The 144179-nt window shown below is 45.1% G+C and overlaps 2 protein-coding genes, 1 non-coding gene and 1 pseudogene across 4 annotated transcripts; 2 read left to right on the top strand and 2 right to left on the bottom strand.

The window, feature by feature from the left end:
* Positions 1-25575: 25575 nt before the first annotated feature.
* Positions 25576-25989, bottom strand: LOC131820684 (large ribosomal subunit protein eL30-like; annotated as a pseudogene).
* Positions 25990-29693: 3704 nt separating this feature from the next.
* Positions 29694-80588, top strand: LOC131820521 (prolow-density lipoprotein receptor-related protein 1-like). Of its 2 annotated transcripts, XM_059156209.1 has the most exons (33): positions 29694-29773; positions 32429-32542; positions 33911-34030; positions 34432-34671; positions 35706-35819; positions 37063-37182; positions 38124-38249; positions 38953-39156; positions 39854-40022; positions 40326-40494; positions 41412-41637; positions 42135-42260; positions 44214-44438; positions 49321-49632; positions 50311-50523; positions 51679-51873; positions 52414-52629; positions 54174-54412; positions 55755-55884; positions 56090-56274; positions 57049-57235; positions 57792-58010; positions 58376-58559; positions 59762-59963; positions 60050-60214; positions 60599-60799; positions 61800-62349; positions 62752-62877; positions 70430-70540; positions 71409-71645; positions 73223-73700; positions 74962-75070; positions 75793-80588. In XM_059156209.1, exons 1-33 carry the CDS (start codon positions 29698-29700, stop codon positions 75817-75819), a joined length of 6315 nt encoding a protein of 2104 aa, XP_059012192.1. In that variant the 5' UTR covers positions 29694-29697; the 3' UTR covers positions 75820-80588. The 2 variants fall into 2 exon arrangements, with proteins under 2 accessions (XP_059012192.1, XP_059012193.1); XM_059156210.1 differs by lacking the exons at positions 73223-73700; positions 75793-80588 and having other exon boundaries at positions 74962-75050.
* A 1975-nt stretch (positions 80589-82563) lies between these two features.
* CLDN23 (claudin 23) lies at positions 82564-84333 on the bottom strand. Its single transcript, XM_059156243.1, has one exon. The coding sequence runs from the start codon at positions 83984-83986 to the stop codon at positions 83111-83113; it is 876 nt and encodes a 291-aa protein (XP_059012226.1). The 5' UTR covers positions 83987-84333; the 3' UTR covers positions 82564-83110.
* Positions 84334-120804: 36471 nt separating this feature from the next.
* Positions 120805-120877, top strand: TRNAM-CAU (transfer RNA methionine (anticodon CAU)). The gene has a single exon. It is a non-coding gene; the product is annotated as a tRNA-Met (tRNA).
* Positions 120878-144179: the final 23302 nt, after the last annotated feature.

Raw genomic sequence — 144179 nt, 5'->3', positions numbered from 1 at the left:
ACACGTGATAAAAGAATTAGGACCCAAGACGTTTTGAGTGTTCCTTGCCTTTGTTCTAAATATAATCCAGTTCATTGTAAATTTATGTAATCTGATTCTAATTTTAAAAAATTTAGCGATTGGCTCTCATGAGTCCGGCCTATCAGAGTGTAAAATTGGGAGAAGGATGAAATTAAGGTGTTGGGTTACAGTCTCAGGGGTGTCTGACTCTGAGCCCTCCTTCAGGCAAATTTCCGTTTCCCAACCTTTTCTTTGCGGACAACCGCCGAAGGAGGGGTTTGCCCGGCACTGCGGAGCGTTCAGGTTCTGCCGCGCCACCTGGTGGTGACAACGAGCAATTGCTAGATTCTCTGCGGCTGTCCTGCCCTCCTCCTTCAGGACCTTCTCCCGACCTTGCTCACCTACCGCCTTTCCAGCCATTAATTCACCAGGCTTCCGGCGGGTAACTTGACTCTTTTAGTTTACAATCTCCTATATGAAAGGCCCCAAGATAAATTCGTAGACGTGGGGTCGAAAAGCACTTGACTAACAAATAAGCAGGGTTTTTTGGTCCTTCTCTGGGATTACCCCACCCCCCACTTCAGAGGACTAGAGACCGTCTCCAGGCTTGGCTTATCAATATTCATCAGACTAGTGAACGTTCTGAGAAGTATCCCGAAGTTCTTGTCACTATTTTCTAAGTGGATTACAGGGTCCTCAGCAAATAGGTGTTCACACATTCCACTTTGGTAGCCCATGGTTCCAAAAGTTGAAGGCATGACCCTGACCTCCATTCCATTATCCTGCCCTTTCCACCACAGACCCTGTCTCAGTACCTAATTTTAAGATACCGGAAAACAAATGTCATCCGATAGAGATAATCCGGAGGCTACCCTTTGGTTGTGAAATTCCCATCATAGATCTCTTCAGTGTATGCAATGAAGTACTAACCTTATATGGTGGCAGTTGGGGGGAGGGTCCTCGCTAGTCTTTCCATCTTCTTCGTTTTTGTATTTCCCACTTAGTATTAATTTGTTTACACAACAAATATCTCTTGAGCATAAACATGCGTTGGCCTCTGGGCTAGGAGATGCGGAAATAAAGAAGAAGGCATAGATCCCGCCCTGAGGGCTCCCCCGGGGTTGTGATGGAGGCAAAGGAAGCCATTTGGAAGCATTAGGCAAAGCGGGATTCTGTGGCGGCCAGCAACAGAGCAACTGAGTCCAAGCTTCTCGGGGGAGCATGCAGACTGATGCTGATGTCTGTGTAGAATTTGGACTGAGGGAGACTCTAGGGTCAAGTACATCAAAGATGAGATGCTAGACTGGGAGCATTTTCAGCAGAACCACTGGGGCCCTTAGGCTGCAGGAAGAACGGCGTGTTCACGAGCGATAACGTCAGAAACCACGCTGGGAACAGGTCTTGATGCTCTCGATTACGGGTGCAGGAAACATGGACTTCATCCAGGTCGTAATAAAACATTAACCTTTCAACGTTTTTAAGTGAAGAAAAAAGAGAGCCAGATCCATGATTAGAGAAGCTATCTGTCCAAGCTTTGTTGGACACATCTGCCAAATGTGGGCTTCTTTTCCTCTTGGGCACACAGGGCATTCAAGCTCTTCGCCTAATAAAGATAAGGACTTGGACATTTTTAACCAAAAGACAAAGAACATTGCTCACTACTCTAGCCACTTCTGGGCGGCTCTGTGCTATGGAATGGACAACTATTCCCTCATTAAAAGAGGAAGAAAAGCTAATTTGAGTATAGGGAAAACAAAATACTGAAAAGAAAGCATCCCAGTTAAAAAGAAGGAGGAGAGAGGGCAGAGGAAGGGGGCAGGGGGAGAGGGGAGGAGGAGCAGGAAGAGAAGAATCAGAGACCACCCGTACGTAGGGAGGCCTTCCGACAGCCCATGTAAGAGATGGCAGGACTTGAACTAGGGCCGCGGGAATGGATAAAAGAAACTTGCAGAGGGAGAACTGAGGGTTTTATTTTTATGGAGTTTGGGGAGCTAGAGAATTAAACAAGCTTCAGAGAGCGTTTCTAGAAAGTGTAATGGCACAACATCACAAAAGACTTACATGTTCCTACCCATTGATCTAGTGATTTTCCTTCTAGAAGTCTATCTCAAGATGATCACAGGTGAACATAAAATATGTATATCATATGCTTATCACAGTATTGGTATAGCAGAAGATAACCAGAAGCAACCAGAAGAGATCTATATATTTTGATATATCCAGAAGAAGGGATACATAGGTTAGGTTTCTCAAGAATATTTAATGACAGGGTTAAAAGCTTCTGTAGATAGAATCACGTTAAATTTTCAAATAAGTCAGGATTCACAGCACATAGTATGGTTCCAATTCTGTAAAAACAATAATAACAACCCCCCAAACCCTGAAAACTCTCCATATATACAAAAAAGGAAGGAAAGAAAAGCAAGAAAATACTGTGACTGTCTCTGAACGATAAGATTGCAGATCGATTCTTCTTTATACTTTTATCAGGCTCTCTAAAATTGTGTATAATTAATCTATGTTATTCTAAAAAACAAAAAATAATAACTAACAAAATATAAAAAAGAAATAACTAAACCTTCTGGCCTAAGTTACATGCAGAAAGTCTTGCGAAATACTTAGATTTGAGGGGCACCTGGCAGACTCAGCAACTCCTGATCTTGGGGTTGTGAGTTCGAGACACATGCAGGGTGTAGAAATGGCTTAAATCAATAAAACTTTTTAAAAATTATATTTGAATACCATTTATTACAAAAACACAATGGCTTTATAAAACTGATGTACAAATTCAAGATCAGTAAGAAAAAATATCCCTTTTTAAATTACAAAGTTCAGCATAGTTGATGTGATTAAACTTTAAGTTAACTTAATGAGCTTCCGGCAGTTAGGGCAAAAAAAAAGAAAAAAACAAGGTCAACATATTTTCGTTACAGTGTGTTGCATCTCATGCCAGACCAGCAAGGGAAATACTATATTTCTAAGCACTGCTTTCTAAATTAAATTCCTTAAAAAGGCTTACGGTGCAGGAGACAGAGTGACAGAGACATCAGTGTGCTCTATAACAATGTAATAAACTGATGTGAGGGCATCATATATACATGTGTTCGTAAATTTTACAAAATCTTCAGACATAAGATGAAATTCAGTAAAGGCAGCGTGGGCTAAAGATACAGCTAAGTACATGCCCTCTGGTGCTTCAGCTAGATAAAAAAATAGAAACTAGATGGTCAAGAGAATATTCTCCAACTTTATTGTGCCTAGGAAACACAAGGCTTGCTCGTTAAGGAAAAACAGGTCTCTCTTCCTAGATTCCAGGTCAGTTGGCCTGGGGTGAAGTCTAGAAATGCTTATTTTAAACATATTAAATAAACACCTTGGTCATATTGGATGCAGGTGACCCCGGAAGTCCGTTTGGAGAAACATAGACCCTACAGAAGTGCATCATTGCCAAGTCCCTTCACATCTCGCCTAACTAAGCGCTTCTCTTAGCATGCTGTACTCTTAGCAAGATCTTGTAGTCCTGGAGTTCCGAATCAGTAGTCTTCGAACGGAGATATGCATAGCCCTGACCTTGCACGGAAACTTTAGAAGCGCTTTTTGCAAGGTGGTTTTCAGACATTTGCTTACAGGTAAATCACTTTCCCTTTGTCCTCTTATCTAAAATCCTTCTGCATTGAAGGTGCGAGGCCACCAGGGGGCGTCTCTTCCCCAAATGCCCTTTTCCTCACTCCCCACCCTCTCAATCCCCACTCCCTGCCAGGGCCCCCAAGCCTGTTCATTGCCCTGGAGAGCGAAACTCTCTGCGGTAACTGGCAGAAGAACAGGTTTGTGTGGGTGAATGATGGACTCCAATGTCCGGGTAACAGATGCTTTTGCAAATCAGGAGCAAAATGAAAGGAGAGATTTGTCCGCTGACAGATGATTGGCAATGATGATAGGATAGACCATGGTGAAGTTCTCCGTGTATCATTACAGAGGAATTCAAACACGTGGATAACACTTTGGTAACAACACACCTGGCATTTCCACTTACTTATGTGAATGACCTCTTTGCTTAAGTCTTTTTCTGTTTTTAAATATTTTATTTTTGACTAATCTTATACCCAACGTGGGCTCTGACTCACCACTCAGAGATTAAGAGTCTATCCCTCTATGGACTGAGCCAGCCAGGCATCCCTTGATGAAGTCTTTTTTTTTTTTTTTTTAAAGATTTTATTTATTTATTTATTTGACAGAAAGAAATCACAAGTAGTCAGAGAGGCAGGCAGAGAGAGAGAGAGGGAAGCAGGCTCCCCGCTGAGCAGAGAGCCCGATGCGGGACTCGATCCCAGGACCCTGAGATCATGACCTGAGCTGAAGGCAGCGGCTTAACCCACTGAGCCACCCAGGCGCCCCTCGATGAAGTCTTTAATAATAGGAAGAGATTGGATGCTGAACCTTAATTTTGTTCGAACTAATTTTGACCTATGGATACACAAAGTTAGCAATAAAAGAGCCACATTCAATTAAGTAAATGATGTCCTTCCAATGCCTCTTCACTTCTTATGTTGACTATCACAATTTGAAAGATACTGATGTTGCTTTGTTTAAAATTATTGTACTACTACTTGTAAAGATAATCAATCCAAAGGAAAAGAAGCATAGCGCTTAGGGTTCTATGATGATAGGCAACCAAAAAAATGCAATTTTCTATTTAGATATATGTATTTTGATGGCCAAGAAACATGAAGCATGGTTGAAAAAAGACGTGTGAGCTTTAAAAAGTGTTGCCAAAGGATACAATTCTGTAAGAAATGAAACGGCGTGGAGGAGAAAAGGAAGTAATGTCAAATGTCTTACTATGAGAGGAGCTCGTGCATATTTAAAATGAGTCGTGGTGGTTATTAAATAGCTAGAGTGCTTGGATTCTATTGAATATATTAGAAGACTGAGAATTTTATCTCTAAATGTCAGCATTTACAAATACATCAGAAATGACATCTTTAGTAGCTCCTTAACCGGGATGAGGAGATATCTGTATCAGCTTAACCAGGTGCAAGGAAGTGCCTAGTTTTTACCAGATTCTGTTTGAGAAGTGAAAAAGTTGGAGGTCATTCTTCGAATCATGCGCAACCCTAGAGTAGGTCTCTTCCTGGGAGGGCTTGGCTACAGCCTGAGCCTGGTGGGTAAGGAGGGGGGTATGGTGGAAATCTGCATGTATTTGCATAAGAATTTTGTTTTTATGTCGCATAGTACAGATCACCAAAAAAGCATCAGTTGTCCATATCCTAAGAACAGCATTAATAATTTCATTGTAGAATTAGAGGCTCTATGGGAGTTTTTCTCACGAGGTTTCTATTGATTCATTCCAACAAATGAACATATGCTTGTTGGGGCTCGTGGCCTTCTCACTATAATGTAAGAGACATAGGGGGCGCCTGGGTGGCTCAGTGGGTTAAAGCCTCTGCCTTCGGCTCAGGTCATCATCCCAGGGTCCTGGGATCGAACCCCGCATCGGGCTCTCTGCTCAGCGGGGAGCCTGCTTCCTCCTCTCTCTCTGCCTGCCTCTTGCCTACTTGTGATCTCTGTCAAATGAATAAATAAAAATATTTAAAAAAAATGTAAGAGACATAGTTTTTGCTGGAACATTTCTCTCGCGTCTCTGCCCCTCGCTCACCTCCTGGGATGACCTCAGTAACGCTTGGTAGACCCCCTGATTCGGAGCAGGAGGAAGGAGCTACAGCAGGGGCCTCCCGAGAGCAAGTTACCGCTGCCTGCGGTCATCTGATGGATACTGACTGGTTATCGAGAATTCCGCCCCGTATTGGAACTGTGTGGTTGGAGTTTAAGGAATTGTGGCTGGAGATTGCACATTCCTCCACAGGAAGGTGATCGCCGGTGTCATGGGCCGTCTGAGGTTCTCCAAACCATTCGTCTGGGCTTCGGGCTACCCTGCCCCCATAGAAAATGGAAATTCATTTAAAAGCCTGATCTTAAGTAGGTTGTTGGGATTTTGATTTTTTTTCACACTCTCTCCTTCCTTTGTTTTTTGAAGACCATGTCCTTATTTTTTCAATTTCTGAATTCTTTTGGTTTTCAGACGTGTACCCAAGAGGGCAGTGCCTGCTGGCAGAGGGGATGTCCTGCCGCCCCCTCCACCCCTTAATTCGCAGAATTATGCCTCACCATGAGCTGAAAAGATGTGAGGCGCTTTGGATTTTAATTTTGGATTTTGGAAAATGGTCTGAACTGTCTGGTACTAGAAGCTGACTATGAGGAAAACCTCTGTTTCTCTCTCCCTGGGTGCCTCTCTCGCTACTCCCACACAGCCCTTCGCTTCTGAGCTTCTGACACTTCTGGCCACCGAATGTGCACGTTCCTGCCCTGCTTCCTGCCATGATTCCCTGATCCATTTACCCTTCACCTCCCCTTGTCTTCTAAAAAAACTATCTGAGGGGTCTATTTTCTTCTTTTAAAAAAAATATTGTATTTACTTATTTGAGACAGAGCATGAGCAGAGGGAGAAACAGACTCCCCACTGAGCAGGCAGCCTGACAGGGGACGCGATCCCAGGACCCTGAGACCATGACCTGAGCCGAAGGCAGAGGCTTAACCTACTGAGCCACCCAGGTGCCCTGAGAGATCTATTGTCAACACTAGTCCTGATTTTTAAAAATATATAGGCCATCAGATTTTTAATTTCCAAAGCTTTCCTTGTTCTTCGTTCTTTTTAAAGGTTTACACTCATCTCGTTTTGTCAAATGCCGCGCTGGCTTATGTCTCCGACCATATTCAACATTTCCATGGAATTTTCTTTCACTCCCTGCATTCTCTCTCTGTTTCTTCTGAATTTCTGGCTTCTACTTGTTTATTTTTGTCTCTTTTACTTCATTTTTGCTTTTATGTTAGATCTTCTCCTGAAATACTCAGAAAGTTGTGTCCGGCTGTGTATGGGAGGGACTTTTTCCTGAGCTGATTGTCAGTTGCGTGTCTTCTGAGCACAGTGTCTGGTGGGCTTTGTGATAGCATGGCTGGGAAGGGGCCTCGATGCTTTACTGCTTCGCTGGGTGACAATACCTCCCTGGAAGGATGCACCGTCAAGCCCAGCCTCCTCAACCAGGTCTGCAGGTGGACAGACCTTGAGCAGACGGTCCAGAGCCCAGTCCCACACTTGCTCCAAAGGTCCCAGGGATCTGAGTGCTCAGTCCCTGAATTTAAGCCGGGCCATGTCTATTTCCTATGGGTCCCGCAGGCTGCCCTCTTCATGAAGCCACCTCGGTCCTTTCTGCCGCTGGGTGAGTGCGGTCCTTGGCGAGGCTGGAGCAGAGTGGTGTTCCAGAGCTGAAGCAGGGTCAGAAGAGCCCCAGTCCTTGGCCTTGGCCTGGAGCAGTCTGGAGAGGAGACACAGGGCGGCCAGCCAGGTCTGGGCTGTGCACCTCCAGGGCCCTCACACTTGGGAACCTTTGTCATTCAGAACTTTCTCATCCACAGGGCACCTGGGTGGTTCAGTGGGTTAAAGCCTCCACCTTCGGCTTGGGTCATGATCCCAGTGTCCTGGGATTGGGACCCACATCATTCTCTCTGCTCAGCGGGGAGCCTGCTTCCTCCTCTCTCTCTCTTCTCTCTGCCTGCCTCTCTGCCTACTTGTGATCTCTATCTGTCAAATAAACAAATAAAATCTTAAAAAAAAAAAAAACAACCAATTGAAAGAACTTTCTCATCTTGCCTCACTGCATTGTTCTTTTAGCCTGTACAGTCATTAGCGACCATCATCGTTAACCTTGATGGGGCATTTATGACAGCCAGCTAGTGCTTTATTTGCAAAAGAGAAACAGATTGCTCAGGTCTCAGACACAAGCCCTTCCCGTGAAGTTTATCAGTTATTTTTTCTATCTGAATTCATAGTTGGGCCCACACGCCATGGAGAGTCGAAACGCCATGTTAGCCAAATCAGGTTTTCTGCTGCAAATTCCAGGGTTCTCACTGCTACCCCTCACCCCTACAGCATTGCATCTAAGTTCCACAGGGGGTTCAGAGTCGAGGTGCGTGTGGGGGCATCTGGTGCCTCATCTGGCATCTTCTCCATTTCGGGGAAGGGATGCCTGGTCCTGCTGTCGCCCCGGATTCACGCAGGAGGTAAGATAGAGGCTACTTCCAGTCTTCAGATCTTCAGCTCCTCTGGGGGCTTTTGTTATTTCAAGTCCTACGGTTAATGTGGGGACAAGGGATGTGGACTTAGAACCTCCTTCTCCTGGTCACCCTGTTGCATTCTCCTGTTTGCTTCCCTTCTGCTTCTCTCTGCCAAGCCAACGGGAGCATCTCTTCTGGGATAGAAAACTGGGTCAGCAGTATTCTTTAAAGTTTATCACTAACGTCCGCGTCTTGGCTTTTGCGAAGCACTTTGCATATATTATCTCAATTGTGAGATAATAAGGAGTTTATAATGTCTACATAGAGGCTCAGAGAGGTGAACTGGCTTGGCCAAAGCCACACAGCCTACAGGTGTGGGGCTGGGTTTGAGACTTCAGAGCCTGGGCTCTTTCCATTCCTTGAATTTCCCCTGGAATTATCAGTACTTTCTCCTTGAGGATAGGCTTTACTTTCTCAAATAACTTTTACGGATTTTAGAAACACAGGATCCAATAAATATTTACTCTGTAAAAGGGATTTAAATGAAGCTGGAGAGTTGTTACTTAGATGTAAGAAAACATCGTATCTGCTCTAAAAGGCAAAACACAGACCTGTCTGGGTTCACCTGCCTGGGGTCAACACTAAGACTTTGGTCAGGAAGATCTTTTTTTTTTTTTTTAAGATTTTATTTATTTATTTGACACAGAGAGAGCAAGAGATTATAAGCAGGCGGGGGAGGGGGGCGGGAAGCAGACTCCCTGCTGAGCAGAAAGCCTGATGTGGAGCTCGATCTCAGGACCCTGAGATCATGACCTGAGCCAAGGGCAGAGGCTTAACCCTCTGAGCCACCCAGGCGCCCCATGATCAGAAAGATCTTTAAGAGGAGAATAACCCAAGGTGGGGGCTTTGTCTGTCACTTGCCACAGGCAGGGGTTGAAGCAGGTGGCTTCTGCAAACTTCCAGCTGCAGGAGTGCACAGATGCTGAGCAGGTGCAAGACAACAGAAAAGCAATAGCTTTGCACACTTTATAGGTACACGCAGAAAGAAGTGTTCTCTTGACTTTTCTCCTCCCAAAGGTGTAAGGATTTATATGTCCACGTGTGAATATAGAAACGTGGAGGAATAAATGTAATATTTGCACTATGCGTCATCCTGCTAAGTGGGGGCCATCCTGAGGCACGTGCGGCAGGGAGAAGATAGAGTGAAGCCAAGCCAAGCAAAAGGCGGAAAACTGGGTGAAAGTGGAAAAAAGTAAGAAAATATAAACTCTGAAACCCATACCAATAAAAAGAAAGGTTTGTATCACCTTTGTAGTTTGGGGAAGCTATCAGACCGTTTTCATGAAGAAGGCATCTGAAGAAGGAAGTGCGGTAATGGACTGGAGACGGACGGTGATGGATGATAGTGTACCGCGCCGCGCCCCGCCCCGCCCCCGGAGCCCACGCGGCCCTGTCGGTGCAACCACCGCATTGCATCCTGGTTTGCTTTCTGGGGCCAACACAGCTCCAGGAACCTGTTGACATGAATGAACGGGGGACAGAAGGAAGGAAGGGCAGGGAGGGAAGAAGGAAGAAATGAAGGAAAAAGGAAAGAAAGCAGGGAGGGAGGGGGAGGGGAAATGGTAATGTCCTTTACCCGAGGGGCAGCTCCCGGCAGCTAGGGCAGTCACCTCAGATGGCCCTTTTACTCATCTGACTTCTCTGATGAGTGAACTTAGCAATGTCATGCACCCAGTTGCTCCAGTTTCTTTTTAAGATTTATTTATTTATACGGGGAGAGGGGAGGGGTAGAGGGAGAGAATTTTCAAACAGACTCTGCACTGAATGAGGATGCCCTGGGGGGATTGATCTCTGCACTCAGGAGATCAGGACCTGAGCTGAAACCAAGAGTCAGACACTTAACCCACTGAGCCACCCTGGCGCCCCAGAGAGAGTTCACAGTAGACAGATAGGCAGGCAGAGAGAGAGAGAGAGAGGGAAGCAGGCTCCCTGCTGAGCAGAGATCCCGATGCGGGACTCGATCCCAGGATCCTGAGATCATGACCTGAGCCGAAGGCAGCGGTTTAACCCACTGAGCCACCCAGGCGCCCACCCTAGGTGTTTTGAATGGGACATTTCTCTATAGATACCATCAGGAAAATAAAATATAGAAAAGCCTCATGGCTTTTTTACCATTCGTGGTGGTGGGGGGGTGGTCCTCCTGGTTGCTCAGCCATGGGGTGATCTTCCCAGGTACGTGAGCGAATCAAGCACGTCATACTATCAAGAGCTGTTGACTCTGAAACCCAAGATTTGAGTTTGAACCTGGGGCTTATCATTTACTAGTTGTATTATTTTTTTTGGACAGGGAACTTGATTTTTCTGAACCTTGGTTTGTCTGCTTGTTTGTAAAGAAGGGGTAAGAGTAGCCATCTGATTGTGAGGAGCAGGTGGGATGATGAACGGACGGGAGGTCTGGCTCAGAGGAAGCGGGAAATAGATGCTGGTGTTTCCTGTGAATTTTGTCATTCTTATTTCCACTGGGGGGGTCGGGGTGGGTGGGGTGTGGCCTCATCTTAACCTCTGGCTAACTCAGGAGGGGTAGTGTGGACTACGTGGAATTTCCAGGCTGAGAATGGGTGACCCTGGGAGTCTACACAGGGGTCATCTCAGGGCCTGGGAAGATGTTCCCGGTATGAATTAATTGTTCCATTTTTTCCCTGACACATAGATGTATGTCTGTAAGTCCTGGATACACACCATATTCACTGTGCAAGATGCAGCACATACAGGTGTTTAAGGGACCATTGGGCAACTGTGAAACAGCACCAGAAGGCAAAGTGCTGTGCCCAGACTAGACTGTAGGTGGCAGCAGAAACTCAGACATGAAAAAAGGAGCCAGTCCCTAAAGCCTGCCTGGGAACTGCCCTGTAGGGGGTTCTCTACTTGCTTTTAGTAATTTATAAAAAAGACCCTGAAGCTTGTAACAGCCATAATTTTAGTAGATCTGACACACCATTTGAAGCTATCTTATCTTTTCTTCAGCATGAATGAAGATATCTGAGATCAGTAGTACAACTCCCCCAAATCATGCATTTGCGGTTCTTTATGTTAAAAAGAAAATCAGGAGGACATGAACAGACATTTCTGCAAAGAAGACATCCAGATGGCCAACAGACACATGAAAAAGTGCTCCACATCACTCAGCATCAGGGAAATACAAATCAAAACCACAATGAGATACCCCCTCATACCAGTCAGAATGGCTAAAATTAACAAATCAGGAAATGACAGATGCTGGCGAGGATGCGGAGAAAGGGGAACCCTCCTACACTGTTGGTGGGAATGCAAGCTGGTGCAACCACTCTGGAAAACAGCATGGAGGTTCCTCAAAAAGTTGAAAATAGAGCTACCCTACGAACCAGCTATCGCACTATTGGGTATTTATCCTAAAGATACAAACATAGTGATCCAAAGGGCCACGTGCACCCAAATGTTTGCAGCAGCAATGTCCACAATAGCCAAACTATGGAAAGAACCTAGATGTCCAACCACAGATGAATGGATAAAGAAGAGGTGGTGTATATATGTATATATATATATATATATATATATATATATATTATGCAGCCATCAAAAGAAATGAAATCTTGCCATTAACATCGACGTAGATGGAACTAGATGGTATTATGCTTAGCGAAATAAGCCAATCAGAGAAAGACAACTATCATATGATCTCCCTGATATGAGGAAGTGGAGATACAACATGGGGGATTTGGGGGATAGGAAAAGAATAAATGAAACAAGATGGGATCGGGAGGAAGACAAACCATAAGAGACTCTTAATGTCACAAAACAAACTGAGGGTGGCCGGGGGGAGGGGGGTATAAAGAGGATGGTGGGGTTATGGACATTGGGGAGGGTATGTGCTATGGTGAGTGCTGTGAAGTGTGTAAACCTGGTGATTCACAGACCTGTACCCCTGGGGCTAATAATACATTATATGTTTATAAATAAATAAATAAATTTTAAAAATCAGAATGCCTTCAGCAATAGAGCATTATTAGGTTAGGTTCAACATTTAATGAGGGATCGCTTCCAAATTATGGCCTGTGGCAGCCATCATTCATGTTATTCATGGTGAGACAAGTCCTCCCTTTTTAAAAAAAAAAAATTATTTATTTATTTTAGTGGGGGAAGGGCAGAGGGAGAGAGAAGAACTCAGGCAGACTCCGTGCTGAGCGTGGAGACTGATGCGGGGCTCGATCACACGAACCTGAGATCAGATCTGAGCAGAAACCAAGAGCTGGTCACTTAACCAACTGAGCGCCACCCACCCCCCCACTCAGCCAGGCACCTCACAAGCTTTCACTTGTGGAAATAACAGAGACCCTCTGAGGGGTAGACAGGAGATGGGGGGGTCTACAATGATTTCTCATCGCCTATAAACCCATGTGGCTCTCCTACAGGTAATCTCAAAACAATTGCCTTGGAATTTCCTTTCATCCGATATTCTCTGGTTTGCATATGTCTGATTAATATTTACCTTTCCCTTAATTTTCAAATTTTCTGTGAAAACATGTACAGTATGTGTTTCCTAGAGAGTGTAAGAGCGCCATATTGTATCTTTATGCAGCCCGAAAGTCCCTGTTGTCTGATCCTGCACTTGCCTCCATTCCCATCTCTTGTGGTAGTTTGATTCCTTCCTTTTTACTGTATCTTTGCCATTTACTATATTTATTGTTGTTCATGCTTCTCCCCTTTTCAGATTTCTTCCAGATTAATGGGACATTGATGGAACATTCATTTTTCAAATTCTTTTCCCCATCCTCCTTTGTCTCAGGCAACACACCTGTTACTCTATAGCTCTTACGTTTTAAGTCATCTTTCAAGTTGGAAGTCCCTACCGGTGTGCTGGAACCACGGTGTCCCCTTGACGCTCTAAAGATTTAATATCATCCTTGTCTTCTCGGCCAACCATGCCTGACATCTACATTTTGTTTGTAAAATTAGAATTCATAGTTGTGGATCCTTTCTTCTAATTTTTTTTTAAGATTTTTATTTATTTATTTGACAGAGAGAGATCACAAGCAGGCAGAGAGGCAGGAAGAGAGAGAGAGGAGGCGGGGCTTGATCCCAGGACCCTGAGATCATGATCCGAGGTGAAACCCACTGAACCACCCAGGTGCCCATCTTCTAATTTTTTTTTTGAAAACAATTTTACGATTGGAAAAATTGGAAAATTAGGAAAGCGGGGGGGGGGGGGCTGGCTGCCTTGGTTGGTGGCCCATGTGACTCTTGATCTCAGGGTTGTTTAAGCCCCACATTGGGTATAGAGATTACTGAAAAATAAAATCTTAAAAAAAAAAAAAGGAGAAGAAGAAGAAGAAAACTAGTACAAAAAGCATCTGCAATGCCCTTTGTCAGACTTCTTATTAACATTTTTACCCCAATCTCCTCTATCATTTACTTTCCTGTACACACACACACAAAGGGATATAATTATTTTTTGAGGGTAAGTTACATAAATACCCTTCTATCTACTCTTTTTGTGTCCTTACTAAGAATGATAGTCTCTTACAATTTCCATGGCAATACTTATCCGTTTTGTACATTTTGTTAAAATATTTTAATTTAATGTATAGTTAATATTCATGTTTTGCCAGTTGACTTCCGGCAGTAATGTTTTCTAGGGCATTCCCCACCCCCACCAGTGCAGGGTTAAGTATCACATTTGATTGTGCCTCTTTAGCCTCCTTTAATCTAGAAATTTCTATAGTCTTTCTTGGTATTTTATGACATTCACAGTTTTTAAATTGAAGAGTAATTAACACACAGGGTTATAGCAGGTTTCAGGTGAACAATATAGTGATTCAACAATTCTATACATTACTCAGTGTTCTCTTAATCCCCTCACCTATTTCTCAGTGCCCCCTCCCACCCCTGCAACCATGAGATTAGTCTCTGTATTTAAGTCTGTTTTTTTGTTTCTGTTTGCTCTTTTTCCTTTGTTCATTTGTCTTGGTTCTTAAATTCCACATACGTGTGAGATTTAATGGTATTTATCTTTCTCTGATTTATTTTACTTAACATTACATCCTCTAGATATATCTGGCAAGATTTCATTCTTTTTATGTCTAAGTAGTATCCTTGTGTGCGTGTGTGTGTGTGTGTGTGTGTGTGTGTGTGTATTTACCACCTCTTCTTATCCACTTACATATAAATGGACACTTTGGTTGCTTCCAATCTGGGTATTATGAATAATGCTACAATAAACATAGGGGGGCCTATATCTTTAGGGATTAGTGTCTTCATTGTATTTGGATGAATACCCAGTAGTGGAATTACTGGATCATATGGTAATTTTATTTTTAATTTTTTGAGGAACGTCCATACTGTCTTCCACGGCAGCTGCACCCGTTGGCATTCCCACCGACAGGGCACAAGGGGTCCTTTTTATCCACATCCTCACCAACACCTGGTGTTTCTTGTGTTGTTGGTTTCAGCCATCCTAACCCGCATGAGTTGATCTCTCACTGGGGTTTTGATTTGCATTTCCCCTGATGAGTGATGTCGAGCATTTTTTTTAGGTGTCTGCTAGCTATCTGGATGTCTTCTTGGAAAACATTCACATTTTATAGGATCAGAGTTTCCCTTGACATTTTAAAAAATAGAAGGTTGCTTATTTTGTGCTTGTCTGAGTCTTCCGTCATGATTAATTCAGATTACACCTCCTCATCTTGCTCTCCTCAAGGGAGCTTGGGCCTCCCTTAGCTCCTCCCACCTGGCCTCCGGAGCTGATGTGAAGTTTGATCGCCAGTGCAGACCACTGTCTTATTTTCTGTTCTGTCATTATGGTTTTCTTTCTCTCCCTCACCACTAATAATCAGTCAGGAGTGCTCTACCTCACTGCTATGCAACTGTCCTGCTCCTTATCAAAATCCCCTCCAGATTGATCATTCACGGATGACTCTTGCCTGATTCAGTCCTTACTTCTGATGCTTGCAAAAGAGTGATTTTTCCAGCTCCGTCACCCCCTGCACACTGACCAATCAGCTCCTGGCATTCTGCTGCAAACTAGAGCCCTTATTTCGTCTCTCTGTTTACCTATCAGTCTAATCAGTCTAATCTATTAGCATGGACTGATGAATCCCTCTGTTTTCAATGGAGTGTAATTCAGTACTGTGCTTCATTATTTTGGCACTCACATTGTGTCAGATTTGGCGGTGGGAGTCATATCTGTGTGTCCCTTCTTCCGTAGTGAGAACTTGGCTCCCAATAACCAGGGCGTTTAGTCTGCTCCATTTTCGAATCCAGCTAAAGTAGTTTCAGAATTACTTTGTCCATGCCGCTAAAATAAGCAGATCACTAAAAAGAGTTCAAGATTCATCTTCAATTCTGCCTTCACCTCAATGGCCTGGAATGAGGCAATGTAGGCAAATAACCGTGTTCACAAGGTACTTGGATTCCTCTCTTCCTTCCTGTCTTCCTTCCCTCCCTCCCTCCCGATACATACATACATAATAACAATTTGAGCAAAGAGATGTTTAAAAAATAGTATTGGGAGAATCGAGACGAGAGGCGGAACTCAGGATCCGACAAGACAGCGGGGTTGCCCCCAAGGGATTAGCAGGGAAACAGCATTTGCTGGCAGAACCAGTTCCTGGCATAAAAGCAGAACCAGATGAGAACCATGCCTGTTATTTTCATAGAGTCATTGTTGGACCCCCGGGGTTCCCCCTTTGAAAGAGGGACCTTTAAGCTTGAACTATTCCTACCAGAAAATTACCCGATAGCAGTCCCTAAAGTATGTTTCATGGCCAAAACTTATCATCCAGACACGTTGGGAAGAATATGCTTAGCTATGTTGGAAGATAAGTGCTCCCCGGCCCTGCAGATCCGCCCAGTTCTGCTGGCCATCCAGGCTTGGTTCAACGCTCCCAATCCAGACGATGCATTAGCAAATGATGGAGCGCAGCAGCGGGAGACCACCGAAGCCCCCGCCGGAGAGCTGGAGCATGGACTAGGTTGTCTGCCGTGAATAATTTTTTTTTTTAAGATTTATTTATTTATTTATTTGAGAGAGAGAGAGAGAGACAGTGAGAGAGCGTGAGTGAGGAGAAGGTCAGAGAGAGAAGCAGACTCCCCATGGAGCTGGGAGCCCGATGTGGGACTTGATCCCAGGACTCCAGGATCATGACCTGAGCTGAAGGCAGTCGTCCAACCAACTGAGCCACCCAGGCATCCCAATAATTTTTAAAATTGATCTGATCCTCAAGTGGGCATCACTTCTCCTGTTCTGCCAAGACGTCTTCCTTTTAACGGACACAGTCTTAGAAACATTACAGAATAAAAGCCTGGACATCCTCAGCCCTTTGGCGATTAAATGCCCATTAGCAAATCTACCTCTTGTTCTTGTCCTGAGTCACTGCTGGAAAGCAGGAGCAGAGGCCAGAAGTACCATCTGGACTGTGGTGAGCTGTTTAAAGGCAGTGACCCTTCTCTTTTTATTCATGTCCCCCACCCTGGTTTAAGCATAAAGCACTTCAATGAAGGTAGTTAGCTGTCAGGGTTAGTTGCCAGGGTGTGGGTGTCTTGTTGTTTTTTTTTTTTTTTTAGGGGAAGAGGTAGTTTTATTTTAATTTTCTGGGCTCCTTTCCCCCCTTTTTATGGTAATCTAATTGCATTGGTTAAAAGCAGCGAACCAGTTCTTTCGAATATGCTCTCCAGCGAAGTCTAACTTTATTTAGATGCTGTAGATGGACGAGCTTGATTTGAACCAAAATGGGAAACGAGACAGACCTCGTAGCCCTCACTAATAACACTGCGACTAGAATCCTTCCCTCAAGAAAAAGCTTGGGAGGTGCCTGGGTGGCTCAGTGGGTTAAAGCCTCTGCCTTCGGCTCAGGTCATGATCCCAGGGTCCTGGGATCGAGCCCCACATGGGGCTCTCTGCTTAGCGGGGAACCGGCTTCCTCCTCTCTGTGCCTGCCTCTCTGCCTACTTGTGATCTCTGTCTGTCAAATAAATAAAATCTTTAAAAAACAAACAAAAAAAAAAAGAAAAAAAGAAAAAGCTTGGGACCATTTTGTATGGCGTGTCTGGAAACGTCTGTAAATCTTAAGTTTTAGTAAAATTGCTTTTCGTTATTCTAAAAAGAATAAAAATAAAAAGTAGTATTGGATTAGGACAGAAGGTGTAAAGTAAGAATCCCTCAGTTCCTGTTGATATAAATTCGTGCTTGAAGCAAAAAGAAAGGGAGGAAGGAGAGACGGCACAACTATATATCATTTGTGCTCATTTGCATTTAGCCTTATCGTTTTAAATTTATACATTTTATAGGAATATATATGCTTGTCACGGTTTTTTGTATTCTCGCTTTTTTTGTCATTAAGTTTTGGAATTGAATTAATTTTTTTTTTTTTGAGTATTGTGTGACTTCCTTGGTAACAAAACAAAGGTGATACATTCCTGAATTCTTGAACGTCTGCAAATCTCCTTCTTCCGCTCGCATCCGAATGGCACGTTCCTGTCCTCCGCTCCCAGATCCCAGGCCTGGTCTACCAGAAGTCTGCACGGAACCGTTTGCTCTTAGCTTAGATTCTCTTATTATGCAAGCAGTGTTTTCTCTGTCTGAAACATTGCATTTTCTCCATTCTCCGGGTTCAGAAACTTCAGTGATGTATAGCTAGATAGAAGTCTGTTCTCATTAAGTTTGCCTGGGAATTGGCAAGCACCTTCTGACAGAAAACAGTTTCTCTTCAGCTTAGGGAAATTTTCTTCTATATTTATACAAGCATTAATTTCTCCCCTTCTAGTGCTTTTTCTCCTTCAGAAACTCTATTATTCACATAATAAATCTCCAGGCGAGGCCCATTCTTATCTCTTCCTTCATTTTTTTCTATTTCTTTGTGTTTTGTTCAGTGGGCTCAGCTCTTTTTCTCCCATTTCTTCTCCCAAAATCTGAGTTCGATTCTTGACAGGGACCATTGTATTTCTCATGTCTGCTGACTTTCTAAATTCATAAATCGTATTTTGAAACTTCTGAAAATCTTCTATTTACTCCAATTTTATCTCCAAAAGGCTATTTGTATGCATTTATTGAAATGTCCTTCTGTCTCGTGTGCTGATTCTACCTCAGCAGAAGCCCCCTGTTCTCGACCAGTTTGCCCACTCTTCCACACTTACCACCTGCTCATGGGCTCAGGGGGCATCTCTCAGCCCCCACCGAAGTCAGGTTGTGGAAAACCATGGCAAGGGGTGAACCGGCAGGACATTTTGAATGACATGGCAGATTAGTTTGATAGTGGATGGGGGAGCTTGTGGTTTGGGGAGAAGGGAAGCCATGCATGTTGTGTGGAAGAGTTCCAGGGAGAGGGAAAGTTTCTTCTGGAGTCAGGTAGAGAGCAGTTCACTCCTTATGCGGCTCAGCTCAGTTCTGAAGTCTTCCCTGGGACCACATGCAACAAACACGCAGAGTGCCAGAAAGATCCATCGGAATCTCTCAGTTGGGCTTTCTCAGACCACCTCAGCTTCTGCAGTCTGGATCCTGAAGCTTCTCTATGGGAGACACAAAGTTTTCTGCCTTCCACCAAGCATGTCCAAAGTCAGTCTCTGCACCTATCCAGCTCCTGGAGAATTTAACCCTCAGACGTGCTCAAGAATCCCTCAAGGGACCTACGCATGCCCAGCAGCAGCTGCCTTACCTGGGAGTTAGAAATGCAGATTCTCATGCCTCGCTAGGAGAATTCCTGAAAAGGAATGTACGAAATAACAAGACCCCTAGATCATCTGTCTCTATTTTAAAGCATTAAAAAAACGTGCCCTGGGCCATGGCCCCCAGCAATGGACACCTGCTGGTACGTCAAAGTCATCTTGGTTGTTGGGTGGCCTTGGAAAGGAGGTGGGAGGCTGGAGGATCCAGAAATGTACACTTCCCCTGACATTTTCTCAGAATTCCATCCTTACAGGTTTGCAAGAGTGTTTTTAGATGTGTGTAACAATTTGGTTTTCAATTCGTAGAATAATGAAGTTTAGAAAGATCTGGAAGAGAATCGGTTTTCCATCATCTGATTTTCTACATGAAGTCCAAAGAGGCCCCAATGTTTAATAACTGTCATAGAGCAAATCAGCAGCAGAGCAAGGGGAAGAATTCAGGTTTCTTCATTTCTAGACCATAGCTTTCTTCCCTCACTTCACCACCGAGATCGTCCTGGGCGGTAATTTTTACCGATGTTCTATCAACAGATGAGTATGATCTTCAAATATTACTAGGACAAACCTAAACTAGAAGCAAATCAAGACAACAAAAACCACCACCACTTGGGGTGCCTGGGTGGCTCAGTAGGTTAAGTGTCTGCCTTCAGCTCAGGTCATGATCCCAGGGTCCTGGGGTAGAGCCCTGAGTCGGGCTCCCTGCTCAGCACGGAGCCTACTTCTCCCTCTGCCTCTGCTGCTCTCCCTGCTTGTGCTCTCCGTGCTGTCTCTCTTACTTGCTCTTGTTCTATCTCAAATAAATGAATAAAATCTTAAAAAAAAAAAAGCCAAAAACACCACCACCAGAAAAGATAAAAAAGAAAAGAAAAAAAGAAGGGGGAGAGAAAAGAAAAAAAAAAATCCAGTTAGTTAAAAAACAAGCCACACTTCCAAAAGTCTAATAAAATCAGATAGCTGTATCTTTCTCTTAGTCACGATCTTGCAGTATTTGGTAAAAAAGAAACAGAGAAAGAAAATTTCTGAGACAGCAGGGTCTGTTTTTAATTGCATGGAAAAACGCTTATGGCCGGGTTGGAGAGCAGCCTGCGGCAGGGACGGGGCGGCTCACAAGTACTCTGGTGTCCAGCACAGACACTGAGCACAAGCCTCTGAGGACACATGAGGGACACCACAGGGGCCAGAGCTGGGGTGGGGCCAGGGGACATTGCAGGGGCGGGGAGGGGGGCGGAGGGAGAAGCCGGTAAAATAGGTAGAATTATTTGACTTCATGAATACTTGATTGAACCAGCAAGTCAACTGTTAGTAGGGTATAGATGAAACTCACTAACAAATGCTTTTCTTCTTCTTTTTAAAGATTTTATTTATTTGAGAGATAGAGCATGAGAGAGCACAAGTGGGGTGTAGGGGTAAAGGGAGAGGGAGGAGCAGGATCCCCACTGAGCAGGAGCCCGATGCGGGCTCGATTCTAGGACCCCAGGAATGTGATCGCAGCCAAAGGCAGACACTTAGTGGACTGAGCCCCCCAGGCACCCACGAATGCTTTTCTTGTTAGAAACTTAATATGTAAACAGAACACACTGGCACAGACACCTCGGAAGTCTTGCTATATCTGTACCTTCTGTGGTCCCTGCTTGCGATGATTCCATTCTGACAGTTGCCACTGTTTTTAAGAGAAAGACTCATAATGCTATTTAAAAAAATAAATAAATGAAATGCCAGTACGGGACTTACTATTTTTTTCTGCTCTATAACTTCAAGGTCTTTTACTCTCTGTGTTTCAGGATGAGTGCCCCCCGGACGTACTCTTTGGAGAAACACAGCAAAAGGAGTTAAGAAGACTCATTTTTACCAGGGACAACAGCATTTGAAGGACTCTTTAGAAATGGGAAGTCTGACTTTATAAATGGAAATAATCCATGACACACATTTGGGCAAGGAGTGAAATCAAAGGATCTTTAGAATGGAGAGCCCTCACCCAGGAACGCGGTTAAAGTCATTGGTGGGAAAGCAGGTCGCCGTTTTGGAAACGTCTCTTGTCACACCAGATTATATTAGCAATCTGTTTATCGGATGGCCCAGATGGACACCCGCAAGGGAGGCTGGGAAAAGGTGATTCTCTGATATTTATACTCTAACAGATGGGTGCGTCCAACGTGCTTCAGCTTCCCGCTGCTGCCAAATTAACAGCCAAGGAGATGAACACAGATCTGACTTCCTGTATAAATGATCCTCTGTAGCATGTATTTTCTTCTTTCAAAGGGCTGCTTGAATTTTACCTCTTTCATGAAATCTCTCCAGGCTAATATCTCTTGGCATGTCATCCTTTAACATTTATTCCTTTTGGCTGCTTGACTTAACGTGGACACCCACACGACTCTCTGCTACCCAGCTTTGCAGGGGAAATCAGCTCACTGACGCAGATTCAAGATGCTTAAACGTACACAAATTAGCAAATCCCACAGTTAGGAGATAAAATACGTACGACACTAAATTAATAACTTTAGTGTGAATCATTGGTATAAAGCTTTGGAGCAGCTTATCCCATCATTTTATTATTAATAAAATAAGAACAGTAATTATTATAATAAGAATCACAAGGGCCAATCTGGCCACAGCATTGGCTGAGCAATGTCTGTGGGGGCTGTAGGGAGCAGAGGGACCCCTCAGGCGTTTCTACTTGACAGGCTGAGGCCAGCCCAAAATATTGGTTTAACATCTGCAAGTAGATCAATATAATCTATCATACTAGTAGGAAATAGAAGTTTAAAAAAACCACGTGACCACCTCAATAGACTAAAAAAAAAGCACTTGACACAATTTAACTCCTTTCATGATAAAAATACTGAACAAACTGGGAATAGAAGGAACTTTCTCAACCTGTTAAAGGGCATCTATAAAAAAAACCCATAGTGAACATCTTATATAATGGAGAAAGCCTGAATGCTTTCCCTTGAGACTGGGAATGTTGCTGGCTCAAAATTCAGTCCCAGGGGAGACGAATCAGCCACGTCTGGGTCACCTACCTGCTCCCTTAGCCTACTGCGGAGGACAGAGAAAGAATCTGACTCTGGCCATTAGTGGGAGGCCGGGACAAGGCTCCCACCGAGATGCCCTCACAGCAGGGAGGAGGGAATTCCACAAATTCCATTGGCTTTGTGGAAAGTGTGGCTGTTTGGTAATATTCAGGTCTCCTCACTCCAAGTTCTTTGCTATGTCACCACATTTAAGTATATCTTTGATAGTTCAAAAAGATTTTTTTGAGATCTTAATTATGAACTTCAATGTTATTAAAGAATCTAAAGGGGCGCCTGGGTGGCTCAGTGGGTTGAAACCTCTGCCTTTGGCTCAGGTCATGATCCCAGGGTCCTGGGATCGAGCCCTGCATTGTGCTTTCTGCTCTGCAGGGAGCCTGCTTCCCCCTCTCTCTCTGCCTGCCTCTGCCTACTTGTGATCTCTGTCTGTCAAATAAATAAATAAAATAAAATCTTAAAAAAAAAAAAAAAGAATCTATGGCCAATGGATTTTGAAATAAAGGTAGTTGTCCATCCTTGCCTCCAGACCATTCCTTCCCTGGCAGATTCCATGTCTGGTGACTCTACCCTTCTCCTGGCGCCAGGGGGAGGGAAGCCAGCAGTATGTGTCTGGTTTCTTACTTCTAGTTGCTGGACCAGGCATCCTCCACTTAGAACTTCTAGAATGGCTATACCTGTAATCCCTTTACCAACATGTCTCCTCCCCACTGGATCTCCTCTTTACCTCTGGCAGCCTCAACCTGGGTCTAGTTTGACTCTCTGTACTCCTATGTGGATGTCCAGAACTTTCTACAGGTTTGCTCATCAGCCATCTCATGCTCTGGGATCCATCTGTCTGTCCAGCTTCCTTGCCTGCTACCACCTCATGAGAACCCTTCACTCCAGCAATTCTGGATTAATGGGAATTTCTTAGAACACATCTTGGTGCCTTCATATATTCTACTCTGTCTGCCTGGAATTTTCTTTATACAGATAACATGTCTTTCAAAAATTAGCTCAGCATCATGACCTCTCTGAAGCTGCCCTGATGGTGTGTCTCCCAGGTCAACCCCTGTGTCCTCTCTGCGTCCATGACATACCTGTGTGTTCCCACTGTTATATTTATACTATATTTGTATTATATTATATTATATTTATATATATTTATACTATAGTCCTTGGTAGGCTGGTAGGCTGGTGTGTTACCGTTGCTGTAAGTTGTACGACACACATCCTAAATTATTTTGAATCTTCACTTCTCGGTGCTCTGTAAAATTCTGTAAGTGTCTATTGCCTGGAGCGCAGAGTTTCACTTCCTGGCATTTTTTTTTTTCTTTAAATCAACCAGAGTTGAGAGGGAGGGCAATTTTATTAATAACAATCAACTAAATCCATGAAGCACTTTAATTTTCATAAAACAACCCGTATTTTCTAGATTGGATCAGAAGGCTGAGGCATTAAAATAAAAAGTGAAAAATAAGAAAAAAAAACCTTAACAGAAGAACAATCATTAAGAGCAGTTCAACTTAACATTTGTCACGTATATCCTGCAGGCAAGACACTGGTTAGTTACTAGGATATCGGTTCATTTTTACTAGATGTGGAACTTTGGAAAAAAGTAAAAATATGAAGTTTCAGAATACCTGTGTGCTAGATTCCAGTTGTGAGAGTTCAGCATTGCAGATTATATTGCATAATTCTTCTGTCTTGTTTTCCTTATATGGGTTGAAATTTTGGGGCATAACCATATATGCAAATCTCCTGTTAAGATATGTATAAAAATAGGAGAACCAATATAAGATTCTTCTAGACAGAATCTTGAACATGCCAAAAAATTACCTAATAAAACTCTAGAGGCCCAGGGGTTGAAGTCTAGATTTTGGTTATATATATGGTTCAAATTTAGGGTGATATTCATTCAAATTTCATGACACTGATAGATTCATCAGGGTTCTCCAAAACAACAGAACCAATAGGATATATAAATAAAGACATTGATGTAGATAAATAGATAAGAGGAGATTTATTGTGGGAATTGGCTCACATGGTTATAGGGGTTTATATATACCACGATATGCCATCTGAAAGCGGGGGATTGGGAAGCCAGGGGGACTGCTGGTGTAAGTCCTGGAGTCCAAAGGCTGGAGAACCAGGAGTTCTGCTGTGGGAGTGCAGGAGAAGCTGGATGTCCCAGATCAAGACGAATTAGAGAATTCTCAACTTCCTCCATATTTTTGTTCTTATCGGGGTCCTCAGTGAATTGGATGATGCCAGTCCGCATAGGGGAGGGTGACTCTTCTTTACTCCATGTATTGATTCAAATGCTAATCTCTTCCAGAAACATCCGCACAGACATGCCCAGAAATAATGTTTACCGGCGACCTGGGCATCGCTTAGCATCTCAAGTTAACACATGGAATTAATAATCATGACCGGTTCAGATCACCCCTGTAGATGACTGCAGGATGTGTCTTGTAGGGTCACATCAAAAGGTAGTTAAGCATTTGACTACCAAGTTCTGGAGCGTGGTTATGGAAGGACATGTCCTCAGCGGGGAACAGAACGGCCGGGTCCTCTCATTTAAACGTCATTCACCCATGCACCAATCACAGATTCTTCTCTTATACCAAAAATGTGCTATGGCTGGTTGGTGGAGCTTAAAGATGATGAAGAAGGGCACCTGGGCCGCTCAGTTGGCTAAGCATCTGCATTCAGCTCAGGTCATGATCCCAGGGTCCTGGGATCGAGCCCCACATCTGGCTTTCTGCTCAGATGGGAGCCTGTTTCTCGCTCTTTCTCTGCCTGCCACCCTGCCTACTTGTGATCTCTCTCTGTCAAATAAATAAAGTCTTAAAAAAAATTAAAAAAGAAATTAAGGTTGGGGCACCTGGGTGGCTCAGTGGATTAAGCCGCTGCCTTCGGCTCAGGTCATGATCTCAGGGTCCTGGGATCGAGTCCCGCATCGGGCTCTCTGCTTAGCAGGGAGCCTGCTTCCCTCTCTCTCTCTGGCTGCCTCTCTGTCTACTTGTGATTTCTCTCTGTCAAATAAATAAATCTTAAAAAAAAAAAAGAAATTAAGGTATTTATATCTAGAAACATATATATCCTTGTATTCATATTAATAAGAAATATTCTAATATACTATTTTAATATTAATAGAAGTATTATGTTATATTTATCATATATTATATTTAATATTAATAAAATTTGGTAAGTTTTTATAGTTTCAATCTATGTCTTATACCTTTTATATTTCAAGTATTTTATAGATTTTATTTTTATTATTATTATTTTTTTGCATTTCCATTTCCACTGCTTTTTTGCTTCAAAGAAGGTTATATTGTTTCCACCCATGTTAGCAAATTCTCTTACGAATTTTAGTTTAACTAAGGGTTTGTGAAGTTTTCTGTATATAGCACCATTGGTAAGTAAAATATTTCTTTCTTTTATAATACATTTGATCGTACTGCCTATTTTGTTTCCCTGTCTTATAGGAATAGCTGCTGAATTTCATCAAAGGGTTTGAGCATATATTTATAAAATATATGGATAATAGAACACTAATCCTTTAATTTTTAAGATAATTAATTATATTAAAGATTTCCTAATGATAAATGAACTTTGCCTTACCAAAATAAACCATACTTGATATTCAGTATTATATATTTTAAACTACTTGATACAATTTACTTTATTGTGTTTAGACTTTTTGCCTCCATGAATTATTATTAATCTTTAACCAGCTAAAAATTTTGGTCATTTAGCTCTTTTTTTGAAAACAAAAAGCTCTGGCCAGTTTTATTAAAGAAAACTTTTGCATGATTTGCTTTTTATCCGGCTGTTCTGGCATGCCCCCAATGATACCAGAATCACCCGGATCAATGAGCGACAATGCACGTACCATCTATTATTTCCCACACACTGGGCCCAATTCAATATTATTGCCACTGTTAATGGTGGACACCAGTTCTGGCCAACATGGTATAGTATTCTACCTCAGATTTCCTCAAGGTTGGATGGGCAGTTGTTGGCAAGGATGACTAGTTTTGCTTTGTCATGCTTGGTCATTTTTGGAGTCTGCTCGTACCCCAGCACATACTTTCCATGTCTCATAGTGAGGTGGAGCCTAGAGTCGATCGAACCCAGAGACTTTGGTTTTATTTGCAACCACCATCTTCCTGTGTTAACAGCCCCAACCTGGAGCAGCTGCCACGGTGGATGGGAGCAAGAAAGGAGTCAGCTGGCTTCTTATTATTGAGTTGTAAAAGTTCTTTTTATATGGTGGATATGAAGCCTTTCTGAGATGGTCTATGTATACCTGCGGGTCTGCAAAGCCTAAACTATTTTCAAAATAATATTTGCCTTTTTCATTACATTGACATTTGCCCTGATGATAAACAAACAAACAAACACACACACACTAATGGTGGGTAAAACTGTTGCCCCCTTACCATGACTCAAGATGGTGGCACCAAACTGTCCTAGCCATCAGTATATTCTATACTACCATATCCTTGTAGCTTTAAAATATGCCTTAAAAAAAAAAGTAAGAATATACTTCATGCAAATGGTTAATTTTATTAAATTTTAGCCTGATAGTATATAGCTTTTTAATGTTCTCTGTTACTAACTGGAACATTTGCATTAAGCCCTTCCGTGGCGTACCAGCGTTGGTGGAGGAAACCACCTGTACCACCGTCTGACTTGCAAGCATAATGAGCCCCACTTCTCACCAAATACCATTTTTACAGGAAAGAATGACTGATAGACATCTGGTTATTCAGACTCGGGTACTTGGCAGACTCGATCCTCAAAAATGAGTGGTACATATGCATCACTTCAAGGAAAACAACTGGCAGTATTGGTTGCCAATGATACAATTCAAGCTTTCGAGGGAAAATTATAGTTTTTGGAAACTGGAGGCCACCCTCATGAGCTTACCAGCTTTCCAACAGTCAAACCTTATCTGATGATATCAGTAAGGATGGTCGGTCACAAAGCTGACCTACAAAATATTGTAGGATAGAGACGTCAACATTTGGAATATCAGCATAACTTAGTGAACCCTTTATTTGGAAATGATCAAGGCATGATGTTACAAAGTCATGTGTGGGTGAAAGATCCACTCAAAGTACAAAATAAGTTGATGGGTTTTATTTTATTTTAAGTATTTTATTTATTTATTTGAGAGAGAGAGAGCGTGTGCACCTACATGGGCCAGGGGAGGGGCAGAAGGAGAGGGAGAAGATTCCCTCCCAAGCAGGGAGCCTGATGTGAGGCTTGATCCTTGGACCGTGGGGTTCATGACCTAAGCTGAAGGCAAACGTTTAACCGACTGAGTCACCCATGCGCCCTTAAAGTGATAGATTTTAATTAGAATAGTATGAAATGCTCATTGATGTGGTTCTGGATTCCGCACTGCAGTTAACTTTTAAGAAATGATCACTTCTTCAGTTTTGGTCTTTGTATCTATGCTAATTTCATAGGAATGACATAACAAACTACCAGCAACCGGGTGACTTAAAACAGAAATGTACTGCCCACATTTCCGGAGGCCAGACGTCTGGAATCAAGGTGTCCATATTCTCTCTGGAAGCTCTAGCAGAAAGATCCTCCTGGCCTCTTCTATCTCCTGGGAGCTTCAGATGCTCCTCGGCTTGTAGAAGCATAATTCCTATCTCTGCTCCATCTTCACATGGCCTTCTCTCTGTGTCTCTTCACACTGTCTTCCTTCTGTATATATCTGCGTCCATATTTTAAGGACACCAGTCACATTGGATATGGTCCCACTCTAATGCTCTCCCCTGAACTTGAGTAAATCTGCATAGACCCTTGTCCAAATAAGGTCACGTTCTGAGGTACTGGGAGTTAGGACATCAACATAATTTTGGGGAGGCAGAAAATCAAACCAATAACAGCATCAAAGAATATCTACAGCTTAATTGGAAAGGCTGTTCCTTTTTCTGTAGCCAACACTCACCTGGGTGAGGCCAGATTTTCTTCAGTTCCTGCAACCAGAACAACAATAAATCACATTTTTTTTTACAGGCTCTGGGGATTAGAACGTTACCTTTTTCAGGTGGCAGTAGTGGTAGGACATTATTCTGCTCACCACGGGCTGACAGGCGATTAAAAACGCAAAATGGGGGGACAGACCCAGGAGAGGACAACACATCACTAAGAACGAGTCAGAATATAAGGATTTAAGGATTTATAAGGATATAAGTCAGAATACAAAGTATTGTATTTAGCAAATACAAATGTTACTGAAATTCTTACTTATAACACGCATATCTGTGGCTTTTTTCAGTTGGTGTAGGTTATTAAGAGCTGACATGGGCTGTTCATAACAATATAGCTGCCATTTGTGTCCACACGTCACTTCATTTAGCTGAGACTGAACCCAGGTCTCCCACACTTCAATTCCAGGAACTCAGCCCTAGCCTCAGAGCCTTTCTGGGAGGAAAACTAGTCTATATTCTTAAAACTCTGAGTGCTCTCTTATGTCACTCAAGACCATTAAGCATCTGAAATAATCTGGTTCTAAAGCAACAACCTTTCAGCAGAAATCAATATGATACACCAGGAGATTTTTGTTAAAAGCGGAGGGGTCCTTTTAAGTGGCTTATGCAATCAGAGCATACAACGAATTTAAAGAAAACTTCAGAACATATGGCATTCTGATATCTTCAAAGTGTGGTTTGATGGGACCAGCAGTGAACATGAAGAGGAGGTATGATTTAAAGAAAGCTGTTGGAGTACTGTGTTGCAAATAAATTCTAAGAAGGCACTTTGCAATTCAGTTTTCTGTTTCTATTTTTTTTCCCTAGTGTTTTATTGCTGCCTTGCACTCCCAAACACTATAAATGTTCCTTGCCAGTTTTACATTCTAAAATTCTAACTCAGTCGCGTTCTCTCCAAGAATCTGACACTCACGTCTCCCAGTGTACTGGAAAGAAGGAATGCCACAGCTTAGCTAAATAAGGGTAGGGGAAGGTAGTCTATGTCCTTGGTAATGTGTCACCAACTCTCATTTTTATCCATCATCTCATCCCAGAATGTCAGTTTTTGCATAAAATGACCTTCAAATTCTTTCAGTCCCCGAAGTCTGAGACCCTCCGGGGATTAGGTCTGACTCTGGTTTAGACCCTCCAAATGGGCTCCGCGTCCTTGTTTATGAGAGCATCTCATTCCTGCGACCCAGACCGAAAGAGGAATGGTGTTTCTCAGGGCTTTTCATACTGTTTGTATTTACAGTATGGGGGCCCGGACAAAGAGCACTGAGGCCTCAGAGTCATCCACCCAGACCCAGGTCAGGAAGGCCAGCTGCTGCCAAGGTCGCTGGGAAGAGGCAGAGAGGGGCACCTGGCGTCCCAGTGCTGCCCTAGTTTGGAAGCTGTTAAGCCCTGGCGTTTCCGTGTGAGGTCTGAGGGCCAGCAACAAAGGCATTAACCGATGATGATTTTGTTAGAGACCCTCAGGCCCCGCTTCAGACTTCCAGGATCAGAGTCTGCCTATTAAGGAGAGTTCCAGGCGATTCCTGTGCTCATTTAAGTTTGGGAATCCTTTGGTTAAGCATGGCTGAGCGCTCCCGCTCTGCCCCTCGGCGTGGCAACGGCCAGGCCCCGAGTTAGGCGAGGGTGTTCTGTCCCACGGCTTGTGGGGAGAGCAGCGGAGGGGCGGGCGCGATGCTCCCCGCAGCCTGGCTGGGTTTCGGGCAGCGCGGCCCCGGGAGCGGGAGGCGCAGGTGCTCCCACGCCCCGCCCACGGCCCCAGCCAGACCCAATGAGCGGCGCGAGCGGAGGAAAGCCCGCCCCCGGCAGCGCCCGCGCTCCTCCCGCCAGCGCGACGCCGGCCGCCGGCGCACAGTCGGTTCCCCGCCATGGGGCGCCGGGCGCTCCTTCTGCTCTTGCCGCGGGTGCTGGCAGCGCTGGGCGGCCTCGTGGGCTCCGGGACCGGTGAGTGGGGCCGCGGGCGGGGCGCCCGGGAAGGGACCGCAGCCCGCCTCGCGAGGTGCAGGGGTGGCGGGCTGGGGTTGGGGGGCGCTGCACAGGGCGGGAAGGGAGCTTGGGGCATCCTGGCTGGCGAGCGCGACGCCCCCCACCCCGCCTTCTGGAGTGACTTTCCATAGAGGGGAGTGACATCGGGCCTTCTGGGGGGCCGCCAGATGAGTCGCGTGGTCCCCTGCTTCTTTGCGCTTGACTCCCCGTCCTGCTCAGTGGGTGGAAAGGTAGGTGGGCTCAGCGGACACCCTTGGGGTCTTTCCTTCATCCTTCCCCTAGCGTGTGGGAGGGAGCTCTCTGCACCCCTGAGGGCAGGTGCACTCTCTTTGTTCCCCCAACGGCCTGGCCTAGTGGGATTCGCTTTCTAGCCCTGGTCTCCGAGGGGACCTCCAGCTCAGGGTTCCCCAGAGAGCAGATTTACCCTGGGTGGAGGCTGGGGGCCTCCGGAAGACGTGCCCTCACTCCGGAAACAGCACGGGGAAATGGGGCTTGGGTCAGAGGTGCAGTTGGGAAGCAACTCTCTGTGGCACTTGTTGATAACACTCAGGTTTAGGCAGACTCCAGGGCAGAGGAGAGCTGAGTTGATGCCCCAGAGTGACCAAGACATCCACATTTCCCAAGTGGTGGGTGGCTGGTTGGCGGCTTAGCCATGTCTAGGAGGTGCCTAGCATTGGTCAAGCTGGCCTGCAGTCTGTCCCCACAGGTGTTGTCAGTGGCCCTCATAGATTGAAATCTGGTTTTAAATCATTTTCACTTAGCAGATTCTTGGTCAAGGGGGTGTTAACTAGGTCGGAGGATGTGCCGCTTAATTGAGTTGTTCGTCTTCCAGGGGGATTTCTAACCCACAGGATTTTTGCCACAGGCGGTGGGGCATCTCTGCCTTGATGAGAAGTCCTTGCTCTGTGTGGTCTTTTTGCATCACTCCTGAAGCATCTTTACAGTTGCTTGCATTTTTTATTAAGCAATGGTTACCAAAGCTTTCTGGCATGTAGCCCTCTTTCGGATGCCTTTTCTAGAATAGCATGTGATCACCCTACTTTGCATACTAACAGACTCTGAGAAAGCTACCTTATACTTAACATTTAAGTAAATATGTTAATACATTTCTTATTTATTCACAGCAAGCATCTACATAAGTGAAAAATAATGGTTTGAGATCCACCTGCAGACGTGTAGAATCTGTATGCACATTTGGTCTCCAGACCAAGAATCAGCAGGGCAAAATATTATTCAAGGTGTGACTCACCTGGAAGTGTGAGTCTTTGGGGGCCGACTGGACCCCTAATTGGGATCCTTCTGGAAGGATCTGCTGGAAGTGGTAGCAAAAGAGTTAATGCTTTACGAAGATTTATATGGTGGGTATAGGGCACCAGGTGGCTTTGTGCCCATTTATTCTTTGAATCTTTCTCTTCTGATCACTTATTTATTAGTTTCATTTTATAGACAGAAAACTGAGATCCCGAGAGAGGAAGTAACTCTCCCAAGGTCACATTGTTAGTAAGGGGTCTCAATAAAATGGCAACCTACGCAGCCTGACAGTTAAGTCTGTGCTTCCGTATTAGTGGCTGGTAACATCACCTGCTCTCCATGGTTTTGGTCAAGCTAAGTGAGACTGCTTGGATGGCATGTGAGTAGATGGAGAGTCGTTAGGTACCCATTAGTCACCAATACTTTTTGCATATTTAAAATGTTTTTTATACACCAAAAAAAAAATCAAACCTTGAGTAGCTAAGCTAAAATATTATCTTAGAAGGATACAAGTAAGACTAAGAAATGGTCTCTTAGCAAAGCAGGTGTGGTTTACATAATGGCCTTCCATTACCAACTTCCATTACACAACTTTGCATCGCGCCTTCCATTCCATGTACAGATTGTTCCTGGGAGTAGGACTGTGGGGTGGGAGGAAGTCTTTACTGGATCTTGCAGAGACTCTAGTACAGGCCATGTGGTTTATCTTTTCTAGGAACTAAAGATTGGCTTTTTCTCTTTGAAAGTTAGGACAGTATAGTAAATTTGCTATAGTCAGGCCTTCCTGGTGCTTCCTTCTGAGGAGCACATTCCAAAACAGGCTTAATTTTGACCGTTAATCATTCAAGGTTGATAAATAGAAGTTCATGACTTGAATAAGACACAGTAAATCAATCTTAGGCAAATCACTGAGCACTTAAATATTTATAACCAACCTATTAGAGGCATTCTTACGAAGATCGTGTGTAGGATCTAAAATCCAAATCTAATTTTTAGATGTGTCTGCACATGCTTAAAAGTAAACTAGAGTCCAGACATTGAGCTTAGACTTCTAAACGTGCAACTGTTTGGAGTCTTTAAAATCAAACCAGAAGAAGTCGCTGGGTCTCTTGGAGCGCAGTGCACGATGGTCCCATTCCAATGGGAAAACGGTGGCGAATGGTGATTTCCCAACCCCACACCACCAGAAAGAACAGTATCCAAGGATCATTAGTGCAGAAGTCCATTGGATTTTTATGGTCCTGAATCCCCCTAATGTTCTCCTGGGTATTAGTTGAAGGACCTCCCTCTGAATAATCTTTTCAGTACAGCTTCTCCTGAAAAGGTGCTTCCATGGATTTGCTTTTTGTTCATCCAATGCAGATGAAGCAAGGTGTAACATGACAAGGCAAGCTGCGTGTGGGGACAGGTGCATTCCCGTGGCCTGGCTCTGCGATGGACAGCAAGAGTGCCCTGATGGGACCGACGAGCAGTGTGGTGAGCACTCCTTGCCGTTTCGTGTCCTCATCCACGAACAGCTGTGTGCCCGGCTGACAGCGTCAGGTCCTGTGGTTTTCACTCATAGCGGGTATTCAGAAATAGGAGGTGTTCTGGCTGGTGGCAGGCTTTCAGCTTGTAAGTCTAGGGATGTGGGTGTTGGTAGCACTGTTGTCAACACAAGTGTGGAAGGCTAGTTGGGATAGAAAATCCAGGACGAGTCTGGCTTCTCGCCTTCAAGTCTAGCTTCAACATGTGGCGGGTACTGAAACTGGACTAACACAAGATTGCTCCATGGGCAACCCTCACTGACCGCAGCACACACTTGTAAATAGATACACTCAACTACTTTAGCTTTACTTCGAGCTTTTGTACAATGAGAAGACAATTTTTCAAATGGAGGACCAAAGAAAACTATAAGACCAATAGAAGCCAAGTTAGCCATTTGGTAGATGTCTTCCTGAAATCCAGCTCAAACACCTCCATGCTAAGAGTGCTCCCAGCCTCAGAAGGGACACCTGACCCCAGGAGATGAGGAAAGCCTTTTAACCCATGATTCACATCCTTGAGCGGTGAATATGGGAGAAGAAAATTCCTGAGTAAAAGAGGAACCCCCCCCCCAAAAAAAAACTTGAGGAGTGCCCCATTCCTTTTCTCTACCCTGTTTGCACACTCCTGGGCTGGCCATTTACTTTAACTAATTTAATATGGAAACTTTGATATTAAAACCTGTACTATTACAGGTTCAAATTACATTTTATACTTGCAGAAGTGCCTTGTGCTGTTCTCCCCCCATACTTCCTCCCAGCTGTCCAGGTTTACTTGCATCTGCCAGGAGGCGTACTTAGGTGGAAATATTCGAAGGTCCCATTAGACCCCAGACTGACAGCACCCAGACTGTCTTCGCTCTCAATATGGTCTCAAATGCCAAAGGGGTTCCAAGAAGTGACACTATACGGCTGTACTGGCCCATACAGTAGCCTTTAGCCACATGTGAAGATTTACATGTATTTAAATAATAAATATAGCTCTTTTACCCTACTAACCATGCTTTAGAGCTCAGTAGCCCCACGTGACTAGTGACAGCCCCTTTGGACAATGCCTCCATTGTCACAGAATATTTTATTGGACAACTTCATCATTCTAGCAGCATGACTGGGAGTGTAAGTGATGTTGGGCTGCTAGGTGATTGGCCCTGAGGCAGGGTATGGTGTGTGGTTAGGGTGGCACGGACCCTGTGGCAGACGGGGAGCTCATTGTTGTTTTGCTAATGAAAATACTTCATACAAAACCCCAGCTGAAAAGTTATCAGTGCTCTGGCAAACCGCTCTTCCTCTCTGCCCCTCGAACATTCCCCTTGGCCCGCAGAGGAAGCGTGTCACGGACATCCACAGGCCTGGCAGTGTGACGACGGGAAGTGTATTTCTAGTAGCCGGCTTTGTGACGGTACCGGGGACTGCCTGGACGGCTCCGATGAGGTTAACTGCGGTAGGTACAACCTACTTTCTCTTCGGACATGACATGTCAAGTTAGCTGCCTTGATGAATGAACCTCCACGGTATTAAGTGACACCAGCAAGTCCCTAGGTAGCCTTCTGCTGGACGGGGGCTAAATGCCCGTGTTCAGTTGTCGCTGGGATGACAGGTGACCTTTTATCCACCACTGCATTTTGCAAAATCACCTAAAAGATTCTCGCTTCTGTTGGCTTTTTATACTCCTTTGGGCTGACACTTTGGGGTGCCAAATTGGGGCCACATGTCCAGTGGCTGGCCTCCTGCTCAGTTCTTGGTATTCTGGAGACCAAAGCGTGAGCAAACCGTGAATACCCAAGGGCACAAGCCGGCAGGTCAGGCCTTCCACCTCACTGGGCCAACGCCTGCCTTTTACAGAGACTGCTGTGGTGTGCCCTGGCCAGAAAATCCAGTGTCCGGGACAGTCTCAGTGTCGCGAGCCTTGGGAACTCTGTGATGTCCCCCGGGACTGTGAAGATGGGCTCCATGAAGCACGCTGCTCCCCGAACCACTGCCTGGCGGGCCAGTGGCTGTGCAGGAACGAGCTGTGTGTCCCAGAGAGCTGGAGGTGCAACGGGGTCAACGACTGCGGGGACTCCTCGGACGAGGCCGCCTGTGGTGAGTGCCCCTCCCCCACCCCTCCTGGCCTGGCTTGGAAAGCGGAAGGTTGTACCATGTGGGCTGCTTTCTGCAGGTTGCCTTTTAATTCCTACGGCTGAGACGCCATCCTATATCTAAAAACAGGATGTCTCCTAGCAGTAACCAAGATGTAGTTACCCATGGAAACATCTAGCAGTGCTCGAATAGTAACTCTGTGCTGGACACTCAAGGCAATGTGGCCACGGCACAGAACACTGGAGTGTCCGTATCTGAAGGAGCTTCCTAACGGTGCCTCATGTCCTTGTGGGGTCCTTGACGGGGAAATTCCTCATTAAAAGAGGATCCCCTGCTCCGCTCCCCCAAGCCCTGCAACGAACTCATTGAATAAAGTGTTCCTTTTCTTGACCCCACATACACAGTGCAGTGGAACCTCCAGCTTGTCAGTAAACCACAATTCCACTCGATCTTTGTAGAATTAAATCTCCACTATTCAGATTCTAACATTATTATCATGTATAAACTGGTTTCTTTTCTTTTTTTTTTTTTTTTTAAAGATTTTATTCATTTATCTGACAGACGGAGATCACAAGCAGGCAGAGAGTGAGAGAGAGGAAGCAGGCTCCCTGCTGAGCAGAGAGCCCAATGCGGGGTTCGATCTGAGGACCCTGGGATCATGACCTGAGCTGAAGGCAGAGGCTTTAACCCACTGAGCCACCTAGGTGCCCCTATAAACCAGTTTCTTAAGAGGGTCTTCTTTTAGGGCTCATGTTCACTGACTTTAACACCATCTCAGTTAGAACTACTTAATACTAATTCAATTTGATCAATATTATTTCAACCGAGTGCCCACATGGCTTGCTTGACTTCATCATCATCAAGTCTTAACTCCCAGTTCCCTGAAAACTCTGCTTAAAATGATAAAACTTTCTTTCCTACCTCAACTTGCCTTGGGTTCTGGAAACCCTGCCACCTTATTGTAATTAATAAGGGTCTGTTTTGACTCCCCCTTCCCCCATGTGCTGTTGGAAAAGAAAGCTCTCCTTCCTACGCAGCCTCCTGTCCAGAAGGCATGGTGAAATGTGAGGAAGGGAAATGCATCCTGGAATCCCTGATGTGTGACGGGGAACTTGACTGCGTCGATGGTGCTGATGAACCAGCTACGTGTGGTGAGGACCCAACTGCCAGGCGTCACGTGGGGTGGGCAGAATCCGTTACATTAGCCAACGCCTCAGTTATCACGGGGGTCTACACTCTCAGAGAATGCTCAGACCAGACCCCTCTGTCAGCAATCATCCTTCCGTGGTGGGTCCCCCACGTCTTACAAGTTCCGAGCCTTGGCTCTGGTCTCCCGAGTGTGTGCAGAGCTTACCTGAGTTGGAAAACTCGGTGAGCTCGCCTCACACTGTGGCTCTAAGAAAATAGACTAAATGCCTCAAACCACACTGCTCCGAAAATTCTGGAATAAAGAACAGACTATGGCACTGAGAAGCGAATCCTGTGTTCAAGACCGTATGGTGAATTCTCTAAGGATTTAACTGAGGAAGGACTGAGGAAGACTATTTCCTGGTGAGGAGGGAGCTCCTGAGCAAGGGTCTGAAAATTTAAAACCTTGTGATTCTCACTCTAAAAATCACTGTTGGTTCTGGTTGTGGAGGATGGGGATGGGGCAGGTCTCCCCAGGTCACTTTGTCATCTGTCTCGATTACTCTTTAAATCTGGGCTTAGATGTGTATGACGAGACCTTTGTTAGTGCTAAGGGCTGTACAGGCCACTTTCTTTTATTTATTTATTTGACAGAGAGAGATCACAAGTAGGCAGAGAGGCAGCGCAGAGGGAGAGGGGGAAGCAGGCTCACTGCTGAGCAGAGAGCCTGATGCGGGGCTCGATCCCAGGACCCTGGGATCATGACCTGAGCCGAAGGCAGAAGCTTTAACCCACTGAGCCACCCAGGTGCCCCTGAAGGCCACTTTCTACTGAGGGAACACATAAGACACAGGAAGCATGAACAGTAGGACAACACACAGGTTTCTGGTGCTGTAGAGGTAATTCACTGGGATTAAGAAATTACTATATCACTTCCTGGGGCAAGGGTCCTGGCCCCTCAAATTTTCTAGAGGAAATAGGGAAGAGGTTGCTGGGCCTTCTGCGGGTGAGCAATACACCAGCATTTGAAATTGTCCAGCCTGTCTGCCTAGAAAAGTCCTTTCCCCTGCTCCATGATTCTTCACTTTCCCTGTTCTGTGGTCTTTCCCTGAAGCGTCCACATTCCTAGGTCAGAGGACAGGGTCAAAGGTTATTCTTCAGAAGCCTCTATAGCCCTCACAGCAAGCAGGGGCTTGTAACACCTGGCTTAGAAAACGTTTGATCTGTACCTTGTTCAACTCCTGACCGCTGCCCTGTCTTTACCAGGGAGGAACTGCTCCGTGGCCAACGGGGGCTGTGAGGGACAGTGCAGTGACACCGCCTGGGGAGTCCAGTGTTCGTGTGGAGCTGGGTGGCAGTTACAGCAGGACGGCCAGAGCTGTGCAGGTCAGAGTTCATCGGGCGCATCTTCCGAAGTTTTCACGGCAGTGGGATAGACATGTCACACAGCTTACCATGTTAATTACTTTAAGGATGTAATTCAGTGGCCTCCACCACATTCACGACGCGTGTGAACATCACCACGATCCATCTCCACAACTCTCTTATCCTCCCCGACAGAAACTCTGTCCCATTAAACAAGAACCCTGTCCCCAGTCCCCAAGAAACCCCATCCACTTCCTCTCTGAATTTGCCTGTTCTGGTCTTGCCTCTAAGTGCAGTCCTGTGGGATCTGTCCCTCTGGGCCAGGCTTTTTCACTTAGCCTGTCATTAAGTTTCATCCATGTAATAGCAAGGTCAGACTCTCCCTCCCTTTCTACGGCCAAATACCTCATTGCATACATATGCCCCATTTTATTTATCCGTGGATGGGCATTTGGGTCGTTTCCACGTTTTGGCTCTCATGGGCGATGCTATGAGCAACTGGTGTACACATGCCCGAATCCCAGCTTTCCACACTCTGGGGTGTACACCAGACGTGGGATTGTCGTATCCTGCAGCAGCGTCTACGTTTAACTTGAGAAAACTTGCAAGCTGTTTTCCACGGCGGCTGCCCCGCTTGACATTCCCCCAGCAGGGCACAAGTGTTTCTGGTTCTCCACGTCTTACCATTCATTCCAAATCAGCAATGCCCCCGAGTGTTGCTGGGGTAACCTCCACCTGGATTCCGTGCCAGCTGCATGTCTGGGGCCTCCACACTGACGTTCCCGCTGAATTGCTCGTAGGGCAACTCCACAGAGGCAGGGACTGTCTGTGCCAGCACCAGCACAGGGATTTCCACATAGTACGTGTCCAGCGAGCGTACTATGAAAGGGGGGCCCAATGACCCAGAAATACTCAGGAGATGGCTCCGTGGTCGTCTCTGATTTCCGGCTCTCTGTCATCAGATATAGATGAGTGTTCCCAGGCCTACAGTCCCTGTGGCCAGCTGTGCCGTAATGTCCCGGGCTCCTACTCTTGTGCGTGTGTTCAAGGTCACCAGCTCTACAATGGGACCAGTTGTCGAGTTACAGGTGAGATTCACGACCCTGAGCAAAGCCTAGCCCTTGCTCTGTCCTTAGTGGTCATTACAGATAGAAGTGTTGTCCATGGTTCACTTTAGGGTCTGGTATGAGAGTGACATTATTCTTTCCTTTAAAGAAGCTGCTATTAACAACATTCCGTGGCCAAATCGAGTATCAGTTGCTATTAGGTGTCTTTATGTTTCTTTAAGTTTATCTGTTAAATCTACACCCAACATGGTCTTAGATATTACAACCCTAAGATCAAGAGTTGCATGCTTTCCTGACTGAGCCAACCGGGCGCCCCTATTAAGTAAAATGAGTTAGCTGTCCTGCAGGCTGTACACCTGGGTGCTCCGGAGACCACACTGACGTAGTGTTAACTTGGCCTGTGCTGCTTTAACAAGGGAACGGTGAATTCCATTTGGCTGCTGTGTATGAGGCAGGGAGAGGAGCTCTGTCTAGGTGAGGGGAAGGGCAGCATCTGAAATCAAACAGGCGAGTTCCAAAAATGAGTTGGAATGTGCTGGAGTTCAGAAGAGGAATTGGGGCTTAGGGTGGTTGGCTAGATTGACTCTGGACACGCCTCAGTCCAGACCTGAGCCGTCGGCGGATTTCAGCACGGGAGATGGGACAGCATCTTTGGTGAAAGAGAATGGTATGAGAGAAAGTGCCCAAGGAGTGTGTCACTGTTCCTTTTCCCCCTTTATTGCAGATGATGCTGTTAAAATTCTTATAGCGGCAGAGAGAGAACTTGGGGTCCTGGATCGGAGAACAGGCATCTATGAGCCTCTGGTTCCTGTAAACTCGAGGCCGACTTCTGTCGCCTATGATCTCGACAGAAGCATGTACTTTTGGGTGGATGAAGCCTTACACGTGTTTGTCCTTGGGAAGCCAAACCCGGTTCCTCTCTATCCAGGTATATTTCTTGACGTCCAGAGCCCTGGCTTCTTAAAGCGCCTTCAGCAGAGTATAAGCGGCCTGTGTATTCATCTGGACGTCGTCTGGGACTCTCTTGTTGTGACTCCCCAGTGCAACCCTGATTTGAGATAAGGCCATGTAATTTGGCTCAACAGGAGCTTTGCTGGAGCATAACCGGCGAACGAGGTTGCTCTAAAGAGGTACAGAAAGTTGGGCATGTGGGCTCAGGCCAGGGCTGATCTCCGCTTCATCCCTGGGTTTGTGACTTAGAGCAAGTCGTTAACTGCGCTCAGTAAGACAGAAGGGATAGCCCTTGTCTCACTGGGTAAGCGGGGGTAAGGTAGGGGAGATTCAAGAAGAACGGTCCATGGGAGGAAGTGCTTAGTTGTCCTGGGCACGTAGAAACCCTCTGTTAGCCACCCCCCTGAGACTTCTGTAACAGATGCTGCCCCAGACTGAGGCTGCATTCTCTTAGATTTCTTGGTTCTGCTTCTGCTAAGGTCCTTCTCTTTTCCTGCCGCCCACAGTATATTGCACAGAGCTCCTCTCTGGCTCTCCTTCCCTGTGTCCCACTGGCTGCCTTGTACAGCTTGAAATCAGAAGATGTAGAAAAGTTTAGTCCAGATCTCTTTTTCAAGGTAAGAAGAAGGTAGGAGAATACAGGAGCATAGTAATACTGTCTCGTGTATCCCCAGAACTTCAGGCCGTGGACAGTATCTCTTTGGACTGGCTCACGGGGCTGCTGTATTGGGCTAGCAGCTTCGCAAGGGTCATCGGTGCTGGCTTGAGTGATGGCAGAGGCTACGTCAAAATCTTGGAGAAGGATCTGGTACCAGAGCAGCTCATCGTGTTTCCCCCGAAGAAGTAAGTAGCATTTCTTTGAGAATATATCCCAAATCACTGGTTATCTTAGACATTTAAGTTGATAAGAAGACCTTTCCACGTTTTCAACATAGGTCTTCATTTGCTTCAAAAATATCTTCTAAATTGAATCCTAGGAAGAGCCCCTTTTCAGTCCACGGAGTCTGAGGGCAGAGATCTGCATTCTCAGCTGCGCAATTACCGGGGGCCTGAACAAGTATGGTCCCGGGGTCTGGCTGTTCAGAAGAACATGTGTTCAGGGTGGTTGGGGGGATGGTTAACACTCTGTGCTTTTGCTTCCCTCAGGTCATTGTATTGGGTAAATCGTGGTAAGAAAGGCAGGAGAACTCTCGAGGCTGCAGGGATGGATGGCTCAGATCGGAAGGTGCTCGCAGCCGTCCACATGGAGGAGCCTGTGGGACTGACGCTTGACCCCGTGGCCGGCCGCCTCTACTGGATCAGCGAGTATAAAGAGGTACTGGAGAGAGGTCAGGAAGGAAAGCGTTTGAGTGGGGGCTTGCTAGGCCCATGGGTAACTGCAGACACCTCCCTAAATCTCGCATCAACCCCGCACATGGTCTTCTGGCCACGAGGACCTAGGAGAGCGAGCTGGGCTGGGCCAGGGTCTTGAGGAGAGCCCGACCAGATCAACACAGGCTGAGAGGCTTCGTGTGTGACTTTCTCCAGCACCGCGGTCACATCTAGCCCTGGAATTTTCTGGTAGTATGGGTCATACTGTATGTTGTACCTAAGACATAAAACCATAAAACCATGTGTGAGCATGCATGGGAGGAGGGGAGAGGGAGATGCAGACTCCCCGCTGCACAGGGAGCCCTACTCCATCCCAGGGTCCTAGGATCATGACTTGAGCTGAAGGCAGATGCTTAACCGACCGAGCCAGCCAGGCACTTTTTTAAAAGTCATCTTTGCACACCCAATGTGAGGCTCAAACTTACAGCCCTGAGATCGGGCATTGCCTACTCCACCAGCTGAGCCAGCCAGGGGCCCTGGGAGTCGTATTTTTAAGTCTGTTACTTCAGCTGTGACTTTGACAATTTATAGCCCCTCTTTGAACTCCCATCACCCTCTGTGAAGAGAAATGGATCATTCACCTCAGAAAGCAGCTGGAGAACATAGGGAAAGACTTGGTACCACATCTGGAAGCAGACAGTAAGTTAGGGTAGCTACTTGTGCAATGTACCTCTGACCCCAGTTTGTGCAAGAAGCAGTCCAACCACTGGCTTTGGCATTAGCCTCCATGAATTCTAAGGCACTCTCCTCTTTATCAAGTTGATAGCACTTGAAGATGTTTAATCAGTGTCCACGCAAGAGGTGTCCTGATGCCAGAGTCTCATGCTAATGGCGACCAACTCTCATGACTCTACCCTTCAGTCCATAGAGACGGTCAACGTGGATGGCAGTGGGAGGCACACATTTCCTGAGATCTTCTTGGAAGACGACAACCCAATAGGACTAGCTATATTCGAGAACTCCTTCTTCTGGGCAAATAAAATACATCTGTATCATACTTCACCCCACACCCCCAAGGAGAGAGCGGTGTTGCTCAATGCTTCCATGTCTGCTTTCTCCATCCTCCACAAATCCCAGCAGCCCAAGGGTATGTCCCTGACATGTTCATTGTTAATTGCGGTTGATGTTAATTTTTCTGCTCTTCACAGAAAACTGAAGAAAGCCCAACGTCCTGTTTATGGGAGGAAGCCAAATATTCATTGACTAGGAATTAAAGGCTTTTGTTAACCAGAAACTGTATGTCAGATTCAACTCAGCTTAAGTGGGTCGGAGAAACTCCCCAAAGTAGAGAGCTGTGACTACTACTTACTTCTAAAGGAGTCTTCTTGTCAGCAAGCCAGGGAGTCTTTTTGCCTTAACTCTAGGGCCGAAGATGCTGTTGGTTGAAGACTTACTGGCCTGAGCTTAATATGGATAAGTAATTGCTACTATCTGAAAGGGGATCATGAGAGTTTAACCTAGAAGGTAACGAGGATCCTGGGATTCCTCTTAAGGCAAAACCAACTGAACTCCCTTGAGTATTAAGTTTGGAACTGATATGGAGATTTCTGAAATCATACCTAACCTATTTCTATTTGAAAACAGGCAGACCGCCAGCATGTGCTCCAGGCTCATGCAGCCACCTCTGTCTCCTGTCCCCCGTCCATCCCAAGGGCTATAAGTGTGTTTGCCCAGAGGGAATGTTCCTTTTGCCTTCCGGTACATGTAGCGGTGAGTATGCTGAGGCAAATGGACTTGGCTCAGGGAGACTCATTCCATTTTGGGATCAATCACTTGTATACTGACAACCTTACCTTGTTAAGTTTTGTTATCCAAAGATCTTAAGTTCTTTTATTATTGTGTTGAAAGTATAGAACATAAAGCTTAGTATTTTAACCACTTTCAAGCATGTAGTAGCATTGAGTGCATCCACGTTTTTATGCAACTATCGCTACCATCCATCTCCAGAACTTTTTCTTTTTTTAAAGAAAGATCTTTGTTTAGAGTGAGAGCAAGAGCAGGAGGGAGGAAGAGGGGGAGGGAGAGAGTGCCAAGCAGGTTCCACACTGAGCGCAGAGCCTGACTCGGAGCTTGGTCTCATGATGCTGAGCTCACACCCTGAGCCTAGATCAAGAGTTGGCCTTCTAACTGACTGAGTCACTCAGGCTTCCCTCTCCAGAATGTTTTCATCTTCCTAAACTGAAATTTTGTACCCACTAAACAATAACTCCCCATTCCTCTCCCCCAGCCCCGGCCCTAGACCACCATTCTACTTTCTATATGAACGTGACAACTCTAGGAACGTCATAGGAGTGGAATCCTACAGTGTTTGTCCTTCGGCTGCTGGCTTAGTTTCCTTTACTGTCTTTAAGGTTCATGTTGTAATATGTGTCAGAATTGCCTTCCTTGAATAATCATTTAATTTATATTTTGGTTTCTCCATTCATCTGTTAATGAATACTAGGGCTTGTTTGATTTTAAAGCAGGAATAATAGGTTTACACCAGTCAGTTTTACCCCAAAATTAAGTTGGTACAAGAAAGAAATGCTCCGTAGTCTTATGCTTGCGTACTCTGACCTAGGTTTGTAAGCAGGGTCTATTGCAGTATGGTTAATAGAAATTCTTGTTGTTTTGCTTTGAAATATTAAGGCCTACAAGCTCCTTTGAACATCTCTATCCAAATTACTTTTTTTGGGGAAAGATTTTATTTATTTATTTTAGAGAGAGCGCGTGCACAGAGGTACAGAAGTGAGAGGAGGGGTAAAAGGAGAGAGAGAGAGAATCTCAAGCAGAGCCCTCTGAGTGCGGAACCCAGTGCAGGGCTTGATCTTACAATCCTGAGATTATAACCTGAACTGAAACTGAGAGTTTAACGCTTAACCAACTGAGCCACTCAGGTGCCTCCCACATTACGTTTTTGCTGAAGAACACTCAGGTTTTAAGAAGGATAAAGATATAAATATCTTCATGCTCTAACCACCTTTAAAAAACATAATTCTCAGGGGTAGATGCCGGATGCGATCACGGTGCACGTAATACGCTGTTGTGCCAAACTCAGGACTTCACTTTGACTTGTATCTTGAGGGGCACCTGGGTGGCTCAGTGAGTTCAGCATCTGCCTTCGGCTCAGGTCATGATCCTGGGGTCCTGGGATCCAGCCCTGTGTTAGGCTCCCTGCTCAGCCGGGGGTTTGCTTCTCCCTCTACCCCTCCCCCTGCTCATGTGCTCTTCCTCTCTCAAATAAATTAATAAATCTTTTAAAAAATTTTAAAAATTATATCTTGAACATAACATATACAGCTAAATACCCGAGTAACTTTTCTTTAAATAGGCAATCGAATTTAAAATTCTTTCTACTGAGACTTGTGCACCATGAGCAAGGGTTTGAGGGCATGAATGAAACAGATGGGGCACTGCCCAGCCCTAATCCTTGTGGCTCTCTGTTAACCTTCCAGCAGAAATTTGAAAGCTTTAGTGATTTGGGAAAGCAGAGCAATACTTCATTTGCCCAAATGACTCCCTTCTCCAAGGAGGCTCAGGCTTTCGTGCTGTATTCATGCCTCAGAAGCGAACTTGCTAAGACCCCTTTCTACGTGTTCCTCAGCTGGAGAGTTTACTCAAGAAGGGAGCAGGGGGCTTATCTAACAAATGGCCAAATGGTAAATCTCTCCTTTCTCTTGGTAGAGTTAAAGATAGTATTTTCGTCTGGCAAACGTCTCTACTTGTTGAAAGTTGGTTTTATGGGAACTGCTATAGAGAGAACCCTAGTTCAAGAGCATTCGAGAAACATCTATTTACTGGATATTGACTGGAAAAGAAACCTCGTCTACTGGACAAATGCCGGGGGACAGCTGTTCTGCTCAGCTGGCTATTCAGGAGAAAAGCAAGAGATTTGGACAGAGCACACAGGTAAGCTGGATGGCTATTTTGGATTTTTCCCCTTTATTTCCTGGCTTTAAAATTAACTAAAACAAAACAAAACAAAACAAAAACAAAACCCAAGCCCAAAAAACAACAAAAAAACCTTACCTGATCTGAATCAACCTTAATTTCAAAGGATGGTTTTAAGGTAATTTAAACATGGACTGTCTGACTTAACCTTATATTTTTAAGAGGAATACAGGCTGTTAAAAGACTGTGATTTGGGAAATCCTAGGGTCAGTAGTAAGTTTTTTGAAATTCTATTTTTCTGGCCTTAAGTTTGGGTAGGATAGAAATAGACCTTAAATATTTCAGTTTTGCATTGCAGATTTTTCTTGCACTAATTTAGAAGTGGTTTGCAATGCAGATTTCTGAGACAACTAGAGAGATATTTTCTTAATATGGCAATAGATCCTTTCTCTCCACTCTCACATTGCTGAATGGCACGGCCCATCCTTAGCGCTGTGTACTCTACCTAAAGGCAAACATCTACCTTGTAAAAGAGATCTGGGGCTAGAGCTCTAGGGTGAGCAATTTGATTTCTGAATGTCTGGGCCCCTGTTAGTCTAAGCACCAATGATAGGCTTTACTACAGGAAGCGCCATATTGAAATGCATGTTCCTCCAACACGCTTCTGAGCAGTAGGTTCTGCTGAGTCCTGTGGGCAAGCACAAGGCCTGGCACCTAGGAACTTCTGGTACCTGCCCCAGAGAACTTTCAGGAAAGAGTGGAATGGACCGCATTCTTGAAACACAACTGGTGGCTATCTGAGGAAAGTCGTGATCTTGAATTTCTTTTATTTCTCCCCACTAATTAAAATGCCACTTTCACTCCACTGGCTAATCTTAGCTAGTAGGGTTCTGTGTTACAATGATCACATTGAGGGTTTGTAAGGGACTGGCAGTTTCATTTGAGCTGGCTTCTAGTGTGGAATGTGGAGTCCCTGTGGTACGTGGCTCTGAAATAAAAGAAAATATATATGTCTCTGTCCCCTGCTTACTAGCACAGAGTTCTTAAGACCTTCGTAACTTCCTGAGTGAAAGCACCAGACACACACCTCCCTCCCCTAAGCTGTTTGGAATTTTTGAGGTCATAGGAAGAGCTTAGTTAGAATGAGCCAAGTTTGGCGGGGTCTGCAGTGCAATGTAGCATTGAATTTAAGGTCCATTTCTACATTACCCAGACTTAAGGTCAGAAAAATTTAAAAACCTTACCACCGACCCTGGGAAGCTGTTTACCAGAAAGATCAAGCCGTAACTGGAAGCTTAGAACTTTCAGCTCCACTTCCTGTTCTCTGGAGAGGGGAGAGGGGCTAGGGGCTGGAAATGGAATCGGGGATCCATCACGCTTATGTAATGAAGCTGCCATGAAATCCCCAAAGCGGGGGCTTCAGTAGAGCTTCCGGGTTGGTGAACACGTCTGTGTGCCGGGAGGGTGGTGCAGCCCATCTCCATGGGAACAGAAGCTCCTACTTCTGGGCCCTTTGGATGTGGCTCTGTGGTTCTCTTTGTCCAGCCGTTCATCTGTATCTCTTACGAAATAAACCAATAAATTTGTTTCCCTTAGTTCTGTGAGCAGCAGGTTACCAAACCCAAGGAGGTTGTGGGAACCCTGATTTAGAGCCAGTGGCTCAGAGTGCTGGTGGGACCCGAGACTTGTGACTAGCTTCAGAAGCAGGGGCAGTCTTGGCACAGAGCCCTTAACCTGTGGGCTTTGATGCCAACTCCAGGAGGACAGGGTCAGCACTGGGTTGTAGGATATTCGGCTAGTGTTGCAGAATTGCTTGGTATGGGGAACCCCCCGGGATCCCCCACATCTGGTGTCAGAAGTGTTGGAGGTGTAAACGCCACACAGGTGCGTTTCTTCCTACAAAGTGAGTGAAAGCATGACAAAGCCAGGCAGACCCTTCAGAGCGGGGATCAGGCTGGTTACTACCTACCGGGACCTGTTTGCAGAGCCCAGGGTCTCCTTACGACCCCGGTGAGCATGCAGCTTTCAGCTTCCCCTTGCATCAGAGCGTGCTAATATCAGTGTTGTCTCTCTCTCTCTCTCTCTCTTTTTTTTAGAAGATTTATTTGAGAATGGGAAAGAGAGCACATGGCGGGGAGGGCCAGAGGGAGAAAGATGCTTAAACACACTCATACTGAGTGTCGAGCCCAATGTGGGGCTTGATCTGTTGACCCTGAGATCACGACCCCAGCCAAAATCATGAGTCAGATGCTTGACCGACTCTGTCATCCAGGTGCCCCAGTGTTTTCTCTTGAATGAGTGAATCTTGTCCTCATTGAAAAATGTAGGCTAGGGAATACAGAGGAGATTACTTTAGGAAAAACAAAAAAATGGGAGGGCTCCAGAATTCTGTTTTAGGCAAGACTGCCTAAAGAAACCTGTATAGAATTGCTCAAAGAACCTTCTGTGGCCCTGGCAACCGTGCAGATAGCACCAGTTAAAGCTAATACCAGACAGAACGTGTCTTCTGTGCAGAAGGCAGAGCCCATAGGAGAAGAGAGAAGTTGATCTGGGTGTGGCTAGTCTCTTCTTACTAACTGGCCAGCCTTAAGTCCCTTCTTTCCTGGGGTGACTTAAGGAATGTGGGGGACAACTCTGTGCAAGTTCCTCCACGTGAAAACACGGGGAATAGTAAAACCTCCCATCCTCACAGCCAGGAAGTGGGAAGAACTAGAACTCCGGAACCCTGTGTGTACAGGCTTCTCCCTTCTGCTACCCACGCCCAGCTTCGTGCCTCATCTGTTTGTCAGTCTCCCTCGTAGTTAACATTTGAGCTCTTTTTTTTTTTTTTTTAAAGCTTTTATTTATTTATTTGACAGAGAGAGAGTGAGAGGAGGAACACAAGCAGGGAGAGTGGGAGAGAGAAAAGCAGGCTTCCCGCTGAGCAGGGAGCCCAGAGCGGGGCTCATTCTAGGACCCTGCGATCATGACCTGAGCCAAAGGCAGACGCTTCACGACTAAGCCACCCAGGCGCACCAACCTTAGAGTTCTGAAACATTCCGGCACACCACAGAGTGTTCTACTAAGACCCAGCTCTGTGAGGTGGTGGGGGCGTGGGGAATGTGCACATAGATGCATTATATAGGTTTGCAATAAAGCTTGCCTATATAAATGTTGTAGCACAATTTACAAATAACAAACTATACAACATTCTTTGTTGTAAATTTCATGTAGGTACATGATTTTCAGATTGGTTACAGATCCAAGAATTCAGAATAAAAAAAGCAGTTTATAGCTGCAGTTCAATCAGAATTTAACAAAATCCAACTATGAATAAATGCTCGACTGCGATCCAATTTGGCACAGAGTCGCTGCCATCAGAGCAAATACAGTCCTACTCTAACGTAATTTGACAGTTGCTTCTGTAAACTAGTGGGAAGTGTAGCAGTGAAGACTAATTGAAATTACTTTATTGACCAAAGGGACTGATTTGTGGATTTGGAAAATAGTTTTCAAAATCTAGGAAAATGTTTTCCCAACTTCTGTGGTCTCTAAAATGTCGTGGGCATAGGTGTGACGCATGTAAGTTTAATTGGCAATATGAACACTTTCCTCTGCCACGTAAGTCCAGACCAGGGTTGTCAGCCTCCTTCTATAAAAGGCCAGACAGCAACTATTTCAGGCTGGTCGGGCACTGTGCTGTTCCGTCTGCAAAGGAGCCGACCACCGTGTGTGCGTTAGGGACCATGGTATGTTCCCCTGGAATTTACAAAAACACGCCAAAGGTTGGAATTGGCCCCAGGGCCATTCTTTGTCAGTTCCTGGTCTAGAAAATGAAACTGAAAACAAATCAAGCCCTGATTTGGAGGGTTTGCCAATGCCTCTGGTGGAAAATACTCCCACAGTGGCAGGTTTCAGGCTCACAATGTAAGGTGACTTATCACAGAGTTTGGAAGGAGCGTGGAGTAGCAAAGTGCAGGAATGCAAGGACCAGAGTATTTTTGTTTCAAGTGCAGTTAAGTTGATGTGATTTAATTTTAAAAATGACTATATTGGACAGCAAGCTTGCAGTGTTCCTGAATTCAACAACTGGCCATTCCAAGCTTGTGCAAAGAACAGATGCTCTCCTATGCTTTTCATAGGTACCGACTCGAATCCTCAAAACTGGGAGAAGCCCTGTCCCTATCACGCATTTGCAGGAACTGAGCCACAGTAATTAGCTGACACCTTATCTTGGGATGTGCTTCAAAAATGGCAGTCTGACTTTCAGCCCAATACTGCTCTTAACTTTAAAGCTGTACTCACCCTAGGGTAGGTACTGCCTAGCTGAGATCCACTTACGTGGGTCTAGTGGGCAGAATGGGAGTAGGGAGTGCTTGGTGGGCTAGTGCCCACGTCTGTTATGCTTAAAAGCTACCACTTTGTGGCTTTTATATACTTGGTCCCTGTCCTATCTCTGTCCTCAAGCTCTAGGTCTCCTCACTCCCCGCCCACTCTATGGGTGACCTTCCATACCACTGCTGTGGTGACACTTCCCCCAGGCTCTGCCTTCCCGTAGCCATTTCAGTTCCAGGCACTTGTCATGTCATTGATTGATTGTCCTATGTATCCGACGAAGAGGGAGGTGAAAGCAGAGTTGCATGTCTGCGTTCAAACATAAGTGTTGCAGCTTAGATATACAACTCCTAAAAGGCAGTGGCTGTCTCTCTTACCAGCAGGTTGTGAGGATCACATGAGCTCATATGACAGATAAGGGCCTAGAACCAGAGTAGGTCTGATGGGACTCCTCATGTGAACGAGGTATGTGGGCTCGTTAGGGACCAGGCTTCGCATCCCTCTGAGTGTCTCCCTTCCAAAATGTTAAGGGCGTGCATGAATGTATTTGAATGTCCTAATGGGAGTTCCTTTCCCGCCCTCACAGTCTGCTCAGCAAAGGTGGACATATCCACGGGGAACTTGTACTGGCTGCCATGTGACCGACGTGCTATCCAGAAGACTGGACTCCCTGGCCCAGACACCTGGACCCTCTACACAACAGGCCGCATTATACTGCATCTTCTTCTCGACTGGCCAGAGAGAGTGCTCTACTGGGTGGAGAGTGGGAAGCACTTGCAAAGTATGACCCTCGATGGCAAAACCAGACGGCAAGTCTGGACGGGCACCTGGACGGCAGACACCCACATGACCTTGGACCTCGGCGCGTCTAGCATCCTCTGGACGGCCAAAGGGTCAGGTAAGTGCCACGCAGAGCAGTGGTTGGTAGAAGCCGGGGAGCGGTGGTGGTAAGGCTCGTTACTGCGTGAGGAATGAGCTCATTCCGAGAACTAGCTAGACCTGGGCTTGAATTAGGTTCTCATAGTTACGGCTTGGGCACGCGTCCCTCAGCTCAGACTCAGTTTCCTTGGTAAGTCTAGATTTTTGACTTGAAAGGCAGAAAACTGCAGAGCTAACATGCTTAGTCGCTTTTGGTTCGGAATGGGTCTCTGCCTCCATGAGCAGACGTAACAAACCCAAACCTGCCTTGCAAATGAAGCAGAGGTGCTCGGTCCGCTGGGTACCAGATACAACTTCTGCCTGGCTGCCGGCTCCGACCGTCTTCTCCACCAGGAGCTGCCCCCGAGGGCTGGTGGCTTCGTGTGGGCAACTGAGTGTGTTTGCATGCTGCCTGAGGATAGGATAGGGCTTGCCTCACGCTCACAGGTGGCAGATCTCCAGTTCCTAGAGCTTTAAACGCTTTCCGGGACTATCTTTAACTGCAAAACTAAAACCTACAAAAGTCAATAGGAAGAGTCTGGGCTTTTCAATGGGGCTCGTTGACTCTCAATCAAGGGCTACCCATGCGTCTGTCCCTACCCCCCACCCCGACACAGGTTACTCTCCGCCAGCCTATAAGCACTTGACTCTTCCTTAGGTTTGCAAAGTCTGAGTCTCCTAAAAAACAGAACATACACTTTGAACAAGACCTGGAGTGACGGCATTCTTGCGGCTCACGAGCCCTACCTGGTGACCGTGCACAGGGGAGCCCTCCTGCTGTGGGACAGGAGGACACTGGAGCCCTTCACCTTGTCCAAAGAGCCGTATGTGAGGACACTGATCATCCTGACTGAGAACCAGCAAGTCCCAGGCGAGTCTTCCTCTGTGGGGTTCTTCTTTGAAATCACTTTCTTTGCCTCTGGTCTGTGTGTTTGCGGAGGGTAAAATCCTGGGGGGGGGGGGGGGGTCTTTGTATTAGCTGTTGTCGGTACTCACAGTGCCACAGGCCTTCCCCCTCACTCGGCCTTATCCTGGAGGATTAAGAGTCACACACACACGTTTCTCAAAGTTGCTACATTGACATGACCCCCAGCAAAACTTCCAGAAGTTTGCCCACCATAACCCCTTTGGGGAGTCCTCTCATATGTTAGCATCTTAAACCTCTTCATCTGGAGGTAAAGAGATCCATTTAATTTGTTCAGAAGCACTTTCCCGAACAGATTTTACCAAGTTACTCCCTTCCCCCAGCAGCAGCATCTTGCAGAGGACCCTTTGAGGAACCATCCAGGGGCTGTGGACACCGGGGCAGGTCCCCCTGGCTGTTGGAGCTGCCCCGGTAGTTCAGATTACCCTGCTGATGGCTGCTTTTCCCTCTTCACATAAGCCTTTGGCCCAGAGCCAAAAAGTTAGTTTCTGGACCTTGAGGCAGACAAAGCCGAAATCCTATCACAGGAGGTGGGGTGGGCGGCTGCAGCTTGGTTATAGGGCTGTAGCAGGGAGTGAGCCAGAACCAGGCCCTGTCTACAGAAACTTTATTTTTTTTTTTTTAAGATTTTATTTATTTGACAGAGAGAGACACAGCGAGAGAGGGAACCCAAATAGGGGGAGTGGGAGAGGGAGAAGCAGGCTTCTTACCAAGCAGGGAGCCCTATGGGGGCCCTAGTCCTAAGATCCCGGGATCATGACCTGAGCCAAAAGCAGACTGAGGCTTAAAAACTGAGCCCCCCAGGTGCCCGAAATTTTATTTTTCAATCCTAGCAGCTAGTATCAGGCAGGAGAAGAAGTTATTAGGCGTGAAGGAGAAAACAATTTGCCCAAATGTAAAGCCGTTAGATGATGATGGGCCAATGGATCACGTCTGACCGAAGGATCTAGGCTTTGAGGCCATTTCACTGTTTTCTTCTTACGAGGGAGGCACACGTAGCTGCCGGGCCCCAACCTGGCTCTGGGAGGAGGGGGCCGCAGAAGCAAGTCTCCGGTGCCCGGAGCCCAGGGCCAGCCTTGCCGACACCACTGTTTATTGCAGATCCTGAGCTTGAAGGGGTGGCCGCAGATGGTCCTTCCGCGCTTCCTCTTGCACCCCCATTGCTCTGTACCCCGTCTTCTGTCCCCTGTCGGAACGGGGAGGAATGCGTTTCTCGGGAGTACCTCTGCGATGGCAAGCCGGACTGTCAGGACGGCTCAGACGAAGGGGACTGTGCCCGGTTCTGCAGCAGACCAGGTCTGTCTCTGTGTCAGGAGGAATGCCACGTGGTAGGAGTGAGCAGCGTTGATCACAAGTACCCTTGCCTCCCCTCGGTAAAGTGTCATAGCTAAAGGTCCTAGTCTGTCGGAATACGGACGCTGCCAGTGTCCATTTTATCACGTTAAGTCGGACGTTTTACCGGGTGTAATTTTTAACTATTGCTTCCTTGCCTCCTTAAATTTGCTTAAGTGTTCCAGGGTTTGCCTTTATAAAGGCTGAGCCATAAGCCGACCAGAATGGACCACTTAGAACAGATTTGGCAGTGATTTTCTGTAAGTGGTTCAAGTACCCAAACCAATAGGAGTCCTTATTACTGAAACAGCCTCGTTCAGCTGGTTAATTTAACTGACCTGAGCACTTTATTAAAGCTTGCTTAGGGATTAGATAAGCTATAGAGCTTGATCAGATAGGATGTAGTCTACCCCTTAAGCCCCAGAGTGAGGGGGCGTTCATCTAACTTTCAGCCTTCAGTAGGACTGAGCAGACGGTGCAAACCCCCGGTCCTTCCCGTCGTAGGGCTCTTCCGGTGTCGGAACGGAAACCAGTGCATTGAGGAGACCTTCCGCTGTGATGGGGCTCACCAGTGCTCCGATGGGTCTGACGAGCTGGGCTGCTGGAAGCCCGCTGAAGATTGTTCTCTGCGTTGTGACAACGAGACTCGCTGTGTCCCCAAGAGCTGGCTGTGTGACGGCCACCCCGACTGCTCTGACAGGAGCGATGAACAAAGATGCGGTAAGTGCCGTGCGGCTCACGTCGGCGGCCTTGTGTTCTACGAGGTTGCCACCGACCCCGAATGCACAGACCCCACATCACTGCCCATAGAAGAGACACAGGGCAACATTTCTGAGACTCTCTCGTGACAGTACTTGTGTCGACTGACCAACATAAAACCTTACTTTAGTGCAGGCTGTTTAGAGACTACTTGATATGCACATTGTCAGCTTATTGACACTGAAGCCGCGACCCCAGCACGGTAACACCTGCCCCAACAAAGCTTGACACAGCGTTTGCTCCGCGAGGCGGCTCTCGACGTCTCGCACTAGGAACGCCAGACCACATTTCCGCTCTGCCCTTGGGGGGAGCTTTTCAACAGCAGAATTCCCCCAGAGTACAAACATGTGGGAACTATGGCTCTACAGAGACTTCGGAAAGGACACTTGTTTCCAGTGTGAGGATGGAAACTAGAAGGCAGAGCGTCGCCGTGTTCCACCTCAGCTGGAAACGCGTGCTAGGGGACACAAGTGTTTTTCTGCTTTGTGTAGGCGTATCTTCAGATGACCGTGAAAGCGTGGGAGCATGGATTTGAGAGTGGGGGTATGAATTTTGGCAAGTAGGTGAATGTGTAAATAAAGAATCTGCAAATAGCGAAGACGGACAGTACTTACCACAAAGTTAGCAGACTGGATGAAAGGGTCTGAGTTGGATGTTGGAGATCGTGGTACAACACTTCTCTCTTTGTGACAAGATTCCCATTAGTGGAAAACTAGTCTACTCTTCGCAATGTTGCTTGAGCAAGAATCGACCATCTTGAAGATTTTTAATTTTGATCCTAGGTCTTCTCGTGTGGTCGGCCATCCTTATCTTTAGGTGTGATTGCTTTCCCCTCTTTTCGTTAGGATACGTCATCTTTCTTTTTAGTCTTCCCGGTGGCCTGTTTCAAGGCCCTTAATCACATTGTGGGAATAGGGTAGGAGAGAGAATTTGGAGAATTGAAATGGGAAGAAGAGGAAGCTGGGTGAGGTATCATGACAGATTTGAATGCAGAGGCCATGGAGTAGCTGGACAGTATCCGTGCACTTGGGTTTACGAGAAGAACATCAGGAGAGGCAGGAAGGAACACTGGGTATAATTTCCTTTTCAATGCATATTTATGGTTTTGCATAGGACCTAAGCTTTTTTCTTGAGCCAAGTCAAGCAACTTCTATCTGTAGGAACTGAGCCCAAGAACATAACATGTAGGGTATGTTGGATGTCATGAGAGACTTTCTCTCCTCATGGATGACAGTAAGGTCCCAGAGAGGAGTTCTACTCCTCAGCCTCTCCCAGTGTCCTTCCATGTGTGCCCCCTGCCTGTCCCCCAGCCCTCATTCTCCGAGACAGGGTTCTTCTGGGCTATTTAGTAGGACTTCTCTATCCTAAGACTATTTAACCACCTCGAGGGCTGCGGGTTAGTTCCCCAGGTGACAGCAGAAAACTGGAAAGTCTTCAAATCCTCCACGTGCCCTCAAATGGCTTCCACATCTGGCTGACTTCTTACCCAAAGCCTTGTTTTCTAGTTCAGGTGAAGTGCAGCGCCTTTGAATTTCAGTGCGAGAACGGCCAATGCATCTCGCACTTTCTGCGCTGCGACGGGAACCGAGACTGCCTGGACCACTCGGATGAGGACGGCTGCTCTGTGGCCTGGCCGCTGCGGTGTCCGTCGGGGGAGGTGAAGTGCCGGGGCAGCGGAGAGTGTGTGCCCGTGGCGTGGCTCTGTGACCGTGACTTTGACTGTGAAGACGGGATGGATGAGAAGGTAGGGAGGGCACCCTTCTCCAGAAAAACCGATTTCCCCTCACAGCCGGATCATGTGTCTTCCCGTGGAAAGTGTGAGAAAACCCAAGAACAGAGAAGGAAGGCTTCTCATCCCTCCTGCCCAGAGAGCCACTCATCATGACATCAGGGTGTCTGGAGTGAGAAGATCTCTTGTCAAAAGGCAAATGTTTAAGTGACTTTTTATTGTAGGTTTGCAAGTGTTGGGTCTTCATGGCTCTGGTATAAATGTCCCCCCAGAGACCTGCTCCAAAGCTCTGCTTCCCCGTCACTGAGCAGCCACGACCCTGCCACGTTGTTGGAGGTGCAGTCTGGCTTAAATCCTGCTGCTTGCGTTTGACCTGAAGAAAACACTTACTCCCTCATGTTCTACTTCCTCGTCTGTCAAATGGGTAGGAGATAGGCCTCATGGCGCCTGAGGGGGTGAGAATGCCTGTGAAGGTTCAGGGCTGTTAGCAGGGGTACAAGTGTCCCCTCCCCTTCTCTAGCATGTGCTGCCCCCAAGCACAGTGTCCACATCAGGGGAGGTGCAAGGCAGGCCAGAATGTCAATGGGCTAGGGGTGGTTTTGGAAATGGCAAAGGAATAATTCTTCTTTTTTTTTTTCTTAAAGATTTTATTTATTTATTTGAGAGCGAGAGCAGGGGAAAAGGGAGAGGCAGAGGGAGAAGCAGACTCGCCACTGAGCAGGGAGCATGAAGCGGGACTTGGTCCCAGGACCCTGAGATCAGGATCTGAGCTGAAGGGAGACGCTTCACCAGCTGAGCCACCCAGGTGACCCCAAATGGCAAAGGACTTCTAAAGAAAAGTTTCTAGAGCACATTCTTATCATTCTTATTCCTAGATTTCTTTTCTTTCTTTCTTTCTTTCTTCTTCTTCTTCTTCTTCTTTTTTTTTTTTAAAGATTTTGTTTATTTATTTGGCAGAGAGCAAGAGAGATCACAAGTAGGCAGAGAGGCAGGCAGAGAGAGAGGGGGAAGCAGGCTCCCTGCTGAGCAGAGAGCCCGATGCGGGGCTCGATCCCAGGACCCTGACATCATGACCTGAGCTGAAGGTAGAGGCTTAACCCACTGAGCCACCCAGGCGTCCTTATTCTTAGATTTCTTATATGAAGATGCCCTGATTGGACAAAATAAGACCTTTCTTTTCTCTTCATGGCCAGGTTCACTTTACCTACTGAAAATGTTTTTCTGAGTCTTGGGGCTTCTCTGGCCCCCTTGCAAAAGGGACTCGAGCATTATCTTGTAAGCCAGGCTCTTTCCCCTCCAAGAACCCCATCCTGGGCTCTGAGTGCTGGTTTCGCTGACTGAGTTACTGTCCGCTCAGGACTGTGAACCCGAGAAGCTTCGCTGTGGCTCCAGGCAGTGGTCCTGTGCCGGCGGAGACCAATGCGTGCCTGACGTGTGGCGCTGTGACGGGCAGAGAGATTGTGAGGACGGCAGCGACGAGGCTGGGTGTAAGTGTGCGGGCTCCCCCTGAGGGAGGGGGCTTCCAGGGGCACCGACTGCTTGCTTCCTCTTGGCACGAGAAGCCAGCTCAGCTGGCAGGTGCCACTAGCCCTGACAGGACGGGGGTGTCTTGATTGCACATCCTTGCCGTGGAAGGGGTGTTCGGGGCGGCAGGGAACAGATGCTATAACAGTAGATAATCATCCTCTCGAGGCCGCCCCGAGAAGTGCCCGAGCTCTGAGTTCCAGTGCCGCTCCCTCGGCTGCCTCGACCTCCGCCTGCTGTGTGACGGGAAGGAGGACTGTGCGGACGGCTCCGATGAAGGTGGAATGTGCCTGTCGTCAGCATGCAGCGGGGCGCGGTGTTCCCACGCCTGCTACCGGTCCCCGCACGGGCCTGTGAGTTCACGCCGCTACTGCTTGCCGGTGGCTGTAAACTGAGTCTAGGGACGGGGGGAACTCGTCGGTCGGTCCTTACTGCTCGTGAAACCCTCCGTCTTCCGTGGCTGAGCTGTCCTGACCTGTCCTCTCGTGTCCGCTGAGCCCCTCCTGGCTCCTGTGGAGTCCTGTCAGGTTCCTCCCCTGGGTCGTGTCTCCTAGAACTTGACCACCCAGTCTCCAGAAACTCTGCTGTGGGTGTAACTCTGTAGCTCTGAGCTTGGGGTGACATTTGGGACTAAGCCTGATGTTTTTATGGACTTGTCTTCCATATGTGTATTTGGAATGTGATCTGCCCTTAAATCGAGGACTGCCCATGTTCTGGTCTAACATTATCAGCTGACTGAACATCGTGACCTTGACTCTGATGGGCAAGTAGAAGAATATAGTGTTCTGATGTCTGATCATGGTAACCTCTCCCTTGGCAGGCAGCCCATTCAGTTCAGTCTCCTTGCCTCTTACTGGTTCTGCTGGGATTCTCGGTGTCCTGGGCTGAACTTGGACCCCTACGTTAACTCAGGACCCACCGTGGTAGCAAGGGTGTGAGGTGTGCAGTGGCATTGATAAGACTGAAAGAATGACAACTTAAAGCAAAGTTGGTTTTCAGAACTTTTCATTTCGAGCTGCTGAAATCAAGTACATCACCATGTGCTTTTAATAGCAAAGTCAGGTGTTTTCATCAGGGTTATGTGTCAGTGTCTTTAGGAAGTCTCAGTGTTCTTGAAATCCCTTCAGGTATGTGCTTGTGAGCGAGGCTTCGAGCTGGGGAGCAGTGGCCAGATCTGCAAGGATGTGGACGAGTGCCAGAAGCCAGCTGGTCAGCCTTGCAGTCAGACCTGTGTCAACACCCAGGGCTCCTACCGCTGCACCTGTCACCCTGGCTACTCACTGGAGCCCGATGGCCACACCTGTAAAGCAGCAGGTAAGCCGGAACCCTGATGTCTCCTGAGCCCTGGGTCAGGAACTTCCAAGTCCTGACTCTCCAGGAATACAAAGGCAGACCTTCTTTCTCAAGTCTTAAACGCTCCTGCCTGCTTGTGCCTGCCGAGCAAGCCTAGAACATTTTCCAGATCCCCTTTTTAAATGCAGTATTTCAGATGGAATTAGATCTAGGAAGGTGTCTACAGATAAGCTGTCGTGATGACGGCTCGGGTCCCTCTAGCCACAGGTCAGCCTTACCTCAAGTTAGGATAAGTGTCAAAAGTCTTGACAAGCCCTTCTTTCCTGCTCACCTGAGCCTAAATACTTAGTTAGAAATGTCTTTTTTCCTAGCTTATGCTAATCATGACTTTATTCTAAGTATCTTTAAATGGTGGGTATTAGCAGAAGCAGCACATCGAGGGGTGAACTACCGGGCTACCCCCAGCCCTGGCAGCGAGAAGGCAAAGGCTACTTTGCTTTCTGGTTCCTTAGCCAGTGCTGAGCTCAGCGTTCAGGCTCCATAAGGCCACACGCTGAACGCAGTTCTTATCTGGCAGGTACCGAACCCATCCTGCTGGTGGCGATTCAGTTCAACCTTCTCCTCTACGGCTTGAGGAGCTTGAAGGAGGACATTCTGACAACTGTGGACAAGAATGTGATGATCTTCTCCATTGACTATGACTTAGTGGGGCAGAAGGTCTTCTGGATAGATCCTGGTGCAGAAAGCATTAAGTGGATTAGTATGGACACAAAGAGGAAAGGGACCGTGGTGAAGGGTATGTCCCATGCGGGCTTCATCCTGCCCTTACGAACTACATATAGCACGCAGAATGAAATGGTCATTAACAGTCTAAACGTTGATTCAGTGAAATCTTCTCCACTAAAAGGGACCGAGGCCTGCTAGTGGGCTAGAGATGGAAAGCTGCTTTGTCACCTCAGTAGACCATGCGAGTCAGCCAGTGGCCTCTATTTCTAATGGTCATCCTCCTCTGCAAATAGAAATTGCTCTGATGGAGACGCGTGCACCAGTTGTAGGATGACTTAACATGGTTTTCGAGTCTGATGCCTACAATCTGAAACCTAGCAAGAGCCGTGACTCAGCCTGGATTCACGTGCAGCATGGTTTCCACTCTCTCTTCAGGGATGAAGTCAGAATGTGTAGCGGTCGACTGGATTGGGAGGAACCTCTACTGGGTGGATGGGGCGGCAGGCCAGATTTTGGCCATTCAGCTGACGGCTGTGTGGAGAGGAAGATGCGAGCACACGATTGTCCTGGGCGATGACTTGGCTCAGCCACGGTCTTTGGCTTTAGATCCGCTAAATGGGTGAGTCCAGGGTTCAGAACGCCAGTCAAGTTGCTCAAGTGCATCATTCCTCTTTAGTTCTACTTTGGAGCTGTTCACTCAACACAGAAGGACTAAAAAACATACCTGACTTGACTTTAAATCTTATGGTGATGTGGGTCAACCATACATATAATAATCTTAAAAGCTTCTGATAAAAGTTCTTTATTTCAGTGAAGTTTGGTATAGGTGTTTGCACTTGGTGGCTCACCTAAACTTTCTTCTGTGAACATAATTCTCCCTTCAGAGGTATATTTTTTTTATGGCTTTAAATGGCAGGAGGAAAAAGAATGGAATTAGGGATGGTGTTTATTTATTTTTTTTTTAAGATTTATTTATTTATTTGCGAGAGGGAGAGAGAGAGAAAGGGCAAGCGGGAGAAGGGCAGAGAGAGAATCCTCAAGCAGGCTCCCCACAGAGTGCAGAGCCCGACATGGGGCTCGATCCCGGGACCTGGGGATCATGACCTGAGCTGAAATCAAAAGTCCGATGCCTAACTGAATGAGCCACCCAGGCACTCAAGAGAAGTGTTTAATTTACATGAATGGGCTTGGTAGTAGTGGGGAAAATAATTGCGTGTGAGGGTGAATCAAGGTTCTTCCATCCAGAGTCCTTTCTCTCTGGAGAAGTCCAGAAACTTGGAAACAACATTTCCTAACTGTCAGAGCCCAGCCGTCATTGCGGTGGCCATGCGTGTCCTAAATGTAAGAGCAAGATGGAGCAAAACTTAGGACTGAGAGGTGATCCGGACTGGGTACCCTCTATCTGCTTTCTCCCCTTTTCAATACCTTCTACCAGGAATCTGTTACCATGGTCCTCAGGAAACTGGCAATAGTTACTGAGGCGTCTATTGGCCTTGACTGTGACCAGTGAAGTCCGAGGTACACCTTTCCCATAGAGTCAGCCTGCTCTCTAGCCCAGGAGAAAAAGACAGGTTCCCTATTTTCCAGGTCCAGGAGCTACTATGTTCCTTGGCTGCTTATAACCATCATGATATTTTATCCCCACATGATGACAAATGTGCACCCTAAGATTTCCAGGGAAACTCTCTTTTACTTCACAGTTTCACTTACGGCATAGACCAATTTTGAGGAAAAAATAATTGGGCTAGAAATCAGCGTTTCAAGGAATGTATTGATATTGTCTGTGAAGTAACACTTTACAGCTGACTTTTGTCCACACAGGTTAATGTACTGGTCTGAAATTGGAGGAGAACCTCAAATAGAACAAGCAGGGATGGACGGTAGCGGCAGGAAAGTCCTCATCAGTCAAGGTCTCGGCTGGCCAACCAGCATAGCTCTCGACCGGTTGAGCTGGAAGATATTCTGGTCTGATGACCAGTTTCACTGTATTGGCTCTGCTAATCTGGATGGTACTGGTGTTAGCGTAAGTATTCCTTGGTATCAGGCTGTGTGAGATGTCTCATGCTTTGTATAAAACTCCTCCCAGAAACCTCATCACCCCCATTTTAGATGTTGCAGCTAACACAAATCAGGAGCCCCTTTTCGGTCGCTGTGTTTGAAGATGAAGTCTTCTGGTCTGACATGAAGACGAGAACAGTACAGCGCGTGAAGAAGACAACAGGCAAGAGCAGGGCTGTTCTCATCAAACGTTCCCAGCAGCCTCATGGACTCAAGGTCTCCAGTGTACTCTTCAGATATATTCCCCTAGGGGCACCCTTAAGTGTCAGCCCTTAAGCATCTGCCTTCGGCTCAGGTCATGATCCCAGGGTGTTGGGATCGAGCCCCACATTGGGCTCCCTGCTCAGCGGGAAGCCTGCTTCTCCCTCTCCCACTCCCCCTGCTTGTGTTCCCTCTCTCGCTGTGTCTTTCTCTGTCAAATACATAAATAAAATATTTAAAAAAAAATCCCCCAATTCTCCCCGAAAAGGCTACCTATATGACCTTCCCAAGTACAGACTGTAGTGACCTCCTTCTATCGTGATTAAAAAGCAAGGGTTATTCACTTGCTGTTTGTGAGGATTCAACAAGGCCCGGTGACATCCAGCTACTCTCTTACAGATAATGCACGAAGTACTCCAGCCCAAGGCTCCTAATCCCTGTCTGGACGCCCGCTGTTCTCACTTGTGCCTTCTGAGCCCGCGATCCAAGGCAAGCTGTCGTTGTCCAGTTGGCCTCCTGCTTGCGGACGATGGCACCACCTGCATTCCGCTCGAGGATTCTGCATTTCTGTTCCTCGCATTGCCCACAGCTATCATGCAGGTACTGGTCTGCAGCCTCACTCACATGTCTGTGCCTGGGTCGTGGTCTGTTTCAGACTGACTAATTCGAATTCTCCAGGCAACAGTTGTAATAGTAGGGGTCCTGGTCCTTGGAATACTCTTTTGTAAATTATTTTTATTTTTTAAGTAATCTCTACAACCAATTTAGGGTTCAAACTCACGACCCTAAGATCAAGAGTTTTATATTCTACTGACCAAACCAGCCAGCCCCACTTTCCCTTGGAATATTCTGCACATACAACTTAAATTTTAGTATTCACTGTGTCCTGGGAGCTATCACGACCAAAAATGAAGTGGCTATGAAATGCGGACACTCCTTGAGAACTAGTACACCAGCACACGGGGTAGGGCTCTGAGAGTGTGGTGTGTCTGGCGTAGTTGTCCGGGCATCTTGCTGATGATATAGAGTAATTCTAGTCCCAGCAGCTCAGCTGGGTTTTAGCCTGGTGAGGGGGAAGTACAAGTTACGGGGGAACTTTTCTTAAGTCCTAGGAGACACCAACAAATAAGTTATTTCTAATAACTTCTACCACATTTACAACTTGAGCACTTTAAAAGGACAAATGTTGGGACGGAGGGTTGACTTCAGTTTCAGTAAGATATCAATAGCAGAGACTCATTTAAAGGGGAGGGCCTTTCATATACAAATGTATCCAAGCAACACATTGTACACCTTAGAAAAACTTAGTAAACTAGACAAACCTGGTAAACTTAGACAAATGTTGTATGTCAATTATAGCTCAAACATTTACCAAATAAAGGGGAGGACATTTAACAAAAGGGTCGCTTTTTGAAACACGTGGATTCAAGGACATTTAAATGCTTAAAGCTCCAGGAAGGGAGAGAAATAATGACTATCTGTTTTTAGATGATAAGTTCAGATTTCCCTAGATTCTCAATATTGTGACATTATTGCAAATCAAGACGGAGAATTACACTAGATTCAGCTGGTACCATCCACCCTAATTTTTTTCCCATAGATTTATCTGAAAAATCTAGAAGCTTTACTAGGACAACCAGCTTTACCAGAACATAGGATACTTCCCTTTACCAATGCGAACCAGCTTGCATCCCTGGATTACATAGTCCAGGAAAAGGCTCTCTACCTTTCAGAGTTGGATAATGGTGATATCAGGCTACTGAGGCTCAAAGAATCTGGAAAACTCTCTTGGAGGAAAATCCTAACTGTGGAGGGAACAGTGACTGACCTTGCTGTGGACTGGTTGAGTGGAAACATATATTGGATTGACAGTGAGAATCCTCACATCAACGTGGCTTCCTCAAAAGGCCAGTATCCCACTGTGCTGGTCCGTGAAAATCTCTACCAGCCAGCCTCGGTTGTGCTCCACCCGCCCTCTGCAGTCATGTGCTTTGTGGACCTGGGTGCCCAGGACAACGGCAGGTGCGGGTCCAGCATTGAATGTGCCTCCATGGACGGCCGCAAGAGGAAGGTGCTGTGGCAGAAATCCCAGGTCCCTGCGGGCCTGACCTTCTTGGATTCGGGAACCCGAGTTTACTGGGCTGATACTGGTAAGCAATTATAACACACCCTAACACCCTGCCTGAAGGACTTCAGCCAGAGAGAAAGAGTGATGTTCTGCTTTCTGCTCTTCAGCCATGACTCCAAACAGTTTTAGGCCTGAGTTTACATATTCTGCACCATCCTCCAGACAAACCCATTCTGAGTAGGACGTAAGCCCACAGAGTCACGCGGTTGTCCCTTTGTGAAGGCATAAAATCGAGAACTTAACCAATGTGCGTGAGCCAATCTTTGGTGTATCACTGTTAGAGTAGAGTAATTGAAGAACTGTCCTTCAGAAAATGCAGGGTGGACAGTGCCCTCCTGGTGGGAGGCAAGACAAGACGCAAAGAGCTGCAGGATGGAGTGGAGCTGGGCGGGCTACGTGAGATTAACCGAGTCTTTCTCTGCAGGGCGAGGCCTCATAGAGAGTATTCAACAAGATGGCTCTGGGTACAGAGTAGACCGCAGAGGCATTGAGGGCCTCACCCTCTTTACCATTGGCCAAGGCGTGATGTTCTGGGTGACAACTGATGATGGTATGTCTTATTCAATGTCTGATTGTCTTTGTGATCTGAATCTATTCCTGGGTCTCTAAAGCAAATCTGCCAATGTCTCGCACTGATCTTTGGCAAAGTCTTTCTTCTGGAAGGATTAATTTAGCAACTTCCCTAATTGAACATGTATGTGTAACAGGGATTCTATGACTTGGGGAAGCTTTGACTTACTCGGTCATTCTTTATATGTGAAGATGCTTAATTCTGTTCTGCCTGACATTGCTGGCTTTGATCTGAGGCTCTCCACTTTTGAGGGCCTTCTGATATAGTACAGAGAGAACTGGGCCAGGAATTGGAATCAGATGACTGCTCAGTCAGTTAGTAGCTAGAATACCTTGCCTATAAAATGAGTACGTGTCTCACTTGACTCATACGCAGGAAAGTACGAGGTGAACTACAGAATATTCTGTCCTTGCAGGGTATTACTGGTATTTAAAGCAGTTTTTCCTAAACAACAGTGTTCTAGTATGTTGTTTCTGGCTAGAGTCTAGATTTGGTTAAACTGGAAAACTCTATTTAAAATCTATCTCTTTAGTGTTTCCAAATGCTGGTCCATTAACCAGTTGGGCTGGTCATGTTACAATCGCAAAAACAGGTTGGGTAGATCTTTCCCTCCAGAGGTGCTAATTTATTAGCTATGTGATGAGACCTTTGCTCTCTTGATCTCAAAGGATCTCCTTTGAGATCCACTGGTGACACTTATTGCAGAAAGCCATTTTCAGATATGTTCTAGAACAATGTTTAAAATCATTACCCATCGGGGGGAGGAGTCAAGATGGCGGAGAAGTAGCAAGCTGAGACTGCTTCAGCTAGCCGGAGATCAGCTAGATAGCTTATCTAAAGATTGCAAACACCTGAAAATCCATCGGCAGATCGAAGAGAAGAAGAACAGCAATTCTGAAAACAGAAAAACAACCACTTTCTGAAAGGTAGGACCGGCGGAGAAGTGAATCCAAAGCGACGGGAAGATAGACCCCGGGGGGAGGGGCCGGCTCCCGGCAAGCGGCGGAGCAACCGCGCACAAAATCAGGACTTTTAAAAGTCTGTTCCGCTGAGGGACATCGCTCCAGAGGCTAAACCGGGGCGAAGCCCACGCGGGGTCAGCGTGGCCTCAGGTCCCGCAGGGTCACAGAAGGATCGGGGGTGTCTGAGTGTCGCAGAGCTTGCGGGTATTGGAACGGGAAAGCCGGCTGCAGAGACAGAGCTGACAGTAAGCTCGCAGCTCCGTGTTACCTTGAACCGGTCGCAGGCTCGGTGAGCTCGGAGCGCGGCCGGAGGTCAGGCAGACGGGAGTAACTGGGCGCGGTTCTCTGAGGGCGCACTGAGGAGTGGGGCCCTGGGCTCTCGGCTCCTCCGGGCCGGAGACCAGGAGGCCGCCATTTGTATTCCCGTCCTCTGGAACTCTACGGAAAGCGCTCAGGGAACAAAAGCTCCTGAAAGCAAACCCGAGCGGATTACTCACCCCGGCCCCGGGTAAGGGCGGTGTAATTCCGCCTGGGGCAAAGACACTTGAGAATCACTACAACAGGCCCCTCCCCCAGAAGATCAACAAGAAATCCAGCCGAGACCAAGTTCACCTACCAAGGAGTGCGGTTTCAATACCAAGGAGAGCAGCAGAATTCCAGAGGAGGAGAAAGCCAAGCACGGAACTCATGGCTTTTTTCCTGTGATTTTTTTTAGACTTGCAGTTAATTTAATTTTTTCTTTTTCATTTTTTTTTTTTTTTCTCGCCTTCGGGTAAAATTTTTTTTTTAACTGTTACCTTTTTCTTTTTTAACGACTTTTTACTAGTTTATCTAATATATATATATTTTTTTTACATTTTTCTTAGGTGTTTTCTTTTTTTAAAAATTCTTTTCTTTTCTTTTCTTTTTTTTTTTCTTTTTCTTTTCTTTTTGTTTTTTTTTTCTTTCTTCCTTTTTGAACCTCTTTTTATCCCCTTTCTCCCCACTCACGATTTTGGATCTCTTCTAATTTGGTTAAAGCATATTTTCCTGGGGTTGTTGCCACCCTTTTAGTATTTTACTTGCCCCTTCATTTACTCTTATCTGGACAAAATGACAAGACGTAAAAATTCAACACAAAAAAAAGAACAAGAGGCAGTACCGAAGGCTAGGGACCTAATCAATACAGACATCGGTAATATGTCAGATCTAGAGTTCAGAATGACAATTCTCAAGGTTCTAGCCGGGCTCGAAAAAGGCATGGAAGATATTAGAGAAACCCTCTCGAGAGATATAAAAGCCCTTTCTGGAGAAATAAAAGAACTAAAATCTAACCAAGGTGAAATCAAAAAAGCTATTAATGAGGTGCAATCAAAAATGGAGGCTCTAACTGCTAGGATAAATGAGGCAGAAGAAAGAATTAGTGATATAGAAGACCAAATGACAGAGAATAAAGAAGCTGAGCAAAAGAGGGACAAACAGCTACTGGACCACGAGGGGAGAATTCGAGAGATAAGTGACACCATAAGACGAAACAACATTAGAATAATTGGGATTCCAGAAGAAGAAGAAAGTGAGAGGGGAGCAGAAGGTATACTGGAGAGAATTATTGGGGAGAATTTCCCCAATATGGCAAAGGGAACGAGCATCAAAATTCAGGAGGTTCAGAGAATGCCCCTCAAAATCAATAAGAATAGGCCCACACCCCGTCACCTAATAGTAAAATTTACAAGTCTCAATGACAAAGAGAAAATCCTGAAAGCAGCCCGGGAAAAGAAGTCTGTAACATACAATGGTAAAAATATTAGATTGGCAGCTGACTTATCCACAGAGACCTGGCAGGCCAGAAAGAGCTGGCATGATATTTTCAGAGCATTAAACGAGAAAAACATGCAGCCAAGAATACTATATCCAGCTAGGCTATCATTGAAAATAGAAGGAGAGATTAAAAGCTTCCAGGACAAACAACAACTGAAAGAATTTGCAAATACCAAACCAGCTCTACAGGAAATCTTGAAAGGGGTCCTCTAAGCAAAGAGAGAGCCTACAAGTGGTAGATCAGAAAGGAAGAGAGACCATATACAGTAACAGTCACCTTACAGGCAATACAATGGCACTAAATTCATATCTCTCAATAATTACCCTGAATGTGAATGGGCTAAATGCCCCTGTCAAAAGACACAGGGTATCAGAATGGATAAAAAAACAAAACCCATCTATATGTTGCCTCCAAGAAACACATTTTAAGCCCGAAGACACCTCCAGATTTAAAGTGAGGGGGTGGAAAAGAATTTACCATGCTAATGGACATCAGAAGAAAGCAGGAGTGGCAATCCTTATATCAGATCAATTAGATTTTAAGCCAAAGACTATAATAAGAGATGAGGAAGGACACTATATCATACTCAAAGGGTCTGTCCAACAAGAAGATTTAACAATTTTAAATATCTATGCCCCCAATGTGGGAGCAGCCAACTATATAAACCAATTAATAACAAAATCAAAGAAACACATCAACAATAATACAATAATAGTAGGGGACTTTAACACTCCCCTCACTGAAATGGACAGGTCATCCAAGCAAAAGATCAGCAAGGAAATAAAGGCCTTAAACGACACACTGGACCAGATGGACATCACAGATATATTCAGAATATTTCATCCCAAAGCAACAGAATACACATTCTTCTCTAGTGCACATGGAACATTCTCCAGAATAGATCACATCCTCGGTCCTAAATCAGGACTCAACCGGTATCAAAAGATTGGGATCATTCCCTGCATATTTTCAGACCACAATGCTCTAAAGCTAGAACTCAACCACAAAAGGAAGTTTGGAAAGAACCCAAATACATGGAGACTAAACAGTATCCTTCTAAAGAATGAATGGGTCAACCGGGAAATTAAAGAAGAATTGAAAAAAATCATGGAAACAAATGATAATGAAAATACAACGATTCAAAATCTGTGGGACACAACAAAGGCAGTCCTGAGAGGAAAATATATAGCGGTACAAGCCTTTCTCAAGAAACAAGAAAGGTCTCAGGTACACAACCTAACCCTACACCTAAAGGAGCTGGAGAAAGAACAAGAAAGAAACCCTAAGCCCAGCAGGAGAAGAGAAATCATAAAGATCAGAGCAGAAATCAATGAAATAGAAACCAAAAAAACAATAGAACAAATCAACGAAACTAGGAGCTGGTTCTTTGAAAGAATTAATAAAATTGATAAACCCCTGGCCCGACTTATCAAAAAGAAAAGAGAAAGGACCCAAATAAATAAAATCATGAATGAAAGAGGAGAGATCACAACTAACACCAAAGAAATACAAACTATTATAAGAACATACTATGAGCAACTCTACGGCAATAAATTTGACAATCTGGAAGAAATGGATGCATTCCTAGAAACATATAAACTACCACAACTGAACCAGGAAGAAATAGAAAGCCTGAACAGACCCATAACCAGTAAGGAGATTGAAACAGTCATTAAAAATCTCCAAACAAACAAAAGCCCAGGGCCAGACGGCTTCCCGGGGGAATTCTACCAAACATTTAAAGAAGAACTAATTCCTATTCTCCTGAAACTGTTCCAAAAAATAGAAATGGAAGGAAAACTTCCAAACTCATTTTATGAGGCCAGCATCACCTTGATCCCAAAACCAGACAAGGATCTCACCAAAAAAGAGAGCTATAGACCGATATCCTTGATGAACACAGATGCGAAAATACTCAACAAAATACTAGCCAATAGGATTCAACAGTACATTAAAAAGATTATTCACCACGACCAAGTGGGATTTATTCCAGGGCTGCAAGGTTGGTTCAATATCCGCAAATCAGTCAATGTGATACAACACATCAATAAAAGAAAGAACAAGAACCATATGATACTCTCAATAGATGCTGAAAAAGCATTTGACAAAGTACAACATCCCTTCCTGATCAAAACTCTTCAAAGTGTAGGGATAGAGGGCACATACCTCAATATCATCAAAGCCATCTATGAAAAACCCACCGCAAATATCATTCTCAATGGAGAAAAACTGAAAGCTTTTCCGCTAAGGTCAGGAACACGGCAGGGATGTCCATTATCACCACTGCTATTCAACATCGTACTAGAGGTCCTAGCCTCAGCAATCAGACAACAAAAGGAAATTAAAGGCATCCAAATCGGCAAAGAAGAAGTCAAATTATCACTCTTCGCAGATGATATGATACTATATGTGGAAAACCCAAAAGACTCCACTCCAAAACTGCTAGAACTTATACAGGAATTCAGTAAAGTGTCAGGATATAAAATCAATGCACAGAAATCAGTTGCATTTCTCTACACCAACAGCAAGACAGAAGAAAGAGATATCAAGGAGTCAATCCCATTTACAATTGCATCCAAAACCATAAGATACCTAGGAATAAACCTAACCAAAGAGACACAGAATCTATACTCAGAAAACTATAAAGTACTCATGAAAGAAATTGAGGAAGACACAAAGAAATGGAAAAATGTTCCATGCTCCTGGATTGGAAGAATAAATATTGTGAAAATGTCCATGCTACCTAAAGCAATCTACACATTTAATGCAATTCCTATCAAAGTACCATCCATCTTTTTCAAAGAAATGGAACAAATAATTCTAAAATTTATATGGAACCAGAAAAGACCTCGAATAGCCAAAGGGATATTGAAAAAGAAAGCCAACGTTGGTGGCATCACAATTCCGGACTTCAAGCTCTATTACAAAGCTGTCATCATCAAGACAGCATGGTACTGGCACAAAAACAGACACATAGATCAATGGAGCAGAATAGAGAGCCCAGAAATAGACCCTCAAATCTATGGTCAACTAATCTTCGACAAAGCAGGAAAGAATGTCCAATGGAAAAAAGACAGCCTTTTCAATAAATGGTGCTGGGAAAATTGGACAGCCACATGCAGAAAAATGAAATTGGACCATTTCCTTACACCACACACAAAAATAGACTCAAAATGGATGAAGGACCTCAATGTACGAAAGGAATCCATCAAAATCCTTGAGGAGAACACGGGCAGCAACCTCTTTGACCTCTGCCGCAGCAACATCTTCCTAGGAACAACGCAAAAGGCAAGGGAAGCAAGGGAAAAAATGAACTACTGGGATTTCATCAAGATCAAAAGCTTTTGCACAGCAAAGGAAACAGTTAACAAAATCAAAAGACAACTGACAGAATGGGAGAAGATATTTGCAAACGACATATCAGATAAAGGACTAGTGTCCAGAATCTATAAAGAACTTAGCAAACTCAACACCCAAAGAACAAATAATCCAATCAAGAAATGGGCAGAAGACATGAACAGACATTTCTGCAAAGAAGACATCCAGATGGCGAACAGACACATGAAAAAGTGCTCCATATCACTCGGCATCAGGGAAATACAAATCAAAACCACAATGAGATATCACCTCACACCAGTCAGAATGGCTAAAATCAACAAGTCAGGAAATGACAGATGCTGGCGAGGATGCGGAGAAAGGGGAACCCTCCTACACTGTTGGTGGGAATGCAAGCTGGTGCAGCCACTCTGGAAAACAGCATGGAGGTTCCTCAAAATGTTGAAAATAGAACTGCCCTATGACCCAGCAATTGCACTATTGGGTATTTACCCTAAAGATACAAATGTAGTGATCCAAAGGGACACATGCACCCGAATGTTTATAGCAGCAATGTCCACAATAGCCAAACTATGGAAAGAACCTAGATGTCCATCAACAGATGAATGGATCAAGAAGATGTGGTATATATACACAATGGAGTACTATGCAGCCATCAAAAGAAATGAAATCTTGCCATTTGCAACAACATGGATGGAACTAGAGCGTATCATGCTTAGCGAAATAAGTCAAGCAGAGAAAGACACCTATCATATGATCTCCCTGATATGAGGAAGTGGTGATGCAACATGGAGGCTTAAGTGGGTAGAAGAAGAATAAATGAAACAAGATGGGATTGGGAGGGAGACAAACCATAAGTGACTCTTAATCTCACAAAACAAACTGAGGGTTGCCGGGGGGAGGGGGTTTGGGAGAAGGGGGTGGGATTATGGACATTGGGGAGGGTATGTGATTTAGTGAGTGCTGTGAAGTGTGTAAACCTGGTGATTCACAGACCTGTACCCCTGGGGATAAAAATATATGTTTATAAAAAATAAAAAATTAAAAAATTAAAAAAAAAAAAAAAATCTTAAAATCATTACCCATCATTTGCATGGACTACATTTAAGTGTCTCATATCCTAATTATCTATCTTTGTATTTCTGGACGTATATGAATGCTCAACATAACTTACACTTGAGTTTATTCTGGAGGAAAGCATAGAACTATTTTTATCTGTCTTGAAATTTCTTTCCAGAAAAAAAAAAATTTAGAAAAACACATGTCTCTTCTGTAAAACTCTTGTTATTCAACTAGAGTTTATGCAGATGGGTGACGGTTTTCACAGTGAGCAATTATCTTTGCACAAGAAGTTGTCTTAAAATTAAAATTTGCTTCTCTCGCAAGAATTTAAAATTTGCCTTTCTTAATGATTGTTCACTGGCTTTTGTTTCAGCACAAATCACTAAAGTTTGGTACGGCAAGGCAGAGCTTTCAGAAGACCAGTGGTTCCAAATAGACCAGAAGATTGTGGATTTAAAAGTTTACAGTAAACTTAGTCAACAGGGTAAGCAACCTTGCAGCAATGAGACCACAGAAGCCTGTTGAATTTCCCTTTGAAGGGGATCCTCTGCCCTGCAGTATCTCCTTGAAATGGCTTTGTGTTTCCCACTAAGTTACTTCTCTGTCAAGTTCTCATAGATCTGCATAGCTCTCTTGTCTTCATGCAGTTATATATAGTATAGTTCTGGTATAAAACTAGTCCCGTTACTTTTCTAGGAGACAAAATAGTAGTATATATATTGGGCTCGAGTTTAGTATGATTTTATGTTCTCTTGTAGGTGGAATTACAACTGTGGTATAATTGAAATTATCTTTAACTCTGCACTAGAACTCATCTTTGTTCTACTTATTGTCATGTGTATCTGCTTGTGATGTTGACTCATCCTTGAAAGTCCAACTTGGGGGTGCTCAGTTGATTTTCTCCAGTGTTTGAGTGGAGCGATGAAGGGCTTAGTTAAATTAGTCATAGATACAGTCTTTTCCTAGGCGAGAGGAACACCAACAATGTGAGCTCAAATGGTTTACCACACCTACCACTACCAGGGATGTTGACTACATTGGTCTTAAGCGAACGCTACTCCATTGCTTTGTTCTGGAAAGCTAAACTCTATAAACTAATGTTAGTCAAGCTTAAACTTCTGAAGTCTTGGCTTTGCAGAGAGAACCTTCTTAGAATTCTCCAGTGTGATTCATGGTGAAGAATCACTGATCACTTGGCACCTGGTTGGCCAAGCAGAGTTAAACTGAAAAGCTGTCCACTCTGGAAAAAACATCTGGGTCCTATAACATCTGATAGTGTATTTGTAGAATGTTGGCAGAAGACCCTTATGAAACCATCTAAATCAAAGTGGTTTATGGGGGGGGGTCCACAGGTAGTAACAGCTGCTCCAAAGACAACGGAGGGTGCAGCCATATGTGTCTACCAAACCCTGAAGGAGCGACTTGTAAATGCCCCAGTGGGTACTTCTTGGCTAACGAAAGCAAATGTGTTGAAGCTGTCCCGTGCTCTGAGCTGTCCCAGGCCTGTGAGGATGGTCAGGAGTGCATTTCCCCGGAGCAAGTTTGTGATGGTCGTGCTGACTGTCTGGATGGATCTGATGAGATGCGCTGTGAGTAATTCCTATCTAGGACCCCACTGTTCATCACCATATGTGACATACTTTGGATATTTAATAAAATAATCCTTAATATCTCAACCTAATTCTTAATATCTAATTCTATAGTATCCCTGAAGGTTTTATCTTCTCAATCACTGCCTTTTATCACTGGCGCTTTTAAACTGAACAATGTAAAACTTCTAACTATGGGCAGTTGGATGCCTTCTGGAAAGTTTTAGTATGGGTGATGGGCTCCATAGGGCTCAACAGTTTGTATGCTGTCTGAAAGAACACTATTTAACTACATCTGATTCTGTCCATTTAAATGGATCACATTGCGAGCTGGTCCAGGAGGAGGTGAGGTAAATGATTTAACCTTAGTTCGGGTACTCCCTTTTAATGTGGAAGTAGCACTTTCTGCCTCAAAGTGTTACGGAATACAAGAGTGTGTGACTAAAGCTACCATGTGAGTACATACCATTGTCAGGTTACTTCTTAAACTCTAGCTAGTAGATGGTTGTTACAGAAATCTTACTGCCAAATACGGCCTTCATGGAAAGGTGTTGTCATGTCCAGTGGGCTGAGCAACTATGGTAGCTAATTCTGTGGTGGCTGCTATGCTCAAATTCTACAGCACTCCAGTGGTAGCCAAGTCATGGCAGCTGTAGAGCTGAAGCAACAGTGGGCTCAGCACTGAAACTTGTCCTAGCTAGTATGAGAACAAACTGGAAAAGGAATCTTAGAGTGAAGAGTTCTTACTGACCTTGCAATTTCAATCTTAAATAGAAAAGTTAATAGATTTTGATTCCCAGAGTTGATTCTATGGTCTCACGAATGAGGGCGGTTTTCTCAAAAACCTCACGTTACAGCGACTCTAGGAGGCAGGTCAGTGAGCAAGAAATGGATTGTCTTCCCCATCTGGTTTGTGAACTATACCAGAAGCCTAACGTTCCTTCACTTGCTCTCAACCTGACGACCAGGAATTGGCTCCACTCCTCAACAAGTACCTCATGCTGATTTGTACACGGAACGATGTTTGTGCCAACAATGATGGAGGATAAGGTGAAATGCCTTACAGGCAAACCTGACTTTCAGATTGGTGTTAGAAATACCCTGTTGCCTACTCCCTCCTGCTCACTACTGCCACCAAATCTGGTCCAAGTTTTGCAGCTTGCAGATCTTGCAAAACCAACAGTTCACTTGGACCAAAAAAAAAAAATTGTATTTACAGATAAACATATATCTTAAAAATCTTTCTAGATATTTACCACTTAGATCTACCATACTATTCTTTATAGAATAAAACCTTTTTGTAATTGAGGAAATCTGCCTTGACTAAAACTGGGCATACCATCCTTTAAAAATAGATTGGTATGATATACTAGTCCTGGAACTAAACAGTTTAAGTGCCTTAGGATATGCAGTTTTTTATATGTTTTTAATTGTTTTTTGGTTGGCCAAAAGGTAATGGTAATGATTTGATGACTTCACAGATTCAAACTTATCTGGTTAAGTGTTCTAGAATTCTTCTTCTGAAATCCTTTCTGACAAATATGTGTATATACCCACACTCACACCTGTTTTTGTAGGTACGTATCCAGATAAAACCCATTCAACACCAACATCTAAAAATGCAGAGGCTGGAAAAAGGTTGACTCCAGAAGCTTCCCTACCTTTCCAAGCTCCCAAGTCCACCAAGGCTAGATATCCGGGTCCAGAGGGGATGAGTTACCCTGTCAGAAAAACACTAATCCCTCCAGTTTCTGCTAGAGAAAGCAAGAACTCAGAAACCAAGGAAAAAGGCGAACTTGTCCAGCCCAAGAACTTACAGAGAGCAAAACATTTGCCCTGTAGCACAGATTTCTGTAGCGGAAGGGGAATCTGTACAATGGTAGGCCCGCTGAGAAAGTGCCGCTGTCCGGTGGAATATGGCGGAGAGTTCTGTGAAGAGCCAGCACGTGGACCTGCCCCTGGCTACATCACCCTCAGCTTAACCATTGTCTTAGCAGTTGCACTAGTTGCTCTGGGAGCACTTGTCTGTCTCAGAAGAGAACACAAATTCAAAAGGTGAGCAGCTCTCAAATGTCCTCATGGGAGAGTTCATTCCAAAGAAGGCTTATAGGACTCATGGGGTTAGAGGTATGGCTCCTTCCCTAAGAATTTATCTTCTGAGGAAGGATCTCGGGGGATGAGGCAGCCCTCACTTGTTAGATGACCTGGAGAGACAACAGAGGTCACCTCTTTGGGACCTGAGGCAAATGATATTGTAAGGTGGGGGAGGCATTCATGCAGCTAGAATCTGCCTTAGCCCCAGAGGCACAATCTCAGGGATGAAGTGATGAGGTTCTTTGCCAACAAGGCCGAGTTCATGCCAATGGCTGGAGAAAAAAGGCAGGGATGGGGGCACCTGGGTGGCTCAGCGGGTTAAAGCCTCTACCTTCAGCTGAGGTCATGATCCCAGGGTCCTGGGATCGAGCCCCGCATCGCGCTCTCTGCTCAGATGGGAGTCTGCTTCCCTTCCTCTCTCTCTCTCTGCGTGCTTCTCTGCCTACTTGTGATCTCTGTCTATCAGATAAATAAATAAAATCTTAAAAAAAAAAGAAGAAGAAGAAAACCCAGACATACTGAATGAGTCAGGAATTCAGATTTCAACATGGCTCCCAGTTGGTTCACTTAAAAAAAAAAAAAAAGCAGGGATGGGTTAGTTCGCTGGGGCTGCTATAACAAATACCACAGACTGAAGACACTGATTAGGTCACATGTGCTTGTTAGGGTCCACTTATATGCTGGGAAGGGACATTAAGCAGCCTATCTATCAAGAAATACAGAGATAAGGAAGTTATGTCTCTGTCCAGCACTCACAGACTAAAGAAAAGGCCAGGAGAGAGAAATGGTGTATCTTTGCCCAAGGGAACCCTGGTTAACAGATTACTAATGTTAAGACTGACTGAAATGCTACCCATGGGGTTTTGATGGTCACCACAGGTCTTTTTAACCACATGAATCTGCTTTCTTAGCGTACCTGCCTCCAATATCCACTAACCACTAACTTGTCCTTGGATTCTGTTCTGCTTGACCCCAATTAGTAGAGTCCCCCAATTGAGAAGCTGTATTCTTTTGGAAGTTAAGTTAATGCCTATTAACAAATCATAATTGACTCAAGTATCACCCATTCTGGGTCATTTGATTGGTTCTAAAGACAAAACAACATAGTCCCCATAACGATAGCCTTTGATAGGGGATGAGCCAGCCCTTTCCAGCTATTGACTCATCCCAGCTTCAACCTCAAGGAACCACTCTTTTGACTCTGTTTTTTTTTGATTCTTAGAAATAGTGCAGCAGCATCAAGAAATTCGACCCACCATAAAGACAATGCCCAAGAAGAGGAGAATCTAATGAACAGTGAGACTTTTGTCAACGAGGCCTACGATGAGCAGGTATGCCTGGGAAGTGTCTTTGCGGAGAACAGATTGTGAGATACAGCTGAAGAATGCCCCTCCTGAAAAGTCCGAGCTGGGTGAGAGTAGGCAGTGTTAACTTACAGCGCTTTTCGTGGTTTGTGAATGATGCTATTATGTGTCTCCAACGAGTGTTCAGTAACTTGTTTATCTGTAGTCTCTGTTCAGTCTCTAGTTCAGACCAAAGTGAAATGTGCATGAAATAGTAATCAAGACATTCAGCTTTAGGTGAACTTCCACCAGGGGCTCAGTCCTATGGTGGGGTGGGATGTTATGAGTGCTAGTTGGAGTTACTCCTAAAATTATGTCCCTCTGCGATCTCTCAGTCACTCAGCCACCTCTGTGTTTTGCTTTGTTTTAACGTAGTGTGTATTCATGGGTGCCTACATCAGTCAGTGAAGCGTGCAACTCCTGATCTCGGAGTCATAAGTTCAAGGCCCACATTGGGCATAGAGCTTACTTTAAAGAAAAAAAAAAAACAATAAATAAAAATTTAAAAAATAAATACATATGTGTATATATATTAAGGGTCACCTGGCTGGCTCAGTCAGTGGAGCATGGGACTTTGATCTAGAGTTTGTGAGTTTGAGCCTCAGGTTGGGTGTAGAGATTACTTAAAAATAAAATCTTTAAAAACAAAACAAACCAAGAAAAAACTATCATAGTGTATATTCTCTAACTTCAGGTCTCTTTTCCTACAGGAACTGTTAACTTTACAAAGTGACTAACCTGCTGAAAAAGGAGCTGAAACATCTCTCTAAAAATTGTTTAGACACTGCACTGTGTACTGTTTTAACGTCTATAAGTAACGAACTGTAACTAGGTGCGAAGATGGTAACTTATTAACATAACTGCTTTTTAAATTGGAGGATTGGTTTTGTTGGCAGAGGTTGGGGGACTGCAGAGTCACAGGCCAGGTCGGATTTCTGCACAAGCTCCATGTGGTTTAGGTGAGGGCTCGTCTGCAGAGACTGTCTGATCCCCAGTGGGAGTGGCCCAGTGCTGGTCAGAGGTTCTGGATTTGAATCATAGTCCCGTCACTAACTTTGATGGGTGCTTAATTGCTCCGAACTGGCTTTTTCATCTTACAGAAGGGAAGGATCTCTTAAATCTTTACCTCCCAGGTAAAGGTCAAGTTTCTGCAGTGTAGCAAGTGTTCAAGTATTAGTTCTTTATCAGTCCCTCTCAGATGTTTTACTACAAAGTTAGTACGCGCTTTTGTTGAAAATTTATAAAAGATGTTGTTTAATGCTCTCATTTGATTCTAAAACTAAGTACAGTGGACCCTTGAGCAACACAGGTTTGAACTGCACCGGCCCACTTACGTGCAGGTGGTTTCCATCAGTACGTATACTGTGAATGCATTTTCTCATGATTTTCTTAGTAATATTTTCTTTTCTCTAGCTTTATTGTCAGAATACAGCATATAATACATATAATATACAAAATATGTGTTAAGTGACTGTTATGGGTAAGGCTTCTCATCAACAGTAGGCTGTTAAGTTTTGGGGGAGTCAAGGCGTGTGTGGATTTTCTACCGCAGTGGGTGGGTGTCCCAACCCCTGTCTGCTCCAGGATCAGCTGTGCAGGTGGATTTACTCTACTGATGTAGAAACTCAGACAGTGATTTGTCTAAGGCTTGAAGTAAAGTAGGTAGACACTGGGGGCCTCAACATAGCGTTACCGGTGTGGACTGGGACTCATCTTGATGAGCTCTAGTCTGCTGGGAAACTCACAGATGCTACTTAGATCCCGGACTCCCTTTGGCCCTCCAGATGGTATCTTCCTTTACACTCTTATGTAAGGAATCACGGGCACTGAATCTGTGACGGGAGATGGATAACAGGAGCATTGTCAACATTCAGTAGCAACCTTGGGCTGATCACTTAATCATGAAACTGTTTCTCCAATGATAACAAGAGGGTTAAGAGAACCTACATCAGCCAATGAATCATCACATGAAGATATAAAAATATGTGCACTGCTTAGTGCGTAGTACCAGAGGCTGAGAACCCAAGTCCAAATGATAGTCATGACTTGTCTTGGAAGTCTTTCCTTGCTTGGCTGTTTGTCTAGGCTATTTATAAAGTTCGTTTCTTGTAGCATGCGTTTGTGTAGGCTTCAAGGCGTAAGAGCGGTCCTAAGCTTATAGCTGTGGGTATGGAATATAAAATTGACTGTGCTTTGCAGTCAAGTATAAAAATTTCCAAGTACAGATCAACTTGACAGGAAAAACAAAAGCTGGGGGTTCCACCCTTCCCGAGGCTGGGAGACACCCGCAGCAGCATTCAGTTTCCTGGGGGCACTTAACTGTATTTGAGAGAAACCATTTCCGCACTGAAGCGCACGAGACCCCTCGCCACAGAGTGATTCTTCGGTTTTTCTTGCCACCGCTTCCAAGAACCGTCTCCCTGCCAAGTTGGCCCTTGGCAAGGCTCTGCCTCCATCTGTGGAAAAGTGAGTAAAAAACGCTGGAAAACGTGCATGAATGACATGCAGCGGCATTATCACTTTGTCTGGACACACTTTAGCTGTCACCCTCACCTCCTGCAGACCCTAAGCGTCCAGCAGACTTCCAAGACTAGAGTTCTAGCCAGCTCCCTTGACCTTGGACTTCCGCAGGCTGTGCCTTCAACTCCACAGGCCCCGCCTTCTATTCCACAAGCTCCGCCTCCTGTCTAGACCCCAACCGCTCCACCATTTCCTTTTCCAGGTGAAAGGGTGGCTGACAGCAGCCCAATCTGTGTGTCACGCAGGTATCCCTCACCTCTACCTCCTGCCCGGGCTTAGTCATGTCTTCTCCTATCTGGTCTCCTATGAACTGTGCCTAAGTATTATCCCGCTTGAATGCAGTTTAATGCATCGTTATGCATCCCCAATTCAAGAATTTACAGGACACCTCTGAACTCCTTTTCACTGACAGACTAAGTATAAATGTTAAGTACCCATTCATAGGATTAACAATCCCTAACCACTGCTATGCCCGACACTGGCTTTCATATGTCAGTTACCTAAACTTAGCTGTTTGGAGCAAAGGCATATTAACTGTAAGAACCTTCTTTTGTGATGATCTCAGTATTAGGTGTTAATTTCTTAATTTCTCTCCACCTAAATAGATGAAGTAGTAAACTCCATAGCAGATGTGAAATTTAAATTTCCTTTTTTTTTTTTTTTTTTTTAAGATTTCATTTATTTGACAGAGATCACAAGTAGGCAGAGAGGCAGGCAGAGAGAGAGGAGGAAGCAAGCTCCCCGCTGAGCAGAGAGCCTGATGCGGGGCTTGATCCCAGGACCCTGGGACCATGACTTGAGCTGAAGGCAGAGGCTTAACCCACTGAGACACCCAGGTGCCCCCAAATTTAAATTTCTTTGTAGAAACTCAACATCTGTAACCTGGTGGTAGCTTTGGGTTTCCTTCTGGAGAGGGACAAGGAGCTTGAGAAAAGCTCATAGTTTCATGCGATAGGTTCAGAGAGCCCTGTGGAAAACTTGACCTTTTAGGTCTCTAGCTAGCAATTCAGTTAAACTCTTGCTACTTACTTGTTTTAGGAAACCAATGGGGAGAGATCATTGATGTTGGAAGCGATGCAGCAGGTTCCTACTCTTTTAACCGCTGGAAGGCTTTTGAAATCCAGAGAAACCAGGAGCTAGAACATGGAGTTGGTCGCCATCACTTACCAGATGTACAGATCAGTCTGCTTCCTCGGCCTTCACCGTTCACATTTACTTCTCTCCTCTCAGCCTCACCCAATTCTTAAGCTTCACTCTCAAGACAGCGCATTTGGAAAGGCTGTGCGGACCTCGGGCTGGTTTGTGAGCACGGCTCCGCCCACCTGCCTGTCAGAGGGAGGACGTGCTCCACAGCCCCGCGGGACCTGAGGGAGGGTGGTCCAGTTGTCTTGACTGTTTGTTTCAAGCCCTGCTCCCCACATGTGAACCCTGGAGAAGCAAGCCCTCTCGTCAGCATTGTCTCCCCCACGCCTCGTCTTGTGTTTTCCTTGATTCCGACAAAGGCCCTTGTTTTCCAGTGTTCGGTCCTCTGTAATGGAGATTTGCTGGAGGGGGTCATTGAACTGCGGGCAGTGAGGAGACAGGGGAATGTACGCGGGGGTCACGGGGCAGACTGGATGAGAATTGCACACAAGTTTGTGGTTTTTTCCCCTCCCTGGCCCCTCACACAAGTTTGTATTTGAAGTTGTGATGTTGTCCCTTATTTTGTTCCCCTCACATTGAGAAAATCTCATCCATGACATGTTGGGACCAGAGGAGGCACCGGTTGTGTTGGCCTGGTCCTTGCAAGCCGATGGTAACCCAGTTCGCAAAGTTGGTCCCGTGACCCATTCCCCGCCAGCGTCTGTGCCCCTCCACACCCTGTGGGCCTGTGGCCTCGGGTCACAAATGACTGTACAAGACAAGTTGTGTATAAGGCAAAGAGGCACTTAGGGTACAGAAACAGATTTTAGAGGTAACTTATTAAATTTCTAACAGTTCCCAAACAAGTGTTAACACCGGTTCTGGGACTACAAATATACATAGAAACTATCATACCCTTACTTTCAATTTAGAGGTAAAACAGAAATGTACATCAAGAAAATGACATGCTTGAACATGTGAGTGATATGTCCAACAGGACGCCTCGAAGCTGTTGTGGGAAAGTTGCCATTTAGGGTGTGTGGGGGGCTGGTGATAACATAGGCCCTGGCCAAGCCATGAATGGAGTTGAAGCCGAGAAAGGATAACACCTAAGGAAGATCCCAGGGCTTTTAAAGACATGATTGACTGAGTTTGTGCCAGACCAGACTGTATTCATTCCCTCCTCAAGCTCTTAGCCTGACAAAGGGCAGAGGGCAAGATTTTCCCAGCCTCCCTCAAAGACACCACCAGCTTCTTCCTGTCCTTAGCAGCCAGTTCTAGAGCCAAATGGAAGCAAAACACACTGGTGCCACGCCCACTGCGCCATCACGGTTCTCTCTTCTTTCCGTTCTCTGCTCAAGCATCACCTCCTTCCTGACCACCTTCCCTAAAATACCACCCTCTCCTCAAGCCCTTGTGGCTGGTCTGTTTCTCCTCATTTTCCTAGTGCGTGTCTCTCAGGCTTTGCTAGATTGTGTAAGTTCCCCAAAGGCAGAGCCTGGAGTGGTCTTCCAAGGTGCCCACAGATGTGCCGACGAAACGACAGGTGCCCCCGCACCTACTGGTTGGATGGTCTATGCATGGTCTAGAAGCATCTTGACAGCGCCTCCTACAGCATCTGCAAATGTTGAACAGCTTCTGTGCTGAGATCTTCACCCCTCCTCACAGAAGGCATGCTGCTAGGTCAGAGCCAGCCTGGCCAACAGGCAGAGCAGGAGCCTTGTGAACAGTGTCTGCTCTACGTTCACACATTCCTCGGTCCCTGCAGGCAGGCACAAGCTGAGTAATCTCGAGAAGACTTCGCCCATTAATTGGGGACACATACTTCGTATGTGATCAGGTTCATGAAGAACAGGTCGTGATGGCGCAAGGGGGGTGGCGGGGGTGGGTATGAGGCAAGGGGGCAGTGCTGTTCCCCAGCAGTGTCTTCCCTGTGGGGAGGTTGCCTGGCTCATGGGTTTTCAGTTTAGGCCAAGTTCACGCCCACAGCAGCAGCTCCGGAGGCTCCTGCCTGGTCCAGGGTCTTGAGTGTCAGAGCCATTGTCTCTGGGTGCTGCTGTGGCACAGAATGACCCGTGTGCCCACAACAGATCCCAGCCTGACTCAGGAGTGCCTTTCCATGCTGTCTTGACTTTTTTCACAGCAAAAAGCAGTTTGCATTTTTTTTTTAAAAGGGAGTTTCGGTTTCATTTCTGTTGCTAGGGCCAAAACAGAGCCCTCATTCCTGACAACAAATCCTCAATCAGCAGAGGGGGTGTGTCCTGGATATAAGCTGCAGAATAGCTGGGCGGGGAGGAAAAGTGAAAACTACAAAGCCCTAGTTTTGTTTTTACGCAGGCCTCCCTGAGAAATATCTGGAATTATTATGCAGGCAAGATGAGTAGATTCGGCACTTGGTAGGAACTCTGTATCTTTGTTCTTAACCGCCTGGGTCCTGACTTCCCAGAGCCCTCATGCCTGCCTTTGGAGGTGTTCCCTGAGAAAGCAGCTTGCCTCTTCTCCCTCTGGCTCTGTTCCCTGGAGCAGCGAGCTCTCAGAGGTCTGATTCTCTGCCGCCAGTTGGGGTTGCAATTTTGGGTGAAGCACCCTCACAGGAAAGCCTCGCAACCCCAAGTGGGGGGACCGCAGGCATCCCAGGTGTGGCTTCCTCCTGGGAGCTGGTAGGAAAAGTCCCTTTCTGACCTCTGCTCCACCTACTCAATGAGAATTTGCATTTGAAAGAGATAGCCTGCACTTTAAGGTTTGGTCCCCAAAAGATGCAAAATATAAGTGTATCTGTACTATCCCTTCCACTGCTAATGAGTAGAATGTGCTGTTTCGTTCTGCTTTAGCTCACTGTTATCAGTGCTTGCTGAACTGAACGTTCCTACAACTGAATGGGCTGCCACCGGCCTTTTTTTTTTTTTTTTTTAAGATTTTTAAAATTTGTTTATTTTGACAGAGAGAGAGCACAAGTAGGCAGAGAGGCAGGCGGGGGGGGGGGGGCGGGGGGGGAGCAGGCTCCCCGCTGAGCAGAGAGCCTGATGTGGGGCTCTATCCCAGGACCCTGGGATCATGATCCAGAGCTGAAGACAGAGGCTTAACCAACTGAGCCACCCAGGTTCCCCCCATCGTCTGGTTTTAAAGATGAAATTCAACTCCGTGAAAGGCGCCCTTAAAATCAACTACTTGAAATTAGAGTGGGTCCTGTCTGAGATTTAGTCCCTTTCATGGAATGCAGAGCTGCCTACCTGTGATTTTAGGCACCACTGTTTACAAGAGGAAAGGATTTCTAGTCTCCCTTCATGTTGGAAACTGGTGCTTCTAGTTTTTTCAAACAATAGAAGTGTCTTTGCTCAGAAAACAGCACCAACTTGAAAATAAAGCGATCAGGGATTTAAGTGGGGCCCGTTGGCTCCTTTTAGTAATCTTATGCCAAGAGGGGCAAAGATCTGAATGCTAGATTTCAGAAACAGTGCCCAAGCAGCCAGGAAATCGTTAGTAATGATGAGCAAACTCCACAAGTTTGTATTGGAGACAAAAAAGCTTTTGTGTGTCTACTGAAATGCTTGTGTTCAGCTTTTATTTATAAATAAGAGATATATGCCCATGTTCTTTACCTACTGTGATTAAAACAGGTTCCATTCTGTATGTAATTTATGGTCCCCTATGTCCAGTGTGAGGTAGCCCAGGAATGGAGCAGTAAGGCCGTTCAATCCCACCTGGCTTCTAGGAGAGAAATTGCAGTGTCCTCAACTTTCACACCAAAAATAAGTAATAAAGACAAATGCTATGTACACCTGAAGAAATGTAAATAAGAGTTAATCAAGTTATTCCATAAAAGCCACAAGAGCCCCTGGTGCTTGCATGGCTCCAAGTTTATTTTAAGAGCTTCAATCAAACATAGCCAGTATATTGGTCTCTTGAGAGTCTGCAGGAGAATAAGTTATACAACGGGGGAAAAAAAATTATATTGATGTAAGGTTCACTGGCATTTCCGGATACTGTTTCAAGGTGTTAACATGGCTTGTGAGCCTCTCTTTGCTGATTTTGGCTTTTTGTCATGGTCCTGTGTCAACACGATGCAAAGGCGCCCTTTCCAGATCTCCTTCAGCTTCAAGTATGAAAATCCCGTCACTCCGTAAGAAGATCCTCATCCCTCTGGGGAGGAAAACTAAATTTTACAGAAAGAAAAGCAAAGCCAAGCTGACCTAATCGCTTGAGTCACAAGAAAGGAAGATCACCTTCCAAACCAGTTCCAGGAACCTGTCCGGGGTTTCGGACGCCGAGTCAGGTGTTTCCAGCCGCAAGGTACCGGGCAAGTTCAAGGCTGGACATGGTGGGGGCGAGTCCTTCGTCCCCGCAGCACCGGCCCAGAGCAGGCCTGGGAGAGGAGGGGGGCGCCGTCTACAGGTCGGAGTCGCAGGGCAGCGAGGCGTGGCAGGACCCGGTGCTGCCCGAGGAGTCGCGGGGGGAGCGGGCGTCCTCCCCGCGGAGCACGTCTATCTGGTTGGTGTAGGCGCCGGGCTGCGGCCGCGGCATGGGGAAGCCGGCCTTGGGCTGGCGGGCGGCGCCGGGGTTGGCCGGCCGCGGCCGGTGCTGGCCGTCGCTGTAGTACTTGATGGCGGGCGGCAGCGCGGGCTCGGGCCAGTAGACGTGCACCGTGCTGATGCTGGGCCGGCGCGGGCCGCCCGCGGGCTCCTTGCGGCGGCGGCGGCAGCGCTCCTCGCACCAGGGCGCGAAGCTGAGCGCCAGCGAGAAGCCGCCCAGCAGCAGCAGGCAGCTGCCCAGGTAGCCCAGCACCAGGCTGTAGCTGACGTGCAGCGTGACCGGGCTGGCGTCGGCGGGCAGGGCGCTGCGGTCCGCCAAGAAGTGGTTGTACCAGGAGACCGGGATGAGGCTGAGCAGGCCGGCGGCGAAGAGCACCGCGCCCGAGAGGCCGGCCAGCGCGAAGCGCGGCTCCTCCTGCCAGCAGCGCACGCCCAGCGACGCCAGCAGCAGCCCCAGGGCCGTGGTGGCCAGCGACGTGACCATGAGGGCCCGCGCCACGCGCACCGGCTCGGAGTTGAAGTAGCCCCTCGGGTCCGGCTGGCCGCACTGGCGCTCGCGGCTGCTCTGCTCGCGGCACATGTCCCACAGGCCCTGGTACAGCTCCACGTCCACCGGCTGGTTGAGGAAGCCCTTCACCAGCCGCCAGCCGGGCGCCAGCGTGGCCGTCAGGTTGAGCAGCAGCCCGCAGGGCGCCAGCACCATGCCCAGCGTCATCACCGCCGGCGTCCGCATCCCGGCGGCCGCGCACCTGCCGCCTGCGCCCGAGTCGACCGAACCTTCCCCTCTCGGCCGCTCCCTCCGCGGGCCCTCCGCGCGTCCCCGCCGCTCCCGCCGCCCGCGAGGCCGCCGGCCCCAATCGAAACCGGTTCGCTGGCGCGTCTGGCCGAGACTGCGGCCCGAGGTGCGGGCGCCCGGGGGCGGCCGGCGGGGCTCAGCCCGCCCGGGTGGGAGGGGAGGGGGGTGCGAGCCGAAGGCGGAGGGGGCAGCTCGCGCGCGGCGGGCTCCGGGCCGCGTCCACACCCCGCCGCGCCGCCGGGCTCTCCGGGACCGAGCAAAGGTCGCCCCGCCCCTGCTCGTCGCGAGGCCCCGCGGCCCGGCCGGCCCTGGGCGGGGGGAGGAGGGAGGGGGCGGCGCCGCCCGCACGGCCGCACCTGCCTCGGGGGCCGCGCCACCGCCCTCCCGCGCCGCGGACCCGGGTTCGCCGCGGTCGCTGCGGCCCCCGCCCGTCCGCCCGGCGGGGCCCGCCTCTCCCCGCTCCGCTCCCGGCGGGTCCGACGTCCGCTCGCAGTTCTGGGCTGTTGACTTTCGGCCACCCGCGGCCGAGCGGGCGGCGCCGGGGATGCGTCGGGCAGGTGTGCGCCGAGGGTCCCCGTCCGGCGGCGCGTCCCGGGATGCGGCGCTTCGGTGGCCTAAGAAACCGTGTTCAGCGTGCTGAGTAAAAGCCCCACCCTGCAGTTTCAGTCCCGCTCAAAAGAATCAAAGGTAGTATTTTTCTGGGATGAAGGGTTTCAGAGGATTCTAATTATTATTATTATTATTCCCATGGAAAAGTTTGAAGAGGCCAAAAAAAAAAAAAAAAGGAGGAGTGTTACTGGGCGTCCTGTGCGGCACACTTTTCAGTTGTGTCTAACCATATAGGGTCCTGTGTCCGTTTCTCGTCCTTGAGCTGCTTTATACCTCTGTCAGTTGTTGAAAGCCTATAGTACTGCCGGTGACTTTTGTTCATAAAGATACAGATGAGGGGGCGCCTGGGTGGCTTAGTGGGTTGGACCTCTGACTCACGAGTCCCGCTGGGGTCTGATGTCCTGTTGCGGGATCAAGCCCAACCTGGGGCTCTGCGCTCGGCGGGGTGTCCGCTTGGGTCTGTCTGTCTGTCTCTCTCTCTCCTCCTCTGCCCTTACCCCTTACATTCTCCTCCCTTTCTCTCTAAAAGAAATAAATAAATCTTAAAAAGAAAAAAAGAAATGCAAATGAGCTTGTGTCAGTAGAACGGAAATGATGATTGCCCAATGGATACTGACCAATTCGACATTGATTTGTAGATTTCTCAGCTGTATACCTGTAAATGTGCATTCTTCTTTGAACTGGTCCTAACATCATATTCCTTCCCTTGTTGATAACGAGTTAAATAAAATCTTTGGCATGTGTTCATTTTATACTTGTGTGAGAGTCATGATTTTACATTTTTCTAAAAATCATTCTTAAAGATATTTTTCTCATTTTCCATAGTTCTTACAGTGGAGGTGTATTATCTTTATAATTGGTTAAAATGAAAAAATATTTCTAAAACCAAAGTTAAGTGTTGATTTGAAATAATTTTAAACATTCTAGAGTGAATAATAACCAGGTATAGGAATCAAAGGAATACCTTTGTCATTAAAAACTTTTTTCTTAAATTATTGTAAAATACACATCACATGGAATTTACCATCTCAGCCACTTTTAAGTATACAGCCCATTGGCATTTAGCACATTCATGCTGTTGTGCTACCATCACCAATGTCCAGCTCTCAAAGTTTTGTATCTTCGTAAACTGAAACTCAACCCATTGACCAATAACTCCCCATTCTGCCACCACTCCTCATGCTTCCAGCCCCTGGCGACCACCATCCCCCTTTCTGTCTCTGTGAATTTGGGTCCTTGAGATACTTCATCTAAGTGAAATCATATAGTATTTATGAGGCTTATTTCACTTAGATAATATTACCAAGGTTCCTCTGTGTTCTACTATGTATCAGAATGTCCTTGCTTTGTTTATCCATTCATCCTTTGATGCACGCTTTGATTGCTCCCCCTTTTGAGTTACTGTATGGGTAAGTAGATGACATGTCAGAGCCTGAGTCAAAAAGTCATGCTCCTTGGGGCACCTGGATGGCTCAGTGGGTTAAGCCCCTGCCTGCGGCTCAGGTCATGGTCTCAGGTCTTGGGATTGAGCCCTGAGTCGGGGGGTCTCTGCTCAGTGGGGAGCCTGCTTCTTCCTCTCTCTGCCTGCTTGTGATCTCTCTCTCTGTGTCAAATAAATAAATAAAATCTTAAAAAAAAAAAAAAAAGTCTCACTCCCTCAGCAGAATCTACAAATTTCAGCCATCTTTGTCTTCAATCAGTACCAGTGACTTTGATAATGAACACAGTATGCGGAGGCCAAGAAAAACAGAGCTGTACCCACCTCGAGTCTAGCCCTGACATAAGTACAGCCATCTTGGCAAAGCAAAAGCTGGCACCTTGCACCCCCTCTCCACCCGCTCCCCTCCCCTCGGCAGTACGTGTGACATTCCTCAGCCACCTCTAACTGCCCTAAAAGGAAAACAAATAGTTAACTTGCAGAGATCACAATCCTGCAAAGCAGGAGTCTCCCTTGGTTTACAAATGACCTAAAGATCTACAAACAAAGAAGCTATCTAACAATAGCACAATTTCCAGAGGCAAATAACTCAGTTCCTCAAGCCTTAAATAAAGTTAAATTTCTTCTAAACCCAAATCTCACTAACAAGGAAGCTTGATAACAAGAATGTGCCATTCTACCAGGAAACTCCCAATTGTCTTCATGCTAGTGCCTTACTAAAGGGAAAAACGGCCTTAACTTGATAGTAAACAGGACTTCAATATCCTGACAGTCTTCTTTACCCTGATAGCCCTTCTGAACACCCCCTTCATCCTCACCCAGAGTCCACCCCTACTCTGCCTTTAAAAACTCTGACTATAGGGGCACCTGGGTGGCTCAGGTCATGATCCCAGGGTCCTAGGATTGAGCCCCGCATAGGGCTTCTGCTCAGCAGGGAGCCTGCTTCCTCCTTCTCTTTCTCTGCCTGCCTCTCAGCCTACTTGTAATCTCTGCCTGTCAAATAAATAAATAAAATCTTTAAAAAAATAAAATAAAAACTCTGACTATAATCTGGCTTGGGGTCCAAGTCCCTACTCCGCTGTGTCAGGTATACTTGGGCCCAGGCTTAAGCTTGTCAAATAAACCCTCATGTGATTGCATCGGTGCTTGGCTCCTTGGTGGTCTCTTGGTTGCAAAAACTCGGGCATAACAAGTACTGGTTACTAATGCTCTTTCATTCCTGTCTGAGATTTGTGAATTGGCTAGAAATAGGAGCAAGGCATTCTGGGCCTTCCAGGAACAGAGTGTTAGAATCCAGATACCCGATACCCACAAGAATACAGCCCCAGCCGTGATTTATAAATGACCCTGTGTGTAGCGGCAGCCTCAGAGAAGCCCATCTTTCTTGACCCCAGCCAGAGGGTTAGCTAATCCTGCTCTAGAATATTGCCTTCAGGGAACTTTCCTGACAGATGCTCTTGGAGCCCCTCAATGGACAGAGAGAACAGAGACTTCATCAAACTAATGAAACCGATCAAAAGACCGTTTTTGCCCCTGCTTGCTAATATGTTGTTGATGAATGTGTTCTGAAATTTGATCTAAAACACTCTAAGATTGCATATTGGAAGTTACCTTTATATTTTTAATGAGGTATAAATGACATACAATGCAGTGCACACATCACGTATTCTAAGTTTTCATATATACATAACACCTGCGAAGTGATCACCACAGTCAGGATGGTAACCACACCCATCACCTACAGAAGTTTCTTTCTACCCTGGGTAATGCTCACTCTCTTCTCCCCCTGCCACCGTCCCCCCATCCCCAGGCAATCACTGATCTGCTTTCTGTCAGTATAGATTGGTTTGCATTTTCTAGAACTTTGTAGGAGTGCAATCAATCACACAATATAAATCACCAAGAGACCATCAGCAGGCTTTCCCCGGGACCAGCAGCCCCCTCATTTGTCTGAACTCAAGATCACCTGGGACCAACACTTAGGGAAAACACAGATTCCCACTGAATGGGATTCCCCAGGGTAGTGAGATGGAATCTGTGGGTTTGCAAGCCCTCGGGGGATTCTTAGGTTTAGGGAAGTCTGGGACACAAAGCCAGCGTAGCCAAAAACAACTGAAACCCCCCTCAGCTCTAAGAGGACATTTTTGCTTACGAACAGCGAACAGCGTTTCACAGATTATCTCTAATTTACTGTGGTTTAGAACCCAGGGAGACTTGGGGAAGACTTTACAGGATCTGAGTCCTCTCCCCATGTGGATTCCTGTGTGGAATGAAGGAAGCCCAGGCCGTGTGACCTGGACGGAGGACAGGAACCCTCTCTGTTCTGTCTCCTCAATCTGTCTCCTGCCTTTGCACTGTCTCCTTCTTCCCTTTCGCCTCTCCCTCAACCCAAGACATCCTCTCATCTTCCCCCTGGACTGGTTTCGAAGTGACTTCCTACACCCACACTTTCTCTGTCCCTTTCTCTTAGCCACCCAGGCCCTCAGAACTGACGTTGTAAAACTGCAACTGAATCTTGTGCTTACATTAACCTCTGCCTTAAAATTTAAAAAAAAAAAATATTTATTTATTTATTTATTTATTTATTTATTTTAGAAAGAGAGCACGTGCAGGGGGCAGGGTGGAGAGAGAGGAGACGGGCTCCACGCCCAGTGTGCATCCTGACTTGGGACTCCTGAGATCATGACCTGAGCTGAAATCAAGAGTCAGACACTGAACCAAGCCACCCAGGCGCTCTTAGACTCCTCTCTTTTCAGGCTGCCTACAGCCCAGCCCCAGCGACCCACTCCTGCCCACCTCCCCTCCACCGCCTCTTTTTCACACCATTACCCCCCAAACTGGATTTTTTTTCTCATTTTATTCCCCTCCTTTCATCCCTAGATCTTTGATATGCTGTTTCTTTTTCCGGAATCCTGCCTTCCTTTTCTGGACCCCAAGGCACCCTTCAGATCTTTGCTTTAAATACTCTTTACTCTGGGAGGCTTCTCGGTCTCAGGGACTGAGCTCCTGTTTCCCCCTGGGTCCTGCCGCGCACTCTCTTCCACTGCAGCACCGGCCGCCGCAGTTCCTCATTACTTGAACCACCTGGTTTGTCCGGCGAGGTTGTAAAGCCTTCGAGGGCAGGGGTGATGTTTGTCTTGTCTTGTTCTGCTCTGGCCCGAAATCCATCTTAGGGCCTGACCACAGTAGCCACTTAGCAACCCGACTGTCTCCTCTGCCCCGCATTCTTGCACACGGTACCCACAGGCTTGTCTCCCAGATGACCGCCTGGCCAAACCAGGTGGTTACCGCATCTCCGTGAACGGGTTTGTTTGGTGGTTATAGGAGCGCTTGCTTTTCTCATCATGGAAACCAGTGAAATACAGGCCAGCTCCGGGTGTTTCTGACAGAGCAGGGTAGCCCTGGGGAGGGGGGATGTCACTTTCTCAGTGGTAAGAGAAAGAGAAGATTGCACTCTGTAGCATCTGACCGCAGACCTGCATCATCCTGTCCCTGTTCCACGGACTTCCAAGTTCATTGTAAGGTTCAGTGAGAAACAGCACAAATCCCAGTGCAGCAGGAAGGAATTGTTGCTGAGATTGTACCTGTCCGTGAAAGCTGATCCCAGGGCCCTAGACTAGCTTTCTTTTCTGAAGATAGGCCCTATGGTAAGACCAGAATCTATTCACTGTGCCCTGGGTTTCCAGATGAAGCGTGAGCTCCCAGCCACTAATTCTAAAGGGACGAAGTCTGGGTCCCCTGTTAGCCCTCACAGGCTGGTCACGGATAACACTGAGCACATAGTTCCAATCTTCTGCAGTGATGTCATTCTGGAAGTCACGTGACAAACTTCCGGGGGGGGGGGCAGAGGGACCCACCCCATCAGTGTGCTCTTGTGAGGTGACCTCCGTGTCCTTCCTCAAGGTCCTCACATTTTACTTCCCACAGAGAAGGCCCTAAACACTGTCGCTAGGCTTTCAATGGCAAATTCAGTAGGTTATGGAATAAAAAATAAATTATAAAAAATTAAACTATGACCATTCTTTGTTTCCTTCTCTATTTTATTTTTAAAGATCTTATTTATTTATTTGACAGAGATCACAAGTAAGCAGAGAGGCAGGCAGTTGGGGGTTGGGGGGGGGCAGGCTCCCCGCTGAGCAGAGAGCCCGATTAGGGGCTCAATCCCAGGACCCTGGGGTCATGACCTGAGCCAAAGGCAGAGGCTTAACCCACTGAGCCACCCAGGCGGCCCTCCTTCTCTATTTTAAAATAGCATTAAAACAGCTAGAACTAAGTCCCTTCAATATAGCATTAGCTTTCCTCATTGGCAAATAGCCTGACAGCCCTTTTGCTAGCCTTTATATTATTAAAAAAAATAACTTTTATTATTATTATTATTATTATTATTATTTAAGATTTTATTTATTTATTTGACAGAGAGAAATCACAAGTAGGCAGAGAGGCAGGCAGAGAGAGAGAGAGGAGGAAGCAGGCTCTCTGCTGAGCAGAGAGCCCGATGCGGGACTCGATCCCAGGACCCTGAGATCATGACCTGAGCCGAAGGCAGCGGCTTAACCCACTGAGCCACCCAGGCGCCCTAACTTTTTTTATTATTATAAAAAAAACTTTTGATATCTAATTTAAAGGAACACTCAGTCAGCTCAGTATCACATCCCCTAATTTATTTCCTTTATGAAACTTATTGCTACCAAAAATTATTTTTTATTAATTATGTATTGACCTATTTATAGTCCATTTCTCCCACAGCATTGTTAAATTCCAAGCACTAGGGACTTTGCTGGTCCTGTTTGTGGCTGTATTTTGGCACCTAGACTATTCCTAGCTCATAGTAGTTACTCAATCATTGCAGTATGTAAATATGTACTAAGTTGATTAAAGAAGTTTTGTAAAATTTCCACACAATAACACATAATGAAGTTACAGCATACATCACTTTATTTTTTAAAAGATTCATTTATGGGGCACCTGGGTGGCTCAGTCAGTTAAGCAGGATCAAGTCCTGCATCAGGCTCCCTCCTCAGTAGGGGGTCTGCTGCTCCCTCTCACCCTGCACGTGCTTACTCTCTCTCACTCTCAAATAGATACATAAAATCTTTAAAAAAAAAAAAAAAGATTTGTTTATTTATTTTATAGGTGGGGAGGGACAGAGGGACAGAAAGAGACTCCTCACAGAGTGAAGAGCCTGACACCACCCAGAGTTCATAACCTCAGCCAAAATCAAGTGTGAGACACTTAACTGACTGAGCCACCCAGGCATCCCACACCATACATATTAAAAAAAAAAAATCTGAATTTGACTACTCTGTGCAACTTATGTAAGTGGAATTATACACTATTTGTCTTTTCATGGCTGACTTCTCCTACCGTAATATCCTCCAGGTTCGTCCCTGTGGTAGCACCTGTCAGAATTTTCTTTCTTTTTTTAAAGCTGAAAAAGATTTCATCGTATGTGTTACCTCATTTTGCTTATCTGGTCATCTTTCAGGGGCCACTTGGTTTGTTTCCACCTTTTGGCTTTTGTGCATACGATGGCATATGGCTTCTAATTTATTCCATCTTGTTCTGTATGGTGGTTGCCTATCTAAAACAAGATCCTATTTGCCATCCCTCTCAGACGTATCAGAAGGGATCATGCCATTAAAATAAACAAACAAACAAAGACAACAACAACAACAACAACAACAACAAAAACCCAAAAACTTGCTTAGCTTTTATCTTCTAAAGGCTTCAAACCTGGGCACCTGGGAGGCTCAGTTGGTTAAGCGTTTGCCTTCAGTTCAGGTCATGATCCCAGGGTCCTGAAATGGAGTCCCGAGTCAGGCTCAGTGCGAAGTCTGCTTCTGCCCCTCCCCCTGGCTCATTCTCTCTCTCTCTCTCTCAAATAAAATCTTAAACCCTTCTTGCCTTAGCCTCAGGCTGCTGCTGTGCAATCATTGGGCTGCACAGTGTGGGCGGGGAGAGGAGTCTCCGGCTGCCTTCCATCATAGCCCACTTCTCTCCAGCCCCATCTATTCCTGCCTACCGCAGAGCAAAAACTGCTGCCCAGCCATGGGTGGGTTTCTCTAGGTCATTGAGATAGTTTTCAGCTTGAGAATAGTATTCTTGGGGTGCCTGGGTGGCTCAGTGGGTAAAGCGTCTGCCTTCGCCTCAGGTCATGATCTCGGGGTCCTGGGATTGAGCCCCACATCGGGCTCTCTGCTCAGCAGGGAGCCTGCATCCTCCTCTCTCTCTCTGCCTCTCGGCCAACTTGTGATCTCTGTCTGTCAAATAAATAAATACAATCTTAAAAAAAAAAAATCATACCATGTTCATAATTGTGGTGAATGCTTAAACTCATGAATATTAAGAAACATTTTCTCTTTTTTCTTCTCTTTTTCTTCCTGGAACTCTGAATACACTTTCTTGCGGTTGCTAAGCAGGTAATACAATTCTCTGAATGACCCAATGTTGTGTTTACCATATTGTGCTACGTCCAAATACGTGTGGGAAATGCACTGAACCCAGTAACGGGCAAAAAGGCTATGCTGTGAGTCCATAGGCTTCAATTAGGGAGTTTAAAGGGGAAATTTTAGTCTAAAGATAAAAAGTATTGTGCCTCTAAAGGGAACTAAAGGGAACTAAATCCATAGGATTTATCAGGGCAAACTAAAGGGTAATAAATGTAGCAAGCAGTTGTTTTGTCTCATGGATCCTTTGGACGTGGTAATGAAAAAGGAGTATAAGAAAACACACTGTCCTCCATATTTCCAGAGCAAGGATAACCCCCCTTGTCTGGATGGTTGTAGATTTTCCACCCTTGCCCCTCATCGCTAAGAGGAGAAAGCAGTGTAGACTGTGCTGGAAAGTTCTCTGCCCTGTCTTGTTCTGTTCACAGTTCCGTTTCCCATCAACAGATGGAGGTTGGGGGGAATTTCACGGAAACAACCTGAGGATGAGAAACAGAGGGGTTTTATTTTCCTGCCACAGGAGAGTGATTTCTCAAGCACATCACCGGGAAACCTGCAGACAGGTCTTATTTCTCCGGCCCGGCTGGTGCGGGATTTGGTTAGTCTGCTAGCTAGCAGACGAATGCCCTACCATAGCACCGTTTCTCAGCAGAAGCTTTTGAGAAAGACCCCTTTCTCCCCAGCCCAGCCTTCTTCTCCACCTCCGTGATGTAGAAGCAATTCCAGGAGGAACCTGTTCAACTTGTAGAACTCGTCAGTTGTTTGCGAAGCTTGATGCCATCCGTCAGGCATTTTATCAGGTTTTCGGTTCCACTGGATCAATATCCGCACATGATGTTGACGACTGGCCAGGCGCCCTCCAGCTCCTGACCCTGCTCCACACCAGAAAGACCCAGACAAAAACCAGCCACAGAGAAACAGGCCAGCCCCGCAGGGTGTGTGCACGGAAACACACGCGGGGGCAGGCAGGACCGTGAGAAGGTGCTCCAGCCTCCTCATCGTCCTCACGTGGATTCAGAGGTGTGGAGGGAAGTGACTTTCCGACCTGTGGAGGGAAGGTACTTGGGTCCTGCTTTGACTGATTGATGTGAGTGTAAGACTAACACTGCTGCTTTGTTTGCCTCTGGGCGGGTTCAGTTCCCAGAATCTTAACTTACAAAGCAGAGCAGTTAGTTTCTACTCAACCAGATGTAGAGATGAACGAATTAGCCTTTGCAGGGTTTCCAAAATATAATAAAGATGGGAAGCTATAAGTCTCAAGGGCATAGCAGAGAGCAGGTGCTCAGGTTGACTTTTTGGTGGGACTTGAAATAAAAGGCAACGTTTAGGTAGATCCAGGGTTCCGTAAAATCAAGAGCCAGCACGTAACCAAGGCCATTAAACCAGTGCATCCGATCTCCAAACCCAGGCACCATTAGCGACCACCCTTAACTCCTGCTTCATTGATCTTTAGTTTTTAGTCAGTCATTCTGTAAAGCAAATTCAAGTGTCGAAAACCCACAGACTTTAAAAGTTTAGTTCGTTTCGCAGAAGGAGAAGCATAAAAATCTTAGAAGTTGGCTCGGGCCAGTGTTGATACAAAACTCTAAAGCGGATTAAAAATATTTTCTCTCAGTCACTGAAAATGTAGCAGAACATGTCTGAAAGTAGAATGCTTATGTATAATTGGACAATACAAATGTAAATTCTTTTTTTTTTTCTACAAATGTAAGTTCTGGATTGGAATAACACTTTGCTGAGGATATACAAAATATCATCGGTATAATGAGGAAGACAGTGGATCAAAAGAAAGTGACCACATCAGAACTGGAAACGTTCTGCTTGACACCTAGAAGGATAGCCAGCGGGTACCCTATGCTATTATCAGACCCCAGCCACATGCTATTCGTGGTTTTGATCTAAATATATTTTAAGGGGCTGAGCCTGGGTGGCTCAGTCGGTTTAGCATCTGCCTTCAGCTCAGGTATAATCCTAGGGTCCTGGGATCCAGCCCCATGTCGGGCTCCCTGTTCCGTAGGGAACGAGCTTCTCCCTTTCCCTTTGCCCCTTACCCCGGCTTGTGTTGTCTTTCTCATAAATAATTAAATAAGTAAAGTATTTTAAAAAATCTAATAAATATGTTTTAAATTTCTTGGGCAATTGATTTTACTAGAGCGCCATTCACAAACAATTCTAGTCCTGAGGTTGCTTGGGCGCTGGCTCTGCCGTAAATAACAGATTTAATTAAAGGGAAATGCACTCTCTCTTTTGCTGGGGGAACACCTGCTGATCCTGGTGGGAGGAGTCTGGCTTCTGAGGGTGAGTCAGCGGGAAGTCTCCCAAGAGAAGGAATGACCTAGAATTCAGAAATCCTGGCTGGGCTACTTGTTAGTCACATCACCTGTAAAAAGTCGCTTATTGCAGGGGCAATAAAAGTCACCTCCTGGAGGCAAGGGTGCTTATCTATAAATGGTTAGAAGAAGAGGAAGTTTCTTGAGAGAGAGATCATAAAGTATGTGAATTTTGAACCGCATGATAAGGCAGGTAAAAATAAGGGAGGACACTGGTAAGAGATGACATCATGGTGACCGATTTGGCTACTTTAAAACTCATCATAAGATACTTCTGAGAATCTGATAATGTGGTTTCCACTTACATATAATTACACTGATACCTACAGCATGAGTTCCATCTTCAAGACTGAAAGTATTGAATCGGTTGGCCTTTGCTGCATAAAACTTATATCCAAAATTCTAGTGCGTGAAACAACAGTTTACGATTTCTTTTGATTCTGTGGCTTGGCTGGGTGGTCCTTTTGCCCATCTTGCTGCAAACGTTGGGGCTGGGGTCTAGGCTCTGCGGTCACAGCTGGGATGCCCACCCAGCATGGCCTCTTCTTAGGGTCTTTGGGTCCCTGGGAGGCTCCCAGAGATACGCCATGTCCGGCTCCAGAGTTCCAGCAGCAAGAGAGGGTGGCCCGTAACGCACCAGCTCTCGGCAAAGCTCTACTCACTCTTGCCAAGTCACACTGCCAAGGCCAGAGTGAGCGTGGGAAGAGATTATCGAGGGCGTGGAGAGGAGAACAAATTGGGGCCACTCCTGCAACCATTTATCACAGGTATGTCCAATTATCTTTGAATAAGACTATCGAAATCTTTTAGAAATATTTGTAACCGAAGAGTAGCCTTCATCTGGATTGGTGTGGTATAAGAGAGGTATATGTGATTATACATGTATAAAGGTATCTAAATATGTTAAAGTAATTTTAAATGTTCTAGCAGCCACATTAAAAACAAGTAAACAGAAACAAGTGAAATTAATCTTAATACCATGTTTTATTTAACCCAATATATTCAAAATAGTATCATTTCAACATGTACTCAATATAACATTATTTTTTTAATTTTTAATTTTTTATTAGCATATAATGTATTATTAGCCCCAGGGGTACAGGTCTGTGAATCGCCAGGTTTACACACTTCACAGCACTCACCATAGCACATACCCTCCCCAATGTCCATAACCCAACTACCCTCTCCCTACACCTCCCCCCTCACCCCCCAAACCCTCCGTTTGTTTTGTAAGACTAAGAGTCTCTTATGGTTTGTCTCCCTCCCCATCCCATCTTGTTTCATTTTTTCCTTCCCTACCCCCCAAACACCCCGCTTTGCCTTTCTTCATATTAGGGAGATCATATGATAACATTATAATGTTACCAATATAACATTATTAATGAGGGTCTACTTTGTTTTGTGCTAAGCATTCAAAATCTAATGTGCTTTACAGTTAAGGCTCAAGGCAGCACAGAACGTACCCTGTGCTTTGGGGCAGCACAGATGTGGCCGTTAACAGCTGAGGAAGGTTGAGTTTACCCCACAGTCCCTCCAGAGGCAGAACAGTTGCCCCTCCCAGCCCTGCCCACATCCCTGGAGGTCAAGGGCGAGGGGCCCGGAGGGAGGCCCCATATAAGAAAAGGAATGATGGTCCGTCTGATTCTTTTTTTTTTTAGATTTTATTTATTTATTTGTCAGAGAGAGAGTGAGCGAGAGCGAGCACAGGCAGACAGTGGAAGGCAGAGTCAGAGGGAGAAGCAGGCTCCCTGCGGAGCAAGGATCCCGATGTGGGACTCGATCCCAGGACGCTGGGATCATGACCTGAGCCGAAGGCAGCTGCTTAACCAACTGAGCCACCCAGGCGTCCCGGTCCGTCTGATTCTTGATGCTTGGCGCGAAATAAAGCTTTGCTTGGCCTTCAAAAAAAAAAAAAAAAAAGGAATGAGCGCTCAACAGCAAGAAATCTACTAATACAATCCATCGTATTAATGAACCCAAAGAAATAATCATCCTAAAAGATACTCTTGTTGTTCACATTCAGTATGTATTACGATAACTAAAACAAATACCAACGAACACCCTTAGTGAAATAAAAAAGAGAGATTTCCCTCAGTGGTAAAGAATATGTACTTAAGTCAGGAGCCAGCAGAAAAGTGGTAAATTCCCAATAAATTCAGAGTTGATTTTCCATGTTGGTTAAGCCATGAAATGAGATAAGAACCTAAATCTGAGGGTAGATGTGTTGGAAGAAGAAAGCAAAAACAAACAAAAGAGAACAAAAACAAAAACAAAAAAACCCCACAAAACTCCTGAAACTCCCTTTGTTTTGGGGAAGTTCCCTGTCTTCTCCAGCCCAACACGGACTGCATAGTTCCACTTTGGTGGAAAAAACCGAAGTGTCCGTTCATCTGTCCAAGCTGTTTAGGGTTCGGACCAGGAATGATTCTACCTAGGTTAGCTGAAGGTCAAATAAACTCGAGCTAAAATGGCAGTTAACTGGGGTGTCTGGGTGGCTCAGTCGTTAATCCTCGGCCTTCAGCTCAGGTCATGATCCTGGGGTCATGGCGTCCAGCCCTGCATTGGGCTCCTTGCTCAGCGGAGAGCCTGCTTCTCCCTGTCCCTCTGCCGCTGCCACCTGCTTGTGCTTTCTCTGTGTCAAATAAATAAAATCTTTTTAAAAAATGGCAGTTAATCTTGGCTAGCTCCATGTTTTCTTGGGTAGTTGTTAAGAAACTTTTGCTTGGTTGTCAATGGGATTACATTCAGGTCTTTTCCAAACAGGAATAAGTGGGAAAAGCACTGATAACAAGACAGAGGTTTGTGCTTTTATTTATTTATTTTTTATTTTTAAAAAGATCTTATTTATTTATTTGACAGACAGAGATCTCAAGTAGGGGGAGGAGCAGGAAGAGAGAGAGAGAGAGAGAGAGGAGGAAGCAGGCTCCCCACTGAGCAGAGAGCCCGATGTGGGACTCAATCCCAGGACCCTGGACATGACCTGAGCCGAAGGCAGAGGCTTTAACCCACTGAGCCACCCAGGCGCCCCTGGTTTGTGCTGTTAAAGGATATTGGGTCTGTTGGTAAAGATGCTAACTGTCCACACAAATTCAGGAAGACAAGTCAACAGTTTTCTTAGAAAGATTGAGAGAGGCTCTCATTAACCCACAGCTACCTCCCCGGTTCTTCCAAGGTCAAGATCATTCTCTAACACCCAATGGGCCCCAGGTATTTGGAAGAAAACTGCAAAAGTTGGCTGTTTTGCCCCAAGGGGACCCTAGAAGAGCTCTAATGAGCTGCCAGCGGGTTTTCTGCAGTTGGGACCAAGAGGAGAGTGAGGACTAGAAGCTGAGGCTTACTTGTGGTCTTGCAAACCGTCATCAGCTCTGCCTCCCCAGGCTTGGCCACTAAATGCATCTCTGTGGCCACCCAGGACACCCAAAATGAGAATGCCCCCAACGGCAAAAGCCAAGGCCCGGTAACCCTTGCCCCGCTTGAGGAGGGGGACACTGGAAATCTGAATGCCCTCGGGGACCTCAAGCTGTGAAGGTTCAGGTGGCCAGCGCCCCCGATTGGGACTGATGGGGTCCGGGGCTCTATGTGATGGCCTCTTTGAAACAGCTCACCCCAGGGAACTGGGGGTGGCAGGTAATTCTGGACATTGAAGGAAAACCGGTCCATTTCCTTCTTGATACTACAACCACATTTTCTGTTCTGCTCTACCCTGGGCCAGCTGTCCATCTGCAGCGTTGTCTTTAAGGGTGTCACTGGGGGACCCAATAGTCACATTTTTCTTCTCGCCTTTTGGGATGCACCTGGGGAGATCCAATTATCTCTTACCCTTTCCTAATGCTGAGAACCCCACCCCTCTCCAGGGTAGAGCTCTTCACTCTCTTATTGGTAGTCCCTGGGCAGACTAGCAAGGGCTTCCCCTTAATAGAGGCTGATACTCAATCCCAGGTCTGGGCAGATCAGGCCGAAGTGGGTCAGTGCCTGTTCCCATACTCCTTAAGGACCCCACAACTTCCCCTTGTCGGAAAGGTTTTTTTGGTTTTAATAGGACACCATCGCTCGTGGATCCTGGGATTTGGAGAAAGAGCAAGGACCCTCTATCGGTTGATCAAGGACACCCTGACAGCCAGTGCCTATCTAGTAATGTGGGATCCAGAGTCACAAAAAGCTTTTAAAAATCTCAAGAGGGCCTTGCTCAGTGTCCCAGCTTTAAAGGGAATGGCCTTGGCCTGGGGGCCAGCGCAACAGCAAGTGGGAGAATCAGCAAGCACTTGTGTAAGCTGGTCTGGGAAAGCCAGCAAAGGGGATTTTAGTCAGTCCGACAGTGTCAAAACGCCTACATTTGAAGCCTGGACCCACCATTCCAGAGTCAAACCCTGATCCCTAACGGCGCCTAACAACAAGGAACCAAAATGCCTCTGAACCTAAAGAGGACTTCAAACTAGTCTTCAAGTGACAAGATACAGAGAAGTCTTCTTCAATGTAACTCTCCCTATATCCATCAAAATCATAATCCTTATTGCATTCCTTTGGGCCAGCACTCTCCTCCCCGCAGTAGGTGGGGAGTTCACTAAAATGGCCTCTAACTCTTGCAGGACCCCTGGCTGTCCTCAATCTTGCACTGTGTTTTGGGTCTTGTCTCCTAAATGCCCTAACCCGCTTTATATCCTCTGAAGAGGAAACCACCCTGAAAAGGATTTTACACCACCCTGGAAGGAGCCATCCTCCCTATCCCACAGAATAGGTTGGTGACAAAGACTGACTAGATGACAGGCACAGGGAGGAGGGTTGATCCGATGAAGACAGCCCACCAACAAACCCATAAAACCCTTACACTTAGAAACTGCGGGGGCAAACCTCTTGGGTCCCCTCTGTCCTTGGGAGCTTTGTACTATCACTTTGCTATCACTCAATAAAACTTGCTTTGCTGTCCCAACCCACCTCCCCCCGCAAAAAAAGAAAAGAAAGGAAAGCAAAGAAAAAAGGCCCTATTCTCCATTTGCAACAGTGGGGACAACAAAATTAACTTACGAGTATTTCTGTGATGTTGTAGTGGGTTAAAAATAATATACAGGGGTGCCTGGCTGGCTCAGTGGGTGGAGCCTGTGACTCTTGATCTCCAGGTTGTAAATTCGAGCCCCACATTGGGTGTAGAGATTACTTAAAAATAAAGCCTCTAAAAAAAAAACAACCAAAAAAGGTGACTACAAAGTTTTGCCACTTTGTCCACAAACGGGGAAGAGCAAGTGCCCGTTCATGTCATGTGACTTGCTTGGTCATGTGACTTGCCCAGGCCCATGGACACCCGCATGGAGGGCATAAGAGAGGCTTGATCAGCGCGTGTTCAGAGGAGCGCGTTCAAGTAAGTGGATGGCGGCTGAGAGGCTTAGGAGGGAACCAAGGCCCCCAGCTTGCACCAAGACCCTGGACATGTGAGTCCCGCTTCATGCTTCCATCCAGCCTGCTGAATGCCCTGGCGTGAGAGAGCGCAGCCAATGCAACTGCAGAGAAAGAATAAAGGGTAAATCATGCATGCTTGGGGTGGTTTATTACGCAGCAATCATTCACGGATATCAAAGGACATGCGCATAGAATCCGAGAGTGGTAGTCACGTTAGAAATCATTTCATTGTATCTCCTTATGACAGAGGGGTCCTGGAAGCTAGGATTAGGGAGGCAAATGAGGGGTGACGTCAGCAGGCTTGGGGCCAGAAATTTAGTTTCTGTTAGTGCGTTAATTTATTCTCTCTTCCACCACACATTTGTGAGTGCACACTGAGCTTATGGAGCCTCCGTTCCTGGTAACGGACCACAATGGCTCAGTTTAGAGGGACAGAGAGACCCACAAACAGTTATGGAGACAGAAAGAGAAACACTATAAGAAAGGTCTGCAAAGAGTGCCATTTCTGGGGACACGGAGCAAGCATGGAAGGGTCATAGGAGTGCCTCTGCTCCGGGTCATAAAGGGTTAATAAGACGGATGAGCCAGAGAAGGCTGGAAAAGAACATTCCAGGCAGAGACAGAGGGACCAAAGCCCAGAAATGTCTAAGCGCAAGCCTGTTTTCAGAAATGGTGAACACTCTTCAGCCAGGTAGTAAGACTAGATTTGGTTTGACTTTTGCCTATGGTAGACCCCTTTCTTCTGATCCATTTTGTTTTGTTTTTATTTACTTGATTCATTTATTTTAAGTAGGCTCCCCATGGAGCCCAACCCAGGGCCTGAACTTATAACCTTGAGATCAAGACCTGAGCTGAGATCAAGATTCAGACACTTTCCCGACGGAGCCACCCAGGCGCCCCATCTTCCAATCCATTTCGGACTGACTTTCCCCCAATCTAACTCCTCACCATCCTTTGGACAAGAAGCTCCAGCTAAGGTCTGTTAGGTTAAAAGGACAACTCTTGTAATATTTTACGAGGGGATTCAGGATTGACACTTTCTCTCCTTTCTGCTGTTTTCTTTTCAATATGATACTGCTGCTTAGTTTTATCCCAACGGACAGGTGAACATAATTCCCAAGGACAGGTGAACATAATCCCCAACGTGACTCTTGGCTTTTGGAGATAATCTGCATTTCTGACAAGAATGGTTGGTTTCCTTCTGGGCAGAAGACGGAAGAGGAGACCTTATGAATTCACCCCGATCTGCTTCAGCACACTCCCCTCTGTCATCAGACCATGCCCTTGAACTTCCTGATGCGGTGTATCGGAGGATCATTTTTTGGAATGTGGCCCAGACTCAAGTGTTTCTCATTGTCTCATTATGTAACTAAGGAAATGCGTTTCCTGGGAGTTTTAAAATTCTAGTCTGTTGTCTAGCTAATCTGTTTATCCCTGTAGATAAAAGGGAAAAGATATTTCAAGCATTGTTTTTATCTTGCCTTACTCACATCCTCATTCACAAGTTGCACTGTTGACACTGTTAAGGAAATCAGATTCTTTTCTGAGCACCTGACAAATTACTTGTTGCTGGTGAATGGGGAAATAAATGGCCTTATTTATTTTTTTTTTTAAGAGGCCGCATTGGACTATTACAGTGCTTAAAGTACACCTTGGACAAAATGTCACATTGAGCCACTTGAAAATAAAGAAGGACCTGAAATCATCTTGTCTCATTTTGTGAGTTAAAAGTATGGACACATTGTCACTCCTGCTTCATTCTTCTCATTTCAGCGACCCTTTCCTTTTCGTTTAGTGTGTCTGCATATTTGTTATTTAGAACTGATGTCCCCTTGTTGATTTGATTTTCTGGAGTGCCTTCACCCCCGCCCCGCCCCCACCAACCTAGGTGCCCGCATTGATTCTGCGGAGTCCTCAGGAGGAACAATGCCCGGCTCTCAGATAGGGCGGCGAGCCCCCTGCCTGGATGGGATGGGGCAGGGGCTGGTTTGAGGAAAGCCAGCTAGAGGACGCAGGGTGAACTGGTCCTTTGAAGATGCGACTTCACCAGGCTGATAAAGGGGAAACGGGGTCAGGCAGGGGAACCAGTAGGAGCAAAACCACGGAGGGGTTCTTGAGAAACCGCAAATGTGTGTTAGTGTAAATGTGTGCGTGGGCGATGTCATGGGCAGCAGCAGCCCCGGCAGCACCAGGAGACCGCTAAGGCGCGCTCTGAAAGAACCTGCCGCGCTCAGGAGCGCCCTCAACCTGCAGACGAAGGAAGTGCCCCGGCTGTAAAGCAAGGCAGTGCCCTGCTCTGCGGGGTCACCTCTCCAGCAGAACAGAGAAAAGTAGGAGTCAGGGAGACTGTCAGGTGACAGATGGCAGACTTGGACAGAAGCGATCCTACTGGAGAAGAGAAAGGCAAAATTAACATGGGGAGGGAAGGGTGGGGGTGGTGTTTAGCCTGATGTCTGGATGAATGGTGAAAACCACAACCAGGAGTTAAGGTGGGGGCTCCTAACTCTTAGGTGTTGGGGAAAGAAGAGGGCTAGGGCTTGTGGATGTGAGTGGGTGAATTTGCCTTTGGATACTTTGGAATTAAAAAAAAAATAGGTTCTATATGCTTAACATCTCTCATCTCAAGGAAATGCAAACCAAAACCACAATGAGCTATCACCTCACGCTTGTCAGAATGGCTAAAATAAAAAACCAACCCCCCCCCACCAAACCAAGAAACCACAAGTGTTGGTGAGGATGTGGAGACAAAAGAAGCCTCTTGCACTCTTGATGGAGATGCAAACTCATGGCCATTGGTAGGTGAATATGTAGCACCTACAGAAGAAGAGATACATACACAATGGAATATTATTCAGCCATAAAAAAGAATAAAGCTGTGCCATTTGCAGGGACATGGGTGGATCCAGAGAGTATAATACTAAGGGAAATAATTCAGTCAGAGAAAGACAAATACCATACGCTCTCCCTCATACGTGGAATTTAAGAAACCAAACAAAGAAAAAAAGAGACAAACCAAGAGACAGACTCTTAACTATAGAAAGCAAACTGCTGGTTACCAGAGGGGACGTGGGTGAGGGGATGGATTAAATAAGGGAAGGAGATTAAGAGCACACTTATCATGACGAGCACTGAGTAACGTAGAGCGTTGTTGGATCACTATTGTGTACACTTGAAACTAATAATACTGTATGTTAACTGTATTAGAATTAAAATTTAAAAAGTAAAAAAGGAATAAAAAGGAATAAAAAAAAAGATTCCATAGATGACTCAGAGATCTGATGGGGATCAGGGGGATCCATGGGGAAATGTGATGCCTTTTGTTTAAGCTAGCTCAATGTCTCCTTGGGTATGCCAACATTTTCAGACTCTTTTCCCCTGTTTGGGTGATTTTTGCTGTCAACTTCTAGTCCCCTAGATTTTTAGTGTTGCTTTCTGTATAAAAATTATGCATTTTTTAAGGCTGAAATGGTCTGTTCTAATATTTAGCATGTAATTGAATAAAACATAAGTCAACCCATTTGAAAATAAAAGTTACTAACATCACTATATATATATATATATATTTTTTTTTTTGAAGAGTATAGAGCTGTCAGTTTTATCTTCCACATTCTGTTTTTATCTTTATACCCATAGTTCGTACTTATCCACTTTCTCAATATTCTGTTCCCATCTTCCCATATAGAGGGAAGTCATAGACACTGGGTCGTCTCTCTGTGCTCTGCAGGGTTGCGGTGCGAAGAGAAGAAATCAGCTCTGTCCTTCTCTGAATGTCTCCTTGAAGCATCGGGAAGCTCAGAATGCTAGCATGTCCTTTCCCATTCATTGAGCCTTGAAACGGTGGGATACATGAAAGCTTTATAATTCTGGAAGTGGAATTCTGCATTATGGGTACACTTCAAGACGTTGGCCAAGTTCAGCAACTCTTCTGCTGAGTATAAAATGAAGATCATGTATCTTTCATGATGAAACAAGAGTGGCTTGCATTTTCTGGCGGCCTGCGGTGCACGGGGCAAAACCCTGAGCTCACACCAACTCATTTTACGCTTTTGTAGACGACGTTAACTGTGACGTTTCTGAACCCTCCGTGTATTCGGCAGAACCGGATTGGAAATGTGAAGTGAGGAGGAGGATTGCCAGCTTGCAAACCAAATTCAGGCTTGATCAAGGCAAACACCGGAGAGTGATTAAAATGTGACAAAACCTTTCTGTATTTAATGAATGATTTCAAGTCAACAGATAACAGGAAGATGAAAAAAAATATAGCCATTTGTGCTCCCTGGCATTCAACTGGGTCCTTGTGTTTGGCAGGAAAACAGAGGTTCTTAACCTTTGCTTATTTCTGTTTTGATGGGATGTGACAGGGGTTCGTGGAAATAATTCGGGTCTTTTATAACAGTGGCATTTGCTGTGTGTTAGTTTTAAAATTTTGGCGGGTGGGAAATGGACTTTTCTTTCAGCTTTCTCATGCCTGAAATGAAGACAGTAATATCTGTAGTATAACTTGATGAGAAGAATGGAGATAGTAGAGTGCACCATGCGGTCTTTCTTTTCTTTTCCTTTTTTTTTTCATTTTTAAAAATTTCTTTTCAGTGTTTCAAAATTCATTGTTTATGCACCACACCCAGTGTTCCATGCAATACGTACGTGCCCTCCACAATACCCACCACCGGGCTCACCTGTCCCCCATCCCCTACCCTCCAAAACCCTCAGTTTGTCTCTCATGTTTCATCTCCCCCTCTGATTTCCCCCACCTCACTTCTCCCTCCATCTCCCCTTGTCCTCCAAGCTATTCCTTATGCTCCACAAGTAAGTGAAACCATATGATCATTGACTCTCTCTGCTTGACTTATTTCACTCAGCATCATCTCTTCCTGTCCCGTCCATGTTGCTACAAAAGTTGGGTATTCATCCTTTCTGATGGAGGCGTCATACTCCATAGTGTATATGGACCGTATCTTCTTTATCCATTCATCCGTTGAAGGGCATCTTGGTTCTTTCCACAGTTTGGTGACTGTGGCTATTGCTGCTATGAACACTGGGGTACAGATGGCCCTTCTTTTCACTACATCTGTATCTTTGGGGTAAATACCCAGGAGTGCAATTACCACCCTGTCTTTCATGTCTGATTCCTACATGTCCTTTCAGAGACTGGCCCAGGGCTTGGCTTCCCACCAGCGTAAGTCTCAAAGGAGTTGCTGCTGCGCCTGCTCTCTCATCCCTGTCCTCCCCACCCCACCCCACCCCAGTCAGTCCTCTGTCCCTGGAATTCTACAAGAATGGCTTCTGCGAAGTTCACTAGTGACTTCCATCTGCTAGCTCCAGTTCAGTCTTCTATCCTCAGAGCAGCATTTCAGAGCTGAGCCCTCTGTCCTTCTGACAACACGTTTCTCCAGGCTGCCAAGACTTCCAGCTGTCTGGAATTCCTCTCGCGGCACAGTCCTTTTTTCGAGTTTCCTTCTCTTTGTGGGTTTCTAAGTGTGAGGGTGCTCCAGGACCCTGCTCAGGGACAAACTTCTCTTCTCCCCTCCCTGCCCAGGCCATCAGGCCATCTCACGCATATGCCAATGACTCAGTCTGTCATCTCAAGAAGAGAGAGAGAGAGAGCGCACAAGTAGACAGAACAGCAGGCAGAGGGAGAGGAGAAGCAGGCCCCTCTGTGAACAAGGGAGCCCGACACAGGACTTGATCCCAGCACCCTGAGATCATGACCTGAGCTGAAGTTCGACGCTTCACCTACTGAGCCACCCAGGTGTGCCCCTAAAATTTAATTCCTTTTTGTGAATAGTATTCTTGTATGTATACAGCTCATTTAGTTTAGCCATTCGTCTGTGGACGGCACGTGGAAATGCCAGAAATACAACAGGTCCTCAATAAAAATTAGTTTCTTTCCTTGCTTTTGTTTGTCTGTTTGTTATGGTCAGTAGAGTTGAGGAAGAAGTTGCGTCTGTGAGGTAGACCATTTTGGTGTTTTGATAGCATGATCTGCTGATTTTAGGTCTGAATTAGAGAGAGATGCACAAGGTGAGGGTGACCAGGAGGGAGGCAAGGCCTGGTACTTGGAGGTCCCATCCACACGCAGTGGGGTGGCTTTGGTGGAAGAGTAAGTTGTGCATAAAACGATGCTGATGCGGGGAACATGCGAATGAGCATGGACATGGGTCCCTAGAACCTTGTTCACAGATCCCACCAAAATTAAACTGCCCAGGCTTGGGGAAATACTTGTCAAGGCCCAGGAAAAGCTTCGTCTGGTCTTCTGGCTCCCCCTAGTGGTATTTTATTTTCTCAAAAGCCCAGCCCTGGTCTTCGTTTCTAGACCCGGTCTTCGTTTCTAGACCCAGTTGTAAATGGGATGGCTTTGTGTGTTCGTCTTTATGGTGGTTATTTATCTGAACATACCTGTTGTCAGTAAGAGTTTAGTTAGGATAACTCGAGTGTGTCTCATATGGTTGTCGCAGGAAAGCAGAGGCAAGGAATTGCGGGGATCTGTCCACGGTGATTCCGTGAGTTCAGTACTTGCCTTGCAAGTATTAATTACACGCTGCGCAGGGCCCAGACACTCTGAGACTTGGCGTCCGACCACCACCCCGGGCCACAGAGTGCCTTGGCAGGGCTGCGCAGGGGTCTTTTTCACAAAAACTTCTTTACTCTGTGCCATTCTTCTTTTGGTCAGCAGGTGGCAGCAAATATCACGGAGTAAAATACACCGACTCGAGATGCAGTCTTTTGTCCCCAAATTAGGGGCAGGGAGAGAGGGATGAAGCAAATGGGTAGAGACTTACCAGTAGGGTCCCTATCAGTTTGCTGTGGCTTCCTTAAAAGAGACAGAGTATCATCCTTGAGAAATGGCTGGGGGCGAGCGCGGAATGTAAATATCAGCACCAACTCTTGGTGCTTACATGACTTAAACTCTCTGAGCCACCACTAACTCCTCTGTTAAGATGAGAACAAAACCCTACTTACTTTTCAGGATAAGGTGCCCCAGAATGCCTTAGCTTTCTCTTCTTCTCTACTGCTATAGTGCACCTTAAGAGTATTAGGGGGAAATTTGGTGAGAGACATCACCACATGCCTCCCCTCATCATTCCTTCTTCAGCTGACAATAGCTCCGTTTATATTCACAACTTGACTTCTAGGGGCACCTGGGTGGCTCAGTTGGTGTCTGACTCTTGATTTCAGCTCAGGTCCTGATCTCGGGGTTGAGGGATCAAGCCCTGCATGGGGATCTAGGCTAGGGCACAGAGTCTGCTTCTCCCTCTCTGCCCCTCCCCCTGCTCTCTCTCTCAAATAAATAGATAAAATTCTTAACAAAACAAAACAAAAACTTGACGTCTAGCCTCGGCACAGTAAGTAAAGGAAGGGTTTATTAGTTCCCTGTAGCTCCCCCAACAAGCTCCCACAGAGGCTGATTCTCTTGCGTTCAGACAGCTGGAAGTCTGGCAGGATTGTCCTCCATTCTGGGGTGTTCTGTGGCCTGTGGCCACATTGCTGTAGTCTCTGCCTCATGGTCACATTATCTTTTCCTCCTCTGCATGCGGAATCTGCCTCCGCCTCTAATAAGGAAACGTGTGTTTGTATGTAAGACCCACCCAGATAATCCGAGGTCATCTCTCCATCTCAAGATCCTTAACTGCATCTACAAAGCCTTGCCATATAAGGGAATTCTGTGGGCTCCAGAGATTAGGATCTGACGTCTTTGGGCAACAACCAGCTTTCAGAGGGGATTCGAGAGGGGCCGTCTGCCGCTGGGCTTGGCACCCAGGACGCCCGCAGTGGGGTAATCTGAGCTGAGATTCTGCAGTAATCTCTCTCTCCTCCATTCCACCATAGGTGTTCAGGGAGTTGCAAGAAATTTTCTGGCTTGGCAGTTGCAGGAAGGGCAGAAGTGTTAGGGGTAGGGAAGATTTCTGTGAAGAATTAGAAAGCCTTACATCAAGGACTTCAAAACGTCTGCAGTTTGGGGAGACTCATGGATTGGAACATTGCCTCCAACTAGTCAGCCCTGCTGTTCCAGGAGGGAGGGAGCTACCGACAACCGATGAAGAAATGGCCAACGCTCTGCTCTGATTTTTGTAAAATAAATTCAGACTTCCCCTCAAAGAATGGCTAAAAGAAGTTCTCCAGACATAAAAGAAATTGTAAAATGATAAAATTTGGAAAACCAGGAAGAAACAGACAACAAAACAAGAATGTTGGTTTTCATGACCCTGATTCAACAGACTGCTAGAAAGCCTAGCACAGAATATCTCCCCATATCTACAAAATACTCCTACAGCTAATGAGTGCATTTGGCAAGGTTGCAAGATAGAAGATCACAATATAAAAGTATTACTGTGTACTAAACATGAACAGGTGAACACTGATATTAAGAACACAATGTTATTTATCGTTTGCTAAAAAAGAAGAGACAGAAAAATAGGTGGAAATCTAGCAAAACGTGTACAAGACTTGTATGCTAAAAACAACAAGTGCTAATAAAAAAGCAAAGAAAGTAGGGGTGCCTGGATGGTTCAACTGGTTGAGCAGGCAACTCTTGATCTCATGGTCAGGAGTTCAAGCCCCGTGTTGGGCACCACACTGGGGGTGCAAACTAATTAAAAAAAAAAAGCAAAGAAGGTATAAATTAAAGGAGAGATATACTGGATTCATAGATTGGAAGAACAAATATGGGAAAGATGTGACTATCTTCAAACTGATTTACAAGTTCAACACCATTTCTAACAAAGTCCTAGTAAGGTGAAACTTTGGTAGATAACAAAAATTATTCTGAAATGAGGAGAGGAGGAGGTGGGACACTCAGTCCACATCGCCTCCCTGAGATAGTGTTGGCCAGGCTGTTGGGGAGTCCCAGCACAAAGCCTGACCATCAAAGGATTCCTACATTGGGCAGGGGACGCCCTGGCTCAGGGACCCTGCCTTGCTCGGCTGTACTCTGGGATCAGACGGGAGGAGATGGGGCTTTGGCATCAAAGCTGTGGATCAAAGGTGTGGCGGGTGTGGGCTGTGCCCCAGTGACACTCCTTGCCTGAAGTGCTCTCAAAGGTACATGTAAGGGCTACAGCTCCCTGGTGACTAATTTCAGTATTTTCAAATAATACCCATGCTCTTCGGTGAAGTTAACATGACCATTCAGCTCTTTGATTTATAGCCATAACAGGACGCTCTTCAAATCATGAACAACTAAGCAGATTATGCCAAGGAGTCGGGAATAGAAGAAACTGCCCGGATAGCCAACGGTGACAGTTTCATGCGTGGGCGACTCACTTGAACTTCCCGAGCCGATCTGTCTTGCACAGAATGCCAACAACACCTGCTTTCCAGCTACAACTTTCAGAAGCCTGAGGCTCTAATCGCAATTCCGCTATTCACCAACAGAGCCATCCTGGACCCATTTTCTTCACCTCTACCCTGGAAAGGACAAATATCACCCAAAGTTCCCACTCCCGGCTCACGCTGCCACGCGCCAGGGATGGCTGTCAGACTCAAGGAGATGATAAGGTTTAAGACACAATAAGAGTTGTCAAAGAAAAAAAAAAAAACAAAATAATGGGTGTAAACATCACTTGAAAGGATAAGGAGTCAAATGCCATTTTTGTGATTAGTGGGAGGATGGTCCACAGCCTGGAACCCACAGCCATGGCAGCGTGCAGGGCTCACGCTCAGCAGCACCCCAGTCCCCAGGCTGGGGACCACAACTTGAGCAGCTCAGGGAAAGCACTTAGTTTGTTTCGCAGGAAACAATGGAATCGCAAGCCCGTCTCCTCTAATGAAGGTTCAGGTCACAAATATCAGATGTGCGGCTCCCTGCTTTCTTGAATACACCTAAGTTCTCCTTCCAGTCCATCTTTCTAAAGACAATTGATATGGCAGTTAAACCCTGCATGTGTAGGACCAACAAGACCCCGCATCCCGCTGAAGTGATGACAACAACATCAGTGGTGAACGACCTGGCACACGCGGGCAAGGACACCTGGGTCGCCTTGACGACGCCTCGAGGACGCGATTGTAAGATGCTCTGCGTCAGAAGACATATTCCGATTTCAGAGTTTAGAGTTGTTAACAAAGAAACAAACACACACATCTTAGAATCAATGCAAAATGCAAAGGAACTCCTTCTTCCCCTGACATTCCTCTCTTTCCTAGTTGTGTGTGTGTGTGTGTGTGTGCATCTTTTAATTTGAAGAAATTTCCTTCAGGGGTTGATTTAACCTCATGTGTGCTGTAAATTGGCTTTGCTTTTTTGGGGGTTGGTTCTCTACCCAACCCAGTCCCATCCAAGGCCCTGCTTGAGAGTCAGGGAAGCTCTCACCCCCACCACCTCCTGTGAGGGTCTCCGTACTGGAGCTGAATGTCACTTTCCAGCTGGGCTGCTCATCATCTACCCTACGCCCCCAACCCCGAGCCTCTGGGGGTTCTGGGAGTTGGGGCCACACCTCTGTGAACCTGGCTCCTGCTGGCGTGCTAGGAATGCACTGAGCCTAGCACAAAGTCTGTTCCTAGCAAATGTCTGGTGAATGCTTTGGTGGGACAGTTTTGAGTTTCACAGAATGCATTTTAACTGACTTTTTTTTTTTTTTAAATTTAAGATTTTATTTATTTATTTGTCAGAGAGAGAGAGAGCGATCATGAACACAAGCAGGGGGAGAGGCAGAGGAAGAAGCAGGCTCCCCGCTGAGCAGGGAGCCCGAAGTGGGGCTCAACCTAGGGCCCTGGGATCATAACCTGAGCTGAAGACAGACACTTAACGACCGAGCCACCCAGGCATCCCGTGAGGATGCATTTTATGTCTGGAGCATCAGTGCTTTACCGCAGCTTGAAGTGAGGTTGGGAGAGCTATTTCCATTTGAGAATAGTTACACTAGGAATTTTTTCCACCAATTCACATATCAACACTTGACCTAGAGAGGAATATCATCAGAAAGAGGGGACAGGATAAAAGAACACAATCAATTAAAATTTGTAGGTCCACATTTCCCAAAATATTTTCCATGCAAAAACATTTGAGTTTCTAGGGAATAATCGGTGCGCCAAAGAAATGATCCTACCTAGCATGTGAATTAAACGCGCACCTCTGTTTGCCTCCCACTGAACTCAACTATAAAACCTGGACAGAATACATTATTCATAAATTTGGGAAATGCTGGCATCAACCAAGTTAATCAGGTCTTGGATTGTCTTTACTAAGTGTTGTGGATCTAGAAGAGGTGCCTGTTTGTATTTAGTATTTCCCAAATATTTGATTAGAGATTTTTTTCTCAAGGAATGTCCCAAAAGATAATGCTGTCTTGTTTCTATGTGTCTCGTGTCCCCCCATATGTGGATTAGGTGGGTATGACTCCTCTCTCGTCTATCACCAGGAGATCATGCTTTTTTTTTTTTTTTTTTTGACAACTGTTAAATTTAGGGGGAAATAAACCTGTCAGTTCATGGTGATCTTAACTTGGCATGACAACTCGGCTGATGGGTGACTGGAAATGGCTACTTCTAGTTTATTAATTATACCAACCTTGCTATTAGTCCTTATTGGGTGATTCATGTCATAATAATTAATACAATAATCTAGTAAGATTAGCTTTTCTTCCCTAAAACTCATTGAGCTTGATGAGCCAAGAGGAGCAAAAGGAAGGAAAGGAACAAAGCAGATTACGGTCACACACAGATCAATTGCTACAATGAACTCTGCCAGAAAGTTGATAAGGAGCAGATCTGAAATATTGAGATAGTTCTCTAATACTATCCTGGGAATTCAGAGGAAGAAAACCCAACAAAGAACTTAGCTAAAAACATATTGAGAAATAATCAACGCTTTTGGAATAACATTTGCTCATAGAGAACAGGCACGTTGTTTCCAACACTGCTGCAGGTAGGAAAAAGTACGTTAGATTCTTGTAGTGGAACAGATTATCACCGACACAGAGACTCAAAGCAACACAGCTGACTGGGTTAATTTCCCAGTTTTTTCTAAGTCAGAAGCCCAGGCAGGGCTCACCTGAGCCCTCTGCTCACAGGATCTTACAAGTCTGCAATTAAAATGACACCTGGGGGTGCCTGGGTGGCTCGGTGGGTTAAGCCTCTGCTCAGGTCATGATCTGAGGGTCCTGGGATCGAGCCCCACATCAGGCTCTCTGCTTAGTGGGGAGCATTCCACCCCCCACCCCCCGAGCCAAGCCTGCCTCTCTGCCTACTTGTGATCTCTGTCTATCAAATAAATAACTAAAAATCTTAAAAAAAAAAAAAAAAAGTGACAGTGGGGGTTGTGGTCTCATCTGAGGCTTGAGGGCTTCTTTTCAGCTCAGATGCTGCCGGCAGGATTCATTTCCTTGCAGCTTTGCCAAATTCAGCTGCATTCTAGCTGCATCTTCAAGGTTAGCCAGAGAGCCTTTCTGGCTTTGAACCTCTTCGACAGCTTTTAAGGGCTCATTGAATCAGATCAGGAACATCTTGATCTAATCACCTCTTTTGATTAATTCAAAGTCAACTGATTAGGGACCTTAATTACATTTGTAAGATCCCTAGTGCTATACAAAATAACATAATCTGGGAGCTTGCCTAGTTCAGTTGGTAGAGCATGAAATTCTTGATCTTGGGGTTGTGAGGTCAAGCCCCAAGCTGGGCCTAGAGCTTACTTAAAAAAATTCAAAGAACTATAGGACTATACCAAAAAAATTAAAAAAAAAAAAAAGTCACATAACCATGGGAGTGATATTCCATCATATTTATGAATTCTGCTCACACTGAAGGGGATGGGAGGCATTATGAAGGGCATCTACACGAGGGGCAAGGATCTTGGGACTAATCTTAGAAGTCTGTGGATCATGTGAAATTAACACACATCTATTTCCTATTGAGCTCAATTATAAAACTTGGACGGAATGCAAGAACAGCGCTTTGAGAGCTCTGAAAAATGAATCAGCAGGCAGATTGGGGAGGAACCCAGAATTCTAAGTACTATGAAACTAGCAGATATAAATAAGATCGTCTTATAGCATAATAGTCAAAATGTCCAGGACATGAACCCAAATTACTTGTCATATAAAGAACTACAGAAACCTCCACTCTTGGGAAAAGACAATCAACAGACACCAATGATAAGATGATATAATATTGGAATTTTCTGAAAAGGACTTTAAAGAAGCTATCATAAAAAATCCTTAAGTGTTAAGCAAACTCAAAGACTCATATAAATTTGCATTTAATTTGGTCTTCTTTTTTCTAGTTTTTTTAAGGTAGCAGTTGAGGTAATTGATTTAACTATATAGCATTTAGTACCATCAGTTTCCCTCAAGAACTGCTTTAAGAGCATTTCACAAATTTTTTATTTCATTTCACTGAAAATATTTTCTAATATCTTTTTTTATTTCTTCTTTAATTCATTTAGTATTTATTAGTGTACTATTTCATTTCCATTAGGCAAAAATTTGTGATTTTCCAGAGATTATTTCCACAGGGTATTTTTAATTTAATTCCACTGTGACTGGAGAATACTTTATATTCTTTATATAGCTGGAACATTTATATATTTTATATAACTTGAACATTTAAAAATGTATTGTAATTTGTTTTATAGTTCAGAATATGGTCTATTTTGGTAAATGATCTGGTAATTAAAAATAATGTGGATCTTGCTATTCTTAGGTGGAGTGTTTTATAAATGTCAATAATATCAAATTAGTTAAGAAGGACTTTTAAGTCTTCGATATGCTTACTGGTTTTCTTTTTACTTGTGCTATCAATTATTGAGAGATAATTATTGAAATTTATGACTATAATTTTGGGTTTATTTCTCTTTGTACTTCTGTCAGTTTTTGTTTCGTGTAGTTGTAGTTCTATTATTATGTGCTTCTGTTATTTATAGCGCCACTCCAGATCTCATTTGACTTGTATTAGCATAGCGTATCATCTCATATCCTTTCACTTTTGACCTGTGTCTTCACACTTAATACTTCATACTTAAAGCACACTTCTTTTTTTTTTTTTTTTTTTTTTTTTTTTTTTTTTTTTTTTTTTTTTAAAGATTTTATTTATTTATTTGACAGAGAGAAATCACAAGTAGATGGAGAGGCAGGCAGAGAGAGAGAGAGAGAGAGGGAAGCAGGCTCCCTGCTGAGCAGAGAGCCCGATGCGGGCCTCGATCCCAGGACCCTGAGATCATGACCTGAGCCGAAGGCAGCGGCTTAACCCACTGAGCCACCCAGGCGCCCTTAAAGCACACTTCTTATGGATAACATTCATTTGCAACTTGGTTTTTTTCATTCAATGTATCAATCTCTGTCTTTTAATTAGAGTTGTTTAGATAATTTACATTTAATGTGATTATTGATATAGTTAAGTTTAGTTTATTATCTTATTTGTTTTTATATGTTCCATGTCTTCTTCATCCACTTTGTCCTATTTTTGGCCATCTTTTGGATTAACTGATTTCTTTGTGCTTCCATCTACCCTCCTTTGTTGGCTTCTTAACTATAAGTATTTGCTTTGTTATTTTAATGGCTGCTAAAATATGGTGTATAACAGTGTATAAGATAGTACACAGCTCTGACTTATCACTGTCTTTCTTTAAATGATTATCTACCACTTCATGCATGTAAAAACCTTAGAATAGAAAATTTCCACCTCCCTCTCCTGGTTATTATGCTATTGCTCTCACATATTTTACCTATACATATATTATAAACCCCATAATACATTGTTTGAATTTTTGTTTAAACAAATAATAATCATATAAAAAGATTTAATCAGAAAAAAATATTAATCATCTCTGGAGCTTTTTGTTCATTTATGTAGATCTGTACTGATTTCATCTGGTCTTCTTTTGCTTCTGCCCAAAAGACTTTTCTTTACAATTTCCTGTAGTGTGGGTTTGCTGGTAAATTCTTTCAGTTTTTGTCTGTCTAAAAACATCTTTATTTTACCTTCATTTTTGAGAGATGCTCTTGCTGGGCATAAACTTTAAAAAATATATATTTTATTTATTTATTTGTCAGAGAGAGAGAATGAGAGCGAGAGAGCACGAGCAAAGGGAACAGCAGGTAGAGGGAGAAGCAGGCTCCTCACCAAGCAGGGAGCCCAATGTGGGACTCAATCCCAGGACCCCAGGATCATGACCTGGGCCAAAGGCAGACGCTTAACTGACTGAGCCACCCAGGTGTCCCTGGGCATAAACTTTTTTTTGGCAGTTTTGTCTTTCAATATTTTAAAGATATCTTCTCGTCTACATTGTTTCTGATAAAACTCGGCTCCCACCCTTATCTTTGTGTCTCTTTGTGTAATAATCTTATCCCTTTCTCTAGATGCCTTTAAATTTTCCATTTATCATTGGTTTTTCAGCAATTTGATTATGGCAGATCTTGATGTAATTTTCTTCATGCTTATTTTGCTTGGGGATTGGTTGAAGTGGGATCTGTGAGTTTATAATTTTAATTAAATTAGGAATATTTTTGGGCTTATTTTTCTTCAAATATTTGTTTCATCATCTCTCTTTTGGCAACTCCACTTACTCATACATTAGGCCACGTGATACTCTCCATTTTTTCCAGATTTTTTTTTTTTTCTCTTTGGGTTTTATTTTGCATAGTTTCTATTGTCACATTTTCAAGTTTACTGACATCCCCATTCTTTCTTCCTTTCTTTCATTTCTTTCTTTCCTCCCTCCATCCATCCCTTGCCTCTTTCCTTCCTTACGTCCCTTCCCTCCTTCCTTCTCTTCTTCCTTCTTTCTTTTTTCAGTGCAGGGCTTGAATTCACAACCATGTGATCAAGACCTGAGTTGAGATCCAGAGTTGGATGTTTACCTGACTGAGCCACTCAGGTGCCCCTCAAATTTATGAATGTCTTCTTATGCGAAGTCTAATCCACTATTAATCTCTTCTGTTTATTTTTCATTTCAGATGTTTCAGTCTTCATCTTTAGAAGTTCAATTTGGGTATGCTTATCTGGAAACCTTCTTATGTTTATAGTTAACCTTCTTAATATCTGAAATACGGTTATAACAACAGTTTAATATTCTTGTCTAATAGCTAATATCCTAATATCTATTTCAGTTCTGAGTCAGTTTTGATTGACCAATTGTTCTCCTCGCTATGGGTTACATATTCCTTATACTTTGAATGTCTGGCAATCCTTGATTGGATGCCAGTCATTGTGTTATAACCTTGTTGGATATAAGATATTTTGTTTTTCTATAGCCATTCTTGAGCTTTGCTTTGGGATGCCATTAAATTACTTGGAAATAGTTTGAGCTCTTCAGATCTATTTTCTGATTTATGAGGTGGATCTGGGTCAGTGTTTGGTTTGTGTATAAATATTTGCCACTGCTGAGGCACAACCTTCATGAGTATTCTGTCCAGTGTCCTGCTAAATCTGAATTTTTTCCAGGCTGACTGTAAGAATGGGCTATGTTCTTGGCCCTGTGAGAGTGCTGGGTGCTTTTACCTGATCCTATCAAATTGTTTCTTCCTTGGGCATTAGGTAATAGGTTCACATGTGTGTAAGGATGAGAACTCTGCTGAAAGCTCAAGAGGACCCCCTCCAGATCACCAGCATGCTCTCTTGGTGTCACTATCTCTGGCCTGGTGCTCTATCTGTGCACTCCAGTCGCCTAGTCTCCCTGGCCTCCCTCCTGCATCTCCTCACCTTGGGGAGTCCACCAGGCTCTGCCTGGGCCCCTCTTCCTATGTCACAGCTTAGAAACTCTCTGGAGGTAGTAAGCTGGGGCAATAGTAGAGCTCTCCAAGTTTGTTTTTTTGTGTGTGTGTCTGTTTCTCTCAGGCAGCAGGCAAAATCTCTCCTTTTTATTCCATCTTGAGTGGAATTCCTCAACCAGTCCCCTTTTCATGCATAGTCAATGCATATTTAAACACAGTGTTTTGCTGATGGAAAATGAGACACTGAGAGGTGAAAGGTCAAAGAACCAATCCATCCCTTAATCAGATGTTGCCTCCTGGTGGAGGAACATGGGTTTCTCACATCCTCACAAGAGAAATTTCAGTGGCATCTTTCCAGCACAGCCCAATACTTGGCTCTAATTATATTTATAAATGCTAATAGGAGTGGCAATCACAATTATGCTAATCTCTCTGTTTACAGCCAACTGTTGCAAGCAATTATGGCCAATGAGTTCAATTTGTAAATTGGAATTTATTAAATCTAGCCGATTAAATATACTTCTGTTTTAGGCAGATTGCCTCTAACATTTATGACTAAAGCTATTTACTTTAAAAATGTCCTAATAAGACATAAGCACTTAGAAAAAGTCTTTTCATCTTTACTTTCCTTTGATGGAACAGAGAAAGAAAACATGCCTGCAGTCAGATTTTTGGTCTATTTATTAGATAACAAGGGCTCTGTGAAGCTCTTCAAAATATTTCAGGGGATGTTCTGTCTTTTTAAAAAGATTTTACTTATTTATTTGACAGAGAGATAGAGGGAGAGAGGTCATGTAGGCAGAGCAGCAGGCAGGGGGAGAGGGAGAAGCAGGCTCTCCAAAGAGAAAGGAGCCTGATGCGGGGCTCGATCCCAGGACCCTGGTATCATGACCCAAGCAGAAGGCAGCCACTTAACTGACTGAGCCATCAAGGAACCCTGAGGGTATTTTCTGAAGAAACTGCCCAGCTCCAGCTTAGAGCCTACACAGGAACTGCAGAGGCATTGATCCAGAAAGCACATATTCTGGATCCTGGCAAACAAGAGAGTTGGCAGCCCAGTTAGGCAGTGGAAGACAATGAGGACAAGAAATTAAACACACGTAAGATTTCTTTAGGTTTGCAGGGTGCCTGGCTGGCCTAGTAGGTAGAGCACATGACTCTTGATCTCAGGATCATAAGTTCAAGCCCTATGTTGGGTGTAGAGATTACTTGAAAATTAAAAAATATATATTTTTTCTTTCTACTTATTTTTCATACATTCATTTGGGCATCCATAAACTGTAGATATGTTAAATGGATTTAGAACTAGATTTAGGCAAGATTCTGAAGTATTATATTGTTCTCCTTGGTAAACTGAGCACTGTAACTGAGATGGTCTTAAAAGTATTTGCTTTCTCTGGGAGTTTATGATTCTCTGATCCAGATCTTTTGAGGTGCTAGGGCCTCATGTTGGAGTGAGCCGAGGCTGGCTTGCCAGTGTTTGGTCTTCTTTCCCAGGTGTCCACATTTACCTTCTCTGTGACCCATTTCCTCAAGGCACCATCTTCCCTGGCTAATCTGATCACCTACCACAAGGAAGTTATCACTTATATGAGGGGTGCACTGTGGGGTACAAGCAAGAGGGGTGTCTGATATTAACCAGGGTAAGGGGAGAACATGACAGGATTCTTATTTGTATTTTTTATTTCATCCTTTCTTATTTACATTTTGCTTCATAATGTGATGAATATATTCGTCACAATACTACACGTATGCAATTTAATTATACATACTTACAGTAGTACGTGTATCTAATATACATATGTTTAATCTTAAACTTTCCCTAATTGTGTAAGTCTCTTCTGTGTGGTGGGTCAATGAATCTCAAGGACATAACTGTACTGTGGCTCTCTAGGCTTACTGTTTACCTGTCACCTTGGGCTCACTCCCCCTTGGCCATCATCTTGGGACTTCTCATTGCTTCTTTCTTCCACTAGTGCATCTATTTCCTGGATCCCTTCTGTCTCTTTCCGTGGGTATATTTCTGGTGTATCTAGCTCCTGAGAGCTTCCAGTTGCTTGCCTGAACAAAGGTAAAAGGAAGGTAAATCTTGAAAGACCTTGGATGTTTGGAAATATCATCAGTGGAACTTCACAAGTAATTGATGATTTCCAGGATATGGACATCACTTTCCTTCAGAAATTTGAAGGAATTGCTTTATTATCTTATAGTTTCTAGTTGCTGTTGAGAAATTCAGTATTACTCCAACTCCCGATCTTTGTATAACACTTGTTTTATTTTTATTTTTGTATGGGAAACTGAAAAGATTTTCTCCACACCCTCTCCAGAGTAACCATCATGCTAAATCTCAACATTGTGGCCTTTTGTGGTAACGTCATATAGGTGGAATCACAGAATATATACTTTTGTGTGTGTGTCTGGCTTTTAAAATTTCTGTATCATGTTTGTGAGATTCATCACGACACACGGCAATAATTATTCAGTCTCATTGCCTTAGGTAACTCTATTGTATGAATAAAATGCAATTTATGTATCCCAAATTTTCACTTTCTATATCATCTATTCTTGCTTTATGGATCCAAATGTATCTTATCTCTCCAAGAATATTGATTTAATTAAACACTTTTTTCTTACCCCTATATAATCTTTGTTTCCTCCAAGTTCTTTTAAAATACAGGTTGTTTAAGTCTTTGTATTTTATTTTATATGATTTCCTCAAATGTCTGGTGATCCTCGACTTTCTGCTCATGTTTATGCATGAGGTATGAAACAGCTGATTGCTACAGCTCTGTGCTCACGGGTGGTCTTCTTTGTAGGGTCATTTTGCTGCACTGTTTTCTCTGAGGAGATTCCTGATTTTCGTACCCTTTGTTTCTTCCTCCCTCTCTTGAGCTGGTCATATCCCACAGAGTATGAACTTTTAAGCAGAAGTCCAATCCTGACTTCCTGTATTTGGGGAGCCAACTACGGGAAAAGGCTAGAGAAGTTCTATCCTGGTATGTGGCTGCATTTCCAGAGTGGCTCCCCATCCTCAGTGGGTCTGGTATCTCTTGTCCAGAGACTTTCCGTATTACCCTTTGGAGAATATACTTCCTGTCTTTTCCTGGTGAGGGCAGGAGACTCTGCCTGGTGTTCGGCTTTGGGAAGACCACCCAGGGGCCTCCCTAGTTTTTCAACAAACTCACTAGACCAGTTTTCTGTCTTTAGCTCCATGTTTACCTCCACTTTCAGAAGTATCTGGTGCTACCAGCTCCTGAGTTTCTGGAAGGTTCTACAAAGGAAGACACGGTTTCCATGACATTATTTTCCACCTTCCAAATTTATTGCTATTGTCCTTTCTCTTTCTCGATATGTCCTTTGAATTTATGCCTTTCAAGATCTTTTTATTGTTATTTCTGGAGGCCTCAGGAAGGAGTGGCCACAGATAGGTACATTCGTTACTCTATTTCCACTGATAAGTCTTGTTCAATAATTTTTCAACTCAACTGTCTACACCTTGACTCTGGCTTTTCTAGAATGGATAAGTTTCCAATACCCAAGGAAGAAGTGATAGTTGTACCAAAGTAGACAAGTGCTTAATTTTTGTTAATATTTATATGTTTATACACCTACTCTTTTAGATGGGCCTAATCACATTTTGGTTCTTTTGCTTATGGGCTACAATTAACATAATGAGGTCTTTTTGTTTTTCCAAAGTACATGCATCATTTGCTGAGTTATCTTCCAGATTACTTAGGAATCTACTGCTGTGGGAGGGTATGTGGGAAAAGAACATTTTTGAACACTATTATAAATCCACTCAATCATTGTATTGAACTACATAGATAGGCGGATACCTCTCTCTTTAAGGAGTTTACCACTTGAAGAGGCATTATTCCTCATGTTGAATGCTATCCCCAGAGCCCTCTTAGCGCAGCAGGCAGCGCGTCAGTCTCATAATCTGAAGGTCCTGAGTTCGAGCCTCAGAGAGGGCACAGCTATTTTGTTGTGCTATAAAAGGGTATTTGAAGAAAATAATAAAAACTTCAAGCAAAGGTGTTTAGAGGCCCCATGTGGCGAGGCAGATGCAAGGATGTCCCCCACAAAGGCATCTGTGGGTAAATGTCTAAATCCACACGTAGATCATTCAACCTCATTTGAAACAGAAGGGATGCAAGCCAGCGCCAAAAGGAAGTTGTCTGCTCTCCCAAGAACTGAAAAAAAAAAAAAAAAAGGAAAGAAAAAAAAAAAGAAAAAAAAAGAAAAGAAAAGAGTTTTGAACTTAAAAGAACAGCTCCACATCTCAGGTCTGACACTACTTACCAGTGACCTGGAACGAAGTTTTTTCCTGTTTTGTTTAACTTTTAAAGACTCATTCTATGTTTGTAAAATGTGGACGGTAACACCTCAGTGGTTAGGTGTTACTAACAAGTAACTGTCCAGGTGAGCTGAACACACTAAGTGATACTGATCTACTAGAGTAAGTGTGAGACACTTCTCCCAGATTTTGGCAAGGAGCGAGTGGTCCAACAACTGATGTTCTCCGAGTGAGGAGAGGGACTCAGAGAAGGGCACTGGTTTTTCCTTTAGAGAACGGTTACCTGCATTGCCTGGAGATGACAGGGTGTGGCACCGTTGTCCAGCAGCTGCCCATCTCTTCAAAAACAGAACGACCGCGCAGACGCTGCAGGATCCCAGCAAAGCTGCTGACGCTGACACAGACACGCTGGGATCAGGACGTCGCCCTGAGCACAAACACACACGAGCCCTCTCCAGGCGGTGCGCAGAGAGTCCCTCCACCACACGGTGTTTTCGACACCGGAACCAAGAAGGAGATGTCAGGACGAAATAAACGAAACGTCCAGGATTCTGAGTAGGGCAATTCTCTAAGCAGAGGGGCCCCAAACCTCCCACTTCACTTTTCTCCTCAGGGCCTCTCAGGGTGCATAGATAATGTCCCTACGCATGCCTAAACCTTCTTCTTGACTCGAACTATGTTTCTTTATGTCTGTCCGCTCACACCCTCACCTACACCTGAGCGCTTTCCGAACACACGCGTTCACAAAGCATGGTCACTTTGGGTCTGACAATGGAAGAATGCATGTAACAGATCATCTTGATGTATGCATTTTAAGGAGGTAAAAATAGTGAGGTAATAACCTATCTCATTTTTTAAAAAAATGAAGTTTTGCCATCATGGTGATGTGTATTCTCTCCCCCCCCCCCATTTTTTTTTCTTTTGTGGTTGTATTATCATTGATTTCTGTCTGCAGAGTTCACCCAGTTCACATTTGACCACGTTCCCCTGACCTCACCATATGTTTTCTTTGGTGTTTTTATAATTTCATTAGCTTTTCTAGAGTTTTGAAGCAAATGATGCTCTAAGAATGATTTCTTCTTCTTCTTCTTCTTCTTTTTTAAGATTCATTTATTTGAGAAAGAGGGAACAAGTAGGGGAGCAGCAGAGGCAGAGGGAGAAGCAGGTTCCCCACTGAGCAGGCAGCCCGATGTGGGGCTTGATCCCAACACGCTTGGATCATGACCTGAGCCGAAGGCAGATGCTTAACCAGCTGAGCCACTCAGGTGCCCCTCCAAGAATGACTTCTAATGATAGAACTTTCAAGCTACAATTATCCTTAACTTGGAGACTAGGATGCTGTATATGCCATCGGAAGACACATAATGGAATATTATTCAGTCGTGACAAAGAAGGAAATGTTGCCATTTGCCACAGCATGGATGGACCCTGAGGGCATAATGTTATGTAAGATAAGTCAGACAGAGAAACACAAATACCATATGATATCACTTATATGTGGAATTTTAAAAAGGTAAACTTGGTAAAAACAAAGAGCAGAAGGGTGGTTAGCAGGGTTGGGGTTGCGGGAATCCAGAGGATATCATTTAAGGGTACAAGCTTGCAATTAATAGATAAATAATTGGGGCACCTGGGTGGCTCAGTGGGTTAAAGCCTCTGCCTTCAGCTCAGGTCATGATCCCAGGGTCCTGGGATCGAGCCCCGCATAGGGCTCTCTGCTCAGCGGGGAGCCTGCTTCCCCCGCTCCCTCTCTGCCCCCTTGTGATCTCTGTCTCTTTGTCAAATAAATAAATAAAATCTTAAATAAATACTTACTGGAGCGCTAATGCGTGGCCTGGGGATTACAGTGGTCAATTACTGTATCATAAACTTCAAAGTTGCTAAGACTCTAAATCTTAATTGTTCTCACCACAAAAAATAATTATGTGATGGACAGAGGTGTAGTTAATCACACTGCAATATACAAATGTATGAAGTCAACATGTTGTACACCTTACATTTACACAGTGTTATATGTCATTTGTGTCCCAATTATAATAATAATATTAAGATGAATATAATATAATATAATATAATATAATATAAGCGGGACATATGGGTGTTAGCCCCAGTCTGCTGACTTCAGGTAAGGTCAGTGATCTCATTGACTTCTTTGGGCTGATTTTCTCCCCAATCTAGGTGGCCAAAACTGAGTACTACTGGGGAACTGCTCCAGCTGGGAGCATTAAAGCAACCCGTAATCGAGATGTTCCATGAAGAATGTCGTAAGGAAACGGCAGGGTTGCGACCTAACCACAAACAGGTAGAAACGTCCTGGCAGTGTGAGCTGCGTCTGAGTTCCCACGGTCCCATTAATGCTTGCTGCAAATCAGGGTTCCCATTTCCAAAGTCTGGGCCATTTTTGCCTGGAATGTCGTCCTTTCCGGTATGGCACACTTGATACTATTTGCAGACGGAGCGACACTGTAGAATCTGAAAGCTTCTGACACCTTTCAGGGTCAAGCAGACACTCCTGGTTGATGCACATACCAGGAGACTGAAGTCAAGTTGTCCTTCTGCCTCAGCACACAACCCAGAGACAATTCCCGGCAACCCAAGGCATAATGAATGTGACCCAGCTCTCCTCGTGTTGGGAAAAAAAAGAGAGAGAGGGAGGGAGGGATACAGAAAAGAAAAAGAACTGAAATCTGGGCCAGTTAATAATACAGTTCACCGGTTTGTGCCCTAGACCTTGAATCTGAGAGGAGCGGCCCTTTCCAAAAGATGCTCTGTGCCTAAGGGAAATGCCTAACCTTTCACCTGTTTGTCTTGTAAGTCTCTGTTACCTTGGAGCCACCTTTTTATACCAGCAGCAACACCCCAAATTAGTCTCTATTCACAAATTACCTCTGATGCAGCCTCCCTGGGAAAACTTAAAAGCCTATTTAACTGAAGGAGTGCCTGCTGCCAAGAAGCTGGCTTGGGAGAGTCAGTAATTAAATGGTGATAATATTTCAGATCTTGCAGGTATAACAAAGGCTCCTTTCTTTGTCTCAGGTGGGGACACGTTAACACACTGCCTCTGTCTGCTAAGCGAGGAATGCAGCCATCTGGGGGTGTGAAAATGGGGAATTGGAGGGCTCCGTGGTGGTGGTGGTGGTGGGGGACAGGGGGCTCCCTTCTGAGTTCTGGAGGAGATCCTGGTGCTGGGTGGGAGAGAGGTTTAATATTAATATTCATCACAGAAGGACCCTGTGGCATTTCAGCCTAAGATGTCTTAGAACAGGTGAGAGACGAAACAAGGTTGAGTTCTTTGTTAAATGGGTAAGGGTCGGGGAGGGCAGGGTTTGTGGGCAGAGACGGAAGAAGCACGTCAAGAACTGCCTTTGGGACAGGTTATCTTTTTTTTTTTTTTTTAAAGATTTTATTTATTTATTTGACAGAGAGAGATCACAAGTAGGCAGAGAGGCAGACAGAGAGAGAGAGGAGGAAGCAGGCTCCCCGCTGAGCAGAGAGCCCGATGCAGGGCTTGATCCAGGATCCTGGGATCATGACCCAAGCTGAAGGCAGAGGCTTTAACCCACTGAGCCACCCAGGCGCCCCGGGACGGGTTATCTTAACGAGTCTCACGCTGTCCGCTTGGGATGTGAGAACGGCCAAGCTCTGAGACGAGCCTCGGGCCCGGGTCTCACAGCGGCGGCAAGAAGGCAAGTGAAGTTCCCAGGGACCAGCCTTTCCTCTTGCCAGTTATGGAGTCTCAGGAGCATTGCTACAGGTAGGAAGGGGAGCGGCCCAGGGCAGCAGCCCCCTACCCATGTGCACGGAGAGGGGGCTGCACTGCCCACCCTGTTGGCCCCGAGACAGGAGCGCCTGGCACTCAGATGTCTGCTTGAATGTGCACTTGCTTCATGATTCCACTCGGTCCAAGGGCCGATATGATGGATGCATCTTGTGAATCTAATACATACGTAAATTCATGCCACTTTCTTCAGCTAAAGCAATTTCATCTGTTCAGCCCACAAAAAGGATAAATGGAATGCTGGACTCAGGGCTCGGGGCCAGGGTTCCAAACATGTGGGAAGGAATGGGCCTGTGTTCCTCATTCGTCCTGTCTGAACGGGACAAAATCCATCCAAGATGGCCGAAGGCCAGATCAGTCAGCTTCTGTCCCCCCCACCCCCTTTCTCCTCTGTCTCTGTCTCTCCCTCCCTCCTTTGCTTGCTCTCTCTGGGGAAATGTCGCTCTGGCTAGGACAAAGGGAACCTTGCAGGGCCAAGGGGCAAAGACCAGGTTCCTGCTTGCCACATATGGGAGATTCTCTGTGTTGGAGCCAGGAATGTCAAGGGTATCGGGAGGAGAAATGAGGGGAGGAATTTAGCCAGAGCGACTTGCTTTAGTGAAGAAAAGCAAGGTTGACCTTGGCTAGGTATTGGATCCAGCCTGTTTACTTCTTAGGGAGACACAGGAAGAAGTGGAGAAATTCCACCACACAAGGCCCAGGGACCCGGTGGGAGGGTCTCACGGAAAGAACGAGACGTAGGTTCTTATGCGTCCATTATTGTTGGTTTTCTCTGTTTATAAATATAACACTTACTTATTATAGAAAACTTAGAAAATACAGAAAAGCCTAAAGGAAAAAGAAAAAGGGGGAAAAAGAGCCTTAAGAAGGAGACTAAATCACTCATATACTAAAACTTAAGGATAAATACCACTAGCCTTTTAGAGAATGTTATTTTAATATAGTCTCATAGCCTACCCTTTTCTTTTAATAATTACTTTGTGGGCATCTTCCGAAGACATTGCAACATCTGCAAGAATTTGTTTTTAAATCAGCCGATTCTTATTTCATTGTGTGGATAAAACAAATGTTTTAAAATCATTTCCTAATGCTAGCCCTTAGGTTTTTAATTTTTCCTATTATCTAAGAAAAGCTTCAGTGAACACTTGTGTGTGTGTGTGTGTGTGTGTGTGTGTGTAGTGTGGGCATACGGAATTATTTTCAATAAGTATGTTCTTAGGAGTAGAATTACTGAGTTAATTCTTGATGTTCCTCCAAATCCTGGCAGGCAGAAACTTTCTGGAGAATAGTTTTAGCGATGCGTTACACGTAGGGGGCTCCAACACCTCGGCTTTGCAACAGATGGCAACCAGTATACTGAAGGTCCTTTCTGTAGGCCAGCCGAGAGAGAGAGAGAGAGAGAGAGAGAGAGAGAGAGAGATGGAGAGATAAGTGTTAGGGGGGAGAAGAGGGTACAGCTGAACTGTCATATCTGTGTTTGAGGTGGTCCCTAGAGTGTCTCTGACCTCTGGCCTTCCTGGATGCTGAAGCAGACCCCTAGCCAGCTGGGTTTTTCCTCACGTACATGACCCACTGAGGCAGATTTGCTGGAAAGACCTAGGATGACTGGGGGCTGGGGAAGGTGGGGAGAGAGGAAGCTTTCTTCATTTTCTCAGACACACAGAGAGGATCTCACTAGTCCCGTGGAGGCTACAGAGGACCCCAGTTCCCCTTTCCCTCCCTGGGCTCCCCTGGGGACATCTGGAGGAACCCTCACAAGACTCTCCCATAGGCTTGGTTGGAGAAAGACCGTGTGAGCGTCAGGGAGGGGTCGGCCTGGGGCGCAGAGAGAGGACAGCAGGGGCAGAGCTCGGCAGCATTCACCCAGAACGTCAGGGAGAGAGGGGCACCCTGCCCTGGGCTCCCCACCGGGAAGGCCTTGACCGTGGTGGGTCAGGTGAGGGCGATGCTTCGGGTTCACCGGCCTTCACTCCAAGCTCATTCAGCATCCTTCTGATTCATGTTAACATGTGAAGCTTCTGGGCTCCTGACAGGAATGGGAGCGTTTCTGTTACTGGAAAGAAAGAACCTTCGGCAGATATAAAAAGCTGACATTTCAGTGTGCGGGCTTGCGGGTGAGGTGAGTCAGCCTCGGGGAATCCGTCCGAAGGGCACCGCTGGGGGGAGGGGCAGCCCCTGCACACGGTGAAGGCAGCGAGCTCGGGCCATCTGCCTGAGCCTCGGAAGCCCCGTGTCACATTCTCACCGGGACCTGCAAACCTCCTGGTGTCACGCTCTGTCCCGCCTTGGTCGCGGCCATCAGCCCACGCAGCCAGCTGTCTCGTAAGGCCCCACAGCGGCATTTGGTTACCTCCCCTTGGTTACTGGGAAGCGGCACGGCAGTTCTCGGACTCTTACTCCAACACTGGCAGGTCCCCAGCCGTACCGTCTTTGAGTAGGTGCCAGTTGTTTGTTTTTTCCTTCCCCCTCCTCTAGCCTCCAAATGACGGAGAACCATTACTGATAACAGACTCGGACACTCAACAGGGGACTGCCCTCTCTGGGCAACTGTGCTGTCGCTCGCCGTCACGGGGTTCGCTGTACACCCTCCAGATTCATAGGTTGAAGTCCTGATCCCCAGCACCTATTTGGTGACCTTATTTGGAAATAGAGCCATTGTTGATGTCATCAGTTAGGAGGAGGTCACACTGGAGTAGGGTGGACCCCTGATCCCGTATGACTAGTGAACTTATAAAAAGGGTGCCGCGTGAGAAGATAGACATACACACACATACACACACAGAGAGAACACCCCATGAAGACTGAAGTTACGTTGCCACAAGCCAAGGAGCTACCAGAAGCCAGAAGAAAAGCCTGGAACGGATCCTTCCCTAGTGCCTTCAGAGGGAGCTTGGTCTTGCTGATAACCTTGATCTCTAATTCTAGCCTCACAGAGCTGTGAAACAACACATTTTGCTTGCCTCAGTGCACGGTCTTTGGTTAAGGCTGACTTACGACACTAACACACTCACCATCACTGAGGAACTCAGAAGCCTTCTGACCTCGGAAGAGCTCCTTGTCTTCCTTAGCTTCTGCTTTATACAGAAGGGCCAAGCAGGTCGTGCCTATTCTATAGATGGAGAGACTCTATCTCAGAGAGATGAGATGATTTATTTGGAATGGCTTTCTTGTGAAATCTTTCTTTTTTTTTTTAAGAAGCTGGGAAAAGTTAACTCTGGGAACATACAAAAGTTAACTCTGGGAACATACTAATTGTCTGCCAACTGCCAACCTCACATCCCATGCCCCTAACCACTTAAGCCTCTGGCATTTCGGACGCCCTGTTCTTGGAGATGGAGTACAAATGGGGAGCAAATCGGGGAGCCCTGAAGGGCAATAGTGAGCCTGGTCTCACAAGAATGTTGAAGGACCCCTTTGTGGAAAATCTGCCAATAGAGAAGGGCGTGTATGCGGAAGTATTTGTTTTCATGCTCTGCAATGCCAAAGAATGTTTTAAATTTAAAAAAAAAAAAAAAAAAAAGATTTTCACTCTGATTGTGGAACTTCCTGGGTTCCCAAATTCTTGGGCAAGTATCTGGATCAGACTCTCCTTTTAAGTGCCCAGTCATGAGGGGTTTAACATAGGAGACGCTAACAATAAGCTGTGAGGTGTGGGGGGAGCCCTGGAGTCAAGAGGGAGTTCCAGCTCCCTCTCCCTGGGCCTATGACCTCAGACAAGATGCATTCACGCCCCCCCCCCCCCCCACCGTGTCTCACCTCTAAATGGGACGACAAACCACAGCAAGTTCCAGAGGGTTCGAACGGAACAAGGTATATGGCCGTGCTTTATAAAGGGCAAAGCATGCTGCAGCACAAGTGGTTGGGTCTGAGGTGGGGAGAGAGAGCAGTTCAGATTTTGGAGGTGACCCTGACCCTCTGGTGTCGCCTGCCAGGGTCACACAAAGAAGGGGCTGGCTGCCGGCTCTTCCCGGGAGCTCTGAGGTGGATTTCTGACTTGAAGAAGCAGACCATGGAAGGACTGGGGAGACCCAAAGCTGAAGTATTTTTGCAAACATGTTGTGTGTGTGTTCATTTTCTGGGGAGAAAACCCTGGGCTATAAGGGTAGGTGACCACTGATTGTTCCTCCCAAAGGCTGCCTCCCTTCTTCTTTAGGAAGGGCACGTGGGGCATCTGGGTGGCTCGGTCAATTTAGCTGTCTGCCTCATGCTCAGGTCATGATCCCAGGGTCCGGGGAGCCTGTCTCTCCCTCTGCCTGCCATTCCCCTTGCTTATGCTCTGTCTCTGTCTTTGTCTCTGTCTCTCTCTAATGGATGAATAAAATCTTAAAAAAAGGGAAGGAAGGGCTTGTGTGTGGTGGTGGGGAGCTCGGGTAGAGTGGTAGGGAGGAAAGGTGCTGGGGCAACTTGAAAGACAAGCAAATAACAAACCATGAAGACCTATATTCTCAAGTCAAATCGAATTCATGCAAACCTGAATCAAAATTCCCCTTTCCAGCCTTGCCCACCCCACCATGCCCTCCAGCAGGCTGCTGTGGGGTGGGGTGGGGGAGGGAGAAAGGGGAGGTGCCATTTGCCCCCTAAGGATTCCCTTCCCCCAACCCCCCTTCCGCCCTGGTGTTCTCTGCACACCCACAAGAGGCTCTGGTGTGAGAGCGGCAGTCTGAGGAACCGGCTGGCTCCACCCCGCCCCAGCCCCTTCCCCCAGGAAGATGTGGGAGAAAGAGCAGGAACACAAAGGGCCCATCCTGCCAAGCTCCCATGCTCCTGAAAGGATGTGGGCTGGAGGTGGAGCGGGCAGCGGGAGGGCGGTGGGGTAGGAAGGTGAGAAGGTGGTGACTCACTCACAAAGAATTGGGTTGTCTGATTTTATAAATTCTCAGGGGCTGGGAAAGCAAACGCAAATGACCTCAGATTTAGCTAATAGAGAACATTGATTTCCTTTATGCGGCACAGCCAAATGCATTTCGCTTCTACTCAGATATTGCCAGCAAGTATTTTTCAGTTCTTAAACGAAACCCCCCCTTTTTAGGTCACCTTTAAAATTTCCCAAGCTGTGCCCTTGGAGGAGCTGCATTCGGTGATCATGTCTCAATTCAGAAAGGAGGCTGAGGGGCGCCTGGGTGGCTCAGCAGATTGGGCCTCTGCCTTTGGGTCATGATCTCAGGATCCTGGGATTGAGTCCCACATGAGGCTCTCTGCTCAGCGGGGAGCCTGCTTCCCCTCCCCCTCTGCCTGCCTCTCTGCCTATTTATGGATCTCTCTCTGTCAAATAAATAAATAAAACTTTAAAAAAAAAAAAAGAAGAAATAAGGCTGACTGTTAATTACACAGCCAATATGCATTTCTTCCTTCCTTTTTTGGAGAAGAGAGAGAAAAAGACAACCATTCATTCTTCTTGAGCTGTTCGTTGTTTGGTGCTTATAGCACTACTGTACATATATGATCCCCGCTCTGGCAGTTGGCCCCAAGGCTGACCTGTCCATAAACCATTCCCCCAGAGCCAGATGCACTTATCAATAGCAGGAAAGCAGTAGCTTAATAATAGCAACAGACCGAGCAAGAAGAAAGTGTGTTCTTCTCTGGCTGCACGACATCATAATTATCATTTCATATGGCTTCTAAACTCCTTTAATCTGACTTCAGGGGACAGCACAGAAAGCAATCGATGTTTTTATTGTCATATGCCTTCATGTGAAAATGGATCTAGAGTTGTGAACTGACCATATCAAGGACTAAAGAACATTTTATTATCTAAACTGGTTATATTGCTGTATTTAGTTTCACAATAGGAGAATTTCAACACCCCTCCTGGGGGAGGCTGTCTAGGAAACACATCTCAGCAGTTGGAGAAATTCTCCTGCCCTGGGTGTTCCTGGCTTCCTGCTGTTTTTTCACTCCTGCTCCCCTCCACCCCCCATCCTAATGAATATTCAGCCTACATCCTTCAGCCAGGATTTTTGAATAGGATGCTTCCTGTTTTCCTATTCGAGATTAACTGTTGTCCTGGGTAAAAGGGATTGTTTGGTAGGACTTTGCAGCTGGGAATTCCTGTTTATTTTTTATTCTGACCCTGGTTCTGGGGATAACATAGATCTCAGAGTTTCAAATAAAGCCTTGTATATTCCAGGGCTTGTTAGGTCTGACTCTATGGTACAAATATGGATATATTTTAAAACTGCCTACTTCTTCCATCTCACTGTGAGCAATTCAAAGGCAGGGATTAGGTTTTATTGATTTCTCTTTTCTGGTGCCCAAGGGAGTGCCCAGAACAGAGCAGAAGCTCAATAAATTTTGTTGAATGGATGAACGGGCATAGTGATTAGAAGTTCCAGAGAGAGACGGTCATAATCATCCATCTTTGTCCTTAGGCTAGAAAGGGATAAAGAAAGATGAAGATTCATGTGTACCTATTGTGTGTCCCTGTTGGCAAAGTAGTGAGTACCTAGGCATGTTGTGCCTTGACCCTCTGGGTCCTGGAATTGGGTTTTAATCTTCTGTGTTTTCCGACAGTGGATTTTCCCATTTATCTCTCAGGAGCTCAGTATCTTCTATGGTTTTCCCTGGATCAAGGCTGTGGTTCCTCTTTTGCCGCGTGTCTCAGAAGTCTGCCACTCGGGGTGGTTCGTGAACCTTTGGTGGTTGTTACCTGGGGAGACTCAAGGTGTTCCAGAAGAATTAGTTCACAGGCTGGTGATGGTTTTGCCCCTTTACGGAGAATTATGAACACCAGTGTTTGGAAGTGTAATTCTTCCAGAGCTGTTTATAAATATGTCAAGATTTGCCATTAAAAGCATGTGGGGTTTTGATCTGTGACTTGAGCTTCTTGGGATTTGCTGTGAGGAAACCTCTGGGAATACTTTCACCATTAAAAGGAGATCCAGGTATTTCTTTCCTCAAGAACTTATGGATGATGTTTTGCATTTACCGTCTGGGAGAAGAGATAGAAACACCTTGCTTTTCCTTCATACTCATGTTTAAATTACAAATATGACTTCATGAATCCTTTAAACCCAGCCTGGGAAAGAGTAGATTCACTTATCATTGATTGAAACCTTTCAATAGCTTCTTCTTGCCCTACAGATAAAGTCACCCACAGCCACCTCTGCCTGCATTCTCCACATCTCTTCTCAGTCACTAACCTCCAGCTTCACCCCAAGATCGAAGCTTCTAGTTTTGGACATGTTCTTGCCTTCAGCCTCTTGTGTCATCGTTCCTTCCACGGGGAATACTTCTGCACCGAAACGGGTTGGCTCCCCTTGCTATTTGCTTTCTCGCAGAGGGACCTACAGAGAGAAATTAAAAGCCCACAGGGCATTCATTTTCAAGGAGTGATCACAAGTTTTTAGTTATTTTAGATGTAAGTAAGAAATGTCTGAGCTCAACCCCGTCCTCTTTGTAATAATCCATGTCCTCCTATTTATGAATTTGACTGGATGTCCTGTCAAAAGTTGCTGCCAAAATTGTATTTCAGAGGAGCCAGGAAGAGCTTGTCAGACCTCTTGACTTGTAGTTTGGATGGTTTTGTTTTGTCAGATGACTTTGGCTGTCTAAGGAAAAAAGTAAATCACACCTCCATCCTTGACTTCTTCCTCTGGATATTTTCACATATTATTAGTAGTTTGACCGTCATTCAAATTCCATTATTAGGAACCTTTGAAGATGATCTGGCTTTTCTGATCATACTAGAACATTCTTTTATTTCATACTACTTAGTATAGTCCTATGAGGAGGCTTAGAAGCCCTTGGGTTATAGAAGGTGCTTTGTGATACCATTAGTTTAATCACGTTAGGTATTCATTATTCTTAGTAATATGCTGAGCAGCAGTAGGGTCTAGAGAGAAGATGCTGAAGGAGACCCTGCCAGTTTTGATATATTAATTAACATCTCTGTGGCTCGGTTGCCTTATCTCTGCCATGGAAATGACAACAGTACCTACCTTGTGGGATTGCTATGGGGGTTAAATAAAGTAACGCATATAAAGAGTTTAGCATTATATACAGCACAAGGTAAGGTCTCCAAAAGAGCTACTGTGGGAGTGTTGACTACACAGACTCCATCTTTGGCCCTCCATCTTGTTCCTGCCCACGCAATGACCTCCCTCAGGGCTACGTGTTCTGGCTCCATGGAGGTAAGCATATGCCCTGCCTGGAATATGGGAAGGCTTGTTCTGATCTTCCCTAAAGTGGTGTCCAGAAGGGCCCACTTTAAGTTAGTAGTAGAAATGACTGATACACAGACAGCGCTCCTTTAGATAACTACCCTGTGACCTCATCACTATGCCCCTCGCTCCATAAAAGCTGTGGCTTGAGGTCCTGGTGGGGCAGAGAGTATCAGTTGCCATAGATCTTCTGTCCACCTGATGGTGACACCGAATAAAACTCTGTTAACAGTGTAGAGTGGCTCACTTTGTTTTTCCATCTCCAAGTGCCTTTTCAGTTGGGAACATACGTTACTGACCCTCTTCTACCTTCCAACAGCTACCCATTTTATTATAATATATGCACTAGCAAGTGCCCCGTTACATTTCCTGATGAGGGAAGTTAGGCATTTCCTTTCTCAAACCGACCACCTGCAGATGCCATTAAAGCTAGAGTAGTTTTGTGACAGTGAGTTTCAGACTTAGATCTCGTTTTCCTTCCCTGTGATGCTAGGAAGCTGACCTAAACTCTCTCAGGTCACTTAAGTCTCACAAGCAACTGAGGGGTAAGAATAAGCCTCCTCATTGTGATGCCCTGGCTGTTCTGTAGCTCCCTGTGGTACAAGATGGTCTCTGCCACTTGCTTTCATCATGGCATCTTTGTTCTGTTCTCTCATCACTATGTGGTTGGCCCGCTCTCTCCCACACTGGGCCGTGACACGATTTGTCTAATGGTCCCAGGCCAGCAATGTCTTCTCGTAGTTACTCAATAAAAGTTCATTGTGAGGGACATGCAGCACGCAAATAACCCTTTTTAAAGTGAACATATGAGAAAATAAATGCCTTATTTAAATGCCAATTTACTTTTCTTCATTTTAATGTTTTAGTGAAAAAGTCAGAGAAGAATTGACCACAGTTTTCTTAACTCACTAATCAACCAATAAATCCCTCAGGATCTGAAGGGGCATCCGGCTCCTGTATCAAGGGACAGCTTAAGTCCTATGATCATTATTTTATTGAAGAATTATTGGCTAGCAAATGTATCAGCCTTGTATTCAACATAGGCCTACTACACGGAATTATACAAAGGAAGATATTTTTGAAGATTTATTTATGTATTTGAGAGAGAGAGAGAGAAAGAGAGAGAGTGTGCATGTGTGCATGGGGGAGGAGCAGAGGGAGAGAAACTCAAGCAGACTCCACACTGAGCACAGAGACTGACTTGGGGCTCGATCCCACAACCCTGAGAACATGACCTGAGCCGAAATCAAGAGCAGGGTGCTCAACTGACTGACCCACCCAGACACCCCAAAGGAAAGATGTTTTTAAAGTTCTATTAGGATTTCACAATTAGATTTTATTGAACATCTTTGGTTTTCATTGATTAGAGCTATGGTAGACGCATCTTTAAAGACTCTCTTGCAGGAAAAGTGGAGAGAAGAAGTGCTCACTGATACATGTGGGTTTTATTATTTTTCACCCCTTCTTCAAGAACACATATCCTGTAAAAACAAAAACAAAAACAAAAACAAAAAAATAAGACCAGTACCATTTTTCTTTTTTCCCACTTGTCTATCAAAAATGACTTCTGCTTTTGAATAGACAACTGTTTGAAGCCCTTTCCAGGTCCAAGTTTGAAGCCTGCACACCTGCTTTTCATCTGCTGTCTCCAACCAGATAGTGTGGTATCCCAGAGGGACACTGCTACAGGAGTAAGGGATTTTGATTCTCCTTTGTTAATAACTGTTTTATGAAGAGAATCAAGAAGAAGCAAGTTGGTTAGCTATTCACTCCATAGCAGCCTAACTCCTAGAGTCCTGGGTCTCAATTTCCTACCTCTCTGTTGAAGTTACAGTTCTCCAGATAAGGCTTAAGCACCCTTAGAGATGTACTATTTTTTCATCTACCTGTAGGAAAAGCTGGGGGAGGTCTCAAGGGTTTGTAATACCCTGAGAAGAAGGGGATTCTACTCCTTGAAAATTCTGTACTTTAATAGTGCTAAACAGAAAATTTTGTTTAGTACTATTAAAATTCATCCCATAGAAATACTTGACTTAGATACATTGTCTATTTAGATGGCAAACTTGTGGGTATTATGATTATAATACGATAGCTGCTTCCTGTGCTAAATTCTGGGTGTGTTTAGTCATCCTGGAAACCATTATAATCAAGTTAATAGGAAGGAGATCCCTGAACTCTGTGTACCTGGCAGTTCCTGAAAACAGCCCAGAGCTGGTGACTGGATGACCTCCAGGTAAGATCCCTGCAAACAGGAGGGGTGCGACCCCCTCTGCAATGGCCTCTGCCTTCTTTTTCACTTAGTTAAATAAATTCAAATCACTTCCTTAGAACCATGTCTTTTTAAGATAGATCATTTATTGGGTGATGGACATTAGGGAGGGTATGTGCTATGGGGAGTGCTGTGAAATGTGTAAGCCTATGAGCACAGGCATGGGGCCAATAATACATGATATGTTAATAAGATTAATTTTAAAAAGATAGATCATTGAAAAATATTTTTATTACAGTGCATTTGGAGGCAGAATATTTGTGTAAGTGCTTAACTTAGAGTTAGTGCATTCTGATAATTTGAGGAGAATCTGTAGTGTTTAAACAGAAGATTGAAACTGACTGACAACAAGATCACTTCTTTAGAGACTATTACAGTATGTCCAGTTTTGTTTACTGCAAATAGCAAATGACTAATAAAAGTAGTTGACATGAGTGGAATTTTCACAATTTGCCGTTGGTAAAATGAGGATTGGAAGACCTTCCTGCTGTGTGGGGTTGGCATGATGGTTCAATGGAGGTAATTTGTGAAAGAACTTTGAAGAGTTCCTGGCACTCAGATAGTTCTTTAAAATGTTAGGTAGTGTGGTTTCATCACTAATAAATGAACTTGAGTCTAGGATGAATGCTAGATAGATTCTGTAGTCAACATAAACTCAGGTCTCAAGAAGTTACGATGGTCCGCTCTACTCTAGTGTTTGACAGAATCTACAGAAACATTTGTCTTCCACCCTTTTCTCTCCTAGACCTTTAATTTAAGGAAGCCACTTGGTTTAAAGATCTAACAGCAACCTGTCAGCAAGACCTAAAGTCAAGATTTTCCATCATTATGGAAGCAAGTGTCTATGGGCCATTTTTATTCTCAAAGAGATCAGGTGTTTGTAGCCATTTAAGAATATGCATTGAAGCTTAGAGGATTACTAGGAGAGAAGCAAAGATTGTAAAAAACCATGTTGCTGGTAAAATGGCACGAAAATACAAAAACATAAATACATTAGAAAAACGGAAAATGTGTAGAATGTCTGCATTAGGGAATTTTGGGAACCTGGGGAAACCTGACCAGTGGTTTCTGAAGAAGAAGCCAGGCCATTCCTTGTATAGCCTTGACCTGTGTCCCGGGCTTGCCTTTTCTCCCTCCAGCCTGCAGGCAACAGGGCCTTTGCTTTAATTCTATAGTTTCAGCTCAATCATTAGCCCTTCCTGTGACCCTCACCACTGACCCGGATGTGATCACCCCTCCTTCATGCCCCCACAAATATCTGTTAGCACGTACAGCACTGCTGCCCTTGAATAAAGTCAAACCTTATTGTTTCCTTCATGGTACAGACTCTGTTATTCATCTTTATATTCCTGTGTTTAAAACAGTGTCTTGTATTTAGCAGGTGCTCAAAAAATGTTTTAAGTGAAGGAATAAGATAAAACTAAAAGTAAATGGTTGTACTATAAATGCCTGACGACTGTGATTGCCACAGGGTCCATTTCCAAGGCACCCAGCTGTAGGCCACAGCTACTAGCAAAACATCCAGATAACTAACCAGGTCACCCCAACCTCTCAGCCTCCATGAAACCCCCCTGTTACAAAGCTCTGGGTAACCTGCATAAATGTCACTTGAGTGACCCCCACATCTCCCTAATTCCTGCTCTTATGCTTTAAATTTGCAAATAAAGAGTGAACCCTAGAAACCCTAAGCACCTCACCCTTGACCCTAATAAAGGCAGAACCCCAGTCTGTGCTCTCGTCTACCTGTGACCTTGTTGTGTGACCCGTGGGCGTGCCATCCACCCTCCAGGGGCTGTGTGTAATAAATCTTGTTCTTCAAAGTTCCCTGACGGTTTTTCTCAGGTGTGTCTGTGATCATGATAAGAACCACAAGAGCCACTCCAGCCATGACGTTGGCTCTGGTAGGAAATGTCTGTTGGTGCTGCTATACTACAGGTAGTATGGGGCCCGAGGAGTGTCTCAGGCTTTCCGAGCTGACGGCATTGCTAGCAATAGGCTGAGACCAACACAACAATGGTATACAATGTTATCTTGGTACCTGATATAAATTAGGTACTCAATAAAAGGTAGTTTGATTATGATGATAAAAAATAAATGATGTCATGTATGACATTTCTCAACTAGTATCTGAAATACTACTTTATTATAGCTTTTTAAAAAAAATTTGTTTATTTGACAGACAGAGATCACAAGTAGGCAGAGAGGCAGGCAGAGAGAGAGGAGGAAGCAGGCTCCTTGCTGAGCAGAGGGCCTGATGCAGGGCTCGACCCCAGGACCCTGAGATCATGACCTGAGCCCAAGGCAGAGGCTCAACTTACTGAGCCACCCAGGCACCCCTGAAATACTTCTTTAGATGGAAAAGTTTTAGACCATATTTCTAAAAAGTTATTAGACAATGAAAGCCTAAATATACAGTTGAATTCCTCTTTTATGTCAAACTTTTCAGAATATGCTCCTGAACATATTTCTTCTACAAAACAAATTTTATTTTTCCTGTTAGGAAACAATCGGGTGTTAATTGTCCTAACTTTAAAAAAATTATAGTAACTTTTAAAATACAGAAAAAAAAATCATGCCTAGCTCCATCATCTAGAGACAACTATTTCAAGGTATAAATATTGCTTCAGTCTTTCTCTATGCAAGGATCTTTTCTTTTTAACATAATTTGATTCATTCTTTTAATTCATTTCTTAAATATTTATAAAGTGCTTACTGCGTGTCAGGACTAAGCTTGCATTGTGAATACTACAATTATACAGAAAATACGATTTTATATCCAGTTTTTGAGCTAATAGAATAACAGACATTTGCCAATATTATTAAAAACCCTTTGTCAATATGATTATGCCTTATTTAATCAGCACCTTCCTGCTGAACATTTGGATCCTTTTCAATGCTATCATACTGTAAAGCAGTTTTAAATGTTTAGGGTGTTTTGTTTAGGAAAGATTCCAAGCATGGATTTATGGGGAGGAAACCTATGAACAGTTTATGCCTTTTGATACATTTACCAACTTGCTTCCCAAAATACATGACAAATTAATTGAATGGAGAATTCATTAATATATATAACTGTAGAAAAATATGTAGAAATACACAGAAAATATTTTCTATATTTTTATTCTATAAAATATAGAAAAATGGAGTAGGAAAAAAAATAAACTTCATAATTAAGGCTTGAGCATAAAACAGTGAAGAGGCAGTGATCAACCCAACTTAGTTTCTCAAATACTTGAAATTTATTTGGAATGGCTGGCTTGTCTGGAGGCTGGGAACATGCTCAGAGAGACAGGGGAGAGTCTGGCCCAGGCGCCTTGTTCCTAATCCAGTGTCTCCTAAAAGCACAGAACCTGGGTAATTTAAGCAAGATGTCTCTTTGGTATGCCTAGAAGTGCCTAAAACCACAACAACGAGAGGACAAATATAGCCAGTTGTATGCACACGAGAGTTTCATGTAACCAGTGAAATCAAGATTTTTTTTTTAAGGCTTAGGATTTCTTTCATGTTAAATATGCTTATTTATTTTTAGATAGGAGGAGCTCCAGGCAGAAGCAAGCAGTGTAATAGCATCTTGTATTGTCTTGTCTTGAAGGAAATTAGCCAGGAATTTGATTCATTTTTAGCCATGACATTCCAGGAAGCCTTGAAGCTGACTACAGGGTACTCATATTTTCTGAAAGTAATTTTTGCCAAAAGAGACAAAGACCTCTGAGGCAGAAAATGCAAACATTGTATACATGGTACAATTTCATTACATTCTCCGCACTCTGCAACCCACCACCACCCCACTCCGCCGGCCATCTGATACATGATATACACAGTAAGGAAATCACGACCGACTGCAGAGATATTTCAAGATTTTCCTTACAACTGACACGTGTATAAACCTCAGAAATTTCCTATAAGTAAGAAAGTTAGAGTATTTACCTGTCTAACCCCTTCCCAAGGCATGTTCATTCAAGCTGAACTTTTTTCCATACGATTACCATTATTTTATTGGTGAAAACATTTCAGATCTAAACTTTCAACACCTTTCAAGTTTATAAGAAGCATTGCTAGCAACAGCCATCACTTTGTCCAGAAGTCATTCATCTTCAATCTGAAATTTTTAGCCTTTGACCAAAGCTCTCAATTTCCCCTATCCCTGGTCCCTGGCCAACACCATTATTCTCCATGTCTATAGAGTTTGACTTTTTAAATTTTTCTTTTTTTTTAAGTTTGTATTTAAATTCCCGTTAGTTAACATGCAGTGTAATATTAGTTTCGGGTGTACAATATAGTGATTCAACACTTCCATATGTCACCCTGTGCTCATCACAGCAAGTGCTCGGATGTGCACCTCTGACCCTTCATCCCCAACACCTCTGATAACCATCAATTTATAGTCAATAGATAGTTAAGAGTCTGTTTCTTGGTTTAATTCTCTTTTCCTCCCCATTTGCTCTTTGTTTTATTTCTTCAATTCCACATATGAGTGAAATCACACAGTATTTGTCTTTCTCTGACTGACTTATTTCGCTTAGCGTAATACTCTCTAGCTCCATCCATGTCATCGCAAATGGCAAGATTTCATTCTTTTTATGGCTGAGTAATATTCCTTTGTAAATATAAGCCACATCTTCTTCACCCATTCATCAGTCAATAGACACTTGGGCTGTTTCCATAATTTGGTTATTGTACATAACGTAAAGCCGAACATTTAGCTAACTCTTATCAATACAAAGATTTGTCATCTCTTCACTGGTTACAAGTGTTATACACATGAGGTCCTGATTTCAGTCCTTGTATGACACAGTTATTTCATTCTGTTTAACCAGACTACCTTATCCTCCACTGAACTGGCATGTGTGAGGAGAGTGGGAGTGAGAGTATAAGGAGAACTTGGAAAGGAAGAAGCGTGGAGGTAGAAGCTTCTGTTATTGGGCCGCTAGTATGTGCCATTCATTTTATAAGCAGGACCAGACAAAAGAGTGATAGTAGATCACTCACTACAAATTCATCACCAGCATGGAAGGAAGGAGCTGCATTTGGTATTTTTGTGTATGAAGGACAGCTCATTGCAAATTATATTATATAAAAGCACTATCTACAAATAAAGACAGGACCATTAACCATTATCAGTCTACATACCTTATTTCTTACCTAGCTCATTCACTCGTTCAATAAATATTTATGAAAGGTCCCTTGTGTGCCAAAGTTCATACATGAAAGATTAATGCCTCTTATCTAAGAGAGGATTATATGACACAACCTTTAGCAAATCATAAAACTGACCTAAACCCTGATAGATCACCTGATCTAGGAGTGACTTGGGAAAGTCAATATACAGGTCTGTTGTTCTAGGAGCAGCTACACCGGTATACTAGCAATCTATAAGGTAATTGTTTTCCTGGAATAGATAAGTCCAACTAAAACGAGAAAGCGTGAAAAGAAAAGAGGGCTGGATATGGGAACTATGAGAACCTAACATTAAAAGGTTGTTGGAGGAGAAGTCATTGAAGATGGTTGCAGCAGGAATGATGGAGACATAACCATTTTTTCTCTTTAAAATTTTAAAAAGGATTTTACTTATTTATTTATTTACTTACTTTATTTGAGAGAGAAAGTGAGCTAGAGACACAGATAGAGAGAGTACACACAAGTTGGGGGAGGAGCAGAGGGAGAGGGACAAGCAGACTCCCCACTGGGCAGGAAACCCAACTCCAGGCTTGGGACTCTGGACTCTGGGATCATGACTGGAGCCAAAGGCAGATGCTTAACTGACTGAGCCACCCAGGTGCCCCAGGCAGCTTGAGCAAAACAGAGATTCGTCTTTCTCTGTCTCTGGAAATCAGTGCAGCTCTTCTACTATCTGAAGGAAACTTTTCTCCTCCTGTAGAACTTTGGTTCAAATGGGGATATCTGACATATTAGTTCCCAAAGCATGATGGAGGCAAGGCTACTGCATTTTCATATGACACTTCTAATCTCAAAGACAGCTTCTCTCATCCTCTCCCTCCATCTACAGCAACAGACATGGTGGGTGATGTTCACTAGGGCCATGTGGATAAAATGCAACTGTAAGTACACAGAATGAAAGAAATGCTAAAACCTGCCTAACATGTTAAACTCTATCATATACATAAAGAAAAAGATTTCTTTTTAAAATAAATTAAGTTTATCTTTTCTGTAATAAGAACAAAGCATGCTCATAACAAAATTCAGGCAAATTTCGGGATTTCAGAGACAAAGATGACATTCCAAATATATACTTAGCCCTTTCTTTCTCCCAAGTTCTCAGTGAAATGATGAAACAATGTAATTGTAAACATTCTATAGGTTACTGAAAACTAGAGAAGGGACTCACCATGGAGACATTCTCTGTGGGTTTCTTGCCTTTCTGTACAGTTTCTGAGCAGAGGCACTGGCTGAATTTGTCCTGGAATATCTTTTCCAGGATGTTTGTGTAGCAAATGGTTTTGAAAGATAGAGATAATGTCCCTCTACAGGACAAAGCACAGGCATGCTTACTGCCTATTATAAAAGGTTTTGATTCCCTAAACTCAGGGTTCCTCTTTTGTAACTCAATCTACTGCATGTGAAGGAGATATCTGGCTTTCTTCATGTCACTCTGGATTTTGAGTTTTAGAGAATGGAAGCAAGAAAATCAGAGCAAGAAAATGCTGATGTTCTAGCATTACAGGTATTGCTATAATAAAGTTCTCTGTCTCCGATCCACGAGTCTCATGTCTTCTTGCAACATCCCTAAAACTGTGATGGGTTAATATGTTAGTTTGCAAGGAGAACAAAATTTCAGATGTTCTACAGTTGTTGACAAGATGAGATGCCACAGAGACATGACTTTCTAGAAGAGGATGAGGGCCTCCAGGATTACTGAATGGGATTTGAGGGGAGTTCATGAGAATCAATAGTGAGCATACTGGCTGCTTTTTTTTTTTTTAAACCAGTGCCTATTTCCAGCCTGCTTTTAGTTTATTTAGTAGTTTCTGCCATAGATTCTTGAGTGGAACTCATAGTTAGTTATTGTCAATATTTTTAAATAATAAAAGCATTAAGACTATATCTTCCCTCAAACCCAAACAGCAGCATCTGCTCCACTGGGAATGGCCATGAAAGTGCCCACAGCTGGCCCAACAGGGAGGAGGAAAGGGAAATGGTTGGTGTTTAATAGCTAGAGGTTGCCTGAGAAGTGGTAGCCCTACACTCTGCTGGCTGATGGGGAAGTACCCCAGAAAAGTTTAAGGGATTCCAGACAGACGTGTCCAATGCTTAGCTTACTGGGAATTAACTGGGAGCTCTAGAAGACTCAGAAGTTCCACGTGTATAGGTGTGCGATGGCTGGACAGTGGTTGGAGGTGTGGTGAAGAGGTGGCTGGGTCCTAGAATAGCCCTTCAGCATGCACTGTAGCAGATAAGCGCCCCCTGTCTTCCAGGATGTGGTTGAGCACGGACGTCCCCGTGAGGTCCTGCTAAAGAGAATGTAGAGGAGATGGAACTTGGGAGCAGAAACTATGGGAATGTGGGAGAATGAACAAGAGCAGCACGTGTCAGGTCACGATAATGCCCAGGACCAGGAACACCCACCTACCCTGCGGCGGGAGCCGAAGTGCCAAGACAGTGGAAAGTCAGATCCCTTCTGGATGCGAGAGAAGATGATGAGTGAGGACACTCTTTAATATTCAATTACCTGAGCTGAGATCTTGAATTGGCCCTCCTCTAAAACCGAAGTGACAGAGATCTGAGTTGAAATGGCTAATAAGTTCAATTAGGTTCTGTGGCAGACAAGGAGGAGATAAAGTTGCACATGTAAACACATGAAGGATAAATTTTAAACCTGTTCTATCTTAAACATAGTCTGAATCTTGTCTCCTCCTGCCTATTTTGGGACAGTATTTTTGCCTCCTTTCTCTCTGGTGCAGCTAATCTCTGTCTGCTAGCTACTCTGGGTTAGTCACACTTCTGCAATTCATTACCCAGATCACCAAGAACAATCTTTCCTTGACCTCTCCTGCCCCTTAAACTACATCTGCATTTCTTATCTCTCCTACCTCAACTTCCTATAAACACGCCCACTATCTTTACTCACTGAATTTCTGCTCCTTCCTAAAGCTATTCTCATTTGGCTCGCATCACCATTATTCTGCAGCCGTGGAGCTTGCAAAGTTCACAAAGACATGATCACTTCTTTTGAGTTTCCCTGATCTCCCATGTCCCTGAAATATTTGACAATGTTGACCAAGCTCTCATCTCATTTTCCCTTTTAAAATTCCTTCTTATTCTACTTTAAGTTTAAAATGTTCTAACTTTCTGCAGCCCTGATGAATTCCAGACACTGAAACTCCCTTCGTGCATTTACTTATTCAAGTTTTATGTTAGACTGAATTGTGCCTGTTTATTCTTTGAAGGTAAAGAAAACAAATAACTGTGGCAAAACCTAGGTGGTGACCCAGGTACACTGCCACCAAACTGAAGAACGGGTGTCTGGGATTCTCTGTGCTTAGTGGGAAAGGCTGTGATTTGTGCTACCTGACAGACACAATCTGATTTATGTGGCATACATTTGCATAAATTAGTCTCATTTTCCTTCTTCCTGCTTCACTCTCTCAAGTGAAGCCTTTAGGAAGATGGGAGCCAGAAGGCTGAGCTGTGGTGACCATCTGACACTGGGGAAGGCTGGTCTGTAATTAACTATGGAAATGACTGCAGGGCGACGCCTGACACAAAGAAGGCTAGCCCCTTGTTTGCTTACAGAGAGGACATATTTCAGGATTCG

This window comes from Mustela lutreola, chromosome 18, assembly GCF_030435805.1.
Source record: "Mustela lutreola isolate mMusLut2 chromosome 18, mMusLut2.pri, whole genome shotgun sequence".
Taxonomy (NCBI): Eukaryota; Metazoa; Chordata; class Mammalia; order Carnivora; family Mustelidae; genus Mustela; species Mustela lutreola.
Note: the sequence above shows the minus strand (reverse complement) of the source record. Positions and strands in the feature narration are given on the sequence as shown.

Excerpts from the sequence above, each read along its gene's own strand:
- LOC131820521 (XM_059156209.1), top strand. The coding sequence starts at position 29,698 with ATGGGGCGCCGGGCGCTCCTTCTGCTCTTGCCGCGGGTGCTGGCAGCG. Across the intron at positions 29,774-32,428 it reads CCTCGTGGGCTCCGGGACCG|ATGAAGCAAGGTGTAACATG; the intron begins GTGAGTGGGGCC and ends CATCCAATGCAG. Across the intron at positions 32,543-33,910 it reads TGGGACCGACGAGCAGTGTG|AGGAAGCGTGTCACGGACAT; the intron begins GTGAGCACTCCT and ends CTTGGCCCGCAG.
- CLDN23 (XM_059156243.1), bottom strand. The coding sequence starts at position 83,986 with ATGCGGACGCCGGCGGTGATGACGCTGGGCATGGTGCTGGCGCCCTGC.